Genomic DNA, 122,230 nt, shown 5'->3' on the forward strand with positions numbered 1-122,230 from the left:
AAATTCTTGTTTTGATAGGATGCAATGACTTGGATGTCACTCAACTCAGAGTAGGTCATCTTGTTAGGGTTTGTGAAGGTAATGTTAAGGGCAAGGTTGTAGGACAGAGTATGGTTGATCTCGGCGTAATTGAATTGGTTAAGGTAAGCGTCGTTGACGGAGAATTCAAGAGTTTGTACGACTCTGATCCCGAATTCCTTCTGTTCCAAGCAAGCATCGCGACCGGCAATGCCAGCCCGACGTCGCTGTTATTCTCGCTGTCTAAGCTTTCGATTGCAGGCGGGGCTAAGAAAATGTTTGTGAATGGCAGAAAGATCACGACAAAAGAGATGGGGTTTACTTTATGATTTATAGGCTACGTACAATTCTTAGGGTTTTTATCCGAGAAGACATATTCGATGAAACATTTATAATACCAAGAAGTGTCCAAAGAAATTTCGAGTCCAAGTCATCACGGAGCTCAAGTTCCTTAATTATCTAATAACTCTAGTAAGTACTTAAGTATTATCTGCGATAATATTGGAAGTATTTATGGAGAAATTGGAACTCTTTGTATAGTTGGACTCGTGCATTATTTGTACCTTCATATGATTAATGAAATATAGTTGCTTACAACATATAGCTTTCTACACGTACTGTTGACAAGGACGAGATCGCTATATGTTCCCCTGCCACGTAAGTAAAGTTCCGCCTATTTGATGGAATTGACAGAATCTCGAAAATGTTGAACCCTCTTATAAGAGTGAGGATCCTTTGCCCGGATCCTCTTTGTAAGGATTCAAGGAATCCTCCAATTACATCTGTTTATCGTAAATCGTGCAATCAGTTTTTGTCAGCTACTGTTTATATTCAATTTTAAATAAAAAAATTTACAATAATTTCTTGTTGGAAATTTTGAGTAAAAATTTCATTGTCCCACATTGGTCACTACCAAAAAAGGTTTCCTCACTTTATAAGGCTTTGTTCTTTATAGAAAGTGATTAGAGTGATGGACCTTGGAGAATAAAATTTGGCTCATCCTTGGGGTTGAGCTTTGGGGTGTGCTAATTAATATATAATTAATTATCAAAATACGGGCCTTATTCTTTAATTAATTATTTTCTGATTTAATTAATTATTTTTAATTAATTTCAAATTTATTTTATTGTTTATTTTTTATTATTTTTTATCAACAGAGTCATCCTTTCAGATGAAGTCTGTGAAGAGTGATGAAAGAACGCAGATAGCAAAGCACCTCTCTGGAGAAGATGTCTCCCAACAAACACATCTCATTCTCATACCTGTTGCGAACATGCATACACCGACTATATATACATCCATATGCATGACATTTCGAATACAGAAAATCAACATTCTTTTTCTACAATCACAAATATCCTTTATGAGAGAACCACACAGAAATTCGCCAGAAGTCAAGTTTTCCGGTGCTGGAATTCTAACTTGATCATTGAATCATGATGAAGCAGACGTCCGTAGAACTACAAGCACTGAGTAGGGATAGAATTTTTGTTTCAAGGACATTACGGTACACAAGTCTCGATCTTCAATATTTCTATTTAATATTATTTCATTATTCATACACTGTTAATTAGTTGTTCGCATTTATTATTTATTAGCATATATAAATTTATCACAGATTGTTGACATATCTCTAACAATTCTGACCTCATAATGTACGATGAACGGATGTGATTGAAGAATCCTTATGATCCTCCTGGCTCTGATAAGAGAGAAAAATGGTGACTATCTATGATCATGTGAGTTTCTCTCCTGACCTTTGGGGCACTGACATGCATGACCAAGTTAAGCATGTAGAGTAGAACACCTCATTTGGAATAATCCAATGGAATTTGGTGGTTTTGGTTTGAAATAAGATGGAAGTTTGAATTTTGTAGAAGAAATAAAATACGTGCATTCCACATTGTGTAGGTTGGGCAAGGCATGGAGCTAAGCCCAAGTTTAGGCCTATATATTTGACCCAAAATCTCATGAAGAAAACAGTCTCATAAACTCATAGGCATTGTCTCAAGAGTCAGAATTAGGAAAGTAAAAACCAATTTCAAAATGTCAAAGTTGAAAATTGTGGTTTACACGAGGCAAACGTTGGAGCACTTTACACACTAGCTATTAGTTTAATGGTATTTATCTTCACAATATCAAAAGAGAACAGTGCTAAGGTCGAATCAACGGCCCTTTTTTACGCAGAAACAAAAATTAAACTTCCGAGCACTTTGTAGTGTTGTACCTATCCCAAGATGTCCCATTAAAACTCATCAAGTAAAGCTTTAGATTGCAGATGACCTCGCCACACATTCTACCAAACTTTTCTCGGAAAGCAATCTCAACGCCGATATTGTAAATTTGGTCAGCATTCATAGGTTGCCGATCAAACAACAGAGTCTTACTGTGCCCTTGAACAACTACATTCTGAAAAATCGTTGTATTCTTAGGGCCTTGGAGAAACGGTGTCGTCGAACTATTCATCAGAGTAACAGGACCAAACCTATTATTTTGATAGCGTGCAGTGACTTGGACGTCACTCAACTCAAAGTAGATTATTGTGTTAGGGTTTGTGAGGGTTACGTTGAGGGTAAGGTTGTAGGAGATAGTATGGTTGACTTTGGTGTAATTGAATTGGTTAAGGTCAGCGCCGTCGACGGAGAATTCGGGGACTTTGTACGACTCCGAATGCCTTCTGCTCATTACAAGAGCAAACATGCCAGCAAACAACACGAACAGAAATAGCAGCACGCCACCACCGGTATTCTTGATGTCTGGGCTTTCAGTTTCGGACATGGCTAAGAAATTGTGTAAGCGAATGGAAGAAAGGTTACAAAAGTTATAGGGTTTAGGTTTTGTAGGCTACGTACATTTCCTAGGGTTCATGTGGAAGAAAACCTACTTAATTAAAAAATGTAAATTTATTAACATTTATGATGCTTAGGGCAGAAGAAAGAAACCAAATCTATTTAACTTCATGCCAAATCTAAAATTGCCGTAATTGTTAACATTATTATTCTACTAAATGATATTATCAAGGTATAAACCCAATTAATTCAGTGGTGGAGCCAATATTTTTAAATAACGGGGTCGTGATTTTGACCAAAAAAAACTTTATTAGACCATTACGTAGAGCACCTGGTAGGAACTTGTCGATTCTTGCCAACACAAGCCGAAGGCTTGTGCCAACAACTACTATATGATATGTAGAGGTTTGTCAACTGTGATTATAGGAAACAATGGAGTAATGTTGAAGTCTGCCAAGGTTTTTCAACTGAGGCATTTCATCGAGCGTTTGGTGGCACAATAGAGTTGCACACAAGAAGAAAGAAAAGGAAGACAAGGATAATACCAAAAAAAAAAGTAGAAAGAAGAAGTAGGAGAAGGATGTTATAATTTGATTTGCCTTGGCTATTTATAGAGTCAAATATAATACACATGCAAATATACATGGAGTTTTTAAAGTTGCATGTTTGTATTATGGACAACTAATAATCCCATGCTGGCTCCGCTACTGATTTATATCGATGCATCTCTGCTCAAAAAATAATGTTTCGAGTTCTTTTTTACAGACGATTAATGTCTAGTTTCAAACTCATAATCTTCAACCATTAATTTTTCTCCGGTTACACGGTGACAAAGGGCAAAACAACTAAGCAACTATCAACCTAGGCCGAGACCTCCCAGACTTATCAAATTGCAAAACTAATCAAAGACCACTATAAGAAGACTCAGTTCATATATAAACCATCAAACCTTCTGAGGTCTAATTTAGAAGAGCAACTTTTACAGAATGCGACGCCACGTTAGCAGTGTAACCGTGTTATATAAGTTTTTCTCCTCATTTAACCGTAGTGTCGGTAGCAAAACTTCTCTCGTGGCAATACAGCACAACCTTTTAATATCTTTAGTTTGAATTTCTGAAAACCTAGCCCCTGGTTTATGCACATTTCACATCATCTCGTTCCTGCAGAAAAATCTAGCAACCCATGCTGGAATTTGCAACCAAAATTAACATTACTGTCGCACTTTTGACCTCGATCTATTTGCCGTCGGTCAAAAATCCAGGCTTCGATATTGTTTAGGTCAAATTTACACGCACACATATAGGAAAGGAATATATGTTCAAAAATCAAAATTATTCATTCAACCAATCTGGCTAAAAAAAAAAGAAAGAAAAAAGAAATGCAATGTATGTTGACAGAGTAAATAATATCATAAAATAAAAATATTTATTTTGTTACGTGCACTTTATTATTGTCAGCATACTTTGAGACAAGTAGTCTTGTTTTTTGTGAATTAAAAACAAAATAGCTCCCCATCACAAGTCGTGTCACTGACTCATTGCCCGATGGAAGCGATCATCTTTAATTACATTTTAATTACCTTAATTAAACTATAATTAGCAGATTCAGATTCTAAAATTGCTTGCTGCGTGGACAAGTATTAAAGTATATAAACAACTAGGTTCAAGTCAAACAAACGCAATTACTTGGGAGTATAGAAAGAAAACTTATGCATTATTATATTAAGGGTAATTAACCGCCCACTAATTAAAAATTAGATACAAACATATAGTTAGGTGGCAGTTGAGGAAAAATTTTCAGAATACAAAGTCATGTGGTGCAAGGGCGGATGTATATTGGGACTTAGGTGGTCCTGGACTCCTGGGACCACCTGAAGGTTGGAAAACAATAATGAGAAGCTTCTCTAGGGACTTTCTGAATGTATGGTATGAGTCCATTTTAGCTTACCAAGTGTTTGATGTGATCTTTGCAAGGCATATCTAGGCAGCATTCGGTAGGTTGTGTCGACAAAACTTGACAAATGCTCTCTATAGCACTCATCAGATTATTTCGGCAAATGTCGATATATGTTGATGTTTGCACAACATGCTTCAGATGACGACAATAAGTCTACCAAGTGTTCGATGAAATGACTTCATAAATAAACTAAAATTTGTTTGCGCGCTTTGTGATGTGTTTCTATCTTAAAAACTTTAACCTTTAATATTGGGACCCCCAAGGTTTAAATCCTAAATCCGCCGATCACACTTATAAAAATAAATTCACGTATTATAATTTAAATAAAAAAATAACGTTACACGACCGTTTTTGCTTTAAATACACCAAAAATTACTGGTAGTTGGAGGCTCTGCAGGGTGATATTCAACGGGACTTTTTCATCTAACGTTTCGTAGTATAAAAGTGCATGTGCTATAGACAATAGCATGCAGTCGGATCTAATATGTATTTACTTTTGTAAAATGTTGTAAAATTCTATTAAGTCACGCAATATATTTTTAATTAGTGAAATGGACTTTGTTGATTTTTGTTATTGTTTAGTATTAGGGTTTCCCTTTTGTCAAGGGCGCTGCCAACACGTTTTTATTGATTCTGTGGCTGGCACTCTTTCAACTTTCAACCATTTTCCAGGCAATCTCACAATAATGATTACCAAATTATCTATTCACATAAAAAGCGCATAACTTTTCTGTTTCTGCGCAAATGTAAAAGAAAATGCACGGTCACAAGAGATTGTTTTAGTGCACCAGAAAATAAGGTGGGTAAAATATGTGCAATAATGCAAGTGAAGTGACACTAAAAAAATATAGGGTGGTATTATTCTTACGCTTATTTTTACTTCTTACAGACTTCTCTCAATTTTTTGTTGTCGAAACGAATGAATTGAAGAAGATCAATGAACAAAAATTAACAAGAGTGTGTGAGAGTAAAAAGAAGTGTGAATAGAACTATCCAAAATATATTCTCTATACGACTTATATAATGACAAGATATACCAGCTTTTGTTCTTGATACACAGATAAACTATCAATTATTCAAGCTCCTTGAACCAAATAAACAACATTCATGCACCAAGGAAAACTACATTTTAATCTAACGACTCAGGTTTTATTTTAGAAACAAAAATTAAAAAACAGACTCCTCGAAAGGGAATATCGTTGCTCACTCTCCTCAAGTGATGATGATACTCACTAAGTCACTATCATGTTTATTATTGTTGAATGTGTATAAATTTTAAGATCTGTGTAATGAATAAATACAATATGATGAGCAAAAATATCGTCAATGAAACAAATTTTAATTTCTGTGGCTGTAGAAAAATGAACGTGCATGCTTATAAAACAGCAAATAGATAAGAAAATGCATAAAAAAATCTGGAATCAGACTTTTAAAATCACAACCGCACCTCACGGCGTTGAAAATAAGATTCCGTCTTTGCTTGGCTGAGAAGGCAAGTACCCCAACTGCCACTGGGGCCCCACCATGCCCAACTCAAAAATAAAATTACCTAATCAGAGTACAGTCAAACCTCTCCAAAAGCCTACTCTCTCACTTTTTCCCACGAACTATTTTCCATTTTCCGGCGATCAAATTCCTCGTAATTTCCTTTTGCCCTTTTTGGTTTCACCTGTCCCTGTCTTTGACTCGTTAAAATAAGCGGCAGATGTGTCGGCAGCTCGGACAGTGACCCCGCCGGATCACCCCACACGTGTGCCCAAGTTCTTCTTGGATTCATATTTCAGTTGTGAGATCATCTTCGGATCTCTACATCTCATGTTTTGTTTCTTTTCTATGCGGAAAATTGGTGATATTTTAGGAGATGAGACTACTATATGGTTGAGATAAAAATTGTTCAGATGTGTCAATCATGTCGTTTATAAGCGTTTGTTAATTGTCACAAGGTTGCCAAAGACGTATTGGTTTTACTCATTTCATTGGGGTTCACTTGTTGAAAGAAGTGTCAGTAGTTAGACGACTGTAGTTAATGTTTTCTGATGCTTTGATATGTTGTAGTTTAGATGTGATTAAAACATTATAAATTTATTTTCCTTGGACTCCATAGTCCATAAACCACAAAAATAACATCTCAAAAGGATGAGCTAACTATTGTTTGAATGTGGTGAGAGTCGTCAGTTGTTTAATAATTTTGAGCCTTTTTTCACCGTTTAATTTTACGTTAGATGTTCACATTCTAAAAGAGATTTAAAAATGAAACTTGGTATTTTGAGTTAACTACATATAATGGTTTTTCCATTTCGCTAAGCCGATCGATAAATATCATTACTCATTCGTTGAGATTGATAGTTTACACTCAAATGTTCTTTCATCAAATCTTTTAGTTTGTATCCTTAACTAAGCTAATAACGTGACTCATAGACTTGTTTGTACATACTTCTTTCAGTAATAAAATGGCATTTACAAGGACATATTTTCTTTTTTTATTTAATCTTAAATTTTTTAGTACATTGATATTTTTACACTAAAGGAAGAGGAAGTTCGGCAAAGCCACATCATGGGCAATCTAATTTGGTATCGAATTCGCCATCCACGAGATTTAAACCTAAGACCTCTCACTTTCAAATGAAGAGAAATATTATAAGACCGTAGTACTGATTGACTTATTTAATCTTAAATTAAAGAAAAAATAATATGGATGATTTCTTGCCCACAGACTAGAGACCAATCAAGTGGTACTAAGTAGATGGAAAGAGGCAAAACCAACGGCCGTTTCAAAGCGAAAAAAAACGCACATGCAGATAGGCGTCAAGGCTGTGTCGTTTTTGCCATGGACATCACCCACGTCTTTCCCACGCACTGGGTCCATCAGCTGCCACGCAGTTCCATCGCGTGGCGACAAAGACACGTGGGTCCCGATCCCTCCCCCTCATCGCCACGTGGGACCAACGTATTTTGGGTATTATCGTCAACACCGCCACCGACGACCACCAACTTGATGCTGAAAGCGACGACGCGTCCAGCACTTGCTTGGTGGGCCCCGCTCCACAACGTGGCCATGTCAGCTCCTAGTCGACACAAGTGTCGTCACGCGCTTTTCCCCGCCAAACTCCCGCCGTACGTGTCCCGCCTTGGATCCTCTGGCCCCCACTAAAACACATCGCTTGTTAATTATAACATTAATTTGACGTTTTAACTGAGAAATATGATTTTAAATCAAACTGAGCCTTCAATATCGAATATTTGTCAAATCAACCTCTGATCTTTGGACACGTAGCTACTAATGAAGAGACCAATCAGCCGTTTAACAGTTACGGTTCGTTTAAAAGTATTTTTAAAATGATTAAAACGAGTTAATGAAGCGTTTTTAAAATCAAGCTTTCGTAATAAAAAAAATTAATGAAAAATGTTTGAAAATTTTAAATTTTAATGATAAGGACAAAATAAACGGTAAAATGGATAGTACTAGAATTGATTTTTTAATATAAAAATATGATTTTTCGTTAAAATGAACAGTACCAGGACTTTTCGTTAAAATTCCATAGAAAAAAAACTTCAAATATTTTTCAAATTAAAAAACACTTTTAATTATTTTAAAAGTACGTCTAAACGAGCGCTTAAACTAACTTCTGTCTTTCCCTACTTCCTCTCCCTCCATACGGCTGCATGCAACTGCTCCTTCTGTTCCACAACCCTAGCCCACTTTTCCTCTCTATTGCAACTCAGAGAAGAAGAATATGAGTCGCCCGTTGAAGCCTTGTGATTAATTTTTTCTATAGCCATGGAACAAAACACCATCGACCGATTCCAACCCAGCTAAGGCCTGCAACCACCCACTACCGTAAACGGCAACTCTCCTTCCCGTCCTCACCGCCAGCATCGTGACGCACGTCTTTTCTTGGTCGCTGACTTCAGTTCTAGTATGAAGGACAAAGATTGTCTGCCCTCCCACTTCCGGTGCCCGTGTCCATCTGTTTGTGTTGTCACGGTTAAGTTACGTCAACATTTTATATTACTATTCATTTTTTGTCTTATTATCTCTATAGAAAAATAATATGAAATATTGACGTAGCTTAACCTAGTAGGAAACCTCAAAAAGCATTAATATTTTATATTACTAAATCCTTGTCCTAGTAGGAAACCTCAAAAAGCATTAATATTATAAAAAATACTACTTTTATCATATTTTTCATATTTTTAATATTATATTGAACTTATCATGGACTCAATGAACAATGCTAGACAAGAGAAATCGCTTTTAAGAAAAAAATAATAAATAAATAAACTAGAAAACTGATTTCTATACCTCCAATTGTCTTCGCCTTACACACATTTTTAGCATTTGAATTAAAAAGTTCATGGAAAATTTAAAAGACGAAACAAATAAAAGTGTGCAAAGAAGAAAAGACAGGGACTTGATATTCAAATGAGTAATGTTATTCATATTATGTTTTTGTACTACATTTCATACCACATTAGGTGATATTTGATGTGAACATCCATATCATTTGAATTAACCAGATTTGTAAATTTAGTTCATTATTTAATAAACTAATAATTAAAAAAAACTAGTTAATAAAATGATGATTGTATATACGATGAGTCTTTCTCCTTCCTTTCCTTGGGTTTCAAATGATGCGGCTGTCCACATCACATGCCACCTAAGGTGGTGTAGAAATATGGTATGAATAGCATTACTCATAAATAAATAAGTAAGCTAACAAAGACATTAGGTGGAGAAGCATGATAAAATTATTAGGGTGTTGAATTTTTTTTTTCCCCCAATTATCACTGAAATGCAAATTAGATTTTTTTTTTTTTTTTTTTTGGAAAAAATCAGTCTTTAAATGAATAAAAATTTGTTAATTACATCCCTCAAAAGATACGAACCTACTCTATTCAATTTTCTGTTAATTTAAGTCACTTAACTTGCATGTGACACACTTTGGAGAGAAGATTAATAGTTTTACATAAGTTTAAGGTCCTTTTTTTTCAAGAAATAGAGCTCGTTTGGATGTGCTTTTAAAATAACTGAAAGCGCTTTTAGAGAAAATGTTTTTGGGTTCCAAAAGCACTTAAAGTGCTTTCTACGAGAAGCACCAGTTATGTGCTTCTTCTAGGAAGCACTTTAAGTGCTTTTCCAGGATTTACTAGCATTTTTAGTAAGGATTGTTTCCAAAAGATTTTCACCAAAAACGTTTTTGGTCATTTTAAAAGCACATCCAAACGAGCTCATGGTGTGCGGAGTTAAATTTGGAGTGTAAATTAAATGTTAGATTCGTAAGTTTTATGCAATGTTAAAGGCTTATGGGTGAGAAAAAGATGATATTACCCACTAAAATGTCCTGTGACTTTTATTTTTATTTTTAACAAACGATATTAACTACATTAAGGGGTGGGGGACTAGGCTAAGTATCATAATAAACTAGTAATAATATGGTTCAAACTCGCATTTGGCAAGAATCAAACCTAAGACCTCTCACTTACAAGTGAAGAGGAATACAACTAGACCGTAGTACTAAGTAGCATCATGTGACTTAAGCTGACAAAAAAAAATAGATAAAAGTAATTTTGAATATAATCTATGTATACCAAAGGACAAGGCAAAAAATAGTGGGATTGTGAGTTGTTACGTTCAATAATTTTTAAAATATATTGTAGTAAAAAACAATAATATCTAAAATAAGTAAAATTAAAAAAATAAAATATTAAAAAAAAGACAATTGCCACACGCGGCAAGAGCTTAATACAAACTACATATTAATGAACTCTCTCTTTTGTCAACCAAAAGAGGGTGAAAATAAATTTTTGTCTTTCTAATTTCACAAAACAATTTTTTTTTAAGCTTCACCTACAGGTTATTTTCATACGTTTAGAAATTATTTTATAAAAAAACATTAAAAACTTAATTTTCACTTAGATAAATGTAATTCACGAACTATATCAGCAGTTCAGCCAACGAAATTATACGGTCAGAAATTATTTCAAAATTTAAAATTAAATATGAATAGTACGTAACAAAAACTGACCGTACAATAAGAATGAGATCACTGGCTCTCTAGGATTCCTAGGAAAATGGGAGTGGATCCTTTTCCTTATTAAATAACCAATTAGTCTAGAAGACTAGAATGCTGCCCGTACACGCGTCAAACCGCAGTGGAGTTTGTGGTTTGGGGAGGGGTTTTTGCCTGGTTGGATTGCGGAGCACGTTTCTCCTGGAAACCCGAAACTCTCTATAAATGCCGAAACTCTAAAATTCAGGGCTTTCTTTCATCTTTCGCTCATTTGCCGATTTTATACGTTTCTTTATTTGCCCCCTTTTTTTCCTAATTGGCCGCTTCCTTCGCGATTCTCCGCCGTAACTTTTTCCCCTATTATTTCCGATTTTCTGCGCAGCTCGTTTCTTGCGGATTAAGGTGAATTTTTTACAATCGTTGTTAAAGCCTCTCCCTTTTCTCTGTCTGTTTGGCCGCCGAGAAAATAATATCACCCTTTTTTCTTTTTGCCGAGAAAATAACAGTGCCGTTTGTTTGAATTGAAGCGGCGGCTGCCGAAGAATGTTTCTTTCGTTTTCGTTTTCCCCTTTTGCTTTCCTCTGTTTTCTTGGCTGCCAAACAGAGCATTTCGGATTTTTCCATCCGCCTCACCGGTTATTTTTATCCGCTGCTGACTTTCGATAATTTGGTTTTGAAGGTTTCCTGCATCCGCCCCTGCATTTCGAAGACTGCTGGCGCTTCGGATCAAAATTTCTTCAACCTGGTACGTCGTCGTTTCGCCCCTTCTTCTTTCAGTTTCCACGTAATGCTATTCGAAAATTCGAATTGCCGAGTGTATTTTTTTGTTTCCTGGTTAAGAAAAATATAAACTTTTTAGCTCCAAACAGGTGATTAATTGAGAAAGCTTTGACCTTTGGCACTGATGAGATTTGGTTCTGTTAATAATTAAGATTTAAGAGTATAAATTGATATAATTATGGTTGTTTTCTTTCCTAATTAATTTTTTTTTCCAACTGCAAAAACAGATGATGTCATCATGGTCTCCCATTGAGCTGTTTTCGGTTGAGCTGATGAGATATTGTTCTTTTGTTCTCATCCTTTGATTTTTCACTCCAATTTGTTAAATTTATTTTCTTTGCTTCAATACAAATGATTGGTCAAATGTCAAAATCATGTTGTAATATTCAAAATCAAGAGGGGGAAAATTAAAAACAAAAGAAAAGTCTTAATCATTGAAGTCATTTAAGCAAAATGCCAAAATCTTGACCTTAGACTTCAACTCTACTCTTGGGTTTGTCTCCGTTGAACTTTCAAAGATGCCGCAAGCGGCGTGTAGCTCAGTTGGTTAAGAGCATTTGCCCGAGTCTTTGTATTCAAATCCCCCTCAATTCAAAAGTAAGGGCGAAAAGTATTTAGTCTTTTGCAACATGTGTATTCTTTTTTAGGTGGTGGTGTTGGTGGTCATACATTTTCTTGCATCCAAATCTGTCCATTTCATATGGTTTGAAGATTCCATGTTTGTGTGTAGGCCCCCTTTTTGTGGTTATGTATATTCATCTAATATGTTTTCATCCCCCCCGGTGAGTGGGAAGTAGGAGCTGTTAATGGTATGCAACTACCAGTCACATATTTTCGGGTGAGCTGTATGTCCAAACATTTGCATATCTTCTCTTGCAATATTTGTAGCCGGAGAATCTGTAGTGTTTCGTGTAGATTAATTGTACGTTTTAGCACAGTTGATCGTGTTTAAACATACGCATGCTTTTCTGAGTTATGTTTGGTGACTAACACACTGATTGAACTCTCAAAGTTCACCACCATATGCTTATTCTGTGGAGTTAGAGGAGTGTTGTATTTGTGTAAATTCGCACAAGTAGTTTCGCAACCCTTGAGGTTCTAGTTTTTCCCCTTTAGCTATGGGCTGTTTATTCCCTCCTGCGTGCACAAGTAGTTTCGGAAACTAAGAAATTGGACTGAACACGTTGCTGCTACTTTCGAATGAAATGGCATAATTGCAGCTAACGGATCATTGTTTTGTGTATGTAAAAAAATTTGGCATGTCCTTGTGTTTTTTGAAATTCTCTTGAAGTGGAAACACGTGCTTATTTTCAGTTAGCTTTTAGCATATATTGCCTGAAAGTGTGGTTCCTATATTCACAGAACCCTCCTCTTTGGAATATTCTGTAATATCCAAAACTTAGAAGGCTAATGGAATTTTCTTTTGTCTAACTCGTGCAATGGTTATTCATTGATTACAGGGTCATCTGAAGAAGTTATAATAGATTTATACACTTGTTTATTTGTGATAACATTATTTCGTACGAAGGGGCTACAAATCTGGATCCAATGGACCTGAAATCAAATCATGCTTCTCCCGTTCTTGCTGATCCTCCACCCTTGAGCAAGTCAAGACTTGGTGGCGTTCATACCAGCCTGTTACCATATTCAACTCCAGGAGCAGCTTTCCCTGGAAGTCTATACCTAACAATCCCTAGGAAAAAGAATGTACTTGATGACGTTCGCTCTAGCTCTTGGCTCGATGCCATGAAAGCTTCATCGCCTCCTCACAGAAAGATAACGAAGGATGTTAACAATGAGTCTGGGGCAACAGATGCTGATATATCCTATCACACATGGATGGTAACAATTATTCCTTCATGTTTTTTTTTAACCTCCAATAGGCTTTGAATCTAAGTTATTTATGCAGCACTTAACATCTTTCTGTCTAATCTTTCAGGTCAAATATCCATCCGCACTTACATCTTTTGAGCAAATCTCTAATTATGCCAAAGGCAAGAGAATAGCATTGTTTCTTGATTATGACGGGACTCTTTCACCAATTGTAGATAACCCTGACTGTGCCTTTATGTCTGATGCCGTAAGAACAACTTGATACATGTATATTTTATGCAAAACTTAAAACGCTCTGCTTGCTCATCAAAGATGTTTTAATCTTTTCAGATGCGTGCAGCCGTAAAAAAGGTAGCAAAACATTTCCCAACAGCAATTATTAGTGGAAGAAGCCATGACAAGGTAATTGCTAGCCAGAGCCTTAAACATGAGCATGACATACTCTTCGGCGATCATCTGTTTGTTTACATTTTTTACCATCTTTTCTGGTGCTTGCTGATTTTGATTGTTCTGTGTCCTATTCTATCAGGTATACGAGTTTGTAAAACTAAATGAACTCTATTATGCGGGTAGTCATGGGATGGACATAATGGCCCCGGTTATACAAACTATAAATGATGACCAGAGAAACTGTTTTAAGTCAACTGACAAAAAGGTAATTGGCTGCAAGCTCTCGCCCTCTCATGCGCACAAAAAAAATATGTTCGTTTGTTCTGTTCTTTTAACATCTTTTGGTTTTTTGTACATTCAGGGTAAGGCGGTTAATTTGTTCCAGCCTGCAGCTGAATTTTTACCGATGATCAGAGAGGTTTGTAAATTTCTTCTCTGTAATCATGTGCATCAATATAATAAACAAGATGTCCCTTCCTATCTTTTCTGTTACGAATGATGAGATAGTGTTCTGATTTTTTTTATGCTTGACCAGGTATTTAAATTGCTTGTTGAAAGTACGAAAGACATTGAAGGAGCTATAGTTGAAGATAATAAGTTTTGTGTCTCTGTACATTACCGCAATGTAGATGAGAAGGTAGTCTCTTGTTCGAGTACTAAATTTGATTTACTTTGAGTTTAAGATATATATTTTTTTCTGGCAGTGTGTTATGCAGTAAAAACTAGGAGAGGCTGGAGGAGCCTCTCTTTTGTTATGCAGTAAATTTTTCTTTTGCGTTTACTAATTATACACTGTTGTCTTCAGAGTTGGCCTGCGGTTCTGCAATGTGTCCATGAAATTCTTAAAGACTACCCTCGTTTGCACTTGACTCATGGGCGAAAGGTATTTTTAAAAGCCTAAATGCAGGCTGATCTACCTTAATCTTCTATCTTTGTGCTATGGTAATTTTAATTCAATATATTTTTGTCCTATTTTCTTTATTTGTAGGTTTTAGAGGTTCGACCTACAATAAACTGGGATAAAGGGAGGGCCGTCACGTTTTTACTCGAATCTCTTGGTGAGTATTTCTACTCTCTCTTGCTCCTTTAAAGTGATCTTCAAGAATTCATTGAATTCCATCTTATACTCGCCCTACGATGGAATTTTTTGTATCAGGACTAAGTAATTGCGAAGATGTTCTTCCAATATATATTGGCGACGACCGCACAGATGAAGATGCATTCAAGGTAAAACTCGAAAATTTTGTTATCATGTTGTTCTGACGGTCTTCTATAAAACCGATCGAATTGCTAACTTGATGGGGGACTGTTACAGGTCTTGAGGGAAGGAAACCAAGGTTACGGCATTTTAGTCTCGGCCGAGCCCAAGGACAGCAATGCATTTTACTCTCTCCGGGATCCCTCGGAGGTAATGGAGTTTCTTAAGTCACTGGTTATATGGAGGAAGTCAAGTGCTCTATAAAAATTACTGCATAGATAATTACGTAGAAGACATAATCTTGACATGCTTATACGACGAAAACAGGCTGGACGGACTGCTTATTTTTAGGTTTTTTCTAGATAAGTATACTCCAAGAGGTTTGGGGAAAGCAGGTCGGCATGGAAGAACGCGTGCTGGTCTGTGTTCGTCGCTTCTTGCCCTTTTTTGGCCGTGAAAAGCTTTGTGCCTTAATTGCAAATGCCTTCGGTTAATTTACTTCTGTTTTTACCAATTAAGGCGCCTTCATTTTTTTTTCTTTCTTTCGTTCTCAATGTATTAATTATTTCATTCCTTTTTATTTTCCTCGATTCCTCTTGGATTTTGGATTTTGATTCTTTTAATTACATGAAATATATGCATCATGTTGTATTTTTCTTCCTTTATGATAACGTGATATTCTAATAGAGATTTTGAACTCAGGATTTAATGGGGCGGGCGCGTAGATTAAAAGAAATAGAACAAAAAAAATATAAGAATTATCATATGTTGAGTTCATTTAACGTGCTTTTGTTGCATTGGACTATCTTGGACTAGTTTCAGGGACTAAGTTTGACTGACTTGGTTGGCTTGGACTAAGCAGGATAAGATTAGTGAATTGTTTGGTGCAGTGTCAAACTAAAGTCCGGATTAAAATATTTTGCTATTTTTTATTCACTTTTACAATTTTTAATCCGCTATTGCAATTTTTTTTAATTCATTCCAGCATCATTTAGTCATTCTTCTTACGATATTTTAATCCCCTTTTGCCATTTTTATTCCATTCCATTATCCTATGTTCTTCTTCTTCAATGATACAACTGCAAGCACTCCATCCAGCATCCTCTCTCTCAATAGCTCAAATCACCTTTTTTTTGTGAAAAACCCAGATCAAAATCCCTCATTTTTGCAGCCGGATTTAGAGAATGCCAAGGATCTTGTGTCGGAGTTGGCGTTGAGATTGATTTGGGCAACGAGGTTGATCTGAGTTTTGAATTGGGTTTTTGCAATTAATTCGAGCATTTTGGATGTTGATTAGGGATGGGCAAAATACCTGCGGTTATGGGTAACCGTGGTTACCTGCCTATTTAAACTTCACGGTTACGGTTATGAGTATAACCGTTTACCTGTGAAATTTAAATAGGTGGTTATGGGTATTAACCGCGGCAGTGGCGAAACCAGGAATTCTAGGAGGGAGGGGCGAAATTTAAAAATTTTAGGATCCCAACAAATTGTGAACATTCATTTAAGGTCTAAGTCCAAGATTTGCAAGAAGATTATTTGAACTACCCGTAATATTCATAGGAGAAATTGCACTAACTGAAATATTCAAAAGAGGATTTGGACTACTCAAAATAGTCGAACGAGGGTTTGAACAACAATATTATTTGAAGGATAATTTAGCACCGTTTCTTGTTGTATCGTTCTATTATTTAACTGTATAATTAGCAAAGTTTTAAAAGATGATGGACATGACTTTACACTTAGGCGAGGACCTAGGCAAATTTGAATAAATTTATTATATACCGTATAAATAATTGTCTATTTATTATATAGCTTATAATATCCAAAAAAAACATTGATTATAAAACATATAATATATAAAAATAATGACAAATTTTCTTTATTACTTTGATGAATTTGATGGTAAGAGAAAAAAAACAAATAATTACGAGTTCGTAATATTTTACAAATTATTTTTTGAAGCTTGTATAAATTTATAGTGAATTTTAAGATAAATAACAGTATCAAACAAGTGGCTTAAAAAATAAGGAAAATTAATGAAAAAAACTTGAAAACTTTGAGTTTTAACGATAAGAACAAAATAAAGGGTAAAGTGAATAGTATCAATATTGACTTTTTAGTGTAAAAATGTGGTTTTTCGTTAAAGTGAACATGACCGGAAGTTTTTCGTTAAAGTTCCCTAAAAAATATTAGAAGAGTGATCAAATTAATTGGATAATAATTAAAAAATAAAACAAATTCCAATATAAATCAGTTAGGTGGGGCAATTTGAGTTGCAAATATTTATATATATAAAAAAAACAAATTGCAATTTGATTGGCAAATATTTATATACGAGGCCCTAAATATGCACAAAATCAGCGAAGACTTTGGTACAACAGAAAGTGTCAGGTTTTGTGACCTTCGCTTGGTTGCTTCGGTCACTAGTGAGGATAAGTACGTAAATGAATAGAGACAGAGAAGCAAACACAGGATGTACGTGGTTCACCCAGATTGGCTACGTCCACGGAGTAGAGGAGTTCTCATTAATTGTGAAGGGTTTACACAAATACATAGGTTCAAGCTCTGGTTTAGTGAGTTCTAGTGAATAGTTTAGTACAAAATGACATTAGGCAATATTGTGGGGGAATGACCCCTATTTATAGAAAAACTTGTAGCTTTGTCACATTGACATGTGTCATGTTATGATTGGTTCTTGATGTCGACACGTGCTGCGCTCTGATTGGCTTCTAATCTTGACACGTGTCGAGTAGTGATTGGCCTCCTGGTCGGAGGGGAACTCTTCTGGGTCCTTGACAGTATAGCGTTGGCCGGTGCTCGGTAGTTTCGGGATTGGTCAAGTATGGTACAAACAGTGCTCCCCTAAGTTCCCGAGTGAGGGAAACTCCTCGGTTGGGGACTTGCAAGATCCAATCCCTTGAGTAATCACGAAACTTCTAAGTACCGAAGTGTGGTCTGATCTTCATCTGCCCTTCTCTGGAAGTACCTTTCCTCCATCCGGGAATGGTGTATTTAGCTGATGTTGACGCACAAGGTAATGTATCAATTTCACTTGAAGCTTAGTTGTAGTTTCGGGCTTAGTCAAGTGTGATACAAACCTTATAGTAGGAGTCCCCCAAGTCGCCGAGCTAGGAGATCTGCCGAAAGAGGTGACAGACAAGGTAAGCAGTCAAACTTCCAAGTAAGCAACCCAGGATCAGAGGTTTGACTTCGGCTTCCGGTTGATTGTTCTCCTTCTCCTTGTCTCTCATTCAACTGCCAGGATAAGGAGAAGCAAATGGATAAGAGATGATATGAGATACTTTTGCTTTTGAAGAAGTAACTTTCCACAGGCTTATTCTTGAACTGTGCTGGAGGGTTTTCTGGTGCCCTTCAGAGTATAAGGCCAACTCAAAAATTTGAGGGTCAAAACAAGTCCATCAAATCTAGAGTACGTTCGACCTTGATGATATGGGATACTTTTGCTGTTGACGGAATAATGAATGTGGTATGGAAAGCTGTCGTGCTGTAGTGATCTGTTTCAGCTCACCGTTGAACCTTCTGCTTCAATCTTTTGCATGGCAGAAGTGGTGTGCAACCTTTGCATTTAAATGGTCCTTCAGAACATTCCTTCATAGTGACTCATCCACGCTTGGCAGCTTCAGTGTAAAGAGCCAATATCTGATCAACTGTCATGAGGTATTTGCCGGTGGAATTCGTGACCTTGACAGCAGTTGAGGATGAGTACTCGAGAGCAATGCTAAGTAAGCAACCAGGCAAAGGCTCCAGGCAGTCAGTTCCAAATTGGAGGTTTGATTTCAGGTTCCGACTGACTGCTCTCTTTCTCCTTGTCCTGCAGGTGTGGACAAGGACAAAGACAAAGATAGGGAGAAAGCATGATATGGGATACTCTTGCTTTCGACCCTGATGATATGAGATACTCTTGTTCTTGGTGTGGCTTATTTGCTGAGGTATTATCGGGGGGAAATAAAGCTGAGTATTTCGAGAGGTTATGTTGAGGGTGCCTTTTCGAATGCGAGAAAGGGTTGAGCATTTTTGCAGGTTTGCCTGTCCGTTGAGGAGGGAGGTCAATGTATATAGGGATTTCCCAATAACAAGTAGTAATGCTATTCCTTTACCTTTCTTGGTCACAGCAATGTAGTGGGAGCTGCCAGCTTTACGTGTTTTAATTTTGTCAGAGCACTTTGAAAAAGTGGTATGTGGTATCTGGAAAGCTGATGTTACGTGTGAAGATTACAGACAAGCTTTATCTAAGGAAATCTGGCTCTCGAAGTTCTGAGAGTTGTGCCTCTTCGGTTTTCGAACAAGCAATCCCGTCGAGGATCTGACTCTCGAGATTCGGAAAGCGGTGCTACTCCGGTTTTTGAGAAAGTAATTATGTTGGGAGTCTTTTCTTGAATGTGAGTAAAGGTTGGACGTTCTTGCCAATCTGTCTTGCCGCAAAACACGGAGGTCGACACACATAGGGACTTTCCAGTTGTCAAGCAGTGGTGCTGTTCCTTTACCCTTATGGGTAATAGTAGGGTAGCTGGAACTTCGAAATTCTCGTGCCTAAACTTTGTCAGAGATCTTTGACAAAGTTATATGTGGTACCCGAGGAGTTGATGGTGCATATGGAGAGCGGTGATTGAACAGTAAGATTCACGTGCTTTCTACTTCACCAGAAATCTTCGACAGAGTGCCCGTAATTTCCGCAAAGCTGATTGTGCATGTGACAGGTGCTGACGAGGCTGAAAAAGCAGGTGCTTCTTCGATTTCTGAGATCGGCCCTCGTGGTCTCTGAGCAGCCCAGCTTTTAAGAAAGCAAACGCCTCTTCGATTTCTGAGATCGGCCCTCGTGGTCTCTGAGCAGCCCAGCTTTTGAGAAAGCAAACGTCTCTTCGATTTCTGAAGCTCCGTCGAGTGCAGATTTTTATAGAGGCTGACATTAAGTTCCACAGCACACTTGAATCTCTACCAGTAGAAGCTCATTTCTTGCACTTCTAAGATCTTGATTTGTTTGACCTCTTCTTTCTTCAACACATTTGAAAATGTCTGGACCATCCGACCGTCGTTTTGACTTGAACCTTGGAGAAGAGACAGCCACGCCTTCTCCAGACAACATATGGCGCCCATCCTTCATATCCCCTACTGGTCCTCTTACCGTTGGGGATTCTGTGATGAAGAATGATATGACCGCTGAAGTGGTGGCCAGGAACCTTCTCACTCCCAAAGATAATAGACTACTTTCCAAACGGTCTGATGAGTTGGCTGTTAAGGACTCTCTGGCTCTTAGTGTTCAGTGTGCAGGTTCTGTGTCTAATATGGCCCAACGCCTATTTGCTAGAACCCGCCAAGTTGAATCATTGGCTGCTGAAGTGATGAGTCTCAAACAGGAGATTAGAGGGCTCAAGCATGAGAATAAGCAGTTGCACCGGCTCGCCCATGACTATGCTACAAACATGAAGAGGAAGCTTGACCAGATGAAGGAATTTGATGGTAAGGTTTTACTTGATCATCAGCGGTTTGTGGGTTTGTTCCAAAGGCATTTATTGCCTTCGTCCTCTGGGGCTGTACCTGGTAATGAAGCTTCAAATGATGAACCTCCAATGCCTCATCCTTCTGGGGTTTTGTCACGTACTGAGGCTCTGGATAACCACCCTCCGGTGCTTTCTCTTTCTGGGGCTCTACCGACTGCTGAGACTTCCCCTAAGCAACCTTTGTGAAGGCTCCCTTTTGTTTGTTTATTTTGACTCATGTATATGTACATATTTGTGGCTTATCGAAAATATTAATAAATAAGCTTTGCTTCATTTCAACATATTGTGTTAAATACACCAAAGCCTTCTTCATAAAGTTCTTTGAATTTTTGCTTTTGTTGAAACCTGTATTGTTGAAGCTTTGTGAGTGAAGCATGTAGTTTGAGGTAGTGTTCCCTTAATTTCCCGAGTGAGGAAAACTTCTCGGTTGGAGACTTGAAAAATCCAAGTCACTGAGTGGTTGTGAGACTGCCGAGTATCAAGATGCAGTAGCATATGGTGGGAGTCCCCCAAGTCTTCAGGCGAAGAGAGTTGCCGAATGAGGTGTCTCGCGTGTTACTAATTTGTCAAAGTAACGAATTCTTGTTTCGATGTCACACATTCGTATATGCTTTATCTAAAAATATTTCCAACTTTTGTGTGTTTGATGCTGCATGCTATTGACTAGACAAGATCAAGTGCAATTAGTAGCTTTTCTCTCTTTTTCATCTTTTCTTTGGTGGAATTGCTTTTCGTTTCCACTAATCAGCCTGAGTGGATGCAAGATAACACCTTTCTCTATAGCTCAGATTGCAAAGTCGTCTTCATGAAAGTTTTTCCTTATCTTGTGAACTACAACATATCCAAATTTGAGATCCATCGGAGTAGTACAACTTCAGAAATTCAAGTATGATGAGTAACTGTTCATCAATGTTCTGTTAATCCGTCAGACTTGTTGTGAGCTTCGAAACTCCATTTTCTCTTGTTCAGATCAACATACTTTCTTCATCGAAGTTGTTCCCTAACTTGTGAACTACAACATATCCAAATTTGAGGTCCCTCGGAGCAGTATAACTCCAGAAATCCAGGTATGATGAGTGACTGTTTATCATTTGTCTGTCAACCCGTCAGATTTGTTGTGAGCTTTGAAACTCTATTTTCTCTTGCTCAGATCAGCATGCTTTCTTCATTGAAGTTGTTCCTCAGCTCGTGAACTACAACATATCCAAATTTGAGATCCCTCGGAGCAGTATAACTCCAGAAATCCAGGTATGATGAATGACTGGTTATTATTTTTCTCTCAACCCGTCAGATTTGTTGTGAGCTTCGAAACTCCATTTTCTCTTGTTCAGATCGGTATGCTTTCTTCATTGAAGTTGTTCCTCATCGACTCTTTCATAACATATCAAAAATTCAGGATGAACTAACGGTTAAATATTTCCAGATCTTCGAAACATCACAACAGCTTCGAAATCTGCAAGAAGCCGACTATCATGTTTGGAGCTTCAACACTTTAATTTCCGTCGCTCAAACAGAAATGGTTCCTTCTTGAAAGTTGTTCATATGCTCAAGAACTATAGGGTGTCCAAAATTCAGCTCTATTGGAGAAGAGCAGAGGTTGCAGAAATTTGATAGATGAAAGGAGGCGGAAGAGGGAGAGAGAGAAAAAGTCTCTTGGGTTGGATTTCTATTTTGGGGCAGATTCCAATTTTTGTAGCACCTTCATTATTGATGAATTGCTTGTACTTTTGTCCATTATGAAACTTGGGACTTTGGCTTGTTGTTGGATCTATTATAATATGTTTGGGAACATATATAAGTGAATAAATAAGAAGGAAAATTTTGGGCCCTTGTGGGTGTAAAACAAAAAATGTTTATGTTTACCCAAGTGTTTTTGTACAAGTTCAAGGGTATCTTGGGTTTTGTGAACAAAATTTGTTTATTTGGAGCAAGGTTTTGTGTTGAAGCTTTGTAGGTGAAGCTTTGGTGTTGAAGCTTTCTAGGTGAAGCTTTGATGGTGAAGCTTTTCGGGTGAAGTTTTTTTTTTTTTTGGGTGAAGCTTTGTGGGTGAAGCTTTTTAGGTGAGGCTTTGTGGGTGAAGCTTTGGAGGTGAAGCTTTTCGGGTGAAGCTTGTTGGGTGAAGCTTTTCGGGTGAAGCTTGTTGGGTGAAGCTTTTTAGGTGAAGCTTTATGGGTGAAGCTTTTTAGGTGAGGCTTTGTGGGTGAAGCTTTGGAGGTGAAGCTTTTCGGGTGAAGCTTTTTGGGTGAAGCTTTTTAGGTGAAGCTTTGTGGGTGAAGCTTTGGAGGTGAAGCTTTTCGGGTGAAGCTTTTTGGATGAAGCTGATTTTTTTTTTTTTTTTTTTTGGCGCTTGACACGGTCTTCATTTGCTTGTTTTGTAGTGACTGTGGAAGACGGATTACTTTCTGATTGAGAAGGGTTCTGGCATCGCTTGCTATGAATGTAAAAGAGTGAGGGCTGAGTTGGCTAAATTACCTCTTTATTGAATTCATTGCCAAATGGCCTTCATTACATAGGATGCCGAACGGCTATAGCTCAACACTTGTACATCGTGAGTCTATTTGTAGTAGTACTTCAAGTGATCAGCGTTCCATGGATGGCCAAGGGTCTTGCCATTAGAGCTTCTAAGTGTGTAAGAGCCAGGGCGACTGATGCTAATGACTTCATACGGTCCATCCCAGTTTGGACTAAGTGTGCCTTCACTCGGGACTCTGTCGCAGAGTAATCTTTTCTTTAAGACCCAGTCTCCTATTTTGAAAGAACGAGGCTTGACCCTAGAGTCATAATAGTTGGAGATGCGCTGCTTGTAGGCGACATTCCTCAAGTGAGCTTGGTTTCTGTGTTCCTCGACTAAATCCAAGTTGAGGGTGAGTTGTTTGTCATTTTCACTTTGAATGTAGTTCTGGACTCGGAATGTTGCTTGCTCGAGCTCAACAGGGACAACCGCCTCTGTGCCAAAGGCAAGTGAGAATGGAGTTTCTCCTGTTGAAGTCCGATATGAAGTGCGATATGACCAAAGAACTTGGGGTACAAATTCTGGCCAACAGCCTTTAGCTTTGTCCAAGCTGGTTTTCAAAGTGCGCTTGATTATTTTGTTGATGGCCTCAACTTGTCCATTAGACTGGGGATGAGCTGGAGAGGCAAAGCATAAGTTGATGTTGAACTTAGAGCAGAACAACCTGAACTTCTTGTTGTCAAACTGTCGCCCATTGTCAGTGACTATCGCATTGGGAATGCCGAATCTACAAAGGATGTTCTTCCACACGAAGTCTTCTATCTTTGCCTCAGTAATGGTTGCCAAGGGTTCTACTTCGGCCCACTTTGTGAAGTAGTCCACTGCAACGACTGCGTAACAGACTTTGCCCTTCCCTGCCGGCATTGGGCCGATCAAATCAAGTCCCCACTGGGCGAAGGGCCAAGGGCTGATCATAGGAGTAAGAGGCTCTGGAGGGGAATGAGGAATAGTTGCATATCGTTGACATTTGTCACATGAGCGGGATACTTTGATGGCATCCTGGTGGAGTGTTGGCCAGTAATATCCTTGGCGAAAAGTCTTGTGTGCTAGGGACCGAGATCCAGCATGATCTCCACAGACTCCCTCATGTATTTCCCGAAGGACGATTTCCGCCTCGGCAGGCGTAAGACACCTTAAGTATGGCAGGCTAAAACCTCGCTTATAGAGTTGATCATTGATGATCAGGTAGCGGGTAGACTTGTATCGAATTTGCTTACCCTGGACTTTATCATTTGGGAAGGTGCCATGAGCAAGGAAATTATAGATCGGGGTGATCCAACTATCCCCCTGTTGTAAGTTGCATACTTCTGCGGCCATGGTGCTTGGTGTTGCCAACAGTTCGACATGAATTTTTCTTCCAATCTTGTCTTCCACAGCTGAGGCGAGGCGAACCAGGGCGTCTGCATGACTGTTTGCCGCTCGAGGAACTTGGGTGATCTGGTAGTGGAAGTGCTTGAGCAAAAGTTGTGTTTGCGCAAGATATGCTGCCATGGAGCTGTCCTTAGCATCAAAGTTGTTGGTAACCTGGTTGACCACTAATTGGGAGTCACTGAAAATATCAATTTGTTTAACCCCGAGGTGTTTGGCCAAACGTAATCCTGCTAGAAGGGCTTCATACTCGGCCTCATTGTTTGATGCCTTGAATTTGAAACGAAGAGCATACTCTATTGCTACTTTGTCGGGCGTAGTCAAGACTAGTCCCGCTCCACAGCCCTGTTGGTTGGATGGGCCATCAACATACAAACTCCATGCTGAGGTCGTTGATTCTACCTTCTGAGCTTCCGATGGTAATGAAGCTACTGCTTCAGGTGTAGAAGCAATGTCAACAGGATATGTGAAGTCGGCGATGAAATCTGCTACTGCTTGGCCTTTTTCGGCTGGTTTTGGTTGGTAGGAGATGTCAAACTCACCCAATGCTATCGCCCATTTGATCATTCGTCCAGACGTGTCAGGACTCTGGAGTATCTGTCGAAGAGGGTGATTGGTAAGCACGATGATGGCGTGTGCTTGGAAATAAGGGCGAAGTTTCCGAGCAGACATGACCAATGCTAGAGCTAATTTCTCAATGTTGGAGTATCGTGTCTCCGCATCTTGTAGGGCCTTGCTAGCGTAGTAGACGGGCCGTTCGACACCACTGTCCATTCGAATAAGAACAGAACTGACTGCTGAAGCCGAAACCGATAGATAGATGATGAGAGTGTCACCAACTTCTGGTTTGGAGAGCAGAGGGGCTTTACTCATGTACTCTTTGAGGTTCCTGAATGCCTTGGCACATTCCTCCGTCCATATAATGTACTTCTTATTTCCCTTGAGTGCTTTGAAGAAAGGAGCACATCTGTCTGTGGCCTTAGAGATGAATCTGGTTAAGGCTGCCACCTTGCCAGTAAGGCTTTAGATGTCTTTTGAAGTTATTGGCTCTTTCATGTCGAGGATTGCTTTGATCTTTTCAGGGTTAGCTTCAATGCCTCGTTGGCTAATCATGAAGCCTAAGAATTTGCCAGAGCCCACGCCGAAGGCACATTTGTTGGGGTTCAACCTCATTCGATACCTCTTTAGAATGGTGAAAGTTTCAGATAGGTTGGTGATGTGTTGGTCAGCATGTTTGCTCTTGACTAGCATATCATCAACGTAAACTTCCATGCTCCTCCCAATTTGTTCGGCGAACATTGAATTGACCAGTCTCTGATAAGTTGCTCCTGCATTCTTTAGGCCGAAAGGCATGACTTTATAGCAATATAGTCCCCTGTCAGTAGTGAAGGCCGTGTGTTCTTGGTCTGAGGGGTTCATGAGGATTTGGTTGTATCCTGAATAAGCGTCCATAAAGCTCAAGAGCTCACACCCTGCCGTAGAGTCTATAAGCCTGTCAATAAGAGGAAGAGGGAAACTATCTTTCGGACACCCTTTCTTTAGGTCGGTGTAGTCAACACACATCCTCCATAAGACCTTTTGAAGCGAAAGACTTTCTTTGGTCGGATTTTTCCTAACAAGGACCACGTTTGCTACCCATGTCGGGTAATTGACTTCGCGGACAAAGCCTATGCCTTTGAGTTTTTCAACTTCTGCTTTCATTGCCTCGTATCGTTCAGCGTCATAAGATCTTCGCTTCTGTCTCACCGGCTTGATCTTGGGGTCAATACTTAAACGATGACAGATGACATCGGGAGAGATGCCTGGCATGTCCTCGTATGACCAGGCGAAGACTTCAGTGTTCTCTTTCAAAAAAGATATCAATGCTAACCGAAGGGGTGGTGACAATGTGGTGCCAATATTCACCATGCGGTCTGGATAATCTCTTGAGATAGGTACCTTCTCCAACTCTTCAGCAGGTTGGGCTTGCTGGGTGAAAGAGTCATCTCGAGGATCATCGGGTTGATTGTTGCTATCAGGAAGATCCAAGTTCGCTTCATCTAGGCTGGTCTTTGTGACTTGGTCATGTACAGACAGGGTTTCCTTGGGTCCGGGCAAGTGTTGTTGCTTAACTGAAGTGTTGTAACATGATCGTGCACTAAGCTGATCTCCTCTGATGTAGCCGTTGCCATGGGGGGTTGGAAATTTCATCAACAGCATATGCGTGGATACCATAGCCTTGAGATCATTGATGCCTGTGCGCCCAAAGATGACATTGTATGCCGTTGGGCAGTCAACCACTAGGAAGTTAGTGGTAATGGTAGCCGTGTAAGGGCCTGTACCAATAGTAAAGGGTAAATGTATGCTCCCTAAGGGTTGCACGATATCACCGGAGAAGCTTATCAGAGGAGAAATCGAGCGATCGAGCAAGTGTTCAGCTACACTGAGTGCCCTGAAAGCTTCGGCAAACATGATATTGACCGAAGCCCCTGTGTCTACGAGGATTCGTCGAACATCAAAGTTGGCTATGTGAGCCTCCACGATCAATGGGTCGTTATGAGGGTAGATGATGCCTCTTTCCTCCTCAGGGTAGAAACATATCGGATCCCAGTTAGGTTTTTGATACTTCCCTCCCCTGATGTCTTCCACGTGAAACACTTGGTGACCAGGCTTCAGACTTCGTTCACTGTTTTTCATGGCCCTATTGGAAGATTCAGATATAGGTGTGCCGCCACTTATGGAATATATGACATTCACCTGGCGTTGGTTACGGTTATCCCTTTGAGGGTGAAGAAGGAATTGATCAATTTTTCCTTCTCGTGCCAAAGCTTCAATACGATCACGGAGGATGATACATTTCTCGCTATCATGGCCGTTATGCTCATGGTAGCAACAAAACATGCCCGCGTTATTCGGGGGCGTGTAATCTGGGTGCCTCGGCTTTGGCTTTGGTATCAGGTGAGCGATGCTGGGGTAAATGGCCGCGCATGTGGCATTCAAGGGCGTGTATGTCTCATACCTTGGGGTAGGGGGTATCTTGACGCGGGTTTGACCCACTGCATTGACTGCCTGGGGGCGAGCGTTATTGTGGCGATACCCTTGGTTATCGGGATAGTGTCCCTTACTCTTTTTACTGAAAGGAGAGTGGTGAGGATGGAAATCCTTCCTCTTGCCTTAAAATTGATATGTCTGTTGATTCAGTGAAGCATTATGCAAGGCATGGGGAGGTGCCACTGCTGTTTGGAAAGTCGAGGTCTTCTCATTTAGGTGAGTCTGGCTTCCACCTCCCACTTGTTGATAAAGGATGGTTGTAGGGGGTTTCTCCTGATATGTCTTTGCCTCGGCAGAGGCATGGTTATAAGCCTGCGCCATCACCTCAGAGTAAGTCTTCCAAGTATTGGCATTGATCATGTATTTAAAGAAACAATCACGTAGGCCTGCCGTGAAGGCTTTGAGGGCAGTCTTGTCGTCTGCCTCGGCACACCGGGAGTATTCATGGCTGAAGCGGCCAGCATACATACGTAATGACTCGTCTGGCTTCTGGCGGATAGTGTACAAGTCATCTGCAGAGTGCAAGCGATCGGTTTGGAAAATGTGTTGGGAAACAAATAGTTTCCTCAATTCCTCAAATGAGTCTACCGTCTCAGGTGTAAGACGACAATACCAATTTAGAGCTCCACTAGAGAGGGTGGAGGGGAAGAGAAGACATCGCTCTTCGTCGGTGTGCATCCGGTATGCCATGGTGGACTCAAAGAGGTTAAGGTGCTCAATCGGGTCCTCTTTTCCAGTATAAAGTTGCAAGCCAAGCTTTTGCTTTGTCTTTGCTTGAAGGGGGGTGTTGAGGATCCTCCTTGTAAGAGGGCCAGGCCTGGGTTGGTTCCAGTCAGGTATTTCAGCCTGACGTTCAGCCTTCAACTTGTTTACTTCCTCAAGAAGTTGTAGGACAAGGGGGTCCTGAGCGGAGTTATGTGTCACTGGAGCTTTCTTTCGTAAATCTCCATCTCCTCTTGGAATTAGGAAGGTTTGATCAAGGGCATGTGATTTTTCCCTGGACTCGCTGTACTGGCTTCCAGGGTATGTCTGTCGGAACACCTCTGAGTCCCCTGTACCCTCATGTCTCTCTGGGACTTGTTGCCCCTTCCCCAAATTGGTGGCCGGCTTGGGCCGTGGCAGGGGACCGAGTCTCTCAGAAATCCTTGGGTCATTAATCTTTGAGCTTATATGGATGGAATTCTCTCGACGTTGCTTCAGGAAATCCCGACAATCGCGAAAGACGGCTTTCGATCCTTCTGCCCCTTCAGCAAAGAGGTGTCTCCCTCCACTTCTCATGGTTTGGGTCGAAGCAACTGGGTTAAGAGAAGCCTCATGTTGATTATCAAGTCGAGGGGTAATCTGTTCCCTATCAGGGATATCTATGTCGAATGCATGTGACCCTCCATGTTGGAGGGCACCCAGTTGATGGTTGACTTCCACGGGGGCAACAAGCTCGCGTGTCTGAGCTTGCCTAGCTTCGTGGAGTGTCTCGAAGAGCTTCTCATATTGCTCCTGGAGGACCTCATTCCTCATTGCTATCTTGTTGTTCTGAGCTTCCAACTCATCGACTTTAGCTTGAAGAAGAACTCGTTTTTCTTCCTTCTTTCGTTGTTTCGCACTATGTGCAAGGGGGGTGTCATTCTGTGTGCTGTGGCTTCCTTCGCTTCCCATGTTGGAGAGGGATGCCTGATCAAAAGAAAGTGTACGAATGATAGAAACCAGCTTGACACAGCTGAAGAGAGTAGGAATAAGTGTCGTTTCCCACAGACGGCGCCAAATGTTGATGCACAAAATCAGCGAAGACTTTGGTACAACAGAAAGTGTCAGGTTTTGTGACCTTCGCTTGGTTGCTTCGGTCACTAGTGAGGATAAGTACGTAAATGAATAGAGACAGAGAAGCAAACACAGGATGTACGTGGTTCACCCAGATTGGCTACGTCCACGGAGTAGAGGAGTTCTCATTAATTGTGAAGGGTTTACACAAATACATAGGTTCAAGCTCTGGTTTAGTGAGTTCTAGTGAATAGTTTAGTACAAAATGACATTAGGCAATATTGTGGGGGAATGACCCCTATTTATAGAAAAACTTGTAGCTTTGTCACATTGACTTGTGTCATGTTATGATTGGTTCTTGATGTCGACACGTGCTGCGCTCTGATTGGCTTCTAATCTTGACACGTGTCGAGTAGTGATTGGCCTCCTGGTCGGAGGGGAACTCTTCTGGGTCCTTGACAGTATAGCGTTGGCCGGTGCTCGGTAGTTTCGGGATTGGTCAAGTATGGTACAAACAATTTATATATATAAAAAAAACAAATTGTAATTCTCAAAAGTCATGTGGGGTGGGATGGGAGGGAGAGAAAAAGTCTCTCTTCTTCTTTTCTCTTCTTCTTCGTTAGAAACAAACCAGAACTTCATTTCCAGTCTCCAGAAGCTGTAAAATGCAGATTTTCTTTCCTCCTTTCTTTGGCCTAGGCTTTTTTTTTTTTTTTTTTTTTTTTGTGAAAAATGAGAGCCTGTGCTGCGATAGAGCAGGGAAACCCAAAAGGCTAGAAAACCACATGGAATTTCATCACTTCCAACAAGACCGGAGGGGCTGAACCACCGCCTGGGCTTGATTTCCTGCGAGGGGAGGGGTGGCCGCCACTCCTCGCCCTCATGTAGCTTTGCCACTGAACCACGGTTATAAAAGGGTAACCGTTTACCCATTTATTTTATATATGTAAAATTAACACAAACTATGTTCTCTATCGGACAAAACTTAGATCAATGTTATTGACTATAGTGCATGGTTTATATAGCTAATTATAATATAATGTAGCTCGTTATATATATTGTTTGTACCATACTTGACCAATCCCGAAACTACAAGTAAGATTCAAGTGAAATGGATACATTACTTTGTGCATCTTCATTTGGCGCCGTCTGTGGGAACGACACTTATTCCCACTCTCTTCAGCTTTGCCAAGTTGGTTTTCACCATTCGTACACTTTCTTTTTACCAGACATCCTTCTCCAACATGGGGAGTGAAGGAAGCCACAACATACAGAATGACACTCCTCTTGCACCTAGTGCGAAGCAACGAAAGAAGGAATGAAAGAGGGTTGCTTTTCAAGCTAAAGTCGATGAGTTAGAAGCTCAGAACAATAAGATAGCAATGAAGAATGAGGTTCTTCAGGAGCAGTATGAGAAGCTCCACGAAACTAGGCGTACTCAAATACGCGAGCTCGTTGCCCCTGTGGACATTAACCATCATCTGGGTGCCCCCCAACACGGAGGGTCACCTTCCTTCGACATGGGTATCCCTGATGAGGAGCGAGCTAATCATCAAAACATTGATCAACATGAGACTTCTCTCAACCCAGATGCTTCGACCCGAAGTAGAAGAAGTGGAGGAAAACACCTCCTTGCAGAAGGGTTAGAAGGATCGAAAGTCGTTTATCGTGACTGCCGAGACTTCCTAAAGCAACGTCGAGAGAATTCCCTCCACATATGCTCGAAGATCAATGACCCAAGGGTTTCTGAAAGACTCGGTCCCCTCCCACGACCTAGGCCAGCTGCCAATACAGGGAAGGAACGACAGGTCCCAGAGGAACATGAAGGTACATGAGACTCTGAGGTATTCCGACAGACTTACCCTAGAAGTCAGTACGGCGAGTTCAAGAAAAAACCACACGCCCTTGCTCAAACTTTCCTACTTCCAAGAGGCGATGGAGACTTACGAAAGAAAATTCCAGTGGTACATGACTCCACTCAGGACCTCCTTGTCCTACAGCTCATTGAGGAAGTAAACAAGTTGAAGGCCGAACGTCAGGCCGAGATACCTGACTGGAACCAACCCAGGCCTGGCCCTCTCACAAGAAGGATCATTGACCACCCCTTCAAGCGAAGACAAAACAAAAGCTTGGTTTACAACTCTATACTGAAAGGGATGACCCAATTGAACACCTTAACCTCTTTGAGTCCACCATGGCATATCGGATGCACATCGACGAATAGCGATGTCTTCTCTTCCCCTCCATCATCTCTGGTGGAGCTCTAAACTGGTATTTCCGTCTTCCACTTGAGACAGTAAACTCATTTGAGGAATTGAGGAAACTGTTTGTCTCTCAACACATCTTCCAGACCGATAACTTGCATTATGCAGATGACTTGTACATTATTCGCCAGAAGCCGGACGAGTCACTACGAGAGTATGCCGGTCGCTTCAGCCATGAGTATTCTCGCTGTGCTGAGGCAGATGACAAGACCGCCCTCAAGGCCTTCACGGCAGGCCCACATGATTGTTTCTTCAAGTACATAATCAATGCCAATACTTAGAAGACTTACTCTGAGGTAATGGCACATGCTTACAACCACGCATCCGCCGAAGTAATGACATACTAAGGGAACCCCCATATGGTTAACCTCTATCAACAAAAGGGAAGTGGAAGTCAAGTTCTACCAAGTGAAGAGATATTGGCCATTCAGACACCCATTGCATCATCTTCTGCCTTATTAAGCTACTCGCTAAGTCACCAAACGTATCTGTCTCTTGGTAAGAGGAAGAATTTTTACTCTCAGCAAGCCCATTACAACAAGAGAGATAAAAGTTCGTATCAAGACAACCAAGGGTGAACGTACCGTCAACTATTATGACTATGGGGCCAAGCCTCACTATTTCAAAGTGGAGGACTAGGTACTGAAGGAAATGCTATTATAAGAAGGCATACACATTACAAATGTTTTGACTCTTAACCGCTTGAGATCTTTTGTCACATAAGCCATTCGGCAAATATTTAAAGAAGAGGGAATTCAGACAACTTCTTCTGAGTCTTTTGCGTTTTTAACACTGGAACACTTGGTCTACGCTGACCTACCCTTATACTCCAACTCAGAGCTTCAACATGCGTACTTTGACACAAAGTATATGATACTAAGTGTTACAACCAACATGGTTCACATATCAAAAACATGGATCCCTTCATGTATAGCAAAACATTCATAAGCATCACTTATATCAATCAACATAAACATTATACATTCCAACACATTCATACATAAACATCATACATTCAAACACATCCATACATAAGTCAACTGTGCTTCGAAAGGGTTCAACATACTTTGTGTCTTCGACACTTGCTACAATGTGCCTCGACACCTTGTCCTTATTCTCACCAGAGGTGATGAAATGTGAAGAAGGAACTCATCTTCATGCCACCAACCAGGTGATGAAATGTACAACCCGTACTCTCCTCATGCCACCAACCAGTTGATGAAATGTACAACCCGTACTCTAATATCATTTGGCAACTTGCCACTCATGCCACCAACCAGGTGAAGAAGGAACTCATCTTCATGCCACCAACCAGGTGATGAAATGTACAACCCGTACTCTAATATCATTTGGCAACTTGTCACTCATGCCACCAACCAAGTAAAGAAGGAACTCAACTTCGTGCCACCAACCAGGTGATGAAATGTACAACCCGTACTCTCTTTCATGCCACCAACCAGGTGATGAAATGTACAACCCATACTCTAATATCATTTGACAATTTGCCACTCATGCCACCAACCAGGTGAAGACGGAACTCGTCTTCATGCAACAAACTAGGTGATGAAATGTACAACCCGTACTCTCCTTCATGCCACCAACCAGGTGATGAAATGTACAACCAGTACTCTAATATCATTTGGCAACTTGCCACTCATGCCACCAACCAGGTGAAGAAGGAACTCATCTTCATGCCACCAACTAGGTGATGAAATGTACAACCTATACTCTAATATCATTTAGCAGTTTGCCATTCATGCCACCAACCAGGTGAAGAAGGAATTCATTATCGTGTCACCAACCAGATGATGAAATGTGATGAAAGGTGATGAAGGAACTCACATTCGTACCATCAACCAAGTGATGAAAGCAACTCATCATTCATTCCACCTACCAGAAGACGGGTGGTACAACTTGTACATGTGAACTCCTAGCATTCATAAATAATAAAAAACCATCAAGCTTGACAACTCAACTAGGGGAGCACTTATGCCCAACAAGAGTTATAGTCACCAACAAAGTCTTATTGCAAGCCAACAACAACTTCAGTGCATGGCATACGAAGATCAAGCTATTCAGCCCTATTGCATCTGCTTCAGACATTTCCCTTCTGCAACAATGCAAACACTACAACTCGTAGAAAACTTCACACATTCTTGATCAAGACAGTATGAAACAAAACCAATTTATGGTGCCAACAAAAACTTCATCAAATGAGTTTAACCACAATTCTCAAAAGCTTCACTCTTGATCAAGATAGTGTGTAGCAAAACCAATTTATGGTGCCAACAAGAGCTTCATCAATGGAGGGCAACCATAATTCTTAAAAGCTTCACACTCTTGATCAAAGACAATGTGAAGCAAAACCAATTTATGGTGCCAACAAAAGCTTCATCAAAGGAGTTCAACCATAATTCTCAAAAGCTTCACACACTCTTGATCAAGACAGTGTGAAGCAAAACCAATTTATGGTGCCAACAAAAGCTTCATCAAATGAGTTCAACCACAATTCTCAAAAGCTTCACGCACTCTTGATCAAGACAGTGTGAAGCAAAACCAATTTATGGTGCCAACAAAAGCTTCATCAAAGAAGTTCAACCACAATTCTCAAAAGCTTCACACTCTTGATCAAGACAGTGTGAAGCAAAACCAATTTATGGTGCCAACAAGAGCTTCATCAATGGAGGGCAACCACAATTCTCAAAAGCTTCACACACTCTTGATCAAAACAGAGTGAAGCAAAACCAATTAATGAAGGGCAACCACAATTCTCAAAAGCTTCACACACTCTTGATCAAGACAGTGTGAAGCAAAACTAATTTATGGTGCCAACAAAAGCTTTATCAAAGAAGTTCAACCACAATTCTCAAAAGCTTCACACACTCTTGTTCAAGACAGTGTGAAGCAAAACCAATTTATGGTGCCAACAAAAGCTTCATCAATGGAGGGTAACTACAATTATCAAACCTTCAAAGCAAATTCAAGATTGTTCGAAGCAAATTCAATTTATATGGTTCATCCAAACCTTCGACTACTACAAGGTGTGGCTTGCATCACAATCTCTCACTCAACAGTGTGGAAGCAAAATTTGTATATGTTGTCTCTCCCACATTTTCAAATTTCTAGTTTCCTAAAAAAAAAAAAAAAAAAAAAAGAAAGGAAATTCAACAAAGCTTCATCAATGGATGACAACTACAAATTCTCAAAAGCTTCACACTATCTTGATCAAGATAGTATGAAACAAAATCAATTCGTGGTACCTAACAAAGCTTCACCACAAAAGCTTCATCAATGGAGGACAACTACAAATTCTCAAAAGCTTCACACTATCTTGATCAAGATAGTGTGAAGCAAAATCAATTCATGGTACTTAACAAAACCTTCAACTCCAAAGCTTCACCAACAAAAGCTTCATCAATGAAGGACAATTACAAATTCTCAAAAGCTTCACACTATCTTGATCAAGATAGTGTGAATCTAAATCAATTTGTGGTACCCAACAAAGCTTCACCACAAAAGCTTCACCAACAAAAGCTTCATCAATGGAGGACAACTACAAATTCTCAAAAGCTTTACACTATCTTGATCAAGATAGTGTGAAGCAAAATCAATTCATGGTACCCAACAAAAGCTTCAACTCCAAAGCTTCACCTACAAAGCTTCAACTCCAAAGCTTCACCCATAAAAGCTTCACCTCCAAAGCTTCACATATAAAGCTTCAACTCCAAAACTTCACCTACAAAAGCTTCATCCACAATAACTTCACCTACAAAAGCTTCACCCACAAAAGCTTCACCCACAAAAGCTTCCCCCACCACAAAAGCTTCACCCACAAAAGTTTTCCCCACCACAAAAGCTTCATCCATAAAAGCTTCCCCCACCACAAAAGCTTCACCTACAAAGTTTCACCTACAAAGCTTTACACTATCTTGATCAAGATAGTGTGAAGCAAAATCAATTCATGGTACCCAATAAAACTTCAACCTCAAAGCTTCACCTACAAAGCTTTAAAAAATATATATATATATATATATATATTTTTTTTTTTTTTCGGAAATTGAAAATTCAAAAATTAAAAAATTCAAAAATTCAAAAATCGAAAAAAAAAATTGCCTAGGCCTCCTCTTCTTTGGGTTTAACAACTTTCATAACAAATATATATGAACAAGGAGTTTTGGGCTACCACTTAGAAAGGAAATGCCTCATTCGTCAACTCCCTCGACCGGAGACTTAGGGGACTTCTACTATGTGCTACTGTACCTTGATACTCGGAAGGCTCACGACCACTTAGTGACTTGGATTTTTCAAGTCTCCAACTGAGAAGTTTTCCTCACTCGGGAAATTAAAGGAGCACTACCTCAACCTACATGCTTCACTCACAAAACTTCAACATACAAGCTTCAACAAAAAGGAAAAATTCAAAGAACTTAATGGAGAAGGCCTTGGTGTATTTAACACAATACGTTGAAATGAAGCAAAGCTTGTTTATTGATATCTCCGATAAGTTACAAATATGTACATATACATGAATCAAAATAAACAAACAAGAGGGAGCCTTCATAAAGGTTGCTCAGGAAAAGTCTCAGCAGTCGGCAGAGCCCCAGAAAGAGGAGGCACCAGAGGGTGATTATTCGAAACCTCAGTACTAGGCAGAACCCCAGAAGGAGGAGGCACCGAAGATTGATCATTTGGAGCTTCATTACGCGGTACAACCTCAGAAGACGAAGGCAATAAATGTCTTTGAAACAAACCCACAAACCTCTGATGATCAAGTAAAATATGACCATCAAATTCCTGCAGCTGGTCGAGCTTCCTCTTCATGTTTGTAGCATAGTCATGTGCGAGCCTGTGCAACTGTTTATTCTTATGCTTGAGCCATCTGATCTCATGTTTAAGACTTATCACTTCAGCCGCCAATGATTCAACTTAGCGGGTTTGAGCAAATAGGCGTTGGGCCATATTAGACACAGAACCTGCACACTGAACACTGAGAGCCAGAGAATCCTTAACAGCCAACTCATTAGACCGTTTGGAAAGTAGTTTGTTATCTTTGGGAGTGAGAAGGTTCCTAGCCACCACCGCAGCGGTCATATCATTCTTCATCACAGAGTCCCCAACGGTAAGATGACCAGTAGGGGATAAGAATGATGGGCGTCATATGTTGTCTTGAGAAGGCATGGCTGCCTCTTCACCAAAGTTCAAGTCAAAACGACGGTCGGATGGGCCAGACATTCTCATAAATAATGAAGGAGAAATGAGGTGCAATAAATCTCTGAAGTAAGGAGAAAATTCCTACAAGCAATAACTCTCTGAATGTACTTCTTGCACACAATTGGTGCCCTTATAAAAGAAAGGGCAACCGGGCCGTTGGTTCAAAAATCGAAGAGGCACCATTCTTTGGATTCCGAAGAGGCACCACTTTCCACATACGAAATCAGCTCCTCAAGTACTACAGATAACTTTACCAAATATCTCTGACAAAGTTTAGACACATAAATTTTGAAGGTCCAGCTACCCTATTATTACCCACAATGGTAAAGGAACAACACCACTGCTTGAATAACTGGAAAGTCCATATGTGTGTCAACCTCTGTGCTCCATGGCAAGACAGACTGACAAAAATGCCCAACATTTACTCACATTCAAGAAAACACTCCCAACAAGATTGCTTGCTAAAAAATCGAAGAGGCACCGCCCTCCAAATCTCTAGAGCCAGACTCCCAACATGATTACTTTCTCAAAAATCGAAGAGACACTGCTCTCTGAATCTTAAAAGTTAGACTCCCAACAGGATTGCTTTCTAAAAAAGCGAAGAGGCACCGCTCTCCGAATCTTGAGAGCCAGACTCCCAACAGGATTACGTGCTAAAAAATGGAAGAGGCACCGCCTTTCAAATATCGAGAGCTAGACTCCCAACAGGATTACTTTCTCAAAAATCAAAGAGGCACTGTTATCCGAATCTCAAGAGTCAGACTCCCAACAAGATTGTTTTCTCAAAAATCAAAGAGACACCATTCTCTGAATCTCGAGAGCCAGATCCCCCACATGATTGCTTGTTCGGAAACCGAAGAGGCACTGCTCTCTGAACTTCGAGAGCCAGATTTCCTTGGATAAAGCTTGTCTGCAATCTTCACACGCAACATCAGCTTTCCAAATACCACAGACCACTTTTTCAAAGTGCTCTGACAAAGTTAAAACACGTGAAGCTTGCAGCTCCCACTACATTGCTATGACCAAGAAGGGTAAAGGAATAACACTACTACTTGTTGTTAGGGAGACTCATATATATGTTGACCTCCATCCTCCACAGCTAGGCAGACCTACAAATAATAAAAAATGCTCAACTTTTCTTCACATCCAAGAGGGCACTCTCAGCAGGGTCTCTCAAAATACTTAGCTTCTTTTCCTCTCGATAATACCTTTGCAAACAAGCTACACCAGAGCAACAGTATCTCATATCATTAGGGTTAAAAGCAAGAGTATCCCATATCATGCTTTTTCCCTGCCTTTTCCTTTGGCCTTGTTCTTACCTGCAAGACAAGGAGAAAGAGAACAATCAGTCAGCACTTGGAATCAAGCTTCCAGTCAGGAACTGACTGCCTGGAACCCCTTGCCTGATTACTTATCTGGCATTGCTCTCAAGTACTCATCTTCAACAGCTTATGCTTCCAAAGAAGATACCACATCTGTCTGAGGAACATATAGGGCAAGTGAGAATGATACAAGGAAGCATGTGGAGACAAGCGTAACAGAACATGTGCCGATACACCCACTACTTTGTCAACAGCAAAAGTATCTCATATCATCAGGGTCGAATGTATTCTAGATTTGATGGACTTGTATTGACCCTCAAATTGTTGAATCGGCCTTATACTCTGGTGGAAACCAGAAAACCCTCCAACCCAATACAAGAATAAGCCTGTGGAAGTTACTTCTTCAAAAGCAAAGGTATCTCATATCATCTCTTCTCCATTTGCTTCTCCTTATCCTTGTTGCTGTTTACGGCACAAGGAGAAGGAGAACAATCAACCAGAAGCCGAAGTCGAACCTCTGATCCAGGTTGCTTGCTTGGAAGTCTGATTGCTTACCTTGTCTGTTACCTCATTCGATAAATCTCCTAACTCGACGACTTGGGGGACTCCTACTATAGGGTTTGTATCGCACTTGATCAAGCTCGAAACTACAAGTAAGCTTCAAGTGAAATTGATACATTACCTTGTGCATCTTCATCGGTTAAAGATACTACCCCTGGATAGAGGAAAAGTACTTCTAGAGAAGATGCCACATCTACATATGAGACAGATAAGGCAAGTGAAAATGATATCACACTTCGGTACTTAGAAGTTTCGTGATTACTCAATGACTTGGATCTTACAAATCCCCAACCGAGGAACTTCCCTCACTCGGGAACTTAGGGGAGCACTGTTTCTACCATACTTGACCAATCCCAAAACTACTGAGCACCGGTCAACGTTATACCATCAAGGACCCAGAAGAGTTTCCCTCCAACCAAGAGGCCAATCACAGCGCAACACGTGTCGACGTCAGAAGCCAATCACAACACGACACGTGTCAATGTCAGAATGAAACTAGAAACTTTGTTCTATAAATAGAGATCATTCTCTCACAATATTTTCTAATATCATTTATACTAAATCATTCACTTGTACTTACTAAAGGAGAGCTTGAACCTATGTACTTGTGTAAACCCTTCACAATTAATGAGAACTCATCTACTATGTGGACGTAGCCAATCTGGATGAACCACGTACATCTTGTGTTTGCTTCTCTGTCTCTATCCATTTACATACTTATCCACACTAGTGACCGGAGCAATCTAACGAAGGTCGCAAACTTAACACTTTATGTTGTACCAAAGTCCTCGCTGATTTTGTGCATCAACATATATTATGTTAATACTTTACATTATGGGTTAAATAACCCAAGAATACTGTCTTCTAAACAGTTTTCGTAACCCAAGAATACTTAGCAAATATTATATTACCTTCATTGGTAATAGTTAAAAATATCGTCCGTAAACTATTATTTCAATTATTGGAATGGTATAAGGACTTTCAAAATTAAAATACGAAAATATATGATGAATGTACCGTACCTATAACGGTGTTTAATTGTCAATAAAAAAAGAAAATTATGACAATTTTATTTTATTTTTTTGAAATTTCAAGTTGTTAAAAAACATGTAAACGAGTGAAAAAAGGGTAATGGTAAGAAAAAAGAAGATAAATGGGTTTAAAAAGGTAAACGGGTATTAAACGGTTACGGTTAAATGAGTATGCGGTTATGGGTATGGTTAACCGTTTGTAAACGGTTATGGGTATGGTATAACCGTTTAGACAATTACCCAACGAGTAAACTGTTATGCTGGTATGAGCATAAACGGTTATGGGTAAATAACCGCAATTATTCGCCCGCCATAACCGTTGTCCATCTCTTGCTGATATCGAAGCTTCTGGGGACAACCCGCATGAATTTATGAGGTAATTGATGATGAAAATTTGTTGGCTTTCTGGGATTTTTGAGGTCCTTGGTTGGTTAAAGCATTTCAGATGCGGCTGGCATCTTTGAGATGTAGATTCATGTGGATTGGTGTTGGGTTGGTTTTTTGGGCATCTTTGAGAGATGCATGTTAGTTTCAGAGAAGGTGTGAAGCAGACAACAGATGAGGGCGAGCGGTCCTAGCTAGTCCGCCACTTTTTAAGGGGTCTCGCTAAGACCTCTCAGTGAAGCATTTAGTTTGAACGAGTGAGACTTAGTCTCATTAAAGTGAGTCCTGGTGCACAACAAACACAGACTAACATTCTTAGCTAAGCCAAACCAGTCTAATAAAACTTAGGAAAGTCAAACAAACACACCCCTAAAGTTTCTAGCATCCTCCAGTCCATGAAATTTAAATTAAAAGAAATATATAGTCATAAAAAAGTGACATAATTAATCATGAAGATTGCCATATCAGGCCCAGCACTTGAAGACATGAAGCATGGGTTCCATGAAGATTGCCAAATCAGGCCCAGCACTTGAAGACATGGAGCATGGGTTCCATTTTATTAGTAATTTATATTATCCATTTAATTTAAGCACGTTGGAAGTTGATGGAAGAGTTGTGCTTGGGTTTCACGTGTTTGTGTCCATACGGTGATTGTGTGGCCTCACTGATTGCGATGACTTTATGTGAGGGTTTCGGTGCTAGTATGTCGCGTTTATTGTCTTTATGACAATTATGTTTCGAGACTTCTAGTTCTAGTGGTGTAGTTAGTGTGGTAGCCCTAAGTTTAATTAATTATTTGTGTTTTGTGCGAATTATCCTTAGATCAAAGAATTGGTCATTGGAGAACATGTACCCAACTTCTTGTAATTGGCGGCTGTCTAAAAAACCAAAAAGGGAGGATCAAACTAGCAAAGCATGTTTGACATGTATCTAGTATTTGCTTGGCAACTAATAATTTGGTTTCTCAAATCTCTCTCTGTCAAACCTTTTGGGAATACAAGGTAGAATGTGGGTCGGTTTCTTCTTTTCTTTCCTATGGGATCCTAGGTTCTCTTACAATAAGCAAACTCAATGTAGTTAAGTTACTAATTAGATGGAAGCCATTCATGATCAATCCACCAATGAGAAAACCTTCGGTAGGGCATATTTAGTATGGCAACTCTCACACTAGGTAGGATTAGCAAGAGATCAAGCGGAACTAAAATACATAGAATTTTATATTTTTGTAAGAAGTGTCCAACAGACAACGTGATCAGAGAGATCCATACCCAAGTTTTCCTCCTTCACTAAGTACAAGTTATGCAGGATTCGGCATAGTTTAAGGCAATTAAGAAAGTGATTAAGTACTGTATTAATATAATTGACAAATCTTGACTGGATTTTTTATGATAGGTGAAGAATCTTAATAGCAAGTCATAGATTTCATTTGAACCTACCATTCCTTCATTCAGAGTCTTAGTCAACAATTCCATAAATTAAACTAAGACTCTGAATGTTAGGTAATGCCACTTTAATCATGTGAGATTTGGAGCAAAAGTGTGGCGTTGGTTTTAGTTGAAGTAACACATCAAGATCGGATGTTACAGATTAGATACTGCATTGACACTGAGGTGTAAAGCAAATTATTAGACATATCCACATTCTTCCCATGTTCCGTTCGTACTATTCCATGTTGCTTATCAGAAACTTTTCAGTGTATCGGAAACATAACTGAGTACATTTAGTGCCATAATACAATTGGTTAAAAAAAATTCCAAATTTTTAACCAAGTGTATTATTACACTTGCAATATCAGATCGTGTTTCCAAAACACTGTAAAATCTCTCGCTCGTTGTGGGTCGATGTTGTTGTTTTCCATGCATATGCATGCACGTACCCAACGTTAATTACAATAATATTCAAATCAGAAACATCTTTTATTTTATTTTATTTTAGGTAATCTCCCCGGCACTAATTTGTAAATCCAAAACTTTGAGCTCACGTCATTTCCTCATCATCATCAACGTAGCTGCACTGTGAACTTAGTTCTTTCGAAAACGCATGAACAAAAATAAAAACTCTTGACCAATAAAGAAGTTGAAAACTTATAAATATATTGTTGCTAAAACGATTGACTAACAACAAAAGCAGTCAACAAACTAGAAAATCATGGTACATAGGAACTGGAAGCTATGTTCTCCAATACGATTAACTGCACTTTTTTTAGAGTGCGATTATTTAATGATCCTTTTTGTACAACAATTCAATATCATAATTTATAGGGTGTGTGAATTCACACACTTTTTTTTTTAGATCTCACACACTCTTATTAATTTTTATCCATTAATTTTATTCTTTTCATTTGATCCGACGTTCAAAAATTGAGAGGGGTCTGTGAGAGGTAAAAGTATGTGTGGATAGCATTACCCAACTTACACGTGTTGGAGAATAAGATTATATATTGACATATGACAAAATAATATCAATTAATATACTGGAGTTTCTGTACTCCTAATATCACCGAGGTTTTTTTGTACCCAACATCTAATAAGAGGTGATTAAGTTGGGAACAATATCGGTAATATTAATATTGAACCGTTCTTGAACCTATAAAATTTATCAATATACTAATGATATTGCAACTTTCAATTACTTTTCTACTTGTATGAAAATATCAATATTATTATATTCCAATCCTTGACAGAGCTAAGAGTTTTGAATAATGGGGTCATCATATCAACCAACTCATGCCAATATACCGAAAGTTTATGCTAATATATGTCGACAACTACTATTATTTTGTAGAGACTTGTCGAGAGTAGATGCAGGATACTATAGAGTAATTGAAGATGGCAAAGACTTGTAAACTAAGATATTTCATCGAGCGCATAGTGCACACAATAGAGTTGCACACAAGAAGAGAGAGAAAAATAAGGCAAATATGATAGAAGAAAATAGAAGAAGTATGATGAGGAAGAGGTTGTGATTAAGTTTGTCTTAATTATTTATAGAGGTCAAAACACGAACAAATATACATACGATTTTTGAAATTGTAACTTAGTTTCCCGATACCGCCCAAAAAAAATTCCGAATTTTATCTCATATCGACGGGTTTAGTTTTCTTCCTTTAATCTCACTTTGTGAATAAAATCCCTTATCTTCCCATGCACCTGTAACCATCCCTTTCAAATCACACCACATTACACATGAATCACATGATATAACATGATCTGTTATCAAATATTTGTTTTTTTTTGGCATTTCATGATTTATTTATCACGTATGCGGAGGGTGTTGTGTGATATTCTGGTAGCCACGTTTTGACGTGGACCCTTTGACAATACCTCTTTTAATTGTAGCAGACAAGTGTTTCTCATTATCGTTTCGAGTTTTTGTTTCTTTTATTCATCCATTTTTCTATAAACATTCAGCATTGCACCGAAAATTTTAATAGTACGAGAAAATTTTATTGATAATAAAAAATATTACAATTAATCAGATGAGACATAAATCTTATATCTCATCATTTTTTTTATTTTTAATTTAATTAAAAAGTCATTACTCATGTTATGAAATGGCAATGATATAACACTTGCTTTTTGAGTTGAAGTTTCATAAAATTATAGGGTACCATCTTGCTTAATTGTAACAAATGACACGCGACTTTCTTCTGAATACTCAAATAGGAATAATTTTCACACTTTTAGTTTTTTCTTCTCATGCATGCTATATGTTTGTTTTTTTAGCTTTTAGATTGAATAAATGAATAGAAAATTTAAAGACATAAATAAATACAGATGTGTAGAAGGGAAAAAGAAAACATTTTCCTATCAAACTAACGTCGCATTAATTTGACTTTGAGATCTTCCCAATTACCACGTTAAAATTCATGTAATATGCTACAACATTAATAGCAAAGTTTCCCATAAAATAGGTAAAAAACTGGTGAATTGCTTCTCAAAATATGAAGTATTAAAGAGTAATGTTATATAAACCAAATTTTATATCAAGTTTGTGAATCATGTGATGTGTCACTAATACAAAATAAGCATGTTAATCGACGCTTAAGTAATAACTTAATCATTAACAACCGCGTTATATGGTTTACAAAATTTAATTTAAATAATTAATCTCTCTAACATTTTCCAATATTAAATATATAGACATCATTAGATCGTATGAGATTGGAAGTACAAGAATGGGGCAAACAATCAAGTTTTACCTACTTGGTCTTGCCCACACCATGTCATGGGCATTGGGCTCCATCTACACGTCTCATTGCAAAACGATCGTCTCAATTTCTTGTCGTATTTTTAAATATACGAAACCAAGTTAGAGACTTCCGAGTTTGACACCTTCACAATCAAAGACTAAAAATAGTTGAAAAGAATACGTACAATTTTCATCCTTGATTTTTATTGTCCATATCATTAAATATTAAAAGTCATATCCGATTTGTATTATGATTCCTAAGAGTGTTACTATTTGAACTATATTTTCCGACCACATTGAAGGAAAACAATAAAAAAAGTTAAAACAACTTATCAGAGTTTTTATCTTATTCAAGGAGTCAAGTTTAGTAGTGTAGGCTTGTAACTAAGAAAATCATTAAAGTGATTAGTCATAGTGAAGTTCGAGCCAGGTGGGTAAACATGTTTTGAAATTTGTTCACAAACCACTGTACAGGGTGTGAGGTCGTAATAACCACACACTATGCTCATGAACAGAGCTGAAAATTTCTTTTAGTGGTGGTGAACTTAACCTCTAGTTATTGAGAAAAAATTCATCATAAGAAAATATCCTTTATACTTTCATTGCATTTTTTTTTCTTTCTCAAACTTCATTAAGCCACAACCTGTAGGAATTTTTTTTCAATAATGGGCTATTTAAGAATATAAGCAAAAAGTAGTAAAATTATGATATATTCAAGCTACATATGTCTTTTTATTTATACTCATTAATATGATCAATATGTTATTTGCACCTTCTTAATACCGTATTTCTTTTTCCCTCACAAAACTCCACTGGGGTTGCTGCCCCCATTAAACCTTAGCTGTCTCCGTTCATACATTTGTTACTCGGGTTAGGTTGGGTTTGGGAGTGAGGTGCTTAAAAAAAAGCACCCATGATACCTATGAAAAAAAGCTGTGAGGGTTTTAGCTGTTTGGTAAACTGAGAAAAAAGGCTTATTTTGGAAGCTGCTGTGAGAATAAGCTGAAATCAAAGGAAAAAGTTGAAGCTGCTATTTGCAGCTTTGCAAAACTGGTTTTTTTTCAAAGCACACGGAGCTACCGTGCTCCTTTAATGAAAAGACCTACTATCAGACTGTTTTTTTTTTTTTTCTAAAAGCACTTTTACAAAAAAATTTATCAAACACTCTACTGATTTATTTCACAGCCGCTTATTCTCACAGCACAGCCGCTTATTCTCACAGCAGTTTTTTTTCAAAGCATAACAATACCAAACCAGCTCTTAGTAAGGCACCGCATTCTCTACGAGTGGGTAGCAAACCAACTATCTTATTGAAGGAAAAAAAAAAACTAATAAAAAGTTTGAAAGGAGATATGGAAGACCAACTAATCAGTTTAATTTTCATACGCCCAACTAATTTATCGAGTCCACATCTGAGGAGAATTCATATTCTACTGTCCTATATACATAATTATTTCATTGAATAACTTTTCAATCTATCGATATTAAAACAAAATTAATTCCTTTAATTCTTCCCTTTAGTAAACCCTAGACCTTCTTTCCACACACGAGGACACGAATCCTCATCCAAACACACTATGTACGAGGCGGTCTCTATATAAAGAATTTTTTTAATGTGCCGAAAATAAAGAGTTGAAATATAAATACTCGAATGAGAATTCTTTGCAGATCTTCTTTGTGAGGATTCCAAAATCTTCAAATCGTGTCCGTTCATCGTACATAGTGTGGTCAGTTTTCGTCAAGTTCTGTTTATGTTTAATTTTATATAAAAATATTTAAAATACTTTATAACCGCATAATATACGATGAACGGACACTATTTAAGGATTCCTAGAATTCTCACAAAAATAATCCGAAAAGGATTCTTATTCATAAATACTCCCTCCATTGACAGTAAGTGACGCAACACATCGATTTCTAAACTTGCTCTAGTTTAATTATACAAATTTTTACAAACTTTGTCGAGAGAATCTTTCATTGATTCGACACCACATCGATTCTTTTGTACCGTGAAGATTTGCTTTGATTGCAAACTATTTCTAGGATGTTGTTGGCTCGAAAATTTGGTGCTCCGACAAGAAGAGTGAGGATTCTCGTCGGATGATATTTTATGAGAATCTTAGAAATTCTTAAATTATATATGTTCATCGTACATTATATGATCAAAATTATTGTAAATTTTTTTATTTAAAATTGAATATAAACAGTACCTGACGAAAACTAACCGCATGATGTATGATAAACGAATGTGATTGAAAGATCATAGGATGCTCACTCCTCAGACAAAACCACACGTAAGTTTCTTGGATTTTCGTAAGGTAATTATTTTTTTCTTTTTTTTGAACATCACTTTAATGAAAGAGGTCTCAAGTTTAAATTCACAGTTTTTTTTTCTTACCCTTCCCTAAATTAATAAATAAAATAAGGATTGGATGATTGGATCATGAGCATATATACAACTCAATATCGAGAGGTTTTTCATGTGCCATGAATTCCGCCAGTATATTAAGCGTAGTAATACAATTGATTGAAAATTTAAAAATGAACTAATTTTATTATTACAATTGGAATATTGGGCTACGTTCTTAGCATACTAATAAATTTCTCCTAAAATGTCCTTTAGCCATTGTCCATTTAGAGAAAAATTTTATTGTGACCGGAATACAGGTAGTACACCACGTGCTTTTATATAAATTATGAGAAATTTTATTTTTAAAGTTATTAACATTTTAGCACACATATCCTATCATTTATATAGTAATATATGATGTACCATTCCATATTCCAATCTCACTTCAAAATCTCTCATCCATTTGTACTCGCCTCAAATTTCTCTCTCTCTCCATCTAAATTGGACGACTACCAATCCACTCTTTAGGTCCCCAGTCTCCATGCTCATTCCTCACAATCTCTCCTCTATTTAAACCCCATTTAAATGATTTCTTTCTCTCACTCACCTCTCTCTCAATTTCCACTTGCAGAGAGAGACGCCAAACAACATGGACACCACCAACAACACTTCCTACACTCCCTTGCCGGGGGAAGACCCCTCCGCCGCCGTCCCTCCGCCGACCCATCGGAGACCCTTTAAGGGTTTTGCCGTGATATTCTCCTCCGTCATATTTCTCTTGTCATTTGTCACATTAGTTATCCACCAAGGACCGGGGGCGCCGCCAAAAACAGTGCCAGAACAACCGGATCACCACCACCAATACAGGCCAGCTTCAACCAGTTCAGAGACGAGGTCGTTTTCAGTGCCTCGAGGAAAATTAGAAGGAGTATCGGCCAAATCGTACCCTCATTTTTCAGAGGAAGCTTCATATAATTGGACAAATGCCATGTTTTCCTGGCAAAGAACTGCATTCCATTTCCAGCCAGAAAAAAATTGGATAAATGGTAGGTGCAATTACAGCTTTAACTTTTATTTTTGTTAATCACAAGCTCTCTCCATTATTAATTTTTTATTTTTTTTATTTATTTTCGAGTAACACCAATGGTTTAGTGAGATTTGTGTCCATGATTAGCTTTCTTAATTGGACTTGATTCCAAATACGCTTTTGGACTTTCTTCTTTTGAATTTCACTGTTTAATTTTGTAATCCTAATTATGTTGGACTAATCAAATTTGTTTTAATGTGTAAATCTTGTTCTTTTGGTGGGGGATGCTGGTTTCTTGTACTTCAGATCCGAATGGTAAGTTCTTAAACCAAAACTCCTTCTGTACTTTCTTTTTGTTAGTATTGTTTAACATTTCCTTTTTTATTCCTAATCACATAATTAATTATGATTATTTTAATAAATATCAGAATTAACCATATTGTAATGTTATTTTTGTTATGAAACAATATATGATCTTATGGAAATTGCATGGGATTATTTGATTGATATCTAATCGTGTCTAATGGTTCACATGTTCTGTAGAAACCGTAATTAGGTTAGTTGATTAGTTTAGTGTATTTATCTTTTATAATAAAATGTTTTTTTGTGTGACGATAACTTAATTCGGTAAACTAACAAAAGTGATTATAACTTTTTTAAATTTCTTAACCACTTATACTTAACGTTTGATGTTTCCAACCGTATTCCTGACCAAAAAAAAAATTCGACCCGTCGCGAAATGTGGACAAATCAATCAAGGTGGACAATGGACTAGTAGACAGTTAGGGGCCCGTGTTTGCCTAGCTAATACGTAAACAAAACCCAGCCACGTGGCACACATGTACCCACATGTAGTTCTTTCTAGATGTGATTTTTTGGTATTTTGTAGATGTGATTTATTCAGTAATTTAGCAACATGTCCCATCTGCCACCGTCATTTGGTACTGTCCACAAATAACGGTGGCAGACACAATGCACTCGCCATTCAAACTTACGAACGACGAAGTTCAGTGTATGTGATGGGGCCATTGTGTTTCTCAAGTCAGACATCACATGGTGTCTGGGATTGTCTTACTGTAATTACTAAAATTATTAACAATTTAATTAGCTAAACTTCTATGTTTGTGTAGGGCCGTTGTTTCACAAGGGATGGTATCACCTGTTCTACCAGTACAACCCGGACTCAGCTGTGTGGGGCAACATCACATGGGGCCATGCGGTATCAACGGACATGATTCACTGGCTCTACCTCCCGCTCGCCATGGTCCCCGATCGATGGTTCGATGCGAACGGAGTGTGGACCGGGTCCGCCACCCTCCTCCCTGACGGCCAAATCATAATGTTGTACACTGGCAGCACCAATGATTCCGTGCAAGTACAAAACCTCGCCTACCCTGCCAACCTATCGGATCCCCTTTTACTTGATTGGGTCAAGTACGAAGGTAATCCGATTTTAACTCCGCCATCCGGGATCGGATCCACTGATTTCCGTGACCCCACAACCGCGTGGATTGGTCCCGATGGCAAATGGCGAACTACCATTGGATCAAAATTCAACAAAACTGGAATTTCAATGGTGTACACCACCACTGATTTTATAAACTATGAGCTCCATGATGGGGTCTTGCATGAGGTCCCGGGTACGGGTATGTGGGAGTGCGTGGACTTTTACCCGGTTGCTATAAACGGGTCCAAGGGTTTGGACACGTCGGTAAACAACGGCGGAGTTAAGCACGTGCTGAAGGCTAGTTTGGATGACACAAAATTGGATCATTACGCAATTGGGACTTATTTTATAGAGAATGAGACATGGGTACCCGATGACCCGACTATCGACGTTGGTATCGGGTTGAAGTATGACTATGGAAGGTACTATGCATCAAAGACATTTTATGATCAAAATAAGGAGAGAAGGATCTTGTTGGGTTGGATTAATGAAACTGACACTGAGACTGATGATTTGAAGAAACGTTGGGCTTCCCTTCACGTACGTGATCATTTCTTTGACGTTTCTCAAATCAATATTTATCGGTGCATGATAACTTTTTTTAGAACGTCAAGAACAGTTCTTTATATAATGCACGCTTATTTAGTTTTAGCGACCATATTTTGCAGACCATTCCGAGGACGGTGTTGTTTGATAGCAAAACTGGAACCAATTTGCTTCAATGGCCGGTGGAGGAGATTGAAGACTTGAGATTAAACAGTACCGAATTTACTGATGTTTTGGTTGAAGCAGGAACAGTTGTGCCACTTGATATTGGAACTGCCACACAGGTTTGTCAAGCATTCGAAGATTAATTGGTCACTTCAGGCTCTTCGAGCAATGCTCGAGACTAACTGAGCACTGCTTGAAACCCCTCGAGTGATTAAAAATCTAAAAAAAAAAAATGGGCTAAACGTCTTTAACATGTTCATATAACATGTTTAATTTTTGCTACTCAATAACATTTTTCTTGCCTTAAACTGTGGACAGTTGGACATATTCGTCGACTTTGAAATCGAGTTATTGGACACAGAGGAGAGCGTGAATGGGAGTTCAGGGTGTGGTGATGGTGCTGTAGATAGGAGCACATTCGGACCCTTTGGCATTTTGGTCATTGCAGATGAATCTCTTTCCGAGTTAACCCCGGTTTATTTTCGAGTTACCAACTCGACCGATGGGGACGTCACGACTTACTTCTGCGCCGACGAATCGAGGTTAACTTTGATCTTAATGAATGTCAATTAGTGTTGTCATGTCGTCTCTAACTTTCAGTCTGTTGTTATGTTACATCTTACATGGTGCTTGGTAATGCAGGTCCTCCAAGGCTCCTGAAGTCTTCAAACAAGTTTATGGAGGCGAAGTTCCTGTGTTGGATGGTGAAACTTATTCTGCCAGAGTGTTGGTGAGAATTTCTTTCCTTACCAAATTATATGATCTTAACTAGCGTAAAACTTCAAAGAACACCGCTTTGCTCCTCACCTCGAAGGAGTTATTCTTACTTCCACGTTAATTAAAAAACGTATTTGTGCATACATGCCAAATTGTAAAGGATAGAAGGAGCTTGAAAATGGTGATGATTCTAAATTGTTGGGAGTTGAATGTGTAGGTTGATCATTCGATCGTGGAAAGCTACGCGCAAGGGGGCAGGACGGTAATTTCATCGCGGGTTTACCCGACAGAAGCAATCTATGGAGCAGCAAGGCTGTTCTTGTTCAACAATGCAACAGGAGTGAATGTCAAGGCTACCCTCAAGATTTGGCAGCTCAACTCAGCCTTCATTCATCCTTTCCCATTAGACCAGATTTAATCAGGGACGTTAATTTAATTCTTGCAGCACAAGCAAAACCATCTCCTTCATCACCAGCTGTCATTCATCACTTGGCTGCCAAGGAATCACAAATTTTGTGACAAGCAAAATGTCGAAAATGTGCGTCATTGGTGGTGTTTTTGCTATTTTTTTTCATTGGGTTGCCATTCAATTTGTAGTTAAAGGCATGCCCTTAAGCGATACAAGTCGATTTAGATTCCAAGAAGAATAAATTAATAAAGTTATGCGTTCAATTACTCGACTTGAATACTGCGTATTTAAGAAAAGTAGAAATGCAAATTTCCATTACAATACGGTATTCGTCGTGCCCGTGGTGCATGATGTTTTGGTTGAAGGTGATTCCAAAATTTTGATTCATTACGTTTAAGTCAAATGTGTTACACTGAAGTATTCGTAAAGATATCAATTATTTGACTTGTTTCTTCCCTCAAATTTAGTTTCATTATGTTTTTCGTGAAGCTAATTTTGTTGTAGATGTAATTTGCCGTGTGTTCATTTTGTAGAGACAGAGATCCTCTCCGGATCTTAGTGTCTATAACTCAAGGACTTGCCAATCTGGACTACTCAGATTGATTCTAATGATTTTATTAACTTATTCCGCTGGCCTACCTACACGCAAACAAGGGACCTGATTTTCCAGTTTTTAGATTCCAAACATCAAGGTTCGGAAAGGATCCAAATTCGTTTTGTACTAATCACAAGTTTCCTTTAACAATTGAATTTGACTTTTTGGGCCCTAAAAGCCCAATTGATCCGATGCTTGTTAGTTCGACTAGAAAAGGATTAAACTTTGAATAGAATTAAGAGCCCACATCCAATTGACCCATTAGGTACTTTAATTGAATGCCACTGCTCCAACACTACACGTACCTGACTGGCTTGGTATTCGACCGTTAGGTCTATTTTTTTTTCAAATAAATCTGATAAAAGTTTACAAATTGTTAAGAACATGAGAAATTAGAAGTAGAAGACTGCTGGCTTGAGAGAAGCCGGCCTCTCTCGGAAAACATGGCCTAATTTTTCTTCTTCTTTTTTCTTATTTTGGGTGTTTTCAGTGGTGAAGCTACTTGAGGGCGAGGAATGATGGTCGCCCCTCTCCTCTCCGGAAATCAAGCCCAGAAGCGGTAGTTCCGTCCTTCCGGTCTCGTCGGAAGTGATGAAATTTCATGTGGTTTTCTGGCCTTTTGGGTTTCCTTGCTCTATCGCAACACATGTTGATCGTGAGCTCTCTTTTTTTTTTCCAAAAAAAAAAAACCTAGGCCAAAGAAAGGAGGAATGAAGATTTGCATTTTTCAGCTTCTGAAAATGGAGAGGTTCTGACAAAGAAGAAGAGAAAGGAAGAAGAGAGTCTCTCTCTCCCATCCCACCCCATGTGCCCCTTCAGAATTACAATTTGTTTTTCTTTTTTAACTATTGGCCAATCAATTTGCGCCACCTAACTTACTATTACTAATTTATATTGGAGTTTGTTTTGTTTTTTAATTATTATCAATTAATTTGGCCACTCTTCCAGTATTTTTTAAACCACTTGTTTGACATTGTTATTTAACTTAAAATTCACTATAAATTTATACAAGCTTCAAAAAAAAATTTGTAAAGTAACGAACTCGTAATTATTTGGTTTTTTTTTTCTTGTCTTACCATCAAATTCAACAAAGTAATAAAGAAAATTTGTCAATATTTTTATATTATATGTTTTATAATCAATGTTTTTCGGATATTATATGGTACATAATAAATAGACAATTATTTATACGGTATATAATAAATTTATTCAAATTTGCCTAGGTCCTCGCCTAAGTGTAAAGTCATGTTCACTGTCCGACAAGAGCTTAGCATCTTTTAAAACTTTGCTAATTGTATAGTTAAGTAATAGGACGATACAACAAGAAATGGTGCTAAATCATCCTCCAAATAATATTGTTGTTCAAACCCTCCATCGACTATTTTGAGTAGTCCAAATCCTCTTTTGAACATTTCGGTTAGTGAAAATTCTCCTATGAATATTATGGGTAGTTCAAATACTATTCTTGCAAATCCTGGATTTAGACCTCGAATGAATGTTTTTTCGGGACCCTAAACTTTTTAAATTTCGTCCCTCCCCTCGAGAATTTATGGCTTCGCCCTTTATTTTTTTAAGGGCTCAGAATGTCAAAAAGACTCTCTTAAAAAATAGGACTTTTTATGTACTTTCTGACACCTCATTGCTTAACTTCAATCCAGTGCTAATATTATAAAATATTTTGCCAAAATATGAGTTGGCAGAAAGTTCATGAAGAATCTCACTTTTAAGAGGATCCGCTTAGCATTTCTCTAGCAATATTTGACCCTTTCTCTTCAGTTATGAATCTTTTTGGCAGCATCAATGCATCCAAAAACTTGCAACAAAAGAAAGAAAGATGGAATTAGCTAGTTTCTGCTTAACTTATGGATCATGGCTAATCCCTAATTAATTAATTATTTATTTATTTTTCTAGGGTTTTGAATGGAACCCAGCCCAAGTTTTATATTCTTGTTTTAGCAAGAGTTTTGTCACCGAGTTGAATTTCAGTGTCCATATGGAAGATGGAGTTTTAAGTACGAATTGGACTATTGACCTAGCACAAATTTTGATCAAGCAACCGGCTTCATATGTCATGTGCAAAACGTTACAATTTTGTTAAATGCTGAATTTTGTATTATATCTTAATAATGTAATACGTCCATCTGTTCGTTTTATTGATATATCTATACTATATGTTAAAAATAGTTTTTGTATTTTGGGTTTCTATTCATTCGTCGTAGATTCGAAATTCTCTTTAACTATTGTAATAAAGCATTAATTATATATCCAAAGATAAGTATTCTACCACTAAAACGTTAGTTATAAAGACGTTTGCCATTGACACTAATACTTCCCATTAATCATGATTAAGATTAAAAAAAAAGGACAATTGGTGACAAGCCATTGTTATCTATCCATTCCGGAAGTCGGAAGACTCACAGAGACATTTCAATCTCCTCATTGATTAAGAATTTAAGATACCATAAACTTGGACCAATAAATAAAAAGTGGAAAGACAACCACCTCACATTCACCAATTCTCACCCTATGTTTATATATGCTTGTATCGCTTTCTCACCAAGAACCAACCACACTATCGACTTAATTACAATTTACATCACTAATTGGGTATATTCTCCTCAATCATTATTATCTCAATACACCAACTAAAATTTTTCACTTACCACGATCGCTTTTTACAGAGTAATGTTACACATATCACATTTTTCTTACGACATATGTATCAACTTTCTAATAAAGAGAGGGTCCACTAACACATGTGAATTTTATCTCTAATAGAGAGGCGGTACAAATGTAGTATGAAAAATGTGAGCTCAAATCTTTTGCACCCATATTGTGTGTGGTCACTCTTTGATCTCTATCATTGATTGACACATGTTAATAAACTTAATTTCTTAACGTTGTTGTTATAAACTTAACACGTGTCAATAAGCCACACAAAATAGATTCAAAAGATTTGATTTCGAAAATGTGATAAGGGTAGCATTTTTGCTTTTCACAACAAATTAGTCATAACTAGATATCAAACTTATTACAAATTTATATTAGTTTTTTCATCAACATGACTCGAACTTGAATTTTTCTTCAACTAAATCCATGTAAATACTACTAAACGAAATGCTAGTTGGTCATGATTTGTAATACGTAAATCTATTCTTGTTCGGTTGGCTACAATTCATTCAATTAATGAGAAATTTTGAACAATCGTCGATTATACTTATATGAGTTTATCACAATCATCACATAATAAAATCATAAATATATACAACTGGCGACACGATAAGATTCACTTTAAACAGCTAAGAAATCATCAAATGTAGTCAGTAGTGTGAGATGGAATTAAAACAAATGGCATATATACAGCACAAGGATCTGTGCATGTGGACGCTTTTGCAGAGGATGATTTGAGAATGTTAGCGCGAGGCGCCGAAACTCGTGCATTTTGCCTTAGTGGGCCAGTTGTACGGGAACATACTATTCGCACCGGCAGCACCCGGTAAATCAGACACATATTCCGAATTTGTTTTTTTTTTTAAAGATTACAATTATTTTCTTTTTAGGGAAACTAAAAATAATATTCGAATATTCAAAATAATATAAGAACGTTCCCATCATCTCGTTAAATTGAACGTTAAGGATATTCATATATATATTTTTTAATAAAATGTTGGGTTGAATATTCAAAGAAATTTGCTTACTTAGTTGCCGTAAATCAATTTGGTCATTCCATTATGATGATGTTAGTTATTATGTTAGTGTGTTCACAAGACACACGAGGAATCAAATTGATTTTGCACTAACTAATTTAAGAACGACATTGATTGATTTTGAAATTGAAGAACCAAAATGAAAAGTTTAGTTAATTCCATAAATAATAGATTTTTGGTATGTAAAAAAGACTATCATTTTTTTTATCAATGGTCAGTATAATGAAAAGATTGGTGGTGACTAAATAAGGGCAGTAAGATTATTTCCCCTCTTATTCTCATCTCAGATTCTTTCCCATCTCATTCTTATCTCCTTCCCACCCACCCCTCCTCTCATAGTTTATTTTTGTTTTTCTCTTTCTATAAAAACTCAATACAAGATGTTGACGTAACTTAATAATAATGGTTTAATTAGGAAGAGAGAAAAGGGGATAAGGATTAGGAGGGGAGAGAATCCTCCTCTTAAATAAGGGGCTTGTATTTAATTTAGATTTTAAAGGTGTTATAAACTCAGGGAGTTTAATAGAGCTTCGTGGATTCTATGTGAATTTTAATTCAAATAATTAGAAATCTTAGGGAGGGAGGGTTGATTTTTTAAAGCCTAAAAGACACTATAAAATCCCTCTGAATCATTCATTTTTTAAAATACTTTAAAATTCGGAAGAAATACACCCAGATCTCAATGAAGTTTTTAATTTTTTTTACTGAATATGCATACGCTTCTATATATTCACTCAGATTTGTATTAATCTTTTAAAATCTTTTAATTTCCTATTAAATAAAACTCCCTAAATTTGAATAGATTTGAGAAAAACAATAAAATTAGAAATCCAACCGGTTGAGGCAGTCACCTGTCACCCTCCTTAACATGCGCGTAAAGCCAAAAATTTCGAGAAACGGAAGTGGTTGTAGCATTACACAGTGCGTGACGAAGAACAAAACTTCCTCTCCTCTCTTCGTCTTCACACTCTCAAAACCTCCATTTCTGCTCTCTCTCTCTCTATTTTCTCTCTCCTCCTTGATCATGTAAAAGAATTCACCAAATCCCAGAAGAAAATCGACTTTGATTTCATCGCTTTTGCATACAAACTTACAGTTGCAGACTCTCATGGCGGCCCTGTCTGTGTTCTCTCTGTTCGCTCTGTTTTCACTCACCCACATTGCTCTTCTCCCGACTCTCTGTTTCGCCGCAGACCCCTTCGTCTTCTACGACTTCCGCGTCTCTTACATCACCGCCTCTCCGCTCGGCGTTCCTCAGCGGGTACGATCTTTTCATTTGGTGTTTACTCTGTTTTTTTTTCTTACGGCTGAATGATTGATAAAACGCCTTTTTAATTTAAATTTTGACCATGGTTCTATTGAAAATATTATTTTATACATTTTTCTTCATGGGTTTGTGTATTTTTGTGATTTATCAAGTAAATCTGCGGTTTTTTGCTGTATGTGGGTTTATATCGGTGACGAGGGTTTTAGTGACAGCGAGGTTGATTAAGAAGAGTATTTATAGATCATTTTGATGCCGGTTTTCGGGGTTTCAGCCATACTTGCTTGATTTTGCAGTGCATTCATGGATTATTTCTGGTCCTGATAACGGGGGTTTTAGTGGCGGTGAGGTGGATTGGAATTCATGGGTTATTTGTGTCCTGATACTGAAATTTTATTGTTCTAAAACTCTTATGTGCAAGGGTTTTACCACCCCTTACGCATATATTTTTCGTTTATGTTTGGATGATTAGTGTAGATTTTAGGCCATGTGTTGTATCTTACAACTTACAGTGTTTGGAGTTTGAGCAATTTTTGAAGTATATCAGAATTTGACTTGCAATACCTGTTTTAATTGGAAATTTGAATGCAGGTTATAGCGGTTAATGGGCAGTTTCCAGGTCCTGCTATCAATGCTACTACAAACAACAATGTTGTTGTTAATGTACATAATGAATTGGACGAGAATCTCCTAATTACTTGGTAAGGCTTTTGTACAAATTTCATTGTATTTAATGAATGGGACGTTTTTGAGATGTTTGTGGCGAATTCTTTGACAGGTCCGGGATTCAAATGCGGCGGAATTCATGGCAGGATGGTGTTCTTGGCACAAATTGTCCAATCCCTCCTTCGTGGAATTGGACTTATCAGTTTCAAGTTAAGGACCAGATCGGGAGCTTCTTCTACTTTCCATCTCTTAATTTGCAGAGAGCATCTGGAGGTTTTGGCTCCTTTCATATTAATAATAGGCCGATAATTGAAATTCCTTTCAATCAGCCTGCTGGTGATATCTTCGTTACTATCGGTGACTGGTATACACAAAACCATACGGTCAGTATTTGTTGTTGTGTAAGTATTTTCATGTGAACAACGTAGTTTAAAGTACATGACTAACCTCCTCCCTATTCCTTTCCTCTGATTTTAGGCACTGAGAACTGCTCTTGATGCTGGAAAAGATCTCGGGATGCCGGATGGAGTTCTTATCAATGGGAAGGGGCCTTATCAATACAACAATACCCTAGTACCTGATGGAATTCAGTATGAAACCATCAATGTTGATCCAGGTATATATTTTAAAGGCTTTTGCAATCATTTCCATCCTACTTCCCGACACCCTCCTTTTTAATATTCACTTTGTTTTCACAGGTTATATTGTTCTCTGACCATGAATATATAAACTTTGTAATTGGTCCCTTTAAGTTTAGCTTCGTTTTGTTTCAAATCATTATTGTTTGTTATCAACATTTGTTGATAATTCCATTCTACTATCATGCTTCTATGCACTACCTGTCTATCTTTGAAAAATTGAAGTGTTTTTTCCCTTATAAAGATCACTAATGTCGATATAGAATTTCCTAGTTTTCAGAATGGGAGACATGAAATGATGAAACATGTGGTGCGATATTATTACTTCTGTGATATATTTTGTATTCTCTTGGATAATTGTTTCAAATTATTGTATTTGGCAGGAAAGACGTATAGAGTACGTGTGCACAACGTTGGTATTTCAACAAGTTTGAACTTTAGAATCCAGAATCACAATCTGCTTTTAGCTGAAACAGAGGGATGTTATACAATGCAACAAAACTATACCAAGATTGATATTCATGTTGGACAGTCATATTCATTTCTTATTACCATGGATCAGAATGCCAGTAGTGATTACTACATTGTTGCAAGTGCAAGGTTTGTAAATGAATCACTTTGGCAGAGGGTTACGGGTGTTGCTGTCTTACACTACTCCAACTCTAAAGGACCAGCAAGTGGCCCTCTCCCTGACCCTCCCAATGACTTTTATGACAAGTGGTGGTCGGTGAACCAGGCATTGAGTATCAGGTTTGTTTTTGAAGATTTATATTCCTTGAAGATGTTGAATGTTAAAAGTTTGGTTTTAAGGATCAGTTCTCTTATCTTGAATCAACTTGAACAGATGGTTCGGTTCTCGACTTCAAATTACAGAACTATTTAGATCACTGCAATAACAGATGATTCAGTTAGATGCTTCACATTATCCCTTGTTTTCATTCATGCATATATTGGATTCCACTTTGAGTTTTCTCCATTCCTTCCCCTCAACTGTTCAGTTTTAGGTAAAGTCTCAGAGTAGTTGGTTACTAGTTCCTTTGTCTGAAGTCTTTGGCTTTTTTATTGCTAGGCAAAATGGATCTGCAAGTGGCGCTCGCCCTAATCCTCAGGGATCATTTCACTACGGTGAAATTAATGTCACTGATTCATACGTGATAAAGACTGTTCCACCACAGACAATTGGTGGGAAACTGCGTGCTACGCTAAATGGAATCTCGTTTGGCAACCTTACTACACCAATCAGGCTTGCTGATCAGAATAAAGTTAGAGGAGCCTATAAGCTTGATTTCCCCAATAAGCCACTTAATGAAACCCCCCGAACAGACATATCTGTCATCAATGCTACATATAAGGGTTTTATTGAAATCATTTTCCAGAACAATGACACCACAGTGCAGAGTTTCCATTTGGATGGATATTTCTTTTTCTTGGTTGGGTAAGTTCTATTTTCATTTGTATCGTTTCATATCAGCTTCTTTTAAATCAGTAGGTGTTAAGAGAAAGTAATTTGATGTGTGCAGGATGGGTTATGGCGATTGGACTGAAAACAGCAGAAATGGATATAATAGGTGGGACGCGGTTACTCGATGCACTGCACAGGTTTGTATTTTTATCAGAACATCTGCTTTTCAGCAGGCTATGCCCATTCTTAAAAATCTAGAGAAGGAACTAAACGTAAACTCTAGAAAAAAGTTGTATTATGGTCCATGTAGCAAATATTTTGGTTATACATTCGAGTCAAATGCAAATGTCTAGATGTTTGCGAGGTTCGCTTTAGCGAGTGATTTCTGAAATGAATGCCTCCAGTCTGTTCATGCATGCATGCATGTTATGCGGATGACTCTGGAGTTTATATGCTTGTTTTCTGTCTTGCATTAAGTGTTTCTGTTTTGTGATTGTGTAGGTTCTCCCTGGGGCATGGACAGCGGTGTTTGTCTCGCTTGACAATCCCGGAGCGTGGAATCTTAGAACTCAAAACCTTGATAGATGGTATCTTGGCCAAGAGACATATCTGAGAATCATAAATCCAGAGGAGAAGGGTGAAACAGAGTTTGGTGTGCCCGATAATGTTCTGTATTGCGGTGCTCTAGCCAGCAGACAGAAGTATGCTTAACAATTCTCATTCTCTCCATCTCCCTCTCTTCCTCTAGATGATAACTTTCATTCTAATATTCTTTCTTTGGCATCTTCAGGGAACAGAAGCGCTCTTCTGCAACATCAATTCCCGGTGGAAATTGGAGGCTGTTCATCTCTCTGCTAGCCGCGTTCTTCGCTTTGGTCTGTACTTTTCGATGATGAGCTCATTAATGGCGACGGTTGATTCCGAGCAGTGGCGGCTTTTTTCGTGCTGAATGGTTGGAGGGTCGAAATACATGTCATGGGTGGTACATTTTGGGTTTTGGGTGGTTTTAGTGACAGACATTTGCTTGTTCCATAGTTTTCTGCGGCGATACTTCCCATACCATAGCTTTGTAATAGGTCATTTCGGATCCAACATTCTTTTGTGCGTCTCTTTTGGAATTATTATGTCGACTCAGATTTGAAGTCTCATGATGTTTAACGCCAACATTCTCAATCAATATTATACCATTTGACTTCGTTTTACTCAAGTTTCCCATGTGTTTTTCTTATGATGATTTGTTTATCCCATGAGTTTGCCCTTTAACAATGTGGGCCTAACCGGCACTTAAGTTCCATGAAGATGTTGGAACGTCTAATTGTGCATGTGTTTTTGTAATCATGATATATCTTCGTCGTCTTATGATTTGTTGGTAAGTTATTGTCTCACCAACTAGCTAATCAAAACACGAACCCCTCCTCGGGCAGGTTCCTTCTTTTGCTTCTTAGCCTACGGGGTATTATCACCCATTTCCAGCTGTTGTTCTCCAGGAGAACTTCTACTCGATAGATTGGAGGATTCAAGTGAGTTCTAATGGGGTGATCCACTCTTCTATTGGTTTAGTGCACTCACTTTGTAATCGTATAAAAAAAATCTTATACCATGTCAAAATTTTGATTAGAAAAGTGCTTTTTGAAAAAGTACTTGAAAGTACTTCTTTGATTCATTTTAATCCGTTAGATCAACTAAATTAGTTTATTACTTTCGTTTCGATCCTAGCAATGAGCTTCATGTGGTTAGGGTGGGGACCGGGTTCTGAAAGGGATTAAATTTATAGGGTTAATTGAAGAACATGATAGGAGTCACATGGATAAGTATGATGTGGATTAATTGTTTGTGGGCGTGCTTATGCACATTACTTATGAGTACACTGGAGATATCATCCTAACTTCTTTCGCAAGCAAGAATTTAATAAATGTATAAAACCCTAATTGCATATAGACAAAATTGGAGCAACAACCTATGAATTTAGCCCCACTTGGAGCTTTGGTCCCTGAATTAGAAATCCGTGAGTATTGGACATTGAACTTGTTATAATGTGGAGTAATGGTTCTTTCGGCTGACTCCATTAGATTCTTGTTCCAAAGGAGTTTAAAGGGGCTTTAATGGATAAAGTTCTAACGGAGTTAGCCAAAAAGACCATTACTCCACATTATAACAAGTTCGACGACCAATACTCACGAATTTCTAGTTTAGGGACCAAAACTCTAATTGAGTTAAAATTCAGGGATCATTGCTCCAATTATCTCTTCTTACATGTATTACCACCTTCTATAATCTCGTTCTATTCATGTCATGTGTATGGGTAAGACTCTCTTCTGCACGGATTACTTCTTGTTTTAACTAACGACACGTTATTCACTTACAATTGGTGGTTAACTTACCCAAGTAAGTCAAAATAGGCCACAACGTAATATCTAACTCACTACAAATTTATATCATCATCCTCACATCTATATGAGTCGATCATGAAATCTCTTCTAATAATCTAATAAAGCAGAAACTGAATGTCGTCAAACCAATTGGCTATATGCTCACTTCACCTTACTTTTCCATCCTAGTATTCCTCATTGACTTAATTAATTTCTCCTCTCTCTCTCTCTCTCTCTCTCTCTCTCTCTCTCTCTCTCTCTCTCTCTCTCTCTCTCTTACATGCCTAATGAGTATGTCGCAGTCGCATCAAAACTTTCATTGCTTGAAAGGGACTTTCAAGCCATGGCTTGGCAACAAGTAAATAATTAAATGGTCTATCCAAATAAATAGGTAGCTTGCATACCATTGCTACAAACTAACACGGAATCTAATCAAGCTCTCCAATCCCCACTATATAGAACTGATCTATATTTAGCAACTGGGTGTAATTTATGCTTTGGTGCAAATTGCCTCCAGCTTATCTTTGCCACACATCCACGATCCCCCATATGTAGGTTAGTAGTTCATGTTCTTTCCTATATATATATATATATATATATATATATTGTTTTTGTGTTTTTGTTTTGAAGAAGTTCCAAGTTTTAAGTATTAAGTTCAGCTTCTTCTACTGTCAATATATCAAGGAAAGCTTGGCAGTCTTTGGGTCTTCGGATCCATAGTCATCTGGGTCGGTTGCACGTTTCATTTTCATGTAGGAGTTAGTGTTTTTCTTTTTCAACTCCTCATGCTAGTAGCTAGCTTAGAACTTGAGCATTTAATTATCAATATTAAAACTGTTTAGACACACAAAACTGACACACTCGTTGACACACTGTCTAATAAAGGTGAGCGCTACTAATGTATGCGAGTCTCACCAGTATTAGAGGGTGTGTTATAAGTTCGTGTGTCCAACTAGCATCACCCTTTAATTATGGTGAGAATAATGAAGAAAATAAAACTTCGCTATTGTATAAGAGACTATGACACACGGCAATGTGTATAATTTGCGTGTTATAATATCTAAGCACACTCTGCCAGCGCTTAAAACCTACCTCTTGTGGTGCCGACTGTATGGATATATATATGTGGTCTTGCTGATTGATTCAATTACATATACTTGCCTTCTACGATTTAAAAAGAATGAAATGTACTATAACTGCATTTGCCAAGCTTAACAGCAAAGCAAATATTCATCATTCACGTAACATATAACTTTATTATTCCGGCCCTCATATCAGATATCATGATATAGATAAGTAATCGGTGCACTCGATCTTCTTTCCACTAATGTTTTGGTGCTAAATTTGTAAGCACAGTAAAAAAAGAAGAAACAACCGTTATTCTAGTGAGGCAGAAACATACTTTATTAATATTTTTTTTGACTTTTTAGTAAAAATGATCCCTGAGATTGGAGAAATTTTTAGTTGTGATTGGAACACAAGTGGTACATCACGTGTTTTAATAGGAGTGGTGGGAAATTTTATTTTTTAAGTTATTAACTTTTTAGCACACATATCTCACCATTTGCATAGTAACACATGGTGTACCACTTTGTGTACTGGTCACACTAAAAAATCTCTCATGAGATTGACATAACTCCTCACTTTGGTCCTTAAGATTGAAAATCGATCAATGTAGTCCTTGAGTTTGTCCACTGTCAATGACTCAATCATTTTGGTCTTTCCGTGAGAAATCTTCGTTAAATTGAGGGTATTTTTGTCCAATCAACCCCTCCACTTGCCTTTCTATTTAACGGACGTTTTCCATGGAAAGAACAAAATGATTTACAGTAGACAAACTTAAGGACCACGCCTATCGATTTTCAATGTCTGGGACCAAAGTAAGGAGTTATGCCAATCTCATGAACCATTTAGCTAAAAAAAACCTTTGTTTCCAACAGAAATTATTGAAAATAAATTTTTATTTTTTTTATACGAGCAATAGAGGAATTCAAACTCAGGGTCTCAGATGCAATGGTGAATATTCTTAACCAACTGAGTTACATGCTCCTAGACTATTGAAAATAATTAATAACAAAGATACATAACTCTAGTATATATAGTAACATTAATTTCATTCGATTGACATACAAAGTGACATTTCTACAATCAATCGACCACTTGGTCGAGTTCATTAACAGCGTACATGGCTGTTAGCTATAGGTAGCACATGATAAAGCCCCATGACATGCCAATTAACAATGCTTCATCAACTTCACTTCTTCCAGCAAACTCAGCTCCACAGTCCGCTTGCCTACTAGATGTAGAAATTTCAAACTGATGACTAATTTGATGGAGTTAACTTACTACTCAAACAAACAGATGTTTAGAGTTTAATTAAGTTACAATGTTGATGCAGTAGTTTTATTATGTACAGAGAAATGTTGAGATCAATATCCTCTCGATTTTCCCTTATGTACTTAAATCCTATGATCGGTATGTATATATACTACTAAATGATTAATATCATATGGTGTCACTTCCTCAATTGACAACTGGTGGTTGTCAATTTGCTTGTCCGAATGTTTGAGTATTAATCCATATTTGTCTGATACATGATATAGACATCTTATTAATAGGGCATGTAATATCATGAGTAGCTATTTCCTTTTGAAGCATCATCCTGGCTGAGCTGTGAAGCTACAAACTTGTCCAGCGCTCGCCAATCAGTCAGCTGATCTACTGCTCGCTGATGATCGTCATTACTACTGTTACCATAGACTACACCATGAAAGTTTTGGTCTTGATCCGACGACTGAAAAGTGCACGTGTGGTTAATGTCGATACTATATGCATGAGGTGCCATGGAGTTGGAGCTGCTTACAGCTGTGGCTGATGATGATTGAACTAGTTTCGGGCTTCCGAGAAGAGGGAGCTGGAAGAAGTGCTCTTGGGGAACCTGGAAGGGCAAGTGATCAAGCTCTTTCTTGCATGGATAATTAGGAAGGTGGTGGTATGGCACCATGTTCATGTTCATAGAGCTCGAGTTGTGCCCTGGTGAGTCCAATTCTGGCATGAAGGAGACTTGGTCATCGTACCAACATGGTGACTCATTTTCACTCATCTTAATTCTCATGCTTGCAATTTTCTTCTTGAACACCCTACATACAACCCATCCTTCTTCCTGCTTCAATTGCACAAGAATAGAGTATGAACACTGACCATTCAAAGTGTGCTCTCTTGTAAAAGTAATACAATACATGATCAGTGAAGATGGTACAAATATGAGCAATTTAAATTCTTGCCTGTGGAGTTCCGTTTTCATCAGTTTCAAGGCGGTATTCATGCATAATCCAATCGGACTTTTGACCATTTGGGGCTCGACCTTTATAAAACACTAAGGTCTTCCGCATGCCAATTAAGTCATGCTTTGAATAAATGGCCTTGTCTCTTCCTGTGGCTTTCCAAAACCCTGCAGCGGTGGCTCTATTTGTTCGAGTTCCAGTAGGATACTTCTTATCTTTATGGCTAAAAAAGTACCATTCGTTTTGTTCTTCTGTCCCTATTCTGCATAGTTCTGTACTTCCAAGTTTATGTTACCGAGATATTAGTAGTTGTCCATTTGAAATGAATTCTTGATTAGATAAACTGAAGTGACACCAATATTTTGATTGTGATAATGTTTATATATACCTTGAAGATCCCATGGCTCAATTTTATAGAGGTCGACATCTTTAATAACATCAAGGTCAATCCTTCTTGAAGTAACCTTCTTCCTGAGGTAGTAATCAACAAGTTCTTCATCCGTCGGATGGAATCGAAAACCAGGGGGAACGTGTGAAAAAGTTTCCATATTGTCCAGCTTTTGGTCTTCGGTCCTGAAAATTATTTGTCATACTGATCATATAGGCATGCATGCATGTAAAGTTTTATCCTGAAACAATATTCAATCAAGTGTAAATTGTGCCAAACACAACCCTAAAGAATCACCTCAATGGAATTTAAGTGTACTTTAGCCCTAATCAAATACATGTGTGCATGCCAAATTGTGATCTCTTGCTTCAAAGTTCAATGTCAAACTCAATCAAAGTATTCACATTACTAAAATCTGTACTTCATTTCACCCAGAGGTCTTTAAGTAACCATAAAAGTTTTAGCATGGAGGAGTCCCTGGCTATTTTCTGCTAATTATCCCCTTTTTCCTTGCATTTAATAAGAGAAGCCTACAAATCTAAGAATTGCATATACAGATTGTAAATTTTTTAAAACTAGATGTTACCCTGTATAGGAATTAAGGTTCGTCTTGTCCTGTCAGTACACGATACATTTGCAACATTTTCTTTGTAAGGAATCAGTGGCGACTTGTTTTGTCTGATTTTTAACAAAAAAAAGAGCTCGATTGGATGAGTGACGACTGGGATCGTTTGATGCTTCTGAAACTTAATTATTGAACTACTGCCTAATTAATTAAAAGTTCATTTGACCTAATGTGGGAAAATATCCATTGTGAAGGTGATAATGAAAAGTGGCAATGCAATCATGAATGTTCAAATATTGGATGAATGAACTCGTGAAAAAAAGGGTTCTTTTTGGGGAGTTCATTGTCAATGCTATATAATTCACGCGAAATATATTTTCTGATGGAGAAAATGATGCTTCAGATCATCCTCGCAATAAAGCATGTGGAGAAATCCTTTTCCTGTATGATGATTATATATACTTTTGATAATAGATCTTGGTGCAGGCAAGAAACATGAAAGAAGTCAAAATAACATAACTGATGACTCCACATAGGTTCTACTTTACTAAAATTGTTGATGGAGTCAGAAGGTCGATGAGAATCTAGATCAAGTAAAAAAGGAAAGCCAGATTTTTGTTTTTTTTTTTGGGATTGGTTGATGAAGAACATGCTTCTACCCTAGCTGCAAACACTCTAACTTCAAGATCCATATAATATTGATAAGCTAATACACAAATTAAGAATTCAACTCAAGAATACTTGAACAAAGAAGTAGAATTTCATGAAGAGAGAGAGGGAAAGGGAGAGAGGGAGAACTTACAGGACAGCAACAAAAGTCTCTAGCTTTGCAGTCCACAGATCTGATCGGTTGTGTGTTAATCTTCCTCACAGCTTCAAACTATTATAGGAGCTCATAGATATCAGGTAAGAAACAAGGACAGCCAAGCAGAACATGTCAGTGATTTATAAGATTTATATCAGTACTGCCCTCGCGAATTGCACACGAACTTGTTTTCTGGTCCCCAAAAACTGTAGTGTCGACTTGTCGGGATTATTTGGATCCCGAGAAAATAAGAAAGACAGGCCAAGAAAATGGAAGAGTTGAGGAATGGAAGAATAGAGACCAAGTAGGGTTAAATAATAACAAAAACCCTTAAAACAAAGATATAGCTTCTGGTTAATGTCTTAGGCCTTCGTTGTCTTGTCTCTCACTGTCGAGAAAAGCTAGATTGCTGGGAAAGATTAGGCCGGGAAAAAAGGGTGGCGCAAAACTGGCTGATCAAACAGGAAGCAAAGCTCTTTCGCTACTGCCACCTCTACCCGCCACTGATAGTGATAGAGACCGAAACCCTAATCAACCCCATATATGTATATATCTATCTATATATATATATATATATACAATATTGTTTGTCTTTATGAGCTAGCTAGGTCACTATGCCAGTGACAAAGATTGTCAGAGAGAGAGAGAGATAGAGAGAGAGAGAGAGAGAGAGAGAGAGAGAGATGAGGAATTAGAGATCAAGAACAAGAAAGATATATGAGAGCTAGGGATATAATGATGACGTATTGCAACAGCCACCAGCCAAAAAGTCACAAACAAATGTGGCATGGTGGCCCTAGCATCTACTCTAACCTATTCTCAGTCCCTACCATTTACTTACACCCCTCGATCATCCTTCTTTTTCAACTCTTAACTCCAATAAATTTACGATCATGATCATGGTGTTGTGCTGCGTCCATGTGAGTCGTGACCCATGGTTTCTTGCAAGTTTCTTTACATTTTTTTCGGGGTTACGACACATGGAATTGGATAACTAGCAATTTGCTCTAGGGTTTTACTGATCTTTCTTATTATTAGGTTTGTTTTCAGTTGTGTTAATTATAACTTCCATAATTAAAGTAGAAATTAAATAGGGCTAAATTTCGCTACAATCATGGATGATTAATTCAAAGTGTTGTTGAAGAAATTATTAATTCGGTTCGGCAGACATGGTTCTGGCTCAAGACCAATGAAAACTAATTAACCATTACGTTTTCACAATAATTCTCCAACATACATTGTACTTAATTATGGTGTTGTTCATCACATATAAATTACAATAAGGATTTGGGTGAGTGATTAATTATTTCTAGAACATGGTTAGCATACGTTTGATGATGTAATGCGTGTTTAGCCTATTTAACATGTATTTTTTAGCTTCAAAAAATTCTACATTGTACTGGTGCATTAAATTAATGGCTAGATTTACATTTGTGAATTTTGTTAACCAAACTGTAGCTAATTATTCAAACGTTAGTGTCTCTTATGCACTGGTATATTGTAGACAAACCTCAAATTAAAAAAAGTTGATGAAACCGACGGTGAAATTAGCACTCCCATACCAAATACTCACAGACTTCCCCTTACAAACCCTAGTCCTATAATAACATATTCTACTGAGATCAGCAGACTTGCTCGTGACCTATACGCTTCCATTGTCATCATCATACGCGGTCTTAAAATATCTACCTATGGTCCTATACGTTCTTCATCAGCTCAGTCGACCGTAACGAAGCTCGAGCCCCGTTCTAACAGCGTCCTCTCCTTCCCTGTTCCATCGAAAAAGGAAGGCCTGCATCGGTGGCAACTTTCTACTTGACTAACGTTGTTCTATATTCTTTCGCATTGACGGTGTTCAGGTGTTGTTAGTTAGGGTTTTTGCACGAGTGGTTTTCCAGAAGATAAGTGGGACCCAGTAACCGACGTCTAACATCCGGAAGGAGACAGTCCTCCAAATGGCTTCTTTAGCCCGCGGAGTTGAGCGGAGCTGAGCTGAGCGGAGTCGAAGGGGACCGAGAGTGTTGAGGAAGGTTTTGGAGGAATTGGGATGAGTAAAGTAAAGGGAGGCAAGTGTGGTGGGATGTGGGGCCCAATGGGGAGGGGAATGATGACCTGGACGGCTTGGCAATCCAGCGTGGGCTAGCCACTATCATTGAGCTCGCAAGTTGAGGCAGGGAAGACGGAGGGGAGAGGTGTCTTTTGCTGAGTTGTGTCTTTGGGTCCCTGCTCGCGTGGTCCACTTGGTAGGCCCTCCCATCCACAGGCCTTACTGGGTCCCACTGTTGGGTTTATAGAATGAGCACACTTCTCTTCCCTCTCAGACTCAGCAGTCAGTAACCTGCTCCCCTCGCGATGCAACCCAGAAGCATGGAAAAAAAATCAACCACGTGCGTGCGTGCATTGGCTATGTTCAGTTAGGGTTTGTGTGAGCGAGGACAAACATCCTTAGAATAGTTATTTCAAACCAATTACGTACTTATTTAATTATTTGCATGAGAATTTATTGTGAGGTTATTCTAGATCAATTAAGTATTGTTATATAATTAACTTTTTTATACAACAATGTATAATCAGTTAAGTGTATTACCGCAATAAAACCTGGTTGTTTGAAAATTCTCGCGTGTAGTTCGTTCAAGATATTATTATGAAAAAAAAAATCAAATGATATAAATTTATATGAAAAAAAAAATCAAATGAAAATTTTATATGAAAAAAATCAAATGATATAAATTTTTTTGGTAACATAAGGGGTGGATCATCCCAAAAACTAGCTCAAAGAATTATTACAAATAATTCGAGTCCTAGGAACTCCCATCATATCATCAAATAATCGAGTTTGAATCCAATCAGGAGCATTATCAAAATAATGGTAACGAAGGTTCATATTATAGCTCTAATTGACAGTGTCATCTACCAACATGCTCTTTTCTCCGTAGACATGCACTACCTTGCAATCGACTATGCATGTCATAAGTTATCTACACTAGTCAATGATATTGACATGAGAATGAAAACCAATATCATATTATTAATTAAACTGAAAATATGACTATACCTTGGTATTCAATTTTTATTAACTAAAACCCCCAATTGTAAAATTTTCTAATAAAAACACAATGACTAGGCTCCAACTAAGCAATATCCATAATTAAGTATGACTTGGAAAAATTGGTATTTTTGGATGTCTAAATTACCCCTAATATTATTGACTTTGGGTTTATTACTCGTTATCTACATTTATTTTATATTATTTCATTCAATTAAACGTTTTGAAATGTTTATGTAGATTTGGAAAAGAAAATTTTGAGTGTCATGATTTCAATGCATATTAATAACAAAAATTACATGACATTAGAGTTTTGTTTCCTTATATAGTTGTTTTCACATTTATGTAAAAATGAGCATTTTTTTCCTTTTCAAATAATTGTAACAAGTAAATTAGCATTTTTTTCACAAATATACAAATGTTATTTTATTCAAAATTACCAATATTTTACATATATAAAATAACAATATAAGTTCCGGGTAAAATAATGCATGCAAAATAATTTACCTACGTAATAAATAAATAAATAAATATTGTTTGATTCAAAAGTTATTTAAGCTATTTGCATACACATATATATAATAATATCAAAACGTGCCTAACATATGTAATAATACATGCAAAATAATTTACCTACAAAATAAATGAATGTTGATTTATTGCAAACAACACATAATAATAACAAATGCGCCTAGTATATGTAATAATACATGCAAAATAATTTTGCCTACAAAATAAAAGGATTCTTTTAGCCAATTGATTCAAAGTTAATTAATTACCTATATTCTACTTAAAAACATAGGTAATTTATTTCACACAGATATAATAATAACAAAATGTGTCTAATGTATACATGCAAAATAATTTACCAACAATGATTGTCAAACAAATATAAGAAATAGAACAGATGATGGTGAGACAAGTATAAAGTGGATACTTTTGTAATTTACCTACTGAATAAATGAATGTTGATTGATTGCAAACAACACATAATAATAATAAATGTGCCTAGTATATGTAATAATACATGCAAAATTATTTACCTACAAAATCAAAGGATGTTTTTAGCCAATTGATTCAAAGTTAATTAATTACCTTTATTCTACTTAAAAATATAGGTAATTTATTTCACACATATAAAATAACAACAAAATGTGTCTAATGTATACATGCAAAATAATTTACCGACAACGATTGTCAAACAAATAAAAGAAATGGAACAGATGATGGTAAGACAAGTACAAAGTAGATACTTTTGTAATAATAAAGCACTTATTTGCTATAATTATGGTGGTAATTAAATTCATCAACATAATTAGGGTGTTGTGGCACAATTGTAAATATTTTGAAAATAATAGGTATTTATTTGTTTACATGGCAATTTATTTCAAATTTGGATTTTATTTGGATGTTTAAAAGGAGATGGATTTTTGTTAAGGAAATAAGTGTTACATGGGCTTATATTTAAAGAATCCTTAATTAAATTAACCACAAGAACCAAATTCATCTCCACACATAATCTTGATATAAATTTATACGATCATAAAGATGGCTATTCAGTTTGATATATGATCACTCGTACTTAAATTTTATTACAAAAATTGAGATTAAAATACTAAAATGTGAAACATACATTACCCTTTGTAGAATGGAAGTAGGTAGTATAAAATAGTGGTGAGGGATTTGAGTATTGATGTAGGTCCCGTATTTTTCATGATGACGGATGAGAAACATCATTGTTCCGTCCGAACGTTTTCGGTGGAAGGTCCGTTGTTACATCGACGTGTCGCCATTTGGGTGGCTGAACTTGTCCGCAACCAATAAGAATGCGGCTCCCTTAATACTCTTTGGGCCCCACTTGTATGTCATCTAATCATATGCCTACGTCTCAAGGTCCCACCTCGTATAAACCACAGATTTGGAGGGGTCCCACGTAGTTGTTGTTTTAATTTAATTTGTGAAAATAATCTTGCTAAATTTTGTAAATTATATGCAATGTTTATTGATGGTTAAACTATTACTTAAATTTTGATTAATGTATTTATTTTTATTAGTGATACATCAATTAATTTGTAAATTTAGTTTATCTAATATTAGTCTTATAGAATTATATATTAGTATTATAATTTTATATTTTGGAATTATATATGTTGTATGAAGAGGCAAAACAACATGGATTACACACACATATACATAATATATATATATATATATATATATATATATATATATATTATAGGAATCCTTTAATAAGAGGGACCTCCATTTTTCTACAAAAATGGGGACACACTATTGACCTTTGAATTGGACTTTAATAAAATTGTGTGGTTGAGATTGTGTGACATGTGGTTTAATCTCAACCACACAATTCCATTAAAGCCAATCCAACGGTCAAGAGGGTGTTCCTATTTTTATTTATTTTTAATAAGGATCCCTCCTGTTAAAGGGCATGTGTGTGTGTATATATATAACTGGATAAAAAGCAAAAGAAATTGCTTTTAACACTACTACAAAATTATCTATAACTGGTGGTCCAACAACCGACAAAAAACATATATTACTGTCGGATTTTAAGCAAAATTTGACAGAAAATAGATGCAGCGACGGATATAATAAGTGACAGATTTGCCAGCGTCAGGAAATGAATTTTCCGACAGAAAATACTGTAAAACCGACAGAAATTGTGTCAGATATAACCGACAGAGAATATATTAATAATCAATAAATTAAAATTAAAAAAAAACATTCTTGTTGGATAAAACCGACACAAAATATATTAATAATTAAAAAAAATATACGACCCATACAAATAGAACATTGCCACTGTTCTTATTGATCAAAGACAATAATCATCCAAAAAGCACAAATTGAATATCCATTGCTCTGTCAAACGAAAATTCCAATCAAGTTCATACCATAAAACCTAGTTCAAATTCTGCAACAAATTTGGGAAAGAAAGAACGACAATTCGGAAAGTTTAAATCTAATTCCTTTCAACAAGTAACAACTTCCTTAAATGCCAAAGATTGTTGCCTAATTGAGAACTTTCTTGGTCTCTCTCAGAATCCTCTCTCTCTATCTTAATAGAAAAACTAAAAAGATATCAGCCCTTAATCTTCTGCGAGCAAACACAACCTAGCAAAATTTTCTGATAATCAAACTCCAAAAAACAAAGCAAGCATCCAGATTGCGCTATTGCTTACTAATCTATTTCAATTGCAATAAACGTTTGGAATTGTGACAAAATTGGCCACGAAACCAAAATTAAAGCCCTTAAAATCCAATAATTTTACAGAAATTTTACACAATTGAGAGAAGAAAAGCAAAAAGCCATAACATCGGAATCAACAAATTTGAGAGAAACCCTAACAAAGAAGACGCAATAAACACACAGGTATAAAGCTATAAAGCACAACTGGAATAGAAGAAAAGTAAGATAGAAAGAAGCATTAGGGAAGCAGATGTACGTGAAGGTGCATAAGCGAGAGCGCAGTCGAACCAGAGCTCGACCTTGCGCCTGTCGTCTTCGCTCTTTTCCTTTATGAAGTCGAAGAAGCGCGGAGCCGAAAACTCGTACGTATCATTGACGATCATCCCCCTCGCCATTGGAGCCGGCGCGTAGGGTTCTTGGTCTGTCATTTCCTCGTTTTCGAAAACTTGTTGTTTGGGGTTGGGGATTTGAGAGGAGGAATTTGAAAGATCTGGAAGATTAATGAAGAAATGAATAGAGAATAATGAATAAATGAAAGTGAGAGAGAGGTAGAGAGAGCGTCTGAGTGGGTGCAAGTCTAACGGATTGGAGTATAAAACCAACATAAATTTTTTATTAGTGTCGATTATAACCGACAAAAAAAATGGTGGCAAAAATCCCCCAAAATTCCCTCCCAAAATTTTAAATTCCCCCCAAAATTTTGTTACGATTTTAAAAAATAAAATAAAAATTATTTGGTTTAATAAATAAATAAATAATATGTATTTAAATAGAATACGTTTTTAAAAATTAAATAAATGATTGTTTGGTTTAATAGATAATAACTCATGCAAAATATGCGATAAAGAAACAAAAAGATAATTGTACAATGAAAATGTCATCACACAAATTAAATATTGCCTAATCAATACTTGCAAAACATAAATAAAAATTTAGCACAAATTACTTTTCCCACTTCAAAATTTAGGCAAATTTAACGGAAATATGCATTCTACAAAACTAGTTTTCATGATCTAACCGTCAAACTTGTTTGTAGATACTACAAGATCACATACGTAAAAAATCGCAAAAAAAAAAAATTCAGAGATTAGGTAACAGAACAAAAGTTTTCGACAGTTATAAATGAAAAATCACAATTTAATGGTTATTTTTGCTTCGGTTTTGATGATTTTTTTATAGTTACACTCCTCGACCCTATAAGAATGCAATGAACGAATTCAATCTTCAATTTAAATTATTTACACTAGTGGATACCACAAAATCTTATTTTATACTTAATGGAAGTATAATATTAACTCTAAGTATTTGTTTAATCTACCGTTTTGACGCGATATGCATTCTACGGAACTTTTTTCAACGATCCAAAATCGTAAAAAATAAACATTCAAAGATTACGTAACAGAACAAAAGTTTTCAACGGTTATAAACCCAAAATCACAATTTAACTGTTATTTTAGCTCCGATTTTAATGATTTTTTACAACTACACTCCTCGACCCTATAAGAATGCAATGAATAAATTTGATCTTCAATTTAAAATATTTACACTAGTGGATACCACAAAATCTTATTTTATACTTAATGGAAGTATAACATTAATTCTTAAGTGTTTATTTAATTTACCGTTTTGACGTGATACACATTCTACGAAACTTTTTTCAATGATCTAACCGTCAAACTTGTTTGTACACACTCCGAGATCACATACGTAAAAAATCACAAAAAACAAACATTCAAATATTAGGTAACAAAACAAAAAAAATTGACGGTTATAAACGAAAAATCACAATTTAACGGTTATTTTAGCTCTGATTTTGATGATTTTTTACAGCTACACTCCTCGACCCTATAAGAATGCATTGAATGAATTCGATCTTCAATTTAAAATATTTACATTAGTGGATACCACAAAATCTTATTTTATACTTGATGGGGAAGTATAACATTAACTCTAAGTGTTGGTTTAATATACCGTTTTGATGCAATATGCATTCTACGAAACATTTTTCAACGATCCAACCATCAAACTTGTTTGTACACACTCCAAGATCGCATACGTAAAAAATCGCAAAAAACAAACATTCAGAGATTAGGTAACGGAACAAAAGTTTTCGATGGTTATAAATGAAAAATCACAATATAACGGTTATTTTAGCTCCGATTTTGATGATTTTTTGTAGCTACACTCCTCGATCATATAAAAATGCAATGAATGAATTCGATCTTCAATTTAAAATATTTACACTAGTGGATAAATCTTATTTTATACTTAATGGAAGTACACCATATAATGTGTGTTTATATGCCAGACAATATGCTTTGTGACACATTGAAAAAAATTGTTTGAATTTCTTTGTATCTTGTTGCTTGCCTGTGAGAGAGCATAATCCTTATTACAAAAATGATAGAGTTTCAGATTGTAGTCTGTTGTTATTATTCTCTCATAAAATTTATGGCTTGTGGGAATTGGGTTCAATAGACTTTAGGGTCATGAGTGAATTTTTTTTTAAAATATTTGTTTATTTATTTATTTTTAATCAATATAACATTTTAAAATAATAAAACTTTCATTTCTGTTGGTTATAACCGCCAGAATACTAAAATAATAACCGCCAGAAGGTAAAATAATAAAATAGTCAATTTATGTCGGTTATAACCACCACCTTTAACTTAAAACCCGCCAGAATCTGTCAAAAATATTTTTAAAAAAATTCAAAAATACTGTTGGATATAACCGACAATATTTTGTTTATATCCGCCACTAAATATGCGTCAGAAATTTATGTCGGATATAACTGACATGATTTTTCTAATATCCGACACTAATTACATGATGTGTCGGATATAATTTATCCGACATGATTTTTCTAATATCCGTCACCATCATCTGCCACCTAAAGCTAATATTGTAGTAGTGTAAACCAACTCTAATTCAGAGAGTATTGTAAGCTATTGAAGGCCCTGAAATATGAAGGGATTGACGTTTCAATGTTGGATATATAGAGCATCTACAAAGAGTTTTATAAATTTGTATTAGTAAACGCGACGCTAGATAAGCATATAAAATGATTGTTAAAAGCCGCCTAAAAATGTAACCTTTACATTTTCATGCAGTCAAATAAACATTTAACATATTCTTAGTAATGCGAGTGAGACTAACTATTTAAACCAAATTTTGTAAATTAATAATGTGATTGTTGATGGTTGAATTATTACTTAGTGGTTTATTAACGTATTTATTTTCTATTAATAATACATGACATGATTTGCAAATTTGGTCTAAAAAAAGTTACTTAACATTATTCATTATGTAAAACAATGTTGCATGCAAGTTTCATCTAATTGTAAGGCTACTTCCTCTACAAAAATGCGGGTACTTGGTTGCAACGTGTGGTCCATATTTGATGTCTTGTGCTGTGTTTTCTCAATGTTTTGCCGCAATTCGTCTAAAAATTAGTAAGAAAAATAAAAGATAAGCGGGCAAATTTGTGAATGTGACGCATGGTTGACAACTTTTGGGCATATGCACGCACGAAAACACATATTAGTGACAATTGAGTGGTTTATGATTCAAATAAGGATTATGTTCTTAGTGTTTTGAGATCACTTTATTTAGAAACACAATGTAGAAGTCTTACCTAAAAAAATTAGATAATTACAAAACAGGTGAATATATGATTGCATTTTCGTTATTATGTCACCTCGAAAATTGTAATGACTATTATTACCATGATCATGTGAATAAGAAATCGGAACAAATAAAGCTGGAATAGTGAAAGCTCAAATGATTAAGATTGTAGTCCATAGTCACTGCATCTATATTCAAAATGATTAAGGATGTGTTTGGAAATGTATTTCAAATGGGTGAAAGCGGTTTTGATGAAAATATTTTTGAAATCAATCTTTTATAAAAATGTAAGTGAATCCTGAAAAAGCACTTAAAATGCTTTTGAAATCAAAAAAAAAATTCATCAAAAACACTTCCAATCATTTTAAAAACACTTCCAAACAAACCCTAATATTTTCACCACTTCACAAAGCAAAATTATGAACAACACAAGTCTTGTGGATTGTTTCGCATGCTATAATAAGAGAGAACAATATAATTGATATGTCTCAGTTTTAAAATGTATTAATAAAAAAAATCACGTGTTGTATTATTATTGAAATAGTAATGTTGTGTGGCTGTGTTTTGATTGAATACATCGCTGCTCGTTTTTAGCCAATTATGGTAAATTTTAGGGCATCTTGTATCTACACTCTCTTAAATCTCAAAATAATTTTGAGTCGCACCAGCTCACACTACAAAAAAATGGGTCTTATGGGACGCTTAAAACGCGTCGCAAAAGTAGCCAAATGCGTCGCAATAGCCCTTTAACGACGGCCTTGCGACGGTTAGTAACGCGTCGCAACAAAGTGGTGTCGTAAATGTTTGGTCGATTATATGCGACACTTTTAGTGCATCGCAAATACTATTTACTACGGGTTTGCGACAGTAGATTACGCGTCACAAATAAATGGTCTCAGGTTTAAAAAAAAAAAAAAAAAAAGTGTGCATCAAATGAGACGCCACAACAACATTATTTTTAATAGCTTCACCAAAATTATTTCATTTGAAATTTACTATAGGTTCCAAACTAAAATAACAATCCAACCTCACTGATACTATTCATAATTCACAAATCCAAAAATATTTATTTGGTTTCTTTGAGAATGAAGAATGTATTTCACTTCTAGTATTTAAACATATATACATTATCCTAAACATTTATACCATCTATAATCCTACAGGAATTGTCACTCCAGATTGGTTTGTTAGTTCGACAACTAACTTCCTCCCCTTGATCCTGCGAGTAATTATGTCACTCCTTGCAGCAGCTCTACTCTTAGACCTAGTTTGGGAGTGAGGTGCTTAAAAAAAAGCACACATGAAAAAAAGCTGTGAGGGTTTTAGGTGTTTGGTAAACTGAAAAAAAATGGCTTATTTTGAAAGCTGCTGTGAGAATAAGCTGAAATCAAAGGAAAAAGCTGAAGTTACTATTTGTAGCTTTGGAAAACTGGCTTTTTTTCAAAGCACACGGAGCTATAGTGCTTCTTTAATGAAAATACCCATTATTAGACTGCTTTTTTTTTTTCCAAAAGCACTTTTACAAAAAAATTTACCAAACACTCTGCTGATTTATTTCACAGCCGCTTATTCTCACAGCACAACCGCTTATTCTCACAGCAGCTTTTTTTCAAAGCACATCAATACCAAACCAGCCCTTAGTCCTCTTCATAGAGGCTCAAATTAAAACAAAGGTATGTCCGCCAATTGACTAGGAATTAAAAGTATCTAATTCAATGGAACTCTTACTGGTAACACATTAATGATTCAGAGTCGTCTCCTTTCCCTTTGCCAGTGTAGGCTGTGTGAAGATCTCCATTGTCACCCTTATTCTCCGCATCAAAGCCTCTGCAACAGTGCTAGAATTGAAGTTCTTACAAACACAAGGTAGGCAAATAATTTGGGAAACAAAAAGAAAAAACTGCAGCTCTGCTTATCAATGAGAGGTGTAGTGTTCTTGAAATACAATTGAATATGAAAGTTAACAAGTTGAACCCCAATAAACTTGGGAAGCACTCTGAGAGGCATATCTGACACGCCCCGACCCTGATATTCCCCGACTACCAGGATCGACACGTGCTGGCCGACACCCGGGGGTGACGAAAGCCATTAATTGATACAAAAGCTAAGAATAAGAAATAAATAAAGGTTAGAAATTTAAATACTAAGAATTAATAATTTAAGGAACGTGCTCAGAGCATACAACTAAACCTAATCAATAAAAAGAATTGAGATAAAATTTAATAAATAAAGGAGTGAGTCCTACATTCGAGAGGATCCGAAGATGCTGCTACGGAAGTGTCTTGACGCCGGGATTATGTGCCTTGATTCTAAGTCCTGAATGGGGGCGCAAAACAAAGGTGAGTGGACCAAGTTCATATATATAATAATAAAACAGTTATCAAAGTAATAACCCCCACAGTTTAATAATGAAAACTACTAGCATAATAAGTGATGGATTTAATAAAAATCCTAGCATGCCAAAAATATCTCAAAAGCCATATCTCGCAGAAAAACATCGCGGAAATCAAAATATCAAACGTCTCATAAATCGTCTCGTAAACGCGGTGTGCTGCTAGTAAGATCACCGAATAAATATAACTCCCGGCCCAATGCCTGCACCTAAGTCTCTGCGCCCGTAGCCAGAGATAACTACCACCCGGCCCAATGCCTCTTCATGTCCCTCAGCCCGTAGCTAGGGATTATTTCTCCCGGCCTAAATGCCAACACCAGATCCTCGCCCCAGGCGGCATAATGTCTACTAGGTACGCACAAAATGGTACGCCTCTCGTAAATACCACTTCATAGCGTAGGTTACCGATCATCGTCTACACTATAAAGAGGGGTTCAAAAACATGTTCTAGCATCCTATCGTCATCTATCAGATAGTCTACCAGTTCATGGTTTTTATAGAAAATACGATATATTAAAATATAGCTCAATATAGGCTAACAATTAATTCCTCACCAAAACACGAGACGATAATCAATATATTAAATCAACAGGCTTCACATAAATCAAATCATAAATTCGTAGGCATGCTAATCATTTATGCAATTAAATTATCAAATCATGAAATTTTAGAAGGGGTCCACTCACAGTACTTAGCCGCCAAAAGCTGCGCCACTAGCGAAGACGGAAACGTCATAATAATTGCCCCTAAGCACATTAAAGAGTCCAATAAATAAAACTATATAATAGCAATTGAATTTGGGGAAACGGACATTGGAAACGAATTCAGAACGTCGAATTACCCTAATAAGGATCCTGGACGAAAACTCGAAAAGTCAACCCTAAAGTCAACATTGACCGGGGGTCAACGGTCAAATTAGGTCTAACGGGTTTTAGGCTTGAAATCCGGATTAGGGTTTAGGTTTAAATAAGGTTAGGATCTAATGGGTTTTGAACTAAATAAGGAAATTGGGTTGGATGGATGAGGCCCTAATAGATTTTAGAAACCTAGGGTTTTAGGGTTAAAATGGGTGGCCCAAACCCATACAACTAACACACACACACACAAAGCCCGGCCCTAAGGCCTCACCAAAGAAAACAGGGCTTTAAGCCCTTTCATTTAAATGGAACCGGCCCAAGGCCATATTAAACTAGGGCCCGAGCCCTTATGGGTTTTAAAACCAATTAACAAATAAATAAATAAAAGGGCTAGGGTTTTGGGCTTAAGACAACACGGGCCTAAGGCCCGAGGGAGAGGGAAAGGCCGGGTGGCCTGTTGCCAAGGAAGAAGAAGGCCGGAAATTCGGCCGGAAAACCATCTCACTTTAAACGGCCATAACTTTATCACTACTCAATGAAATCAAGCGAGACAAAAATGAGAGTTGTAGCCCTTGAAGAGAAGAAGAGAATGATACCTCACACGACGTCTAACTCGCCGTGGTTTGGCCGGAAAACGCCTCGAAATCCGTCAGACTCGCCGGAAACTGGGTAAGATTCAAATGGATATAACTTTTTCAATACTCAACGAAATTGAGTGAAACAAAAAGGAAAGTTGTAGTACTCGACGAGACGAAGAGATTGATACCTTACACGCCGGCCAACTCGCCGTGGTTTGGCCGGAAGTTGCCTCGAAAGTTGTCGGAGCTTACTCCGTGCCGTCGAACTCGCAGGGCAGGGTCCGGGGTTCGTTGCGAGCCTCTCTTCGATGGTGACTCGGTCCTAGTGAGTCCAGGGGAAGAGAGAGATGCGAGAGGTTGAGGGAGAGAGGTACGGGAGAGCTGAGAGGGAGAGAGCTAAGGGAGAGTTACGGGAGAGAGAGACGAAGAAGAAGGAAGAGAGAGATGGGAGGCTGGGGACAGAAATCAGGGGGTGGGTCCCTTGGCTCACCATTTAAGACCAAAAACAAATTTTAAAAGGAAGATAAATTCCTTGATGAAAATACAAAAATACCATTTATGTACAGTAAATCTCGGGACAGGTTGTTACAATATCACTGCGGACAAGGAATCTGCAGTCAGAAACACAGGATAAGCGCAAAATCATGAGAGAACACTTTCATATAACACAAGCTATTAACAAAAAAGAGTTTCCCTTTGCAATAACAAGTGTGTCCTCCTTTTTCTATGCAAATCTTAAATAATGATAAGGTGTGTGAAAATTATTTGGTATGTAGGCTTCACAACATAGGCAACCAATTTGAGCAAGCCATTATACAATTAGGACCAATCTTAGAAATTCATGAGCAATCCCCCCTCCCATGTACTTTTTATTTTGGTAAATATACATATTCGATGCAGTGAAATTCTTACAGGTAAATAATAGCAATCATATTTCATTGTAGCGATACAAATCAAGATAATTAAAGCACAAAGGAAGGGGTAACTATTAACTACTTATGTGCATAATGGTTCCAGGGGTCTAACAAACCATTGACCTTGAAAGCAATCATTCTGATTTTCCTACAAGCATAAATGAAAGGGAACCATTTTTTTTTTCCATTGCAGCAAGAAATTAAGACAATTAATTTGATTTTTCCTACAAGCATAACTTAGTTTTTTATTGGTAACACATTAAATCAAATAAATTTTACCAACCAACCGAGATGATCTTCACATTCCACGGGTTCACAATCTTTGCTCTGACTCCACACTATCATTTTTGAATCGCATGAAAACCCCATAATTGCATCACAAGACAACATACACAAACAACACAATCCATAACAGCTAGAATGCGCTTTCAAAAGTCACATAAAACAAATTCAGAAAGCTACAATCTCAATGACCAAAATAACAATTTATTAATGCAATTAAAACCTTAGAACTGAAAGTTTCCACTTACTGTTATTGAAAATCTCAACAAGACGAAAACCACCACAACCCAGTCCCAATCCTCCGCCTTCAACACCGAGGGTTTATCCTTAAACTCATAAGCAATCACCACCGAATCCCTATCCTTGCATGCTAAACTCCTTATGCACCGTCACGCAGTCCGACTTTGCCCTCTTCATCTGCTTCACCTTCACATCAGTGGGTACATATAAACCCCATCTTCCAAAAACTCCTTCACACTGTAAATCATAATTAGACGCACTGGCACCAAAAAGAGAAATCAAAACTTCATTTACAAAGAGAAGTCAAAGACCATTCCGTAATTATGAACACTGAGCGATATTTATGTTTGGTTAGTGAGAAAACACAAGAAACGGAATCGTATTTTTCATTCATCAAAACTTTTCTCAGGAAACAAACAGAGAGAGAGAGAGAGAGAGAGCATACGGCAAGTGATCAGAGCATAGCTTCGCTGGAAATCGGCGCTTGACTGTGAATCGGAGAGAGAGAGGGGATTTGATTTGGGGCAACTTGATTGTAGATCTGAGAAGCAGCCATTAACTTTACCGAAAGATTAAAAACGGCGAAATATCTTTCTTTTAAAGATGGGGTGCGTTAAATGAAAATCAGGCGCTAAATGAAATTGTTTGGAAGGGCGTCGTATCAAATACATCATTTGCGACGTTACTTAAACTAGAGTCGCAAAAGTTTCATCCCAAACACCATGCGCGCTATATTATTGAGAATTTGCGATGGTTGTGTGCTCTGTCGCAAATAAAGTGTCGTTAAAGGGCCTTTTTCTTGTAGTGTCAAACCCAATTTGATTTTACTTTGAGCCGCATTGAGGCCTTTTCTCCTTGTCAAGGGTGTTGATTTGATCATCTCCTTCTCGACTCGGTCTCATTTGATTGTTGCTTAGTTGTGGTGGGCTTAGCTGCTTATATGCAACCAAGAAAAATAAAGAAATTCGGGATCACATCTTAACTTGGCAAGAACGAAAATTCTTTATTTCCATCAAGTAATTTCCGATACCATAATCAAAGAACATATTAAACAATTACTGTCAAATAAGTAGCTTAGATACATAATTATGCAACAATGGCACAATTCATGCAATGGTATGATCAGATGTTATGATCAAAGGCCAGCAGTGAATGGCACATTTGTAGCGGGCAACCATGAGCTTCCAGCAATGAAATTATTCACAGTAAACTTCGATGCTTTTGAAGAACTAGTTATAACTCGATAACCACCCCACTTGACCCTGCCACTAGTAGGTGCACCTGGTCCAATGTTCTTGTATTCTCCATAATACAATGTCTTCAAAGCAAAATTACCGCTCCACTCGAGCCACCCAGCTGGGTCAACCAGGGTGTCTAGGAAAGATTGCATAAAAACTGTGCGTGAATACTCCTTCCATGGCCTACCCAAGAATGTCTTGACTGAGCCGACAGACGATTTGAAGTCCGGTGCGGCCATGACACGCGAGTCGTGGATAGAAATGCCCGTGTTCTGGTTTGGGTCGGTTCGTCCCTGGGCTGTGATTGTGTTCTTTTGACCACTCATGGGCTTTCTTGCGTAAATCATGCAGTTTTGGAGAACCACGGCTGCGTTGCCAAAGATGAAGTCAACGGTGCCATAGACGTAGCATTCTTTGTAAAACTGTCGTTGGGAGTGGGTGTAGAGGGTGTCTTGGTAGCCTTCGAAGCTGCAAAGGTAGAAAACAGAGAGGTCGGCGCCTGATCGGAGGGCTACTGCTTGATGGTTCTTTGGACCAGCTGTGTTGCGGAATGTTATGCCACGAGCAATGAAGCCTTCACCAGTTACCGCTGTAATTACACCCAAAAGAATCAAAGATCTATAGATATGGATTTTTAAGATTAGACTAATATTTTCAAGAGAAAAACGATAACGTTTTATTAGATAATTAAGACATACACATGAACATAGCAACTTCACACACTTTTCATTGTTATGGTGAAAGAGAATGAAAAACATATATAAAGTCGGTAATGTTTAGTTTAATCTTGGGTGGGGGGGGGGGGGGGGTTTAAGACATAAAAGAATATGAGTTACTTACCCATACACTGCTGACTATGTTATTTTGTGTGAGATAATAGAGTCAAATAAAGTTTTTTTTTTCTTCTTCTCTATTTACTTGTTTCTTTTGAAAACCAACAATTCACACAACCTTTATTATCTATTGAGACAATGTTCAATGGCGCCACCTTATTTTGACATTTCAAGTGACTTGTGACTTGAGAGAGAGAGAGCGTCATGACTTACCCACGGTTGCAGAATTGAAAGTTGTAGAACCACCTACAACACTACGGCTGCCTGTGATAATTGTATACCTCAACCCATCACCAAGTAGAAAAATATTCTTCAACTTGATATCAAGGTTCTCCTTATAAACCCCTCTCTTCACATGTATCACAAACCTCTTACTCCCACTCCTCTTCGCTGCAACATCCAACGCCTCTTTGATCGTCTTATAGTTCCCCGACCCATCTTGTGCAACCACTACATCCGCCGCAGGTGTCGACTGCAACAGTTTCCTATCACCCGGTGACACCCAACTAGGAAAACCCTCCGTGTACAAATTTGTCACAGGTGGAACATTTGAGCTATTCCCGAGCGACAGACTGTTACTAATGAGCTTGGACACATTGTTGGACATAAGGGGCAAGACAAAGTCCGAAACCCCAAGCTCCACGAACCCGGCCCGACATGTGTCAAGATTTGTGAGGGCAGTGCTGAGCCAAGTTTGTGAGTCGTAGTCGGTGCATTTTATGGCAGGGTCTACAGTTTGGTTGAGGAGTTTGATGGTATCTTCATAAAGGCTCAAACAGTCGGCCCATGCAGCCTTTTCTTTCTTGTTTCTACACTTTTGCCCCAGCCACTTGTTGTGACTTTGGGCTTTGAGTGCTCTTTTTAGTGCCACTTGGATTGCAAGTTTCTTGAAGTCGGATACTTTGTTGGGGATGGAGAGAGATTTTTGGTCATGGGTCAATGTATATTTGCAAGTTTCAGGGTAGGGGGTTTTTTTGCACCATGAATCTATGCCCGTGTTGAGAATGTTTGAAAGGGCCGGTGAGAAGAAAAGAGCAAAGGAGACACAAAGGAAGAATGAACTAACTAGGTTTGTTGCCATTGATGAGCTTCTTCAGCTAATTTCGTTGCTAGGATTTTGTGAAGGTTTTGTGTTTGGTGATCAGAAGTTGCTTATATATACATATAAGGGAGATTTGAGAAATGAAAAATGGGGTGTGGTGGTGACAGCGGGTTAGGCAAGGGTGTTGTTTGAACGTGGAGGGTTGCTAGAGACAGACAGACAATTTAAATCCAAAATAATAAGACGAAAGATTCTTAAAGTCTTATCTTATTATTCAATGCTAAATAAACCATGATACCCTTACGTAACCAATGATGAAATGACATGATTAGAGCAAGTATGTATTCAACGCATATCTTGATCCATGATCACTGCATGTCATATATACATAGTTTGTGTAATATTCTCTTCAACCAAACACACAGATTATGGATTATGGTGGTCGTGGATGGTTTTAAGATGTCTGCCAGTACTCCCTATCTGTTTTGATCAATTGGCTTAATTCACATTGTTTTGGCCAACTGACCTAACTCACATTTACATTTTATCTAGAGTTAACATGCTTTGTAATGGATCAATTGAAGTCTATCTCAACGAACAATTGTTCTTCTTCTTCTTCTTCTTTTTCTTCTTCTTCTTCTTACTTTTATAAAGGAAGCGTCTTAACTATTTCCTTTACTTGTTGGCATTGCCTAGCTCATGAATTTTGAAAAATATTGAGTCCAACATGAATTTTCTACTGAATTATGGAAAATAAAGAATAATCTACTAACTCAAAGTGGAACAGAATACATTAGGACATTATTAGGCTCCTAAATCTTGACTAATCTCTAACTAGTGATAAGTACATGAGCATTCAATAATAGCTGCAAGTCTGACTATTAGTTTAGGATGACTTTGAACAGCTTAAGCAGAAAGCGTTGCACATACCTCCCCATTCTATTTATTTTTTTAATTCTTCGGATAACTTTAATAAGTTTGATGGTTCCAACCTTGTGTGCCACTTCTATTCAGAACATTCACGAGATCTCGTAGAATGTTGAGTTTTCCTCTTTGGTTTAACAAACGCGAATAAAGTAAGGAAGAGGTGCAATTTCATATCCGAAATCTGACGGAATAACTTATATTGAGCGGCGATACTCTCATTTGCGCTAAAATATTTGTTGATAAGGCTCAATACTTACCAAACAATATATGCAAGTGATTAAGTTAAAACAATACTAGGTATCAATTTAGTAACGGACTGCTAAACTGACTTTGAAATAGGGGTGTGCTACCACACACCCCATTTTACTTCTCACACACCCCTTAATCATTTCTGTCCGTTGATCTTCTTCAATTCATTCGATCCGACGGTTGAAAATTAAAAAGATGTGTGAGAAGTAAAATGGAGTGTGTGGATATCACACCCCTTGAAATATTGATAGGAAGGAATTCAAGAAAAGCAAATAAAATATCACCGCCTGCCACTTTTATATTAGCTAGCTGGACAGTAATTGTATATATCTACATATATTTGTTTGACAAATATATATGCTCTGCAGACTGCAGTATCTTCTTAATCTTTATTAATTATTATGACCTTCTAACCAATACTATTTTGTTTAATTAATTTATTCATCCGCCACATGCATTCTGTTACAGTTTAATCTTACTATTGGGGGAAACAGTTCGTCCCCATGCAAATTTTCGTCAAAGATAACGATATTATTTAAAATCTGCACGTAAATTTGTGCTAAATTAAGCCATGGTTGGTACAACTGATATTTCCTTAATGTGGCTGCATGGTTAGTACAACTTACAACTCATACTAAAATCAGTACAAGTAGTTAGTAATGTTATATTCTTTCTAACATCCACCGATCGACACACCAAAAGAAGCATATGATTGAAACCTTCCATAAAAGATCAAGCTTATATTCAAGAAAATCAGTTGGTATTAACACACAAAATGGACAGTTTACTATTTTAAGAAGACCACACACTTTTCTGTTTTATATAACAAGCAAGTCTCTTTCCTCTTACCATCCTAAATTTACAAACTCCATAGTTGCCGCTCCCTATTTCGGCTTGGAGTCGGTGGTAGCTCCTCTCCTAATTTTTATAGAATTCCTCCTTTATTTTTTCATAGATTCTTGTATATCTATTTTTTATTGTCTTAGTATTTTCGTCAATAAGTGCTTCTTTCGAGAGATTATTTGGGCATCTCTTAGTTAGTATTTTAATTTTGTGTTGGTGTGTTTTTAGCTTCTCTTGAATCTACTTTGTGGTTATCAGTATCTTCCGATGTTCGTTGTTAAAGAATGTCCTCATGTTCATTATGAAGGTTTTGTGCGTCTAAAATCTTATAGGCCAATTCATGAAGTGCTTGACCTTTTTATCAAGATGGAGTTCCTTTAGTTTTAGTGTCATCTCAATCATTTGAGTTTGAATGTCGTTGATTTCAAGACTTGAATGTGTTCCTTATTCTCGAGCCTGTCGAGCCCTCAAATCTAGCAATACGATGGCAACTAGTTTGGCCAAGTTGGTCTTTTATGTCTTGTTAAGTTTTTATGGTCTTCAATGTTATCTTTAATGTCCTCTTTGATATTTGTATTAATTCTTAAGTTATAATAAAACTGCTATTGCTTGTCTTAAAAAACATTACAAGTGATATTTTTATTCTAAACTAGTCTAGAGAGAGAAATTTGAACCAGTTGTATATTGTATATTCTATATATTTTTTTCTTTGAGTGGGCGAGGTATAAAAAAAAACTTTTAAATCATTTTATACAATAAAGATCCTTTAAAATTAATCAAAACTATTACCATCCATAAAAAATTAAAAACAACAACAACATTTACAATTTATGAGCTACAGTTGTTCACGACTAGTTTTATCATAAAAACATCGCCTTATGGTTTCGTTATCAATACAAGCGAATTTGAACTATTTGGTTGATATAGTATTTATTGTGAGGTTAAGCTCAACCCCTCCCCTTAGTGTAAATAATATCGTTTGTGCAAAAAAAAAAAAAAAAACTTCTCCGTATCAATTAACCAATCACAATATAAATTCCATGTCATTTAATCAAACAATTTGAGAGTAATTTTAAACATAAAAAATACTCTATCAGCAAACACTCTAATCATGTTTCATAAAATCTCAAGTAACCTAATCCAAAATAATTATAAAATCATAATCACCAATTCAACATCCAAATTAAAAACTAATGAAACACACGCTGATATGCAACCTATTGCAGGGTCCTGTCATATTTCTGACAAGAACGACCCGAATTTCCTGCAAGTCTTTCTGTTAGACCAAGAAGCGGAACTCCAAATGAATCATAATCATATTATAAAGCATAGGCAAAGAATCCTAACCTTTGACCCACAAAAATAAATAACATAAAATAAAAATAAAATTTATTTTCCAATGGAATTACACTCTTTTTTGACAAAAAGAAAGAAAGAAAGAAAAGGAATTACATTATTTCGAACAATAAAAAAACTTATTCAATTACTTTTAAAACAAAAATTATATTTTCATGCTAGATATCCAGATAAAATCGTTACGTTCCTTCTTAGAATTTACGTATTTATGTGAAGAACGAACAATTTTTTGGGTGATTATCGACAATGTCCTCACCCTCCTAATAAAATTAAATTAATTTGTATGAAGTCAATTTTTGTAAATTAACAATATTTTGTAATCTACAATTTGGGTATGCGACAAGTAAAGAAAACTATCAATTCGGTGGCCAGTTGACATCATCTGCAAGAGACGTTTGTTTAGCTCAATAATATGAACCAATTATGAGGTTGGTGGTGCTATTAGATGCTCAATTTGTATTTGTTAACATAATTCCAATTCTGCTTGTATATGTAATGGGTTTTTTAAGTAAAAAATCTCTGAAATTGGTATAACTTGTCACTTTGGTCATTGACATTGAAAATCGATAGAAGTGATTCTAAGTTTGTCCATTATTAATTATTTTGGTCATTCAATGAAAAATTTACCTCTTCCTCTCTTCTCCCTCTCCCTCTCTTTGCTGTATATTTCTGTAATTTTTATTTTATTTGGTGGAGGAAAAAACGGAATTTAGTTTCCTCCTCTTCCTCCTTCCTCTTTCACATAATCACCACCTCCGCCATCGCAGCAGCCTTCTTCAACCATCGTCAGCCTCAGATCCTCCGGTTCAACCAACCCCAAAAATCGATTCTTTTTTTTTTCTTTTTCCGCATCGTAATCCCATCCCCAAATTTCCAATTCTTCATTTATATGGTTTCTGAATCTGAGATATCAAACCCGAAGACCTTACCTTTTCGTTATTCGTAAAGGGTACCTTTTCGTTATATTAGCTATAATATCGCGAGATGAAATCCAACCCCAAAAACCGATTCCTTTTTTTTTTCTTTTTCCGCATCGTAATCCCATCCCCAAATTTCCAATTCTTCATTTATATGGTTTTTGAATCTGAGATATCAAACCCGAAGACCTTACCTTTTCGTTATTCGTAAAGGGTACCTTTTCGTTATATTAACTATAATATCGCGAGATGAAACCCAAAAATACTTGAAAATTTCTGAAAAAGTCTCAATCTTGCGGATAAAGGGATTTGAACCCCTCCAATTTGACTCATTCAACACCTTGACCACCATATCACTTATATTTTTGTGAAAATATGCTAAAATATTTATATATATGGTTTTGTTTTGAATTCTTTTTCCAAGAAACAAATTTGCACATATTCCAAATTTTTTGTGGTATTATATTTTAAATTGTGTCAATTAATTACTTAGTCAATGGCATGTGGTTTTTAATTTTTCTATTTTTATTTGGTCACTTACATGTAGGGCTAGAAAAAATTCCCGAAAATCCCAAACCAAACCGAAAAAATCCCAAACCCAAACCGAAAAATTCCAAACCAAAACCATCCCGAAGTTCGGGAATCCCATCCTGAAAAATACCGAAATTTTTGATATGGGATTGGTTTCCAAATCCCATTTGTTTGGTAATCCCGAAATCCCGAAAAATACCGAAGTATTCGGTTTCCCATTGACTTTTGAGTTTTGGTTCTTGAAAGCCATTGCTATGGTTGCTGACTACTCTTCACAATACACTTACTCTACACATAGAGATGATGAAGATATTGAAAATTTTGAACCTCATAGGAGCTCTATGTGGTACTAAGTCACTCATGTATCTTACCATGCAATGTATAAAGTGTAAAATATTGTACTAATTCATTATATATAAATGATTATGCTGTGTTTAAACTTCTTTCATTAATTACTACATATTTTATACACTCATAATGTTTACTAGCTCGCTATATAATCAACTTAAATCAGTTAAATCCATCATGCAATGCATTTCCTTCCAAATTTTTGTGATAAACTAATAGATAATTGACTAAATAAATATCCTGCAAAGTTTCAATAAAAATTTCCGTGGTTTTTATTATAATTTCCGTGGTTTTTATTCAATTTTTATCAATATCGATAATATCTTGATATTTCCATCGAAATTTCCGTGTTTTTGGACTACCGATATTTCCGATATCATCGATATTTTATACTTTGGTTACGTTATCTACCTATGAACTGTGATTATTGGAGCGCTCGTCTTTCGTTTAAATAAGTCAGCATGACATCATCATACAGGTCAGGCATTTACCTAACTGCTTAATCCGGCGATGTTGGGCCCACGTTTGCCCGACTTATTGGGCCGGGGTGAAGAAGGTTTTTGGGTTTTGGTGGACTCAATAGCCCAATTCCCTGGGTAATTGGAATGGGGTGGAAGTGCTCTCAGTGTGCTTTGCCATTGTCGTTTGTTCTGTTCCAACGACTCACAAATTTCAATTCCACAACCGTCAAGAAGCAATTCAACTAGATCAATCAGCTTCATGCATTGATAGGAATACATAATGCGCTTCAAACTTTGATAGTTTTTGGCAACTAATCAAACATAAAGAGGAAACATAGAGTTCTGAGAAAAACAAACTAGAAGGAAAAACTGATCAATTAATCACCAAGGATGTATCCAAATGACACTGTCAATCTGCTAATTAGGTACCGAAACAAGAGTTTTATCATCGCGAATCCTGTATTCAATCGCGTTAAACGTAGCAAACCAGCTTATGTTCTCCATGGCATTCAACCCTAGCTAGATTCCTAATCAACTCCTTGTCATAGATGACTGCAACTCTATCCTTCTCATAATGGCCTTCAACTAAAATAAAATTCAAATACATAAAGAAGGCATGCATTTGAAACAATTTTGGTCCTGCATATTGATAAAGCACCAAATTCAAATCCCGTAACAGATGGCTTGTCGCCTTCCACTGCAACTGCTTCTTCACAGTCCAACTCAACTCAAATATCTTCTTGATAAAACAGTTTCATTTATTTGCTGTTTATAATTTATCTCTTTGGTTTATATATTTCTTGTTTTTGTCTAGAGTTTTACTTGTATACAATTCAATCATGTAAATCTATAAAAGGAAATACAAATGACACTACTCAGTATCGAGCAATTTTATGCAACTCATAATCTCTTCTAAGCAATCTTTTATGGTATCCCAGAGCGACGTCTAACGACACTCTCAAAACCCTAATTTTTTTTCCTTCCACTGCTTCCATAGCTGCTCTCAACACCACCTCAATCACTGCCTTCCCCTCTCTTCCAAACGTTTCCAACTTCCTCACCATTAAAGTCAACCGAACCAATTACACATTATGGCGAGCTTAGCTCATCCTACTCTTGAGTGGTTGAGTTCTCCTTTCGTTTGTTGATGTCTCCAATGCCTTCCTGACGATGCTGGAAATCTCACCGATACAGTCAACACTGCTTTTGAAGACTTGATCAAACAGTACCAGATGCTTCTCTCGTGGTTAACCAGTTCCCTCACTCCCGCCGTTCTGTCCACCATTGTGAATAAGACCAGTGCTGCTGATGCCGGGTTTTCCCTCCAAGAGAGATATGATTCAGCTTCTCCTAATCGCATCAACTGCGCAAGAGTGGGATGAACTGAGCTCGCCATAATGGGTAATTGGTTAGGTCGAGTTTAATGGTGAGGAAGTTGGAAACGTTTGGGAGAGGGGGAGGGCAGTGTTTGAGGTGGTGTTGAGAGCAACATGGAAGCAGTGGAAGAAAAAAAATATAGGGTTTTGAGAGTGTCGTGAGACGTCGCTCTGGGATACCATAAAAGATGGCTAGAGGAGATTATGAGTTGCATAAAATTGCTAGATACTGAGCAGTGTGATTTGTATCTCCTTTCATAGTCTTACATGATTGAGTTGTATACAAGTAAAACTCTTTACAAAAACAAGAGATCATAAACCAGAGAATCATAAACACCAAACAAAAGAACTGTTTTATCAAGAAGATGTTTGAGTTGAGTTGGACAGTGAAGAAGCAGTTGCATGGAAGGCCCCAAGCCATCGATTTGAATTGGCTGCGTTATCAGTAAAGGTTTTTTAATTTGGTATATGGTGAGTGTGCGACTGCGATATATAAGTGCAGATGAACATGACATGCTTTTACAACTAACCGAAAGGATCGGTAGGAATGCAAACTCTGCTGCATACATGCCTTTAGTTTTGGCAACTAATCGACATGCAAAACCAACCAAACCAGCTTCTCGTCTCCATCATCCATGGAGTTAATAACACAATCAATCACCTTCACTTTTATTCAGCTAATATCAGTATTATTCCTCCATCCACCTGCCTTGCAGTACAAGGCAAGTTTTTTTTTTTTCCTAGAGGATATTGAGCCTTATTCAAAGTTCCCACTCTCCTATTTGCCACCTTCTTCTTATATGCTCGCACAATCGAATCAGAAATACTGAAAGCTTGTATGATTCAAAAGGCTAGATATGTTCTCAAATTCAAAAACATGGATTGTAGAGGAAAACAATATATGCTTCGTATTGACATATACGCAAAACTAGCTAGAACTGTAACTCCTTGAATTAATTTGACACAATACTTGCAATATTAAATCACGTCAAACAGTCCATCCAGTTTACTAATATAAAAGTTGTATGGGTTACTGCAGCAACTGATATCCTCTGCTTTGTAGCATTGAGTCTCTAGTTAGCATTTTCTTATCACTCAAACAAAAACATGTTATTTTAAAGACTAGGAAGGTAATTGCTCTAACTTGGCAATTATTTTCATAAGAGTTTTCTTCACAGAAGCAACTTTGTCAAAAAACAAAAATTTTGAATTCGTCACTGCATCTATTGGTGGCCGAACTTTTCTAGTATAAACAAGGTATGTTGATTGAAGCAAATGACTTTTAACCATTATACTAAAGAAAACTAATGAAAATGACTTGAAAACTTTGAGTTTTAACGATAAAGATAAAATAAAGGGTAAAGTGAATAGTATCAGGTTTGACTTTTTAGTGTAAAAATATGATTTTTCGTTAAAATAAACAGTACCACGAGTTTTTTGTGAAAACTCCTTTATAAGCAAGAAATTTGAGGTAACCGTAGAAATTAATCTATCCAATTGGTGAAAATGCAGAGTCAACAAAAGTCAAATGAAAACAATAAATTACAGAGTGGGCCCCACTTCCAAAGGTTTGTTTTTTATTTTTTTGACATCGAAAGCTCAAAACCCCTCTCAGTTCGAGATCGACGACGAAGAAGACGAAGATGCAGCAAAGAAGACCAGCGTCAGGAAGGCCTACTGGAACAGATGGCTCAGATTTCAACTACCGCATGGTGGTTGACTCTCGTAAGCTCCAGATGAAGCGCTCATCCTTTTCATTTGGTTTCTATCACTCTCTCGGCAACCAAACAGATCTCTAGGTTCCCGAACGCTTTAAACTAATGAATCTTTTCAAATATTTGATTTGGGGCTTTCGAATTTCAGGGTATCAGAAGGTAGCTAAAGGGAAGTCTCGTCTGTACTCTCTTATTCTAACTCAGGTACTCAATTTCTCTTTCTGTGTTCCTCTTCAATGGTGGCTCTGTAATTTCTTGAAGCATTGGTTTTCAAATATTATCTGTTGAAATTGCATTGCTGTAATTAAGCGGGTTTCTGTTCTTTTCTGAAGTAGAAATCATATTTCACTGGGTTAATGTGCATGAACTTTTCGAGTAATGAATTAGAGAATTTTGTTGTGTAAGAAACCTAATTTTTGTTGGTAATAGAGTTCAATAATTTGAGAATTTCAAGCAGAAATGAACAATCAATAGACAACACGAGGCAGTTTATTCGGTTCCGCTATAGTTCTATGTTCATAGGGAAAAAAAATGGCTTAAGCGGATTGTTATTGAACTGGATCGGTTGGTTTAGGGGGGTTCTTCTGTCCCTCAATACGTAGCCGAACTAAGCACAAAACCTTGCAATAGTTCAACTGGTACCCTGAAATATTCCGGTTATGAAGCAGAACAAATTCAGTCATGTATCCTCTTACTTGGATTGTGTTAGATAGGGACAATCTATAATTGGGGTCTCACAACAGATGCCTTGCACAAGTAGGTTGAGTTCAAACCGCCAACTCAAAAAGTTTTGGGTAGATTCTTTTGTGATTTAGCTGGAATGTTGAAGTGATTTTCAAGAATTTTTAGTGTTAGATAGGGACAATTTATAATTGGAATCTCCTCCAAAAAGAGCCTAAACCGGTTTTGGTGATCTAGGTTAACATTTAGGTATCAGGCCAACTAGACATGGGATGTATAGTTAAATAAAGGTTTTGAACAAATTATTTACGGCACTAGCATAAAAGGGAACATATTCTTATGAGATGGTTTAGTTTTGACTTTACCATCATGTGTAATTATTCTTGAAGCCTCAGCTCATTCATAAGTCTAGTTGTCTATCCATCAGTTTTAAACTGATTCTCTTATGATAGCATTTGCTCTGCTGCAGGCCGTCATTCAATTGACAGGAGTCCTTTATGCTTTTCTGTTTACATCGGATGGGGAAGGTCCAAATGTGATTGCTATCTCATCTGTTGCTATTGGTTCTATTTCTTTGATAATCGGGGAGTTGGGTAGGTGTTACTAAATCCTTTGGTTGTTTTTTTTTCACGGTTGATAAGTTTTTGCAACTGTTCATATTCTACAACTTTCTGTTGTGCCAAAGGTCGAAGGCGCAGCCGAGTGTCTTTGTTGAAAGTGTACATGGTTGCATCATCTATTGGAATACTTCTCTCCATTGCTTGTGTTGCTAAGGGAAGTTTAACACTAGCGGTAAGTCAGTTCTTCATTTCCAACTGTTGGTTATCACTTAGGAGTCTGAAACCTGTCGGAATTTCCTGATTGTTGTACTATATGAAATCACTGGTTAGGTTTTGCAAAATTCAAGTAACTGGGAAACAAAGAAATTTGAACTTGTCGAGGCCACTCGCACTGTAATTGGTCAGTATCTGTAATTTCTCCATGCGATGTTAATAGAATTAAAGATGAACAAAGTCTGATATTTGTTTGTCAAATTTGACAGCATTCCTGGTTCAAATATTTGCAATCAGCACAACCACTTCTCTCATCGGTAACATGTCTCCTCCGAAAAGAGCCTCATAGCTGCGTCCTATAGCCACAATCATTCCAGTGATTTACAAGAATTTTTAGTGTTGAGTTTCTTTCGGGGTTCAAATTTTGTAATCCGAGGAAGATATTTTAAAATGTTTCTAGATTATAGACTATTTTGACTGGTGACCATTTTACATGTTTTTGAAAAAAATCAGTGACTGTAGGGAATGTAATTTGATCCGTTAATAGAAATTGGATGATATATGTTTTTCTATGTATTTATGCCTAGTTGACATATGTTATTATGACGCGTTGTCTTGGATGTCTTATTTTTCGGACACATATCCTTTCCGGATCTGTGCAACTGGAGCCCAGGGATCAATAGATCCGGGCCATTGAAATTTGATCAAACGGCTACAAACAGGGGGCCCTCTAAAGTTATAATAATTGTAGCCGTTGGATCAAATTTCAATGGCCCGAATCCATTGATCCCTAGGCTCTGGTTGCACAGATCCGGAGAGGATCTGTGTCCTTATTTTTCGTTTTAGATTTGTGATGAAATTGCTCAAATACCGGTGGGAACTTGTTAATGTATTTGTATGCTGCTTTAGCTCCTCCGTGCATCTGAGACCAGGTAGGAACGAAACTGATAGGCTGGCTTTGCTTGCCATCAGAGCTCAATTAGAGCACTTCCACCGGAAGCAAAAGAGGCCGGCACCCAGTAGAAAAAACAGGTTGAGACTCAGCCAATCCACTCCAGCCCGTGGAATAGATTGGCACCCAGCCCAAGCCAGTCCACAGGCCGGCCTAAAATCGACAGAGGAAGGAGACGGCTCATCTGACGCCATGCTAATGTCATGGCAACCGTCTCTCCGGCCTAAAATCGACAGAGGAAGGAGACGGCTCATCTGACGCCATGCTAATGTCATGGCAACCGTCTCTCTTATCTGGAACCCCATCTAACGCCTGGAACCCCATCCCAATCCCTGGAACCCCATCAACCCCCTTCCCCTGATAAATCCATATATTCAACACCATGTCCCCATTCCAAATCGTGATCTTCCTGCAACTCGGATCGTCGTCGATCAGTTGATTAACTCGGATCTTCCTGCAACTGGATTTTTTTTTCCGTTTTGTATATTTTTGATGAATTTTTTAATATGTAGGTATTGATTTTTGGGGGTTTACGGTGTGCGCAGGTCCAGGATGGTGGGTGTCCATGTTCAGAGTAGGGTGGGTTCGACGACGTGGTGTACAGAGAGAAGAAAAAAGTGGGAAAAGTGAGAAGAAGAAGAAGAAGAAGACAGAAGTGAGAGAGAAGAAGAAGGGAGTAAGAGAGAAGAAGTCAGAAATTAAAAAAACCAAATTATTATTTTATAATAAAAATTAATAATATTTTAATAAAATTGACTAGGCTATTTTTTGTTAGGGGTGGAGATGCTTTGGCCTATTACTGTTTATTGGGGTCTATTACTGTTCACTTAAATGGATAAATGCACTGGTGCTGGCGCAAAATCATTAGGGGTGGAATTGCTCTTAACGGAGGATCCCAATCAAATCTGGAGTTCATGGAATGAATCGTCTCACTTCTGCTTGTGGAGCGGCGTGACATACGACTGGCGGCATCGTCAAAAGGGTCACCGGGTTGACCTAAGGAGGCTAAAATTGGTAGGTTCCATATCCTCACACAGGAAATATAAGCTTCATAAGAGAGCTGTATTTCCATAACAACAGTTTGACCGCCAAAATGCCACCAGAAAATGGGCATTTGCGTAGATTGCAGATATTACGTTTGAACATCAACTCACTCAGCGATTTTGTCCCTGTCAATATACCCAACTGTCTCAACCTCGTTCTTCTCAGTTTCGGTTGCAATCGATTAGAGGGTAAAATTCCTAGAGTTTGCCTGAAAATTTTCCAAATCTCAAACTCTTTCTCATTTCTTGGAATCAATTTGCTGGATCCATTCCCTGGTCAATATCCAATGCCAGGAATCCATTGAACATTGAAGTTCAAGATAATAAACTCACCGGAAAATTACCAAATTTACAGAAGCTCGTTAACCTTGAAACCTTCAACATTTACCGCAACCAGCTCGGAACAGGTACTGATGGTGACCCTAGTTTTGTCTCAGACTTGACCAACGCTAGAGTAAGGTGTTCGGTATTCTACGTGAACAGTTTTGGAGGGGTACTGTCCACATCCATCTCCAATCTCTCAACCAAGCTTGAAATCCTTGGGGTTCAAGAAAACCAACCATGCGGAACATCGCAGCCGGGATAGGCAATCTAGTCAACTTGAAATTATTAGGTATTCTCCACATCCATCTCCAATCTCTCTAGGAAATTTAACAATGTTAAGCAAACTTGAATGCAAGGAAATATTCGTTCAAGCCTAGGGAAATGCCACAATCTATTGTACCTGGATCTTTCTCAAAATAACTTCAATGGTACAATAACTCAAGAGGTTATAGTTTGACTTCCTTATCAATTTCTTTGAACTTGTCTGGAAACCAGTTAACGGGTTCTCTTCCAATGGAGATCGGAAAGTTGAGCAATTAGGCGTTTTAGACCTTTCCAATAACATGTTATCAGGTGAGTACTATTGGCTCTTCTGTGAATCAAACAAGTTCCGTTGGAATAAGAGGATCCATTAGTTATGCTGCTCCAGGTAAATTGGTCCATATGATTTGTTGAATTAGTGACCAAGTGGCCAACTTTTGATTAAATAAAAGAAAAGAAAAGGTGGACAACATCATTGTGTCCCTTCCATGTTTTGGGGAGAAAAAAAGGGCACCTTATCTAAAGTCCTTTTGTTTTTTCTTTGCCCATGTGAAAAGCCTCAGGAATAGCTATGTTATGAAGAGGGCAGCTGCTGCCCTTTTGTTTTAAGAGAGCAGAAAATAGAGAGCCGTAGAGAAGATAGGGAGAGAAAGAAGGTACTGCTGCAGTCCCATTTTAGAGAAGGAGTTGTTGTTCCTTTCATTGGTTAGTTCTCACTCCATCAAAATGTTATTGTTGTAATAGCTTTGAGCTTTGTATAGAGAAGAAATTAATCACTATATTTCTTTCTCTATTTGTTTCTTTGGTGTGTGGGAGCTATTGGTTGTATTGGGGTTTTTTTGGGTTGTGAGCTTGCCAACACTTTGTAAACTCCCATTTGGTTGATAGTGGATTATTGGGTGAGCTCCTACTGCTCTGATGACGTACTCCAGTTACACTGACTGTTGAGGAACCTTGTTAAAATCTTGGCGTCTTTAATATTTTGTTCTTGCATTTCATTTGATATATTTCATGTGAGTTAGCTTGAGTTGGTTCCAGGTGGTTTGGTACTATCCTAGCACAACATGATTCTCTGTCTTTTATCCTTCCTTTTACTTGGCTTGAAAAAAAAAAGGTTAATTAATGAGTTCACTGAGTCTCTTTTTGTGATGTTTGAATTGTAGAGTATGGCATGGGAAGTGAGGTTACAACAAATGGAGATGTCTACAGCTTTGGCATTTTCGTGCTTGAGTTGTTTACAGGGAAGAGACCCACCAACGGCATGTTTGTTTCAACCTTCACAACTTTGTCAAGATGGGTTTGCCTAGATTCAGTACTCGTTCAAGAAATAGGAAACTTGGGCGCGAGCACCAGTTCTGCCACTCCTAATCAGCGCAAAAACACCAGTGCTACAAAATTAAAGTGTGTTTGAGTTTAATATTTAGAATGGGAATCTCGTGTTCTGCTGGATCTCCGAGAGACCGAAAGGATATCAGCGATGTTGTAACCGAGTTGCAATCCATCAGGGTCCTTATTGGAAAGAAGCTTTAGCTTAAACTTGTGATGGGCTTAGCGGCCAACTCCGTGCTCCTCGCTTTTTTCATTTCTCTTATTCCTACTTAAATTTTTATTTCCTGTATCTGCAATGAAGTCTTGTGCTCAAACAAGTTCTTTTCGTATAAGAGCTATCGTATGTATACAGCAATGTTGCAGAAATTTCTAATCTGAAATTTGAAACACTTTGATGAAAGAGCCTAGTAGCTGCTCCTGTACAGCCACAATCATGTCGATGTGGGGTTGTAATGCGGAATTGGGATTCCACTTGTGTCTAAACTTGCAGTTCACCTACGCCACTTAGTACTATAATAATATAATTTGACAACATTTTTTTATTGTAAATAGAAATACAAAGTCCAACCTTCGTAAATTGTGAATTTAATATCACATTATTTTTGCATACAAGTACTAGCTTATTAGTTATTACTGTCTTGATTTTCTTAGTTACGACATTGCAGCACTTCCTAATATATGATTGATGGTAGCGATTTGTACCACCGACTTACAGTTGGTGTATAGCCACAAGTTCGTGATTTGTTCTACATTATTTATCCCCAACCATCCACGTTAATTGATATCTTTGAAGATATTATTCCAATAGAGTCCAAGATCACCGCCCCTCAACAGTATCGCAAATAAGTAATCCATATTGATCGTGTCATGACCCATTGATTGACCAGCAATGTTTCACACTACATTAGGGCAGTGCATGCAGACTCCGCACTTGGCATGCTTACACGTACATGATGAACTTAATTTATTATTATTGTGTCGTTTCAGTTCAAATAAAGTATTATTATATTTGAAAATTATTAAACAACCATAAAAAATTGAACTAGGAATTGACGTGTGAGAGCCAAAAATAATAAAGCTTAAGTATATAAAAAACAAAATCTATCAAGGGTTTAGGGTTTTTCTTTTGTCAAACTAACCATTACCTACTAGAAATCTTTACGGTATAACTCTTTGGTATTTTTCCCCTTTTACTTATGAAGAATTGTAGAAATAAGAGAGCTTAAAACCATGAACTGAATTGTCCATTGACCACAACAACAACAACAACAAAGCATTTTCCCACTAAGTGGGGTCGGCTATATGAATCCTAGAACGTCATTGCGCTCGGTTTTGTGTCCTGTCCTCCGTTAGATCCAAGTACTCTAAGTCCTTTCTTAGGGTCTCTTCCAAAGTTTTCTTAGGGTCTCTTCCAAAGTTTTCCTAGGTCTTCCTCTACCCCTTCGGCCCTGAACCTCTGTCCCGTGGTCACATCTTCGAACCGGAGCGTCAGTAGGCCTTCTTTGCACATGTCCAAACAACCGTAACCGATTTCCTCTCCTCTTTCCTTCAATTTCGGCTACTCCTACTTTACCTCGGATATCCTCATTCCTAATCTTATCATTTCTCGTGTGCCTACACATCCAACGAAGCATCCTCATCTCCACTACACCTACGTGTTGATGCTTCACCGCCCAACATTCTATACCATACAGCATTGCCGGCCTTATTGCCGTCCTATAAAATTTTCCCTTGAGCTTCAGTGGCCTACGACGGTCACACAACACGCCGGATGCACTCTTCCACTTCATCCATCCAGCTTGTATTCTATGGGTGAGATCTCCATCAAATTCTCCGTTCTTTTGCAAGATAGATCCTAGGTAGCGAAAACGGTCGCTCTTTGGTATTTCCTGATTTCCGATCCTCACCCCTAGCTCATTTTGGCCTCCGTTTGCACTGAACTTGCACTCCATATATTCTGTCTTTGATCGGCTTAGGAGAGGACATTTAGATTCCAACACTTCTCTCCAAAGGTTAAGCTTCGCGTTTACCCCTTCATGCGTTTCATCTATCAACACTATATCGTTTGCGAAAAGCATACACCAAAGAATATCATCTTAAATATTAAGTTTGTGATCTTCGCTAGATTGCTCCGGTCATTAGTGTGGATAAGTATGTAAATGGATAGAGACAGGAAGCAAACACAAGATGTACGTGGTTCACCCAGATTGGCTACGTCCACGGAGTAAAGGAGTTCTCATTAATTGTGAAGGGTTTACACAGTATATAGGTTCAAGCTCTCCTTTAGTGAGTACAAGTGAATGATTTAGTACAAATGACATTAGGAAATATTGTGGAAGAATGATCTCGTAATCACGAAACTTTTAAGTACCGAAGTGTGGTATCGTCTTCACTTGCCTTATCTGTCTCATAGGTAGATGTGGCATCTTCTTTGGAAGTACTCTTCCTCCCTCCAGGGGTGGTATCTTTAACTGGTGGAGATGCACAAGGTAATGTATCAATTTCACTTGACGCTTACTTGTAGTTTCAGGCTTGGTCAAGCGCAATACAAACCATGTAGTAGAAGTCCCCCAAGTCGCCGAGCTAGGGGATCTGCTGAAAGAGGTGACAGACAAGGTAAGCAATCAGTCCCAGATCAGAAGTTTGATTTCGAGTTTCCGGCTGATTGTTATCATTCTCCTTATCTTGTAGGTAGCATGAAGGATAAAAAGAAGAAAAGGAGAAAATGTGATATGAGATACTTTTGCTTTTGAAGAAGTAACTTTCCACAGGCTTATTTTTGAACTGGGCTAGAGGGTTTTCTTGTTTCCGCCAGAGTATAAGGCCGACTGAAGAATTTGAGGGTCAAAACAAGTCCATCAAATCTAGAGTACGTTCGACCCTGCTGATATGGGATACTTTTGCTGTTGACAAAGTAGTGGATGTATCGGCACGTGTTCTGTTGCGCTTATCTCCACATGCTTCCTTGTATCCTTCTCACTTTCCCTATTTGTTCCTCAGGCAGATGTGGTATCTTCTCGGGAAGCATAAGATGTTGAAGATGAGTACTCGAGAGCAATGGGGTTCCAGGTAGTCAGTTCCGGACTGGAAGCTTGATTCCAAGTGCTGACTAATTGCTCTCTTTCTCCTTGTCTTGCAGGTAAGTACAAGGCCAAAGGAAAAGACAGGGAAAAAGCATGATATGGGATACTCTTGCTTTTAACCCTGATGATATGAGATATTCTTGCTCTAGTGTAGCTTGTTTGCAGAGGTATTCTCGGGGGGAAAGAAAGTTGAGTATTTCGAGAGGCTTCGTTGGGAGTGCCCTCTCAGATAAGAGGAAGGGTTGAGCATTTTTGCAGGTATGCCTGTCCGTTGAGGATGAAGGTCGACATATATAGGAGTCTCTCTAACAAGGAGTAATACTATTCTTTTACCCTGCTTGGTCATAGCACGGTAGTGGGAGCTGCCAGCTTCACGTGTTTTAACTCTGTCAGAGCACTTTGAAAAAGTGGTATGTGGTATCTGGAAAGCTGATGTTACGTGTGAAGATTACAGACAAGCTTTATCCAAGGAGATCTGGCTCTCGAAGTTGAGAAAGCGGTGTGAGGATTACAGACAAGCTTTATCTAAGAGGCTCTCGAAGTTGAGAAAGCGGTGCCTCTTCGGTTTTCGAACAAGCAATCCTGTCAGGGATCTGTCTCTCGAGATTCGGAGAACGGTGCCTCTTCGATTTTTGAGAAAGCAATCCTGCTAGGAGTCTGGTTCTCGAGATTCAGAGAGCGATGTCTCGTCGCTTTTTGAGAAAGTAATCATGTTGGGAGTCTGGCTCTCGAGATTCAGAGGACGGTGCCTCTTCGATCTTGAAGCAAGCAATCTTGTGGGGAGTGTTTTCTCGAATGTGAGTAAAGGTTAGGCCTGTTTGCTAGTCTACCTTGCCACGGAGCACAGAGGTTGACCCACAGGGACTTTCCAATTATCCAGCAATGGTCCTGTTCCTTTACCCTTGTGGGTAATAATATGGTAGCTAGACCTTCAAAATTTATGTGTCTAAACTTTGTTAGTGTTGTTTCTTTGCTATTCTTTTACCCTTCTTGGTCATAGCGATGTAATGGGAGCTGCAAGCTTCACGTGTCTAAACTTTGTCAGAGATTTTTGGCAAAGTTATCTGTGGTACCCGTGAGCTGATGTTGCGTGTGGAAAGTGAATGATTGAACAGTAACATTCACATGCTTTCTACTTCATTAGAAATCTTCGACAGAATGCCCGTAATTTCCGTAAAGTTGAGTGTGCATGTGACATGAGCTGACAAGGCTGAAAAAGCAGGTGTCGCTTCGATTTCTGAGATCGGCCCTCGTGGTCTCTAAGCAGCCCAGCTTTTGAGAAAGCAAGCGCCTCTTCGATTTCTGCGATCGACCTTCGTGGTCTTTGAGCAGCCTAGCTTTTGAGAAAGCAAACGCCTCTTCGATTCCTGAGATTGGCCCTCGTGGTCTCTGAGCAGCCCATCTTTTGAGAAAGCAAACGCCTTTTCGATTTCTGAGCAGGCGCCTCTTCGATTTCTGAAGCTCCATCGAGTGCGGATTTTTATAGAGGCTGGTATTAAGTTCCAAAGCACACTTGAATCTCCACCAGTAGAAGCTCCATTCTTGCATTTCTAAGATCTTGATTTGTCCGACCTCTTTTCTCTTCAACACCTTTGAAAATGTCTAGCCTCTCCGACCGTCGTTTTGACTTGAACCTTGTTGAAGAGGCAGCCACGCCTTCTCCAGACAACATATGGCGCCCATCCTTTTTATCCCCTACTGGTCCTCTTACCGTTGGGGATTCCGTGATGAAGAATGATATGACCGCTGCGGTGGTGGCCAAGAACCTTCTCACTCACAAAGATAACAGACTACTTTCCAAACGGTCTGATGAGTTGGCTGTTAAGGATTCTCTGGCTCTCAGTGTTCAGTGTGCAGGTTCTGTGTCTAATATGGCCCAACGCCTATTTGCTCGAACCCGCCAAGTTGAATCATTGGCGGCTGAAGTGATGAGTCTCAAACAGGAGATTAGAGGGCTCAAGCATGAGAATAAACAGTTGCACCGGCTCACTCATGACTATGCTACAAACATGAAGATGAAGCTTGACCAGATGAAGGAATCTGATGGTCAGATTTTACATGATCATCAGAGGTTTGTGGGTTTGTTCCAAAGGCATTTATTGCCTTCGTCTTCTGGGGCTGTACCGCGTAATGAAGCTCCAAATGATTAACCTCCGATGCCTCCTCCTTCTAGGGTGCTGTCCAGTACTGAGGCTCCGAATGATCCCCCTCCGGTGCCTTCTCTTTCTGAGGCTCTGCCGACTGCTGAGACTTCTCCTAAGCAACCTTTGTGAAGGCTCCCTCTTATTTGTTTATTTTGACTCGTGTATATGTACATATTTGTAACTTCATAGAGATATCAATAAATAAGCTTTGTTTCATTTCAACGTATTGTGTTAAATACACCAAAGCCTTCTTCACTAAGTTCTTTGAATTTTTCTTTTGTTGAAGCTTGTATGTTGAAGCTTTGTGAGTGGAGCATGTAGGTTGAGGTAGTGTTCCCTTAATTTCCCGAGTGGGGAAAACTTCTCGATTGGAAACTTGAAAAATCCAAGTCACTGAGTCAGGTCGGCTATATGAATCTTAGAACGCCATTGTGCTCGATCCTGTGTCATGTCCTCCGTTAGATCCAAGTACTCTAAGTCTTTTCTTAGAGTCTCTTCCAAAGTTTTCCTAGGTCTTCCTCTACCCCTTCGGCCCTGAACCTCTATCCCGTAGTCGCATCTTCTAACCGGAGCGTCAGTAGGCTTTCTTTGCACATGTCCAAACCACCGTAACCGATTTTCTCTCAGTTTTCCTTCAATTTCGGCTACTCCTACTTTACCTCGGATATCCTCATTCCTAATCTTATCCTTTCTCGTGTGCCCACACATCCAACGAAGCATCCTCATCTCCGCTACACCCATTTTGTGTATGTGTTGGTGCTTCACCGCCCAACATTCTGTGCCATACAGCATCGCCGGCCTTATTGTCGTCCTATAAAATTTTTCCTTAAGCTTCAGTGGCATACGACGATCACACAACACGCCGGATGCACTCTTCCATTTCATCCATCCAGCTTGTATTCTATGGTTGAGATCTCCATCTAATTCTCCGTTCTTTTGCAAGATAGATCCTAGGTAGCGAAAACGGTCGCTCTTTGGTATTTCCTGATCTCCGATCCTCACCCCTAACTCATTTTGGCCTCCATTTGCACTAAATTTGCACTCCATATATTTTGTCTTTGATCGGCTTAGGAGAGGACATTTAGATTCCAACACTTCTCTCCAAAGGTTAAGCTTCGCATTTACTCATTCCTGAGTTTCATCTATCAACATTATATTGTCTGCGAAAAGCATACACTAAGGAATATCATCTTGAATATGTCCTGTTAACTCACCCATTACCAACGCAAAAAGGTAAGGACTTAAGGATGAGCCTTGATGTAATCCTACAGTTATGGGGAAGCTTTCGGTTTGTCCTTCATGAGTTCTTACGGCAGTCTTTGCTCCTTCATGCATATCCTTTATAGCTACTCGTACTCCTTTCTTCTCTAAAATCCTCCAAAGAATGTTTCTTGGGACCCTATCATACGCTTTTTCCAAATCTATAAAGACCATATGTAAATCCTTTTTCCCATCTCTATATCTTTCTATCAATCTTCGTAAGAGATAGATTGCCTCCATGGTTGAGCGCCCTGGCATGAACCCGAATTGGTTGTCCGAAACCCGTGTCTCTTGCCTCAATCTATGCTCAATGACTCTCTCCCAGAGCTTCATTGTATGACTCATTAGCTTAATACCCCTATAGTTCATGCAATTTTCTACGTCGCCCTTATTCTTGTAAATAGGCACCAAGGTGCTATTTCGCCACTCGTTTGGCATCTTCTTCGTTTTCAAAATCCTATTGAAAAGGTCAGTGAGCCATGCTATACCTGTCTCTCCCAAGGCTTTCCACACTTCAATCGGTATATCGTCTGGGCCCACTGCTTTTCTATGCTTCATCTTCTTCAAAGCTACAACCACTTCTTCCTTCCTAATTCGACGATAAAATGAGTAGTTTCTACCCTCTTCTGAGTTACTCAACTCCCCTAAAGGAGTACTCTTTTCATGTCCTTCATTGAAAAGATTATGAAAATAACCTCTCCATCTGTCTTTGACCGCGTTCTCTGTAGCAAGAACCTTTCCATCCTCATCCTTGATGCACCTCACTTGGTTTAGGTCCCTTGTCTTCTTTTCCCTTGCTCTAGCTAGTTTATAGATATCCAACTCCCCTTCTTTGGTATCTAGTCGCTTATACATATCGTCATAAGCCGTTAACTTAGCTTCTCTCACAGCTTTATTCACCTCTTGCTTCGCTCTTCTATACTTTTCACCATTTTCATCGGTCCTATCCTTGTATAAGGCTTTACAACATTCCTTCTTAGCCTTCACCTTTGTTTGTACCTCCTCATTCCACCACCAAGATTCATCCACTATATATGAAACAATTGGGGTGAAGTGTGAAGGGGGCCAGTAGCTTAAGTATGGCAGTTTTATGGTAGTAGTTCATTCATAATAATGCATAGCATTGATGGAAGAATGAAAAGAGCGGCCAACAGGGCCATCATCTTTGGCAGCGCCCGTCACTTTGGACTGGTGACTTCGGACCTCGTCGACCATCAGTATTATATGTGTACGTACTTAGTCCAACTTTGTTACCAGTTTCGCATTCGATCACTACATGCCCAACTCAAAATGATGAAGGTTTCTGTTGTGAGATTAGTTTCGATACTCTCACTTTTCAATATATTATTTGTCTGCTGCTTTAGCTCCTCCGTGCAGATGATACCAGGCGGGAACGAAACAGATAAGCTGGCGTTGCTTGCCATCAAAGCTCAACTAAAGGAGGATCCCAATCAGTTCCTGAGTTCATGGAACGAGTCGTCTCACTTCTGCCTATGGCGCGGCGTGACATGCAGTAAACGACATCGTGAGAGGGTCACTGGGTTGGACCTTTCGGGACAAAAATTGGCGGGAACCATATCCCCACGCATAGGAAATCTAAGCTTCCTAATGGAGCTGTATTTCCAGAACAACAGTTTGAGCGGCCAAATCCCACCAGAATTTGGGCGTCTGCGTAGATTTCAGGTATTACGCTTGAGCCTCAACTCACTCAGTGGTTTTATTCCTGTCAATATATCCAATTGTCTCAACCTTTGGGGTCTCGATTTTGGTTACAATCAGTTAATTGGTAAAATTCCTATAGAGTTTGGCTCCTTCCCAAAACTCGAAAGACTTGTTCTTGAATTTAATACTCTAGTCGGAGAGATCCCTGACTCATTGGGGAACCTTTCTTCTCTTGAAATGCTTGCGTTCTATCAGAATAAGTTGTCGGGTAACATCCCAAATTCCCTTGGTCAGTTGACAAAATTAACATTTTTTGTATTAGGCTCAAATAATTTATCTGGTATCATCCCTCCCTCCATTTATAATCTCTCCAGTATAGTTACTTTCGACGTACAACAAAATCAAATTCGAGGGTCTATTCCATTAGACTTGCCCAAAAAATTTCCAAATCTTGAAGGCTTTTTGATTTCTTGGAATCATTTTACCGGATCCATTCCTGTGTCAATATCCAACTTGACAAATTTAGTGAACTTTGAAGTTCAAGATAACAAACTCACCGGAAAAGTACCAAATTTACAGAAGCTTCTTAACCTTGAAACCTTCAACATTTACAACAATCAACTCGGAACTGGTACAGATGGTGACTTGAGTTTTGTCTCAGACTTGACCAATGCCACAGAGTTAAAGTGGTTGATTGTATACTTCAACAATTTTGGAGGGACGTTGCCCACATCCATATCCAATCTCTCAACCAAGCTTGAAATCCTTGGGGTTCAAGGAAACAAACTATACGGGAACATCCCAGCTGGGATGGGCAATCTAATCAACTTGCAATTATTAAGTTTTGGGAAAAACAACTTCTCAGGTAACATCCCTTCTGACATTGGAAAGCTTACAAGACTTAACCAATTGGATTTTGAATCCAACAGGTTATCAGGGAGCGTTCCAACCTCTCTACAAAATTTAACAATGTTAAGCTTGCTTGAACTGCAAGGAAATCATCTTCAAGGCAATATACCTTTAATCTTCGGGCAATTCAACAGTATATTGCATCTGGATCTTTCTCAAAATAACTTCAACGGCACAATACCTCAAGAAGTTATAGGCCTCAGCTCCTTATCAATTACTTTGAACTTGTCTGGAAACCAGAAACAGGTTCTCTTCCAATGGAGATCGGAAAGTTGAGCAATTTAGGCAAATTAGACTTTTCCAATAACATGTTATCAGGTGAACTTCCTGGTAGTATTGGTTCTTGTGTGAAGTTAGAAGTCCTACACTTGCAAGGTAACTTATTCAATGGGTCGATTCCTTCTTCAATGGTTTCATTGAAAGGGATTCAAGATTTGGACCTTTCTCGTAACAATTTGTCAGGTGAAATTCCAAAGTTTTTAGAGGGATTTGCCTTGAATAATTTCAACCTATCTTTCAATGAGTTTTGGGGAGCAGTACCCATTGAAGGTGCTTTTAAGAATGTGAGTTCGACTTCATTTGCTGGAAACGCCAGGCTATGTGGTGGTATTTCTATTCTCCAACTTCCCAAGTGCAACTCCAAAGTGTCCAGGAATGGCAGATTGTCCACTAGCTTGATATTAATAATCTCTTTAGTATCTGGGTTTGCATTTCTTGGAATAGTGATTGTGATTTCTTTTTTATTCGTTCGTTCATCAAGAAAGAAACACAAAGGAACCGCACCAAGCACTTTGGGAAACTCTTTTTTGCAAGTGTCCTATGGTACTCTGCTCAAAGCTACTGATGGATTCTCTCCAACAAATTTGATTGGCGTGGGTGGTTTTGGATCTGTGTACAAAGGACTTCTAGACGATTATGAAGCTCAGCCTGTTGCTGTCAAGGTGTTTAACATGTTACGCGGAGGAGCCTCTAAGAGTTTCATAGCTGAGTGTGAAGCAATGAGAAATATCCGGCACCGAAATCTCGTCAAGGTTATAACTGCATGTTCAAGTGTTGATTTTCATGGTAATGATTTCAAGGCTTTGGTGTATGAGTTCATGGACGACGGGAGCTTAGAGGAGTGGTTGCACCCAACTACCGGGACACCCAAGAATTTGAGTTTTCTTCAAAGGCTCGAAATCGCCATTGATGTTGCCTGTGCATTAGATTATCTTCATAATCACTGTGAGACACCAGTTGTTCATTGTGATCTCAAGCCCAGCAATGTACTTTTGGGGAAAGAATTGACTGCACATGTTTCTGACTTCGGACTCGTAAGATTTCTCTCAAACCCATCCAGTAATTTTCCGGAGAATCAAACAAGTTCCGTTGGAATAAGAGGATCTGTTGGTTATGCTGCTCCAAGTAAACATGTCCACATGTTTCTTTGGTTTTCCTTCTTTTTACTTGGCTTGGTAAACAAATTCAAATAATTACGAGTTTATATATGTTGCTCACTTTGATGTTTGAATTGTAGAGTGTTGATGTCAAAATCAGTGAAGACTTTGGTACAACAGAAAGTGTCAGGTTTTGTGACCTTCGCTTGGTTGCTTCGGTCACTAGTGAGGATAAGTACGTAAATGAATAGAGACAGAGAAGCAAACACAGGATGTACGTGGTTCACCCAGATTGGCTACGTCCACGGAGTAGAGGAGTTCTTATTAGTAGTGAAGGGCTTACACAAGTACAAAGGATCAAGCTCTCAATTTAGTGAGTTCTTGTGAATGATTTAACACAAATGACATTAGGCAATATTGTGGGGGAATGACCCCTATTTATAGAAAAACTTGTAGCTTTGTCACATTGACATGTGTCATGTTATGATTGGTTCTTGATGTCGACACGTGCTGCGCTCTGATTGGCTTCTAATCTTGACACGTGTCGAGTAGTGATTGGCCTCCTGGTCGGAGGGGAACTCTTCTGGGTCCTTGACAGTATAGCGTTGGCCGGTGCTCGGTAGTTTCGGGATTGGTCAAGTATGGTACAAACAGTGCTCCCCTAAGTTCCCGAGTGAGGGAAACTCCTCGGTTGGGGACTTGCAAGATCCAATCCCTTGAGTAATCACGAAACTTCTAAGTACCGAAGTGTGGTCTGATCTTCATCTGCCTTTCTCTGGAAGTACCTTTCCTCCATCCGGGAATGGTGTATTTAGCTGATGTTGACGCACAAGGTAATGTATCAATTTCACTTGAAGCTTAGTTGTAGTTTCGGGCTTAGTCAAGTGTGATACAAACCCTATAGTAGGAGTCCCCCAAGTCGCCGAGCTAGGAGATCTGCCGAAAGAGGTGACAGACAAAGTAAGCAGTCAAACTTCCAAGTAAGCAACCCAGGATCAGAGATTTGACTTCGGTTTCCGGTTGATTGTTCTTCTTCTTCTTGTCTCTCATTCAACTGTCAGGATAAGGAGAAGCAAATGGATAAGAGATGATATGAGATACTTTTGCTTTTGAAGAAGTAACTTTCCACAGGCTTATTCTTGAACTGTGCTGGAGGGTTTTCTGGTGCCCTTCAGAGTATAAGGCCGACTCAAAAATTTGAGGGTCAAAACAAGTCCATCAAATCTAGAGTACGTTCGACCTTGATGATATGGGATACTTTTGCTGTTGACGGAATAATGAATGTGGTATGGAAAGGGGTCGTGCTGTAGTGATCTGTTTCCGCCCACCGTTGGACCTTCTGCTTCAATCTTTTGCATGGCAGAAGTGGTGTGCAACCTTTGCATTCAAATGGTCCTTCAGAACATTCCTTCATAGTGACTCATCCCCGCTTGGCAGCTTCAGTGTAAAGAGCTAATATCTGATCAACTGTCATGAGGTATTTGCCGGTGGAATTCGTGACCTTGACAGCAGTTGAGGATGAGTACTCGAGAGCAATGCTAAGTAAGCAACCAGGCAAAGGCTCCAGGCAGTCAGTTCCAAATTGGAGGTTTGATTTCAGGTTCCGACTGACTGCTCTCTTTCTCCTTGTCCTGCAGGTGTGGACAAGGACAAAGACAAAGACAGGGAGAAAGCATGATATGGGATACTCTTGCTTTCGACCCTGATGATATGAGATACTCTTGTTCTTGGTGTGGCTTATTTGCTGAGGTATTATCGGGGGGAAATAAAGCTGAGTATTTCGAGAGGTTATGTTGAGGGTGCCTTTTCGAATGCGAGAAAGGGTTGAGCATTTTTGCAGGTTTGCCTGTCCGTTGAGGAGGGAGGTCAATGTATATAGGGATTTCCCAATAACAAGTAGTAATGCTATTCCTTTACCCTTCTTGGTCACAGCAATGTAGTGGGAGCTGCCAGCTTCACGTGTTTTAATTTTGTCAGAGCACTTTGAAAAAGTGGTATGTGGTATCTGGAAAGCTGATATTACGTGTGAAGATTACAGACAAGCTTTATCTAAGGAAATCTGGCTCTCGAAGTTCTGAGAGTTGTGCCTCTTCGGTTTTCGAACAAGCAATCCCGTCGAGGATCTGACTCTCGAGATTCGGAAAGCGGTGCTACTCCGGTTTTTGAGAAAGTAATTATGTTGGGAGTCTTTTCTCGAATGTGAGTAAAGGGTTGAGCATTTTTGCAGGTTTGCCTGTCCGTTGAGGAGGGAGGTCAATGTATATAGGGATTTCCCAATAACAAGTAGTAATGCTATTCCTTTACCCTTCTTGGTCACAGCAATGTAGTGGGAGTTGCCAGCTTCACGTGTTTTAATTTTGTCAGAGCACTTTGAAAAAATGGTATGTGGTATCTGGAAAGCTGATATTACGTGTGAAGATTACAGACAAGCTTTATCTAAGGAAATCTGGCTCTCGAAGTTCTGAGAGTTGTGCCTCTTCGGTTTTCGAACAAGCAATCCCGTCGAGGATCTGACTCTCGAGATTCGGAAAGCGGTGCTACTCCGGTTTTTGAGAAAGTAATTATGTTGGGAGTCTTTTCTCGAATGTGAGTAAAGGTTGGACGTTCTTGCCAACCTGTCTTGCCGCAAAACACGGAGGTCGACACACATATGGACTTTCTAGTTGTCAAGCAGTGGTGCTGTTCTTTTACCCTTATGGGTAATAGTAGGGTAGCTGGAACTTCGAAATTCTCGTGCCTAAACTTTGTCAGAGATCTTTGACAAAGTTATATGTGGTACCCGATGAGTTGATGGTGCATATGGAGAGCGGTGATTGAACAGTAAGATTCACGTGCTTTTTACTTCACCAGAAATCTTCGACAGATTGCCCGTAATTTTCGCAAAGCTGATTGTGCATGTGACAGGTGCTGACGAGGCTGAAAAAGCAGGTGCTTCTTCGATTTCTGAGATCGGCCCTCGTGGTCTCTGAGCAGCCCAGCTTTTGAGAAAGCAAACGCCTCTTCGATTTCTGAGATCGGCCCTCGTGGTCTCTGAGCAGCCCAACTTTTGAGAAAGCAAACGCCTCTTCGATTTCTGAGATCGGCCCTCGTGGTCTCTGAGCAGCCCAGCTTTTGAGAAAGCAAACGCCTCTTCGATTTCTGAAGCTCCGTCGAGTGCAGATTTTTATAGAGGCTGGCATTAAGTTCCACAGCACACCTGAATCTCTACCAGTAGAAGCTCATTTCTTGCACTTCTAAGATCTTGATTTGTCTGACCTCTTCCTTCTTCAACACATTTGAAAATGTCTGGACCCTCCGACCGTCGTTTTGACCTGAACCTTGGAGAAGAGACAGCCACGCCTTCTCCAGACAACATATGGCGCCCATCCTTCATATCCCCTACTGGTCCTCTTACCGTTGGGGATTCTGTGATGAAGAATGATATGACCGCTGCAGTGGTGGCCAGGAACCTTCTCACTCCCAAAGATAACAGACTACTTTCCAAACGGTCTGATGAGTTGGCTGTTAAGGACTCTCTGGCTCTTAGTGTTCAGTGTGCAGGTTCTGTGTCTAATATGGCCCAACGCCGCTAGAACCCGCCAAGTTGAATCATTGGCTGCTGAAGTGATGAGTCTCAAACAGGAGATTAGAGGGCTCAAGCATGAGAATAAGCAGTTGCACCGGCTCGCCCATGACTATGCTACAAACATGAAGAGGAAGCTTGACCAGATGAAGGAATCTGATGGTAAGGTTTTACTTGATCATCAGCGGTTTGTGGGTTTGTTCCAAAGGCATTTATTGCCTTCGTCCTCTGGGGCTGTACCTGGTAATGAAGCTTCAAATGATGAACCTCCAATGCCTCCTCCTTCTGGGGTTTTGTCAAGTACTGAGGCTCCGGATAACCACCCTCCGGTGCTTTCTCTTTCTGGGGCTCTACCGACTGCTGAGACTTCCCCTAAGCAACCTTTGTGAAGGCTCCCTTTTGTTTGTTTATTTTGACTCATGTATATGTACATATTTGTGGCTTATCGAAAATATTAATAAATAAGCTTTGCTTCATTTCAATATATTGTGTTAAATACACCAAAGCTTTCTTCATAAAGTTCTTTGAATTTTTGCTTTTGTTGAAACCTGTATTGTTGAAGCTTTGTGAGTGAAGCATGTAGTTTGAGGTAGTGTTCCCTTAATTTCCCGAGTGAGGAAAACTTCTCGGTTGGAGACTTGAAAAATCCAAGTCACTGAGTGGTTGTGAGACTGCCGAGTATTAAGGTGCAGTAGCATATGGTGGGAGTCCCCCAAGTCTTCAGGCGAAGAGAGTTGCCGAATGAGGTGTCTCGCTTGTTACTAATTTGTCAAAGTAACGAATCCTTGTTTCGATGTCACACATTCGCATATGCCTTATCTAAAAATATTTCCAACTTTTGTGTGTTTGATGCTGCATGCTATTGACTAGACAAGATCAAGTGCAATTAGTAGCTTTTCTCTCTTTTTCATCTTTTCTTTGGTGGAATTGCTTTTCGTTTCCACTAATCAGCCTGAGTGGATGCAAGATAACACCATTCTCTATAGCTCAGATCGCAAAGTCTTCTTCATGAAAGTTGTTCCTTATCTTGTGAACTACAACATCTCCAAATTTGAGATCCATCGGAGTAGTACAACTCCAGAAATGCAGGTATGATGAGTAACTGTTCATCAATTTTCTGTTAACCCGTCAGACTTGTTGTGAGCTTCTAAACTCCATTTTTTCTTGTTCATCTCAACATACTTTCTTCATCGAAGTTGTTCCTTACCTTGTCAGCTACAACATATCCAAATTTGAGATCCATCGGAGCAGTACAAATCCAGAAATTCAGGTATGATGAGTGACTGTTCATCATTTTTCTGTCAACCTGTCAGACTTGTTGTGAGCTTCGAAACTCCATTTTCTCTTGCTCAGATCAACATACTTTCTTCATCGAAGTTGTTCCTTAACTTGTGAACTACAACATATCCAAAATTGAGATCCCTCGGAGCTGTATAACTCAAGAAATGCAGGTATGATGAATGACTGGTTATGATTTTTCTGTCAACCCGTCAGATTTGTTGTGAGCTTTGAAACTCTATTTTCTCTTGCTCAGATCAGCATGCTTTCTTCATTGAAGTTGTTCCTCAGCTTGTGAACTACAACATATCCAAATTTGAGATCCCTCGGAGCTGTATAACTCAAGAAATTCAGGTATGATGAATGACTGGTTATGATTTTTCTGTCAACCCGTCAGATTTGTTGTGAGCTTTGAAACTCTACTTTCTCTTGCTCAGATCAGCATGCTTTCTTCATTGAAGTTGTTCCTCAGCTTGTGAACTACAACATATCCAAATTTGAGATCCCTCGGAGCTGTATAACTCAAGAAATTCAGGTATGATGAATGACTGGTTATTATTTTTCTGTCAACCCGTCAGATTTGTTGTGAGCTTCGAAACTCCATTTTCTATTGTTCAGATCAGCATGCTTTCTTCATTGAAGTTGTTCCTCATCGTCTCTTTCATAACATATCAAAAATTCAGAATGAACTAATGGTTAAATATTTCCAGATCTTCGAAACATCACAGCAGCTTCGAAATCTGCAAGAATCCGACTGTCATGTTTGGAGCTTCAACACTTTAATTTCCGTCGCTCAAACAGAAATGGTTCCTTCTTGAAAGTTGTTCATATGCTCAAAAACTATAGGGTGTCCAAAATTCAGCTCCATTGGAGAAGAGAAGAGGTTGCAGAAATTTGATAGATGAAAGGAGGCGGAAGAGGGAGAGAGAGAAAAAGTCTCTTGGGTTGGATTTCTATTTTGGGGCAGATTCCAAGTTTTGTAGCACCTTCATTATTGATGAATTGCTTGTACTTTTGTCCATTATGAAACTTGGGACTTTGGCTTGTTGTTGGATCTATTATAATATGTTTAGGAACATATATAAGTGAATAAATAAGAAGGAAAATTTTGGGCCCTTGTGGGTGTAAAACAAAAAATGTTTATGTTTACCCAAGTGTTTTTGTACAAGTTCAAGGGCATCTTGGGTTTTGTGAACAAAATTTGTTTATTTGGAGCAAGGTTTTGTGTTGAAGCTTTGTAAGTGAAGCTTTTTTAGGTGAAGCTTTGTAGGTGAAGCTTTTTTAAGTGAAGCTTTTCGGGTGAAGTTTTTTTGGGTGAAGCTGTGTGGTTGAAGCTTTTTAGGTGAAGCTTTGTGGGTGAAACTTTTTTAGGTGAAGCTGTTTGGGTGAAGCTTTTTGGAGGTGAAGTTTTTTTTGGGTGAAGCTTTTTTAGGTGAAGCTTTTTGGGTGAAACTTTTTGGATGAAGCTTTTTGGGTGAAGTTTTGGAGGTGAAGCTTTTCGGGTGAAGCTTTTTGGATGAAGCTGTTTAGGTGAAGCTTTGTGGGTGAAGCTTTTTTAGGTGAAGCTGTTTGGGTGAAGCTTTTTGGAGGTGAAGTTTTTTTTTGGTGAAGCTTTTTTAGGTGAAGCTTTTTGGGTGAAACTTTTTGGATGAAGCTTTTTGGGTGAAGTTTTGGAGGTGAAGCTTTTCGGGTGAAGCTTTTTGGATGAAGCTGTTTAGGTGAAGCTTTGTGGGTGAAGCTTTTTTAGGTGAAGCTGTTTGGGTGAAGCTTTTTGGAGGTGAAGTTTTTTTTTTGGGTGAAACTTTTTTAGGTGAAGCTTTTTGGGTGAAACTTTTTGGATGAAGCTTTTTGGGTGAAGTTTTGGAGGTGAAGCTTTTCGGGTGAAGCTTTTTGGATGAAGCTGTTTAGGTGAAGCTTTGTGGGTGAAGCTTTTTGGAGGTGAAGTTTTTTTTTTTGGGTGAAGCTTTTTTAGGTGAAGCTTTTTGGGTGAAACTTTTTGGATGAAGCTTTTTGGGTGAAGTTTTGGAGGTGAAGCTTTTCGGGTGAAGCTTTTTGGATGAAGCTGTTTTTTTTTTTTTTTTTTTTTTTTGGCGCTTGACACGGTCTTCATTTGCTTGTTTTGTAGTGACTGTGGAAGACGGATTGTTTTCTGATTGAGAAGGGTTCCGACATCGCTTTGCACCATCTTCCTGTGGGTAATATAGGAACTTCCTTATGTTTTGATCATGCATGTAGTGATAGAATTTGTTTCTTCTTATTGTAGATGTCAGAGCCTGGAAGTTCTAGTGATGAGGGCTCTTCTAGCTTTAGCTCTAAGTCTGAGTCTGCAATGTCGGAGTCTTCAGGGTCTTTGTTAGAGTCCTGTACTAGAGAAACATTGGATGATCTTCCCAACCGTCGAACTTTAGCTATTGCTAGTTCTTCCTCCATGGCGTTGGGTGAGGGGGTGTCTCCTGATATGTCTTTGCCTCGGCGGATGCATGGTTATAAGCCTGCGCCATCACCTCAGAGTAAGTCTTCCAAGTATTGGCATTGATCATGTATTTAAAGAAACAATCACGTAGGCCTGCCGTGAAGGCTTTGAGGGCAGTCTTGTCGTCTGCATCGGCACACCGGGAGTATTCATGGCTGAAGCGGCCAGCATACATACGTAATGACTCGTCTGGCTTCTGGCGGATAGTGTACAGGTCATCTGCAGAGTGCAAGCGATCGGTTTGGAAAATGTGTTGGGAAACAAATAGTTTCCTCAATTCCTCAAATGAGTCTACCGTCTCAGGTGTAAGACGACAATACCAATTTAGAGCTCCACCAGAGAGGGTGGAGGGGAAGAGAAGACATCGCTCTTCGTCGGTGTGCATCCGGTATGCCATGGTGGACTCAAAGAGGTTAAGGTGCTCAATCGGGTCCTCTTTTCCAGTATAAAGTTGCAAGCCAAGCTTCTGCTTTGTCTTTGCTTGAAGGGGGTGTTGAGGATCCTCCTTGTAAGAGGGCCAGGCCTGGGTTGGTTCCAGTCAGGTATTTCAGCCTGACGTTCAGCCTTCAACTTGTTTACTTCCTCAAGAAGTTGTAGGACAAGGGGGTCCTGAGCGGAGTTATGTGCCACTGGAGCTTTCTTTCGTAAATCTCCATCTCCTCTTGGAATTAGGAAGGTTTGATCAAGGGCATGTGATTTTTCCCTGGACTCGCTGTACTGGCTTCCAGGGTATGTCTGTCGGAACACCTCTGAGTCCCCTGTACCCTCATGTCTCTCTAGGACTTGTTGCACCTTCCCCAAGTTGGTGGCCGGCTCGGGCCGTGGCAGGGGACCGAGTCTCTCAGAAATCCTTGGGTCATTGATCTTTGAGCTTATATGGATGGAATTCTCTCGACGTTGCTTCAGGAAATCCCGACAATCGCGAAAGACGGCTTTCAATCCTTCTGCCCCTTCAGCAAAGAGGTGTCTCCCTCCGCTTCTCATGGTTCGGGTCGAAGCAACTGGGTTAAGAGAAGCCTCATGTTGATTATCAAATCGAGGGGTAATTTGTTCCCTATCAGGGATATCTATGTCGAATGCATGTGACCCTCCATGTTGGAGGGCACCCAGTTGATGGTTAACTTCCACGGGGGCAACAAGCTCGCGTGTCTGAGCTTGCCTAGCTTCGTGAAGTGTCTCGAAGAGCTTCTCATATTGCTCCTGGAGGACCTCATTCCTCATTGCTATCTTGTTGTTCTGAGCTTCCAACTCATCGACTTTAGCTTGAAGAAGAACTCGTTTTCCTTCCTTCTTTCGTTGTTTCGCACTATGTGCAAGGGGGGTGTCATTCTGTGTGCTGTGGCTTCCTTCGCTTCCCATGCTGGAGAGGGATGCCTGATCAAAAGAAAGTGTACGAATGATAGAAACCAGCTTGACACAGCTGAAGAGAGTAGGAATAAGTGTCGTTTCCCACAGACGGCGCCAAATATTGATGCACAAAATCAGCGAAGACTTTGGTACAACAGAAAGTGTCAGGTTTTGTGACCTTCGCTTGGTTGCTTCGGTCACTAGTGAGGATAAGTACGTAAATGAATAGAGACAGAGAAGCAAACACAGGATGTACGTGGTTCACCCAGATTGGCTACGTCCACGGAGTAGAGGAGTTCTTATTAGTAGTGAAGGGCTTACACAAGTACAAAGGATCAAGCTCTCAATTTAGTGAGTTCTTGTGAATGATTTAACACAAATGGCATTAGGCAATATTGTGGGGGAATGACCCCTATTTATAGAAAAACTTGTAGCTTTGTCACATTGACATGTGTCATGTTATGATTGGTTCTTGATGTCGACACGTGCTGCGCTCTGATTGGCTTCTAATCTTGACACGTGTCGAGTAGTGATTGGCCTCCTGGTCGGAGGGGAACTCTTCTGGGTCCTTGACAGTATAGCGTTGGCCGGTGCTCGGTAGTTTCGGGATTGGTCAAGTATGGTACAAACATAGAGTATGGTATGGGAAGTGAGGTTGCAACAAAAGGGGACATCTACAGCTTTGGCATTCTTTTGTTAGAGATGTTCACGGCGAAGAGACCCACTGACAATATGTTTAGCGCTAATTTCAACCTGCATAATTTTGTCAAGGTGGCTTTTGTTTGCACTCAAAATATACCCATTTTTACTTATTTGGGCAATTTGGGTAAAATATGGCATTTTGAGGATTAATATGCAAGAAATCTAACTTGGAAAGATATTTAGATGCAAGTAGAGGGGTTGGACACTATAATATTGTTCTTCCAATTTGTTTTGGTGGTGGAGATTTGTCAAGCATTGTTTAATCAAGATACTTGCATCCTTGCAAATGGGTTGGAAGGCAACATACGGGTGTGGATGCAAAGAAAATGTGAAAGAAGCCAACTTGCTTCTTTTAAATGTTAGTTTATTACAAGTGGGAAAACATGTGCTAAAAACATGTGGTGGAGATGCAAATTCCCCTTTTAATATTGTTTCTACATGCAAGTTGGCAAAAGTAATACAAGCTACCCAAGTAAGGAAATGCAAGCTGCCCAAGCTTCTTTCGGGCAAGTACAAAACCTCAGCAGGAGGGTTTCCTCCAGACCTCTATAAAAAGGAGCAGATGCACAAGGATTATAGACACTCAATCAAACAAACAAAAGCACAAACTCGGCTCAAACCAGATTTGCCAAAAGCCTTCTTTTATCTAGTTTATTAGCTCTGTTGTTCACTTACGGTATCGATCTCATTTGTGGCTTTTATGTATTCATTTCCAGTCATATAAATTACAAGCAATCTGCAATATTAGTCACTTTCCTCTGTCATTTATATTTCCAAGCAACATTATCATTTACATATTGTTCTATCTCTCCATATAAGTAAAGTCTTTATTTTCAAGGCAAACAAAGAACCTTAATTTGAGCAACTCCTACTCAATGGCACAATCTCTTGGTTCAAAGTCAAACTCAGGCGCAACCTCAATCATTCAAAACCCGTCTACTAGCGGCATCTAGTAGTGGCACGCCCGCACCCACCAATCTCGTATGTGCAGTAAATTCCCGACTTACCCGCAAGGCCCCATGACGGATTTAGGGAGCGAACAGCTTTGCCTCAGTGAATTACAGAGGTTGCAGATTCACTGCTTCTTCGCGAAGGTGGAAACTCGGGCGCAAGCACTAGTACTGCCACTCCCAGTCAATGCAGCATGACTACCGAAAAAATCCAAGTGTGTTTGAGTTTAATATTTCAAATTGGAATCGCGTGTTCTTCTGAGTCCCCAAGAGACCGAAAGGATATCGACGAAGTTATATCTGAATTGCGATCCATCAGGGTTGTTCTTCTTGGATAGAAGCTTTTCCCAACAAGTTGAGCCAACTATGTTTTAATTCAATTTCTTCCAACAAGTTGAATATGAATGGTCGCTCATCCAATTTCTAAACATGACAGAAGTTGGATGTGGCTTGGATGTGGCTCAATTATTCGTTATTGCTCGCTACTGTACACAACACGGTGTTGTTTAAATTCAGCAAAGTCATTTTCTCTATTATTTGTTCCTACCAATTCATTATTTGTTATGGATGTGGCTCAATTATTGTTGTAAATTTATGACTAACAAGCGTTGTTCAAACATAAAGATGGAGGGGGAAAGAAAAGAAAAACCATCGAAAGCAAACTAACTATGTCAAAAGAAATTATTGCTTTTGTTTATGAAGCCATTGATAATCTACGATGATTTCTTCAAAGGCCACTGAATCACTGATAGTTAGTGGCTATAGCTCAATGCCCATTGATGAGCCACAGACTCCATCTCAAGGATTTGACAGCGTTTTATTTGTTTGATATCTTTCGGCGTTTTGATTTTGTAATTAGGAGGAAGATAGTTTGATTTCTTTCTGGTTATGGACTAATTTGACAGAACATGCATCTGATGGCCATTTTAGATGTTGTAGAAATAAAATTTTGATTGTGTAATTTGTAGGCATATGATTTGATCAATTAATACAAATTTGACAATGCATCTCTTTCATCCCACAATCCCTACATACCTAAAATTCATGATGGGAGTTTTGGCTGACAAGATTGATTTTGAAATTCGGTACACTCACTTTTTATTGTAAACGTGATTCTTCCCACTGCCTGTTACGATCAAGGTTTTTAACATGTTTCCCCGTGGAGCCTAGCTGAATGTGAGGCAATGAGAAATATCAGGCAAATCTTGTCAAGGTTGTAACTGCTTGTACTTGTTCAACTGTTGATTTTTGTTACTGATTTTAAAGCTTTACTGTACGAGTTCACGGATGTTGTTTGTTCAAAGGCTAAACATCAACATTGACGTTGCTTGTTCACAGGATTTCTTCATAATATCCGTGATACGCAGATTGTTCATTGTGATCTCAAGCCAAGCAATGTGTTTCCGGCTTTGGACTGGCAAGAATTCTGCCAAACTTAGCTGATAATGTTTCTGGAAATCAAACAAGTTCCATTGGAATAAGAGGAACCGTTGGTTATGCTGCTCCAGGTGTGTTTGGATTCGATATTTAGAATGGGGATTTTGTGTTCTGCTGAATCCCCAAGAGACCGAAAGTATATTAGTGATGTTGTAACCGAATTGCAATCCACCGTGAAGTTTTGTTGAAGCAGTCAATGAAGGTATATGCAAAGTCTCACCAAATAATGTAATATAAGATTAACCTGTTAACAACAGCATTTATTTCCTTTATTTTTTGCATCTTTTGATTTGTTGTGCAGCACCAATGTTACTTGCATAAGATCGTAATCTGATTGCAATCATCTGTTACTCTTGGTTCTGTTTCTTTTGATAAATTTAGCTGTTGCCACTGGCCAAGATGATGAAACCCATTTTTTAAGTCCTTTTTTCTGTTACTTTTGATCGTATTTTAGTGTCTCTGAGGATTGAAATTGGAATCTCTTGTACTGTTGAATCCCAAGAAGACTGAAAAGAAAAGGCGATTTTGTCAAATTATTTGGCATCGTCTGTTAAATTGAGGATTTTTATCATTTTGAATCTTACTTAACTGATTTTTTATAGAAACATCAAAATAATTAATGATAGACAAACGCATGAATCACTTTTATTGATTTCAAATATATTTTTTGTCAAATTATAATTCCGCCAGAAAACAAGTCGATGAATCTGAATTCACCTTGTGTTAGTTTGGCCCACATTTCAATTTCATGAAAACAACATTGTGAACGGCTGCCAAAAACTGCATTTTCCATGTCGGCCTTAAACTTTGTGAATTATTGGAGTTATAGTATGTTGCAATTAAAAGTTTTTTGTATTATGTAAATATCACCTGGGGACAAATGGGTGTTATTGTTGCCGATCATTTCACCGAATTTTTTTAATTGTGACGGAAACACAAGTGGTACACCATGTGTTTTAATAGAAGTGGTGAGAAATTTTATTTTTTAAGTTATTAACTTTTTAGCACATATATCCCACTATTTGTATAGTAACACGTGGTATATCATCATGTGTACCGATCGCACTGAAAAATCTCACCATTTCACCCTGACAAAATAAAACTGTGCTCTTTCTGGCAAATAAGACAACCAATGGTTGGGGACCTTGACCTACCAGACATCGTCAAATTTGATAAAATGATTGGCTGTCTCTCACTATTTCCTAAAAATAAACAAGCCAAATCACAAATA

The 122,230-nt window shown here is 38.3% G+C and overlaps 8 protein-coding genes and 1 long non-coding RNA gene across 25 annotated transcripts; 5 read left to right on the forward strand and 4 right to left on the reverse strand.

Moving 5' to 3' along the window:
• Window positions 1–2,214: 2,214 nt before the first annotated feature.
• LOC139197831 (NDR1/HIN1-like protein 10) lies at window positions 2,215–2,796 on the reverse strand. Its single transcript, XM_070825818.1, has one exon. It carries the CDS (start codon window positions 2,794–2,796, stop codon window positions 2,215–2,217), a length of 582 nt encoding a protein of 193 aa, XP_070681919.1.
• Window positions 2,797–10,788: 7,992 nt separating this feature from the next.
• Window positions 10,789–16,508, forward strand: LOC139197611 (trehalose-phosphate phosphatase A-like). Of its 11 annotated transcripts, none has more exons than XM_070825466.1 (14): window positions 10,838–11,176; window positions 11,454–11,519; window positions 11,782–12,392; window positions 13,015–13,396; window positions 13,494–13,634; window positions 13,718–13,789; window positions 13,917–14,042; window positions 14,139–14,195; window positions 14,313–14,414; window positions 14,583–14,660; window positions 14,766–14,835; window positions 14,934–15,004; window positions 15,093–15,185; window positions 15,303–15,626. In XM_070825466.1, the coding sequence occupies exons 4-14, from the start codon at window positions 13,103–13,105 to the stop codon at window positions 15,324–15,326; spliced, it is 1,128 nt and encodes a 375-aa protein (XP_070681567.1). In that variant the 5' UTR covers window positions 10,838–11,176; window positions 11,454–11,519; window positions 11,782–12,392; window positions 13,015–13,102; the 3' UTR covers window positions 15,327–15,626. The 11 variants fall into 11 exon arrangements, with proteins under 11 accessions (XP_070681565.1, XP_070681566.1, XP_070681562.1 ...); XM_070825467.1 differs by having other exon boundaries at window positions 10,861–11,176; window positions 12,285–12,392; XM_070825464.1 differs by lacking the exons at window positions 11,782–12,392; window positions 15,303–15,626 and adding an exon at window positions 16,124–16,508 and having other exon boundaries at window positions 10,789–11,176.
• An 832-nt stretch (window positions 16,509–17,340) lies between these two features.
• Window positions 17,341–115,205, forward strand: LOC139197612 (uncharacterized). Of its 4 annotated transcripts, XR_011583157.1 has the most exons (5): window positions 113,951–114,082; window positions 114,166–114,263; window positions 114,347–114,444; window positions 114,528–114,625; window positions 114,801–115,205. XR_011583157.1 is itself a non-coding variant. In XM_070825470.1 (3 exons), the coding sequence occupies exon 1, from the start codon at window positions 20,009–20,011 to the stop codon at window positions 20,681–20,683; it is 675 nt and encodes a 224-aa protein (XP_070681571.1). In that variant the 5' UTR covers window positions 17,341–20,008; the 3' UTR covers window positions 20,684–21,564; window positions 21,648–21,745; window positions 21,921–22,288. The 4 variants fall into 4 exon arrangements, 1 of the variants encoding a protein (XP_070681571.1); XR_011583156.1 differs by lacking the exon at window positions 113,951–114,082 and having other exon boundaries at window positions 114,098–114,263; XM_070825470.1 differs by lacking the exons at window positions 113,951–114,082; window positions 114,166–114,263; window positions 114,347–114,444; window positions 114,528–114,625; window positions 114,801–115,205 and adding exons at window positions 17,341–21,564; window positions 21,648–21,745; window positions 21,921–22,288.
• Window positions 46,937–51,053, forward strand: LOC103439640 (acid beta-fructofuranosidase 1, vacuolar-like). 3 transcript variants are annotated; one of them, XM_008378214.4, is made up of 7 exons: window positions 47,016–47,522; window positions 47,810–47,818; window positions 48,634–49,490; window positions 49,619–49,780; window positions 49,980–50,203; window positions 50,304–50,391; window positions 50,596–51,053. In XM_008378214.4, exons 1-7 carry the CDS (start codon window positions 47,126–47,128, stop codon window positions 50,794–50,796), a joined length of 1,938 nt encoding a protein of 645 aa, XP_008376436.1. In that variant the 5' UTR covers window positions 47,016–47,125; the 3' UTR covers window positions 50,797–51,053. The 3 variants fall into 3 exon arrangements, with proteins under 3 accessions (XP_070681570.1, XP_008376436.1, XP_070681569.1); XM_070825469.1 differs by lacking the exon at window positions 47,810–47,818 and having other exon boundaries at window positions 46,937–47,526; XM_070825468.1 differs by lacking the exons at window positions 47,016–47,522; window positions 47,810–47,818 and adding an exon at window positions 48,461–48,515.
• Window positions 55,983–60,266, forward strand: LOC103439641 (monocopper oxidase-like protein SKS1). Its single transcript, XM_029106085.2, has 9 exons — window positions 55,983–56,350; window positions 56,945–57,054; window positions 57,132–57,402; window positions 57,497–57,635; window positions 58,041–58,407; window positions 58,727–59,092; window positions 59,178–59,256; window positions 59,561–59,760; window positions 59,850–60,266. The coding sequence occupies exons 1-9, from the start codon at window positions 56,198–56,200 to the stop codon at window positions 59,950–59,952; spliced, it is 1,788 nt and encodes a 595-aa protein (XP_028961918.1). The 5' UTR covers window positions 55,983–56,197; the 3' UTR covers window positions 59,953–60,266.
• On the reverse strand, window positions 63,500–67,148 carry LOC103439642 (NAC domain-containing protein 7-like). 2 transcript variants are annotated; one of them, XM_070824922.1, is made up of 5 exons: window positions 66,468–66,941; window positions 65,101–65,285; window positions 64,713–64,984; window positions 64,292–64,591; window positions 63,500–64,222 (listed from the first exon to the last, which is right to left on the reverse strand). In XM_070824922.1, exons 2-5 carry the CDS (start codon window positions 65,258–65,260, stop codon window positions 64,058–64,060), a joined length of 897 nt encoding a protein of 298 aa, XP_070681023.1. In that variant the 5' UTR covers window positions 65,261–65,285; window positions 66,468–66,941; the 3' UTR covers window positions 63,500–64,057. The 2 variants fall into 2 exon arrangements, with proteins under 2 accessions (XP_070681023.1, XP_008376439.1); XM_008378217.4 differs by having other exon boundaries at window positions 63,500–64,591; window positions 66,468–67,148.
• On the reverse strand, window positions 78,029–80,511 carry LOC114826152 (uncharacterized). Its single transcript, XR_003775045.2, has 5 exons — window positions 80,370–80,511; window positions 80,200–80,268; window positions 79,433–79,492; window positions 78,600–78,670; window positions 78,029–78,181 (listed from the first exon to the last, which is right to left on the reverse strand). It is a non-coding gene; the product is annotated as an uncharacterized lncRNA (long non-coding RNA).
• On the reverse strand, window positions 82,601–84,912 carry LOC103439643 (pectinesterase 2-like). Its single transcript, XM_029106086.2, has 2 exons — window positions 83,902–84,912; window positions 82,601–83,444 (listed from the first exon to the last, which is right to left on the reverse strand). Exons 1-2 carry the CDS (start codon window positions 84,767–84,769, stop codon window positions 82,753–82,755), a joined length of 1,560 nt encoding a protein of 519 aa, XP_028961919.1. The 5' UTR covers window positions 84,770–84,912; the 3' UTR covers window positions 82,601–82,752.
• LOC103439644 (uncharacterized) lies at window positions 93,306–95,479 on the forward strand. Its single transcript, XM_008378218.4, has 6 exons — window positions 93,306–93,463; window positions 93,602–93,657; window positions 94,604–94,727; window positions 94,820–94,926; window positions 95,025–95,094; window positions 95,177–95,479. Exons 1-6 carry the CDS (start codon window positions 93,382–93,384, stop codon window positions 95,254–95,256), a joined length of 519 nt encoding a protein of 172 aa, XP_008376440.1. The 5' UTR covers window positions 93,306–93,381; the 3' UTR covers window positions 95,257–95,479.
• Window positions 115,206–122,230: the final 7,025 nt, after the last annotated feature.

The sequence above is a fragment of the Malus domestica genome, chromosome 07, assembly GCF_042453785.1.
Source record: "Malus domestica chromosome 07, GDT2T_hap1".
NCBI classification, from domain to species: domain Eukaryota; kingdom Viridiplantae; phylum Streptophyta; class Magnoliopsida; order Rosales; family Rosaceae; genus Malus; species Malus domestica.

Excerpts from the sequence above, each read along its gene's own strand:
- LOC139197831 (XM_070825818.1), bottom strand. The coding sequence starts at position 2,796 with ATGTCCGAAACTGAAAGCCCAGACATCAAGAATACCGGTGGTGGCGTG.
- LOC103439641 (XM_029106085.2), top strand. The coding sequence starts at position 56,198 with ATGGCGGCCCTGTCTGTGTTCTCTCTGTTCGCTCTGTTTTCACTCACC. Across the intron at positions 57,403-57,496 it reads GGTATACACAAAACCATACG|GCACTGAGAACTGCTCTTGA; the intron begins GTCAGTATTTGT and ends CTCTGATTTTAG. Across the intron at positions 59,761-59,849 it reads GCTCTAGCCAGCAGACAGAA|GGAACAGAAGCGCTCTTCTG; the intron begins GTATGCTTAACA and ends TGGCATCTTCAG.
- LOC103439644 (XM_008378218.4), top strand. The coding sequence starts at position 93,382 with ATGCAGCAAAGAAGACCAGCGTCAGGAAGGCCTACTGGAACAGATGGC. Across the intron at positions 93,658-94,603 it reads ACTCTCTTATTCTAACTCAG|GCCGTCATTCAATTGACAGG; the intron begins GTACTCAATTTC and ends GCTCTGCTGCAG. Across the intron at positions 94,927-95,024 it reads AGGGAAGTTTAACACTAGCG|GTTTTGCAAAATTCAAGTAA; the intron begins GTAAGTCAGTTC and ends ATCACTGGTTAG.
- LOC139197612 (XM_070825470.1), top strand. The coding sequence starts at position 20,009 with ATGTCTGGACCATCCGACCGTCGTTTTGACTTGAACCTTGGAGAAGAG.
- LOC103439642 (XM_008378217.4), bottom strand. The coding sequence starts at position 65,260 with ATGGAAACTTTTTCACACGTTCCCCCTGGTTTTCGATTCCATCCGACG. Across the intron at positions 64,985-65,100 it reads TGAGCCATGGGATCTTCAAG|AACTATGCAGAATAGGGACA; the intron begins GTATATATAAAC and ends TTGGAAGTACAG. Across the intron at positions 64,592-64,712 it reads ATGAAAACGGAACTCCACAG|GAAGAAGGATGGGTTGTATG; the intron begins GCAAGAATTTAA and ends CAATTGAAGCAG.
- LOC103439643 (XM_029106086.2), bottom strand. The coding sequence starts at position 84,769 with ATGGCAACAAACCTAGTTAGTTCATTCTTCCTTTGTGTCTCCTTTGCT. Across the intron at positions 83,445-83,901 it reads TTTCAATTCTGCAACCGTGG|CGGTAACTGGTGAAGGCTTC; the intron begins GTAAGTCATGAC and ends GTGTAATTACAG.
- LOC139197611 (XM_070825457.1), top strand. The coding sequence starts at position 13,103 with ATGGACCTGAAATCAAATCATGCTTCTCCCGTTCTTGCTGATCCTCCA. Across the intron at positions 13,397-13,493 it reads TATCCTATCACACATGGATG|GTCAAATATCCATCCGCACT; the intron begins GTAACAATTATT and ends CTAATCTTTCAG. Across the intron at positions 14,196-14,312 it reads TTTTACCGATGATCAGAGAG|GTATTTAAATTGCTTGTTGA; the intron begins GTTTGTAAATTT and ends ATGCTTGACCAG.
- LOC103439640 (XM_008378214.4), top strand. The coding sequence starts at position 47,126 with ATGGACACCACCAACAACACTTCCTACACTCCCTTGCCGGGGGAAGAC. Across the intron at positions 49,491-49,618 it reads AACGTTGGGCTTCCCTTCAC|ACCATTCCGAGGACGGTGTT; the intron begins GTACGTGATCAT and ends CATATTTTGCAG. Across the intron at positions 50,204-50,303 it reads TTCTGCGCCGACGAATCGAG|GTCCTCCAAGGCTCCTGAAG; the intron begins GTTAACTTTGAT and ends TTGGTAATGCAG.